The following is a 121896-nucleotide window of genomic DNA, read 5'->3' as shown; positions in this document are numbered from 1 at the left end:
AGTTCAAAGTCACAAAAATTGGGGGCACCTGGCTGACTAGACTTAATAGCATATAATCTCTTGATCTTGAGGTTGTGGGTTTCAGCCCCACGTTGGGCATTGAGTTACTTAAAAAAAGAAAAAAGAAAGTCACAAAAACTTGATTCAAATTGGCCTATAGAACTGGGAAGTCTGGGGTGGTAGGAACAGTCCTCAGGGAATTGATACCTCAAGTTCTTCTAAACTAAGCTTGTCTGTGTTAACACTTTGCTACTGCACATAGACTTTCTCCATATCAAGGGAAGGGGAAAGCCACAGGCTTACATCATACCTGCTCTGTGACTGCAGAGAAGAGATCCTCTGTCACCCAAAGCCCACGTATTAAAACCCAGATTCTGGGGTGCCTGGGTGGCTCAGTAAGTTACAGCCTCTGCCTTCGACTCAGGTCGTGATCCCAGAGTCCTGGGATCGAGCCCTGCATCGGGCTCTCTGCTTAATGAGAAGCCTGCTTCCTCCTCTCTCTCTCTGCCTGCCTCTCTGCCTACTTGTGATCTCAGTCTGTCAAATAAATAAATAAAATCTTAAAAAAATAAAACCTGATTCTAACTGGCCAAGTGTAGGTCATAAGACCTCTCCTGGTCCAATTCATGAGCAGGCCTGGTTCATGTGCCCATCTAGGATCCAGCGTGCAGCATATTCAGACTGGAAGTAAAGGAGAGGCAGTTCCCCAAAAGACACTGATGCTCTTACTATACCTGGGCAATAGATGTTGAGCAAGAAAATCAGCAGATCTCTACATCACAATGAAAATTATTCTAAGACAAGAGGCAAGACCAATCAGAACTTCTTTTACCAAACCAGAGGAGGTGGGGCAGGGGCTAAAAAGTTCAGAACCAAGACGACAGTCAGAAAGAAGGCTATTAGACAGTAGCCCTAACCTCATTTACGTTTCAAGCCCATTAACACTTGTTGAACACTATTGTAGCTTTCTTTTGCTATATAACGAATTGCCATGAATTTAGTGCTTTCAAGCTACACACATTTATTATTGCACAGTAACTCTGAGTCAAGAGTGTAGGCACAGTTTACCAAGGTCCTCTTCTCTGGGTCTGACAAGATGGCAGTCAGGGCATTGAGCATCTGCAGGCTTCAGTGTGGAAGAATCCACTTTCAGGCTCACTCAGGTTGTTGGCAGACGTCATTTCCCTGCTTCTGTAGGACCGAAGGCCCTTATAAGCTAGAAGCAAAAGGCCAACCTCAGCTCCAGAGGCTACCTGCAGTTTCTAGAAGCTGCCTGCAGCTCCCTGCACATAGGATTCATCAACAGGGCCACTTCATCAAGCCAGCAAAGACATCTCTGATGTGCGCCTGCTAGCAAAACAGAGCCTTACGTCATGCAACACAATCCCAACAGTGATATCCCATTTCCTGTGCTACTTTCTATTGGTTAGAACAAAGTCACAATTTCCACCAGCACACAGGGGAGGAGAGTTACAAAAGTGTGAGTACCAGAAGTGAGGGAGCATTGGAGATCACCTTAGGATCTGTATACCATTAACATCTATCATGCGCCAGTTCCTAGGTCAAATACTTTCGCTATGATCGTTCAGTTCATATGAGCATGTTAAAAAGCCTTTCAACTGTAAAGTGTTACATAAATGCGCTTAACACCTAATAGTAATATTGTTATTGTTTCTTGAAAACTTTGTAATGTCTCATTATTTACCATTTTCTTTCATCTTGTTCATTTTCCTATAATTCCTGACATTAATTAGTCTTGAACAGGTTAAAATGGTTATATCAAAAATAATAACATTGAGAATAATTTCAGGAAATTGGTCCTATTCCTCAGGTACCAAGGCATACACAAAGGTAAAGGAACTTCAAAAGAGTAGGTCAAACCCTAGTCCTTGCATGCCTCTGACTGTCTTCTTTCCTTTCACATTTGATTGACAATTTGGTTGTGTGTTGTGTTCTAGGTTAAAAATCATTTTCCTTGGCAGATTGCAGATTTTGCTCTAATATCTTCCAGCATCTGATTGCCATTAAGAATTCTAACAGCAGGGGCGCCTGGGTGGCTCAGTGGGTTAAGCCTCTGCCTTCAGCTCAGGTCATGATCCCAGGGTCCTGGGATCGAGCCCCGCATCAGGCTTTCTGCTCAGCAGGGAGCCTGCTTCCTCCTCTCTCTGCCTGCCTCTCTGCCTACTTGTGATCTCTGTCTGTCAAATAAATAAATAAAATCTTTAAAAAAAAAAGAAAAAAGAATTCTAACAGCATTCTTGGCCTGGCTGGCTGGCTCAGTCCATGGAGAATGGAACTCTTGATCTCGGGGTTATGAGTTTGAGTCCCACATTGGGTGTAGAGAAAACTTAAAAATAAAATCTAAAAAAAAAAAAAGAAAAAAGAATTCTAATAGCATTCTGATTCAATTCTTTTGCATATGACCTTTTATTTCCAATTGAACCTTCTTTTTCCCCTTAAACAATGAAAATTTGTTTTCCTACAATTCTGGAGGATAGAAGCCTTGAGAACAAGATCAGCAAGTTGATTTCTTCTGAGGCCTCCCTCTCTACTTGTAGATGGCCCTCTTCTCTCCACATTTTTGTATGGCCTTCCCTTAATATATATCTGGGTCCTAATCTCCTCCTCTTAGAAGAACACCAGTCATATTGGATTAGGCCCACCCTGCCCTCATGTTTCCTTAACTACCTCTTTAAGACCAGATCTTCAAATCTAGTCATATTCTTAGGTAGTGAGGGTTAGGGCTTCCACATCTAATTTTTGGGAGGATACAATCCAGCCCATAACACTGGTGTCCCTGCTTTTGTTCTTATCTCCTAAAGTCTAGTTTCCATCCTCTGGAGCCTTTTCAACCTTTTTTACCCCTGGTGATCTCCAATTCACAATTCTGAGGCTTGATGTAAGTTTTTATTTATTGTTCATGGCATCTAATGCCTCCTTTCAACATAGAGATCTGTATTCCACCCCTACTCCCTAAATCCAGAAAATCTCCATGTATAATTTTTGGTGACTTTCTTCTACTTGTTCCTTCTACTTTTTATGTGATTCCTAATGGTTGAATATTGGACTTCCTGAATTGATTCACTTTTTCCCATTTATTTCTCCATTTATTCTACATTCTGCATATATTCCTATACTTTAAATTTTAACTCTTAAATTTTAATTTTTTAAAGTTTTTTTTAAAAAACATATTTATTTATTTGAGAAAGAATGAGTGGGGCAGGGCGGACAGAGGGAAAAGGAAAGAGAATCTCATACAGACTCCAGCTGAGTGTGGAACCCCACAAGGGGTTCAATCCCACAACCCTGAGATCAGGACCTTGGCTGAAACCAAGAGTTGGACACTTAACCGACTGCACCACTCAAATGCACTTAACTTTTTTAAGATTTTATTTTTCTATATAACCTCTATTCCCAATGTGGGTCTCAAACTCATGACCCCAAGACCAAGTCACATGTTCTACTTACTGAGCCAGCCAGACACCCCAAATTCCAATTTTTTGATCATCATGTTTTCAGTTTCTAAAAGTGTCCTTTTATTCCCTGACTTTTTTTACATTTATAACAATTTTACTGGTGTATAATTTACATGCCATAAAATGAAGTCATCTTCAGTGACCTGTTCCACAAATTTTAACAAACGTGGACACCAACACAACGATCATCCCAACTGCAGAAATTTCCCATCTGTCCCTTTACCGACTCTCTAGCCACAGGCTACCTCTGATCTCTTTTCTGTTACTAAAGATTAGTTTCACCTATATTAGAATTTTACATAAATCAAATCAAATGACATGTGTTCTCTAGGGTCCGATTTCTTTCATTCAGCAGAATATCGTTGCATGTATTAGCAGTTTGTTTCTATTTATTACTGGATAGTATTTCATTGCATTGTATTTATTTATTCACTTGCTGATAAGCCTTTGTGAATAAAACTACTATGAACATGCATATATGAGTCTTGGTGCAGCCTTAAACTTTCAATTCTTTCAGGTAAATAGCTAGGAGTAGAATTGCTGGTAATAGGCAGGTGGGTGTTCAACTTTATGAGAAACTGCCAATTGTTTATCAAAGTGGTGGAACTATTTTACACTCCCTGTAGGAGTGTAAACCAATGGAATGGTTCCAATGGCTCCACGTCCTTTTTAACGCTTGCTATTACCAGTCCTTTAATTTTATGCACTCTGTTGGGTGTGTAGTGGTATTTCATTGTAGTTTTAATTTGCTTTTCCCTGATGACCAATGATATTGAGTATCTTGTTATATGCTTATTAGTCATTCATGTAACTTCTTTTATTACGTATTTGTTCATATCTGTGGCCATTTTTTAAATTGGCTTGTTTATCTTCTTACTTTTGAGTTAAAGGGTTTGTTATATATACCAGATGTAAGTCCTTTATCAGGTATGTGCTTAACAAATATTTTCCTCTAGGTCATTGCTTGCCTTTTCATTTTTCTTAACAGTGACTTTCAAAAAGCAGAAGAGTCCAATTATAGCTTTTCTTTTAATGTTCGTTGTGCGTGTGTGTATCTTGCTGAGAAATTGTTATCTGCCCCACCATTGTAAAGATTTCCTGCTGTGTTTTTTATAGACATTTTATAGTTTCAGCTTTTACATGTAAGTCTAATTTTTGTGTGTACATGAAATTAGGATCAAGATTCCTTTTCTCCCTGCATTGAATTATGCAGTTATTTTAGCAGGATTTATTTAAAAGGTTATCTTTCTTTTTCCCCACCAAATAATCTAAATTATCTTGGAGACTTTGTTGAAAATCAATTGATGATGCATTTGGGGTTCTCTGTTCTGTTCCTTTGGTCTCTGTCTATCATAATGCCAATACCATTCTGTTTTGTTCAATGTAGCTTTGTAGCAAGTCTTGAAAATAAGTAGTATAAGTCCTCCAGCTTTATTCTTTCCCTGAATAATCTGGACTAATCAAGGCACTTTACATTTCCATATATATTTTAGAATCAGCTTGTCAACTTCTAAATCAAAATACTTCTAGGAATTTTATGGGATTGTATTTAATTTGTAGAAAAGTTTAAAGAGAATCGACCTCTTAACAATGGTGAGTCCTCCAGTCCATGATATATTTTTCAAGATACTGAAGCCTTTTAAATTTCTCTTAGCAATGTTCATAGGTCCCAGTGTATAAGTGTTGCATATATTTTGTTAAATTCATCTTTAAGTAGTTCATGTATTTTTATACTATTCTGAGTGTTATTTTAAAAATTTAATTTCCAATTCCTTGGTATATACACAAGAGAATTAAAAATATATGCTCACACAAAAATTGTGTACAAATATTCATAGCAGCATTGTTCATAATAATCAAAAAGTAGAAACATCCAAATGTCCATCAACCTATGAGTGAATACACAAATTTGGTGTGTCCATGCATGGAATATTATTCAGTGGCAAACAGCACAAAATATGGATATATGCTGCAACATTGATGAACCTTGAGAACACTATGGTAAGTAGAAGAAGTTAGACACAAAAAGGCCACATATAGCAGGTGTAGCCACTCTTGAAACAGTATGGAGCTTCCTCAAAAAATCAAATATAGAACTATTCTATGACCCAGCAATTGCACTACCAGGAACTTATCCAAAGGATACAAAAATACTGGTTCTCGAAGTGGCACATGCACCCCAATGTTTATAGCAGCATTATTAACAATAACCAAATTATGGAATGAGTCCAAATGTCCATTGACTGATGAATGGATAAAGAAGATGTGGTATAGGTACACAATGGAATATTACTCAGCCATCAAAAAGAATGAAGTCTTGCGGGGGCACCTGGGTGGCTCAGTGGCCTCTGCCTTCAGCTCAGGTCATGATCCCAGGGTCCTGGGATCGAGCCCCACATCGGGCTGTCTGCTCAGCAGGGAGCCTGCTTCGTCCTCTCTCTCTTTCTGCCTCTCTGCCTACTTGTGATCTCTGTCTGTCAAATAAATAAATAAAATCTTTAAAAAAAAAAAAAGAATGAAATCTTGCCAATTGCAATGACGTGGATGGAGCAACAGTGCAATATGCTAAGTGAAATAAGTCATTCAGAGAAAGACGAATACTGTATAATTTCACTCATGTGTGGAATTTAAGAAACAAAATAGATAAACATAGGGGAAGGGGAAAAAGAGAGGGAATCAAACCATGAGGTTCTCTTAACTCTAGAGAACAAACTGAGAGTCGATGGAAGGTGGGTGGAAGATGGGCTAATGGGTGATAGGCACTAAGGAGGGCACTTGTTGTGATGAACACTGGTGTTATTTAGTGATGAATCACTAAATCTTCCTCCTGAAACCAATATTACCCTATATGTTAACTAACTAGAATTTGCATAAAAACTTGAAACAGAGAAACAGAAAATCCACACATAGTATATGATTCCATTTATGTGAAATGTCCAGAATAGGCAAATCCATAGAAACAGGGAGTAGATTACTGGCTCTCAGGGATTAGAGGAAAGAGGAACTGGGGAGTGTGTGCTGATGGATGTGAGGGATTTGGGGGGAGGGTTGTAAATGTTCTAGAATGAGATAGTGGTGATGGTTGCACAATCTTGTGAATATACTCAAGCCCACTTTTGTATACTTTAAAATGGTGAATTCTATGGTTGTGAATTATGTTTTAATTTTTTTAAATCTCATTTTCTAATTGTTTATTGTTACTATATAGATATATAATTTTTAAATTTGTTGGCCTTGTATCTTGTGATCTTGCCAAATTCAACTGTCTATTTTTTACAGAAAATTCCATAAGATTTTCTATGATGTAATCATGACATTCCCAAACAAAGATAATCTTACTTTTTTATATTTTCCTCACCTTATTGTACCAGCTAAACCTCTAGTGCAAGCTTAGATAAAATGGTGTGCAGGAGAAAGAGAGACTGAAAGAAAATGTGGCAAATGTCAACATTTATGAAATGATATAAAGGTATTCTTCATACTACTCTTTGACCAGTCTTAAAAAAGTTTTTTAAAAGGTTTTATTTATTTATTTGACAGACATAGATCACAAGTAGGCAGAGAGGCAGGCAGAGAGAGAAGGGGGCAAGCAGGCTCCCTGCTGAGCAGAGAGCCTGATGCGGGCCTTGATCCCAGGACCTTGAGATCATGACGTGAGCTGAAGGCAGAGGCTTTAACCCACTGAGCCACCCAGGTGCCCCTTCTTTGACCTTCTTTATGTAAAAAAAACAAACAAACAAAAAAAAGTTTAAAGAAAACCCCAAAACTATGTGCCTAGCACTGTTCTAAGCATATATGAAATTATTTATTTTCTCAACACTTCTGTGAAGCAGCTATTATTACCTAGTTTTATAAAGAGGAAACTGAGAACGAGAAAGGTTAAGTAGCTTATCCAAGGTCACCCAGTAAGCAGCAGAAGCAATATTGGAATCAAAGAAGCCTAGCTCTTAACCTCTATGCTGTTCTGTCTCTCCAAAGAGTACCTCTTTAGTTTTGTTTTGTTTACAAGGACATTCATAGGTACTCTCATAATGTCAGCCCTTCTCACTTATTTCATTTCTATTAGGTTAAGTTTCTTAACCACAGTTGCTCTTAATCTCAGATTTTTGTTTTGTATATTCATTGTAAATTGGGACAGCTGGAGAAGACCCATTGAACTTTATTGACTTTGATAGATAAGTGTCTGAAAAAATTGGCGGGCAATATTTGGTAATTGGTAGGCATCTCCAATCAAGATGGCAGAGAAGGTGAGGATGCCCAGGTCACAAAGATGCCTCAGATAGAGCTTGGGGCAAAAAGACTTAGGTCTAAAACTAACTGTTAAAAGAAAAGGGCCCAGTTGTAATTCGAAGCTCCTCAATACTATAAACCAATTCACACGAGTGTGGCTGCTGTGACCATATTTTCACAAGGTGAGTCCATGCATTCATGCTGATGTAGATACACACAACATAATGTTCTCATGGACTGTGGGTGGAAGACAAATTGATACACTTTTTCTGGAAAATAATTTGACAATATTCATGAAGGACATGAAAGAGCATTGAGGAGCATTTGTGTTCCATAACAAAGAAAGTCCACTTCTAGGAATGTCCCTTAAAGCATCAAAGAGATTACATATTTTTAGAAAGTTGCTCATTGTAGTGTTAAAACTGAAAAATTAGAAATGAATGTCCAACAACAGACGAAGACTTGGTTGAATTATGGCATTTCAATATAGTAGACTATGATGTAGTATTGGAATTTGAACAAAATGAGAAAACTATTATAGATAAAATTTTAGCGCCAAGAGTTAACCGACCACCTTCCCATTTCTGCAATAGCAGCAACTCTTATTTTGGGGTCCTTTTTTTGCTTTCTCCCTGTACTTGTCTCCAAGTAGCTCCAGCTACTTGTCTAGCCCCAGAGTTTTGAAACCATCTTCCTAGAGTCCTACAAGCTTCATAAGATATGTTGGTAGTTGGGCATGGGGAACAAGGTAGAGGGCCAGCAAGACTCAGGATTCCACTTTTATCAGTAATATATATGAAGGGGGCATAGAAGCTTTTGTCTGGAAGAACTATAGTGTTTTTTAAAAAGGACCTACGCTCACTTGTTTCAAACTTTATATTGATAACCTCTTTGGGATTATTTGTCCCAGTTCTGACCTAAAGATGCTTTTAAAATGTAGCTTTTAGCACTTTTTGCAACACTCCTTCACTCCGCCTTGTCCCCAAGCCTGACAGGAGAAGATTTAATAACTACTTTGACTTGGGGACAGATACTTATGAAAAGACATACATCAAAATTGAAAGCACTAACATTAAGTAGTTATATCAAATAGTAGTATAAGACATGTTTCGCCAAAAGCAGAACCTGAGACAATGATTTGAATGCAGGTAGTTAATTGGAAGGCAGGAAAAATGACAGAGCAGAGAGAGAGAGACTGGACTGAAGGACAAGCCAAAGGGCCTTATCATTAAAGTTGCTGTTACTAGTTAACAAGAGCTTCCCTTCCATGAGGACCACTGAGAAGGGCACAAAATGGCTCCCTGGAGCCCACCTGGAAGCCAGGAGGTTGACTTATCCATTGGCTTCTGTTCTTCATTGAGTAAGGGTTTCTCCTAAGGGGGAGGTGCAAACTTCTCTACACTCCGGAGAGCTCCAGTGGTGTCATACAAAGCAGAATACAGAAAGACACATGACGTGATCTTGGGATAGGATGCTATGATCATTAGGTAGGTCAGAATTGTCTTAGAGGTGAGCCAGGACATGCACCAAAGGGATCTGCTACAACATGTCATAAGCAATGCTTCCTCTGAGTTTTTAAAGTTGTAAGCAAGCAGCCATATTACGTGAGCAGTGGAAAAATGAGTACATACACATAAATAACAGAAATGTAAAATTGATATCATGAATAATCCAGTGCTTACTTTCTTTCATAAATGTTCCCATGAGTGGATTTGTGTGTGTGTACATACGTGCTAGTGTAACTGTGAAGAGACTTTTTCAGTTTTTACCTTGAACAGAGCAGTCAGTCAATGGAAGCAGAAGAAACTTGAAGACATGTTGAGCAAGAGATTGTAAGTTTCCTCAGAATTCGCAGAAATTTGGGAGAGGCTTTGGACTTCCACAAGATATTTGAGCCTACCATATCTGAATTTTAAGTAACTGAAAAATTTCATATGACAAAATTAAACCTCATACCAAGTAATGACCGGCTAGTGATTAGTATCTATATACTAACATTAACAGGCATGATGATTTGGTGACGTCTAAACCACTCCCAATAATCTTCCTTTACCACCACTATATCTAGGGCTTTGGGACCAAGGGAACAGAGTAGTAACAAGAGAAGGAAGAGTGTATAAAGCAATTTTGCAGGTGGTTTTCTGCTCAGGCAGAGTGTGCTTTAGTGTTTCATGCTTAGGCTCTAGCTGAAGAATCTGGAGACTTGAGAATACATGCTCTACCACTGTTGGTTGAAATTCAGTTCTTCAGCAGCAAAATCCCTGGAAAGTAGGTGCCTCAAGTTGTATTTGCAAACAACTAGGACAATAGGAGGGTAGTGGGACTGTCCTAAGTAGTGACATGTTTTTTTCTTTTCTTGTTGTTGTTGGTGGTGGTGGTGGTGATAGCGGGTGTGTGTTTGCATGTAAATCTGTGAAGGGACTGTGCTTCTTGTGTTGTGATGGAACCAGTGTTCCATCTAGCCTGAAGATGTAGACCAGAGTAGGACATTAGGAAGGGAAAGGGAGTGTTTTCCATGGTTTTGATCATGTCATTCCCAGCTTAAAATGTTCTCATGGGTCCTTAATGTGAGGAAGTATACTAAAGTAATTAAATGTTTGGGTATTACGTCAAGTATGTGATTATTTCACTATAAAAATACATATGGTAATAGATTCTAATCATGTGTTCAAGGACCCCCAAGGCCACCTTCATATGAAAAATAAATAAGTATGGAAAGAGATTAGAAATCCTGTGTTTTAAATAAACATGGTAACATCTTAATCTCACAAAAAAAAACTGAGGGTTGTGGGGGGTAGAGGGATAGGGACAGGGTGCTTGGGTTATGGACACTGGGAAAGGTTTGTGCTATGGCGAGAGCTGTGAGGTGTGTAAACCTGACGATCCACAGACCTGTACCCCTGGGGCTAATAATACATTATATGTTAATAAAAAAAAAATAAAATTTTTAAAAAGACACTGAAACACTTTCAAAAATAATAAATAAATAAATAAATATGGTAACAGGTTATAACTTCACCAAGAACACCCTCATGTTCAATGATTTATTACAAAGAACTCAGAAGTTAGGGAAGTTGTTATACTGATGGTTAGAGTTTATTATAGTGAAAGGATACAGATTAAAATCAGCAATGGTAAAAGGCACCTAGTGCAGGGTATAAGGGAGACCAGGTACAAGTTTGCAGTGTCCTGCCCAGTGGAGTCCTGTCCTGTCAACCAAGGAAGCTCATCTGAGCCTTGGTGTACAGGGTTTTTATTGAGAGCAGGTCATATAAGCATGGCTAACTGCCCTGGTGGCTGACCTTAATTTTCCAGTCCCTCCAGAGGTCAAACTAATACTGCGTGGTCTGAAGACTCAACTGTAAGTCACATCATTAGCATATCTTGTACAGCCCAAGGCCTCAGGTAAATGAAGATACTTTTTTTTTTTTTAAGATTTTATTTATTTGTCAGAGAGAGAAAGAGAAAGCACAAGCAGAGACAGCAGGGGAAGAAGCAGGCTCCCCATGGAGCAAAAAGCCCACTGCGTGACTCGATCCCAGAACCCTGAGATCATGACCTGAGCCGAAGGCAGCCACTTAACTCAACTGAGCCATCTACACATCCCTAAACAAAGATACTCTTAGGAGGATTTTCCAAGTGCTTAAAAGTTATTGCTCTGGAGCCTGGCAAGGGCCAAATCTTTCTTTGCTCTGTACAGTGTTTGGACAGCATGGACCTGCTTTGTTAATCCTTTACTGCACAAATCCATTGACTAAAGTAAGAAATCATGAGTCTGTACTGAGATAGATAGATAGATAGATAGATAGATAGATAGATAAATAAAGGGAAAATTCCTTCCAGTAGAAGAATAGAAACTAATGATTAAGGAATGAATTATGGAGGGGTGCCTCAGTGGCTCAGTGGGTTAAAGCCTCGCCTTCAGCTTAGGTCATGATCCCAGGGTTCTGGGATCAAGCCCCACGTCGGGCTCTTTGCTCATTGGACAGCATGCTCCCACCTCTCTCTCTCTGCCTGACTCTCTGCCTACTTGTGATCTCTGTCAAATAATTAAATAAAAACTTTAAAAAAAAAAGAATAAATCATGGAGTTAGGAAAATTATTACTTGGTAACCATAATAACAGTTGTTTCAAACAAGAATAATTAGGGGATGCCTCAGTGAGTTGATTGGTGGCCCCTCAAAAATGTGTCCATGTCCTAATCCTCAGAACATGTGAATGTGACCTTATTTGATAAAAGCATCTTTATAGATATAATTAAGGATCTTGAGATGACATCATCCTGGATTACCCAACTGGGCCACCAATCCAACGACAGGTGCTTTTATAAAAGACATAAGAGAAATGGTGCCTGGCTGGCTCGATCAGAAGAGCATGAGGCTCTTGCTCTCCAGGGCACACTTCGAGCCCCACACTGGATGTAGAGATTACTAAAAAAAAAAAAAAAAAAGCCAAAAAACAAAACCCAAAAACCTAAAAGAAGACAGATGTACAGAGAAGGCCTTATAAAGACTGAGGCAGAGATTGGAGAGCTGTGACCACAAACCAAGGAAAAGGGCCGGAAGCTGGAGGAAGGGTTCTCTCCTAGAGCCTTCCCAGGGAGCACACAGCCCTGTAGACATCTTGATTTCTGATTTCAAATTGTGAGGCAATGAATTTCTATTGTTTGAAGCCACTTAGTTTGTGATAATTTGTTGCAGCAGCCACAGGAAACTAATACAGATTCTAAAATCAGTGGTGAAAAAATGAGGCCTCAGGAATTTACATGGTCTTAAAGTACCCACAAAATATGCATTAATTATAAAGGAAAATAGAGTTAACTCTTCAGTGGAGAAACCTGACAGGAGCTCTTTACCAACCTTATTAAGTTTTGGAGTCAAACATATTGGCCTTCCCTTGCACCATCATCAATTTGTAGGGGCTTGCATGCTTTGGGGACTTACTTAACTTCACTACACCTCAATTTCCTATAAAATGGAAATAATAAAAGCCAATACCGCATGTTAAGGATATTTTGAGGATTAAATGAGATAATCCATGGAAAGCCCAAAGCACAGAACGTAGGACACATATATTCGATATTTATTGGTTATTCTTTTTTCTAAAGATTTAAAAATTTTTTTTAAGATTCTATTTAATTTATTTGAGAGAGGGAGAGAGAGAGAACGAGCAGGGTGGGGGGTGGCAGAAGGAGAGGGAAAAGCCGACTCCTGGATGATCAGGAAGCCAGATGACGTGGGGCTCAATCCTAAAACCCTGAGATCATGACCTGAGCTAAAGCTACCTTTAGCTTAACCAACTGAGCCACCCAGGCACCTCATAGATTTTATTTTTAACTAATCTCTACACCCAACGTGGGGCTCAAACTCACAACCCTGAAATCAAGAGTCGCATGCTCTACCGACTCAGCCAGGCAGGTGTCCCTATTATTGGTTATTCTGCTGAGAAAGCGATCATCTGCAGAAGGAGGTTTAAATTTCCCGTAATCTATGCAAGGAGATAAAAGATACACTCAATGAAAGACTTCGTAATCAGGCTGCACCACTATCTTTCTTCATCTCCAGAACTCCTGGTCTCCAATCATTCAACCTTCATTCTTCCAGACTCCTGATCAGCTAAGTCATTCACCAGAACCTGAGTCCATCCACATCCACAGCTCAGACCACTTTCTACACATACAAAATTTGATGATCGAATATGCTTCTTGAAGTTCTACTCACCGGGAGGAATGTGCCTCATCACCGTCTTTCAGTGACACCTGAGTGAGGCTGTGGCTTCCAAAGAAGCAGGCTCTTCTGACTCCATAGCTGTTTCCCTGGGTGGAATGACAGACAATGGGGATTGGTAAAAGATGACTGTGATAGGGTCAAGCCCCTGAGAGAGAGAAAAATCATAGTGGGACTTAACTGCATTTCTGATGTTTTAATTTCTGATGCTGACTTACGGGACTGAAATCACGGCTGCCCTGGCAAAGACGGGGCTTATAGTTCTCAACACTGGAAGAGAAAGGAAACATGGAAAACTAACTAAGCCCCCTCCCCTCCTCAACCCACTTCCCACAAACATACTCCTGATATTCTCAGTAAAACCACAAACTTGGGGTCACCTGGGTGGCTCAGTCGTGTAGGTGTCTGGCTTAAGCTCAGGTCATGATCCCAGGGTCCTGGGATTGAGTCCTGTGTCAATCTTAGCAGGGAGTCTGCTTCCTCTCTCTCTGCCTCTACCCCATGTGCTTGCAAGCTCTCTCTCTCTCTCAAATAAATAAATAAAAATTAAAAAAAAAAAAAAAAACAACGCCCCCCATAATTTGGCCTTCTTGAATCTTTCCAATTAGTAGCTGGTTTCTTGGTAACACTGGAGTATATGAACTTATTGACTACATTTCCAGCCAGGCAAGCCCAAATTCTGCCATTCCCAACAAACAAATAAGGTTGCCTCAGTGGAGATGGGGTTCCACTGATCCTTCCTCCAACTGATAGCCTCTGTCACCTTAAAGCAAGTTGCTGAACACTGGGCTTCCGTTTCCTCAACAAAATAAGGGTGATGAACTACTCATCTAACTCCAAGCTTCCTACCAGTTGAAAGACTTGGTGATTTTCTAGTGGGATGGGAGGAAAGCCGGGTAATGTGCGGAGACGGTTCATGGATATATTCTGAGGCATTACTAACTCCTGGGTAATAAACTCAGAAGGAAGTGAAGACGGAGGTGAGGACAAGAAGACTCCTTCTTAAAGTGTAAGATTTCAATTCATCTTGCAATCAAACTGCCTTTGATGCCATCGATTTTCAAAACTTGTCCCCAATTTGAGAACTGAGATAGAAATAGCGGGCAAAGGAACATGGCACATGGTGACAGAGTAATATTATTTTTTAAATACTCACCCAAAATTTCCCTTAATATCTTTTCTCTGATTTATGTGACATAAATACACTACATTATGGTGTGAGGGACTATAAAGGCTTTATTGCCACTTGTTTGGTATTGCCTGCATAACTCACTCTGAGTACCAGTTGTGGGTAACTCCAACGAAGGGCCATAAAACATTTATAGCCTGACACTCCACTTTCTATACTTTCTGTAAAGACTAAACTTTAGTGCTCACAAAAATACGTACAAGTGTAATAGTTAGTAGTGAAAACGTCTTTCTTTTATTTAGATTACAGATTTCCAGTCTGCAGTAAGAAAAATAAAGTTTGCAAGGAAGATTTACGCTTACTTCTCCCGGCAGGATCTCAAATTATCTGGCAAATTCCTTCCCCAAGGAAAACTACTTTTCAAAGATATCCAGGGTAAATGCATACTGAAATTAGCATAAAATTGGCAAGATCACTTGGGTCTACACGTTTGAATTCATTTGTAAATAACGACTACTTACTTCCTCGCTTCCCCACCCGGGGACCAGACTCTTAAGCATCACAGGTGCCGAAAGACTTACAAAAAGGAAGGAATAGGAACAAAAGGATGTTGGCGCCAGGAGGAAAACAGAATCTCCCAGAACAAAAATAATCACGTACGGAAGAGCAGATTCAGTATCAGGTATTACCGAAATTTAAACTGGCTTTTAAAATGGTGATCAGGGATAATGTATCAAATTTATTAGGTCTTCTACTATGCCTGTCTGGTTTGTTTAAACGTTTTTAAGCTTATCTTGAGGGGCAGATTTCTGTGCTAAGCACATAATAGCTGTTAAACCAGTATTGATTTTTTTAAGGGGGATGGTCAATAAATATAAACTTTCCTGTTTAACTTTTACTTTATGCCTTACGGACCAAACGATGATTTCCATGAACCCTAGGTTTCACTACTCATGATTATAGAAGAAACGCAGCTCTGATATACAACAGAAGATCCTCAAAATAATCACTAAATTAACCCCCGCTAAAATGCGTGGAGGTCACACGGGAAATGTTTGGGTAAAGTCCTGCTTAAGTCCCAAGTCTCAGACGAAAATCTCCAACACAAAGTGTGCATAGTGAGTTTGAATGTCTTGTAATTAAAGTCATCCAGATGGTAGTTGGATTAATCAATGAAGAGGCAGTATTTACCTTCGGATAGAAGATTCTGAAATCCAGAATGAGAAAATTCCCAAGGTGGGGGTGGGGACACTTAATAAGAGCCCCTGGGAAAGGTCCTTTCAACGAGAATTGGAAAATAATACGTTTGAATTTGAATCTCTTTGAATATAAATCTCCCCTCACAACAGGAAAAGGGTCCTCTAGCGCAGCAAGCTTTGTGCAGGAAGGGAGTAAACCGACTGTGAAACAGCCCGCTCAGCTGTTTCTGGTTTGGGACCGGGCTCAGAGAAAGAAATCGCGATGTGGGAACGGAGTATTTGAGACACTCAAAATAACTCGAAGGGTCAAATAACGAACTCCAGGCAAAGCGTTGACAAGCCTCCCCCTTCGCAGCACCTAGGCTGGGTTTCCGCTCCATTTCCCCTCCCGCGCGCGGGGCGGACTGCGGGCGCGGCCCCTTCCCACGCGGGGCGCGGCGAGCGTGGACAGCTCCCCGCGGAGCAGCCGAGGGCGGGAAACCCGCCGCCCGTTGGCTGCCGCCGGCGGGCCCCGCTCAGGACTCCCGGAGCCGGCCGGGCGGGCAGGCCTCGAGCCTTCTCCGCCCCGCTGGCCTGGGAGAGGCGGCCGGCGGCGGCGGAGGAGGAGGCCTCGCGGGCCGCCCGCCTGGCCCGCGAGCCGCGAGCGCGGGGCGCCGAGGGGAGGCGGGGCGAGGCCGCGGGGCGGAGGGGGGGGCGGGAGGTGCATCCTGGGAAATCCACCAACATGGGGCGAAGCGGCCGCCGCCGCCGCCGCCGTGAGTCCCGGCCGCGGATGCCGCCGCTTCCCTGACCGCCCGGCTGGGGCCTCGCCGCGCGCCGCGGCCCGGGTTCCCCCGGCAGAGACCGGCCAGCGCGCCCTCCGCCCGTCCGCCCGCCGGGGCCATGTGAGGGGGCAGCTCCCTCCGCCGCCGCCTCCTCCTCCTCTTCCTCCCCCCGCCCCCTCCCTCCCCTCCCGCCCCCCATACACTGGGCCCTAGAGGAGCCCCCACTGCAGCCCGCCCTCCCTACGCAACCCCCACGATGGACAGGAACTACGCGACCTCCGGCTTCGCCGACCCGCCGCCGCCGCCCGCGCCCCCCGCCGCCCCCGCCACCGCCAGCGCCGCCGCACCACCCCCCGCCCCCGCCTGGGCCTACGAACCCCGAGCCGCGGCGGCCACCGCCGCCGCCAGCAGCAGCTGCAGCAGCGGCAGCAGCCCCAGCCTCAAGGCCAGGTAGGGAGGGTGGGCGGCGGGGTCGTCGTGGGCCAGGAAAGGCCGGGGATGCGTTTGGGGCCTTCGCCCCTGTGCAGCGCCGCCCAGGGGTCCGGGCCGGGCGGGGAGCCCTCCGCTCTTCTCGCCCTTGCCCGCGCTGGGAGAGGCGGATGATGACTCCTATGAGGTGGTCTTGGGGTGGGTGGGGGCGCCCCGTGCGGGATTCGCGCTTAGGGCTGGTAGGGGACGGTGAGTCAAAGGGAGGGCTAGGCGGGAGTCGTGGGTCTCCGTCACCTCGCGGGTCTCGGGCTCTCTCACATGGTGAAGTTTGGGTTCGTGCCTGAACTGGGCGACCAGGGAGACCGGGGACTGGCTGAGGGGGGCTGAGGGGGGCCCCTGAGGAGTTCCGGGCAGTGACATTCCATTGTACTAGAACGGACAATGTGGTCTTGGGGACCCCGGCAATGTGAGGGTGGGGGAGGCGCGAGAGGAAGAGGCGCCGAGCCGCGTCCCTGGCATTGGGGGGGACCCGGGAGGGCTGGGCTGCGGGAGAACCCCTGGGGCGTGGGGCCCGGGAGGGGGGCCTGGAGGGGCGCGAAAGCTGCGACGGAGCTGGGTGACATATGTTTGCAGTGGTGGCCAAGATTAAGCTATTTCTCTTCCACGCGTTCAAAGTTACTCTTGGGTTTCCTCCCCTTTTAACAACAGCAGGAAGTAAGGAATCTTTTTTTTGCCTTCTATGTCTTGGGGTGACTAAGAATTGGGAAGATATTGGAGGGGGGGCTGGTCAGTGAAGGCCGTAAAGGTTGAAGAACAGAAGCATGCTTCTCCATCTCGGCTTCTGAAACCCGGGTTCATTATGTAGCGCGGGGTTCAAGAGTTCATCTTTGCTCCATCATGACCAAGGGAATCTAAAATGTTGACTCTTACAAGATATTTAAGCTCGCGGGAAATGTGTAGTAGTGCCACACTGTGAAATGGTCCATTTGAATGGTAACTGGAAGGCGTGGTCTGCTTTGGACGATTCGGGAGCGGGGTGTTTTAAAGCCACCTCTGCCGAACAATGCAGAATCTGGTAGGTGCAGCTTCTGATTACAAGGACCAGGGAATCCTGGGTTGCTAATGACTTCATCCTCAGCTACCAACAGGAAGCTTCGTGGCTTTATGATCTCATCAGATTTCTTCACTATTGTCACGACAGAAGTGAACTTTTTTTTCTTTTTACTTTATACATTACAGTTCTAGGTTATCTTCTTTGTTTTTGTGAAAGTTCCACCTTTATGATTTGGAAAATAATGTGTGAAAAGTAGTTGGTCTTTGTCTTAATACCTTGGGATGATTAAGAGAGAATGAGAAAAATTTGATTCAAGAAAAGGGAAATAAGCTTTCTCAGAAAATTTTAGATCCTTTGTTTAAAAGAGCTGTGATTATAAAAAAGAAGAAGAATGCGATGTGCCAATTTGGAGCTAAATAATTGCTGAAACTTTTCAGAAATAGCCATAACTTTGTATTATATGCTCTTAAGATATTTTAAGGAGTTTTATGAAAGATGTTTGGCACTTTTCCCATTATTAATTTTTTTTTTTGGTGCTGATTTGTTTTTCAAATAGCTTTTGCATTGAGTGCGATAATTTACAAATTAAAATTGCTTTCTCTTTAGTGAACGATAATGATAGGTATTTGTGCAGCACTTTCAATGTTTTAAATAAAAAGTATTTTATTAGGTAAATGGAACAAATTCTACTTAGTTATTTCTGTTATTTCTTTTAGCAGAATACTTCTGAGGCAAGAAACTAAAATCTGCTTGTCATATTTTCCAAATGTTATTTATCAAAGTAACAAAGAATGACTTCCCAAACACATTTGAAAACAGTAAGTAGATTCATTTGGAACACGTAATCTGAAAGAGGTTTATTTTCTGTTTTTTGGAAGTTATTGATTCTTAAATGCTAAGCCCCCCCCTTTAAAAATATATATTTTGGGGGTGGAGTTAACTAAATTTTAGCATCGAAAATGCAGGCTTTCCCCCTCCCCCACCAACTTGCTTTGTTAACATCTTGTGTTAGGATCAGGCCATCTGTACAGGGCTACACACACTTCTTAACTGTACCTCATTTTATTCTTCAAATTGTGAAATGTCCTCTTTCATTTCAGTTGTATAGAAAATACTGAATCTGAAATATGGCCTGTAAATCTTAAAGTATTCTGCATTTTTAGAAGCCCATTCATATTTTTATAACATTTTAGAAAGCTTTTTCATAATTCATATATCAGTTGAATGTTTTTGTTCCCCTTTGTGGCAGTTTCTTCTTGAAGGTGCAAATGAGTACTAGTTGTGATGATGTGATATGGATACTTATCCATAAAGAATTAGCCTGTCTGTCACCTTGTTTCCAGTAACCTATTCAGAAGCTAACAGATGGTAATGACATTCTGTTGTTACTGACATGTCCCTACTTTGTGTCTTTGCTTGGTCCCGAAATGGAGTATTTTCATTAGTTGATGGGGAAAGAACATGACAAACAATTTCTCATTACTTTGAAATTAATACTTTTTTGGTATTTTAGCTCCATCAGGTATTAGGTATTTCTGTTGTATTAACAATTAAAAAATTAAGAGCTAAGGGGAAACTCCCAGCATCTTACCATAGGGTGTACAGAGTTTTCTGGAAATTTCTGAAATAGTACTCGTTAAATCAACAGGAAATTCAGGGATAAAAATTGGTCTTATGAATCTCCATTTATTTGTGTTTTTCTCAGTTAATTTTAGGGACTGAATGGGCATATCTTTGCCTATCACCATGCAGCTGGAGATACTTTTGATGGGGCTGTCTGAGATACTATTAATACCTTTGCATACTTTTGGAAATAAGATGATCGTCAGGAAGCTGCAGATCTTCCTTTTCTCTACCTGTTATTTATATCTTGCACAGAGCATCGAGAGGCTGTTTCATTATAGTGATGATAGATGTGTTTGTATTTGACTATGCACCAAAAAGTGACTAAATAATACTTTATTTGAAGTAGATTTTTATCTGTTTTTGTAACTTTGTCACTTGAAATAGTCCATTTTTTCCACGCCATTTTTTCAAATTTCCTAATAGATAAGTTCTTTCTGATCATGGTATGAATGTGTAATGAGTGAGATAGGTACCCCTCCAAAAAACAACAAAAAAATTAGTAGCTTCTCTAAAACTGGTCAACTACGGGGGCGCCTGGGTGACTCAGTCGGTTAAGCCTCCAACTCCTGATTTCAGGTCAGGTCATGAACTCAGAATCATGAGATGAAGCCCTGAGTCGAACTGGGCAAGTAGCCTGTTTAAGATTCTCTCCCTCCGCCCATCGCCCCCAACCCAGGTGCATTCTCTCTCTTAAAAGAAAAACAAAAACAAACTGGTAAGCTACTACATTAAGGCTTTTTTTAGTGAGTTTTAAGTCTAGTTTTCCTCAAGGCTTTTGGAAAAAGACCTTGTAAGATCACAATTTCTGCGGAATAGAGAGTCTCAAATTAGTGAAAGGTTATTTCAAACAAACTTCTTTTGTTCAGAAAATATTTTCCCATAGAAGCAGTGTTGTGAGTAATAAAAGCTATCATTTACTGAACTAATTTGTGCTAGCCACTATTTTAATTGATGAGTATATGCATACGCACACACACTTAATGTTAACAATTCTTTGAGGTAGGTATTATTTTTGCTTTCTTTTTATGAATGAGGAAACTAAGGCACAGAGACATTAAGTATATACTAATTACAAGTATAATCAAGTATAGTATAGTTAGAGCCATTTAGCTAGTAAGTAGTGGAACCAGGGTTTAAACCTGGATGTTGTAGATCTGGAGCCTGCACATTTAATTACTGCACTGCACTATTTCATAGTAAAATAGTCTGAAAATACAATCTATGTTATAGGTTAAATGAGATTTCATGGCTGACCAGGTGTCAGCAGTACCCTTATTTCAATATTCTTGTCATTTTGACTATTTTTTCCCGATGGATATGTGCTTTCTTTCACTTCCATAGCAGTGTACTTTGCTGGTTTTCCTTGTACCTTCCTGGCTCACTGCTTTTCCCTGTTCTTCAATAGTTCTTACTCTTCTGATCTCCACATATTTTCATTTTTTCCAGTGATTTGAATTGATAGAATTTCTTGTGCTTTCTCCTAAGGAAAATTACATCCATGCCTATGATTTTAAATGTCATCTCTGGAGATGCCTATGTATATGTCTAAGGCCTAAACATGTTCTGACCACCTAATTACATACCTCTCTGAGATTTTACTTGGGAATATAACGGCCATTTAGTGATGAGCTCATGCTCTCCACACCTGCTCCACCTCTGCCTGTCTAGGGAAGCCTGCCTCAGTAAGTCACACTTCTGCCCACCTAGTTGCTCAGGTCAGAACTTGGGAGTTGTGTGTGCTCGCTCAGTCACCAAGCCTTACTGCTTTTTTATCTCTTAAGTATATCTTGAAATTGTCTACTTCTTTGTTTCTACTGCTCCACCCTGACCCAAGCCACCATGGCTTTTCACTGCAGTAGGCTCCAAACTAAATAATCTTGAACCTTTTCTTTCCTTCCCTCAATTAATTCTTCCCATAGTTGGGCTGTTCTGAGTCCCTTCCTACCTTAAAACTTTCGTTCATGCTGTTAACCTCCACCTAGGTAACTCACCCTTTCCCTACCTTTTACCCTGACTTCTTAAGGTGTCTCATGTCAGAACCCCACTTCCTTCCACCCTCTGCCCCGTATTGTTTTATGCAGTGGTATGGATATTAGAAATGTGAAGATGGGTCTCCTGTGTGGCTCAGTCGGTTAAGGGTCTGCTTTTGGCTCAGGTCATAATCCCAGGATCCTGGGATCAAGCCCCACATTGGGTTCTCTGCTCAGTGTGAAGCCTGCTTCTCCGAACTCTTCCACTCCCTCTGCTTGTGCTCTCTGGCTCGCTCACTGTCTCTCAAATAAACAAAATGTTTAGAAAAAAAAAATAGTTTGAAGACTTAAGCTGCTGCTTGCTTTCTACCTTTCCTTGCTGTGCTCTCTGGAACAATGAATACAAAAATGTATCCAGCAAAACCTGTCCACGTTTTTCCCCCCCATTCATTAAACAAATATTTGAGGGCCCATAATATGTGAGACACGGTTCCCCTTATCCTCAAGTATTTTATTTCTGTAGTGAAAGCTTGAGAAACCAAATGACATGTAGTTGTTCATTAGAACTTAATGAGCATCTTTGAGTTTCTGTTACTGAGCTAAATTCTGTAGAGTACCAAAAGAATGAAAAAGACACCGTTCTGCCATTCAAAGAACTTGTGATCCAGAGGAGTAAGGATAAAGGCTGACTGCCTCTCTGCTTCTAAATGTGGGAGTGCCCTGGGCTTGGAGTTCTTTGGTTTTTCCTTCTCTCCTCACTCACCCTAGCTGAAGTTGCCAATTATATCAAACAACTTTCAAATTGATCTCTTTACATTTATATCTGCCTAGCTGCCTCCTTCTCCTCTCCAGTTGGATATTGGATAGATATTTAGAACATATTATATGATTATCACCTTAATCCACCTGGTCCACCTTTAACCTTCTCTGACCTCAGTAAATAATACCACCATTTGCTTAGTAGGGCAGTCCCAAAGATTGGCGCCATCTGTGATCGTTTCTTTTGTCCAGTATTCATCCCCTCAGTAAATCCTGCAGATTTGAGCTCCATATCCATAATTTCCCACGTGGACTATTGCAGTTGCCTCCTGTTGCTTTCCTTGCTTCTATTTTAGCCCTTCTAGAGTTTATTAAATATGCAACAGCCAGTCAACATTGCAAAATATAAATCAGGTAATGTCTTTACCCTGCTTAAAACCTTCCAGTGTTGCTCAGAGGAAAATCCAAAATCTTTATCATGGCCTACAAGGCCTTACATGATCTGAGCCTCGATTTATTCTCTAACCTCATCATTCCCCTCCTTCTCCCGTCCCTCAGCCGCACACACATAAAGTGTGTTCCTAAAACATGCTAAGTTTGAGATTATGTGTGTCCTAGGACTTTTGCACTGGCTCTTCTCTTTATTTGGTATTGTCTTCACAGGCCTTTGCTTTGCCTCTTCTTGTGGACCTCCAGGTCTTATCCCAGATATTACTGGGAAACCTTACAAAAACCTTCTCTGACTGCCCTATCTAGAGTAACTTCTCATCAGTGCATCATACCATAAAGCATTATTTTCTTGCTAGCATTATCACTTTCTGAAGTAATTTTGTAGATTTATGTGTATTCTTTATCACTACTCTTTCCTCTTCCCACTGCCACGATAGAATGCATGTTCCATGAGAACTGGGATCCTGTCTGTCTTGTTCACATCTGTAGAAGGCAATGTAGAGTAGGGGTTGATAGTGTAAACTCTGAAGTCAGAATTTGGGGGATTATATTTCTATTCCACTTGCAGTATGATTGTAAATAAGTTTCTTATTCTCTCTGTGCCTGAGGTTCCTTGTATTAAATGAGGATACTTTTTAGAATTCTTGAGAATTAAATGAGATAATTCAGAAAAGTGTTTAGAATGGTATCCATGTTCTGTAGTATAGAGACTAGCATATAGAATATTAGCTTTGTTGTCAGCACTTAGAACAATGTCTGGCACATTGTAAGAGCCTGTTAAACATTCAGCAAATGAATTAAATGTACTACTATGTTTCTTTTTAAGAGTTACAAAAATGCTTTGGAAACTTAGAAGAAAAAATTATACAAAGTTCAAGGAGTTCATGGAAGCATTTGCCAGGTATACTGCACACAACTGATCTGAATTACTGTCTGTGCTGCAGGAGTGGAATAAGGGAATAGCATGAAGAGGGAGCTTCTACGAGCAAGTGTTACAAAGAGGGAGGAAATGGAATCTGCTAGACCAGTTAAGGGCTGATCTTTGAACTAGCTTAGCCTCACTTTTGCCACAGTCTACTGGTCAGAGTAGTCCTGGTCCCGGTGCAGAGTTATTGGGGAGAGACTGCACAAAGGTGTGTTTCACTGGGGAGGTCATCAGGGTAACACTCTACTACGGTGTGTTAATGCTAGATTTTAGAGGGCTTTGATGACATGCCATGGAGTGTAGCCTCTGCATCTCAATAGGAAGCTTTGAAAGGTTTTTGGGAAGGATAATGATGGTGATATGAACAAAAAAAAAAGTGTTGTATTAAGATTATTTTAACAGTTAAGTACATAATGCATTAGAATTGGCAGAGGGAGAGAACAGGACACCAAATGAGAGGCAATTCATCAGGTGAGACAGGAGGGAGGTTGTATTAGTCAAGGTTCTCCAGAGAAATACATGATTTTTTATGGGGATGGATGGAGATATATATATATGATAACTATGATATCTATCTATCTATTTATCTATGATTTATTATGAGGAATTGGCTCACACAGTTATGGAGGCTGAGAAGTTCCATGCTCTGCTCTTTGCAGTCTGGAGACCAGGAAAGCCTGTTCTGTAATTCAATCTGAGTCCTAAAGCTTGAGAACAAGGGAAGCCCATGATGTAAATTAGAGGGCAGGAGAAAATGAGATGTCCCAGCTCAGTGAGGCAGGGAACGGGGTGGATTCCTTTTGGGGAAAAGGAGGCGAAAACAGTGCTTAATTTGGGTATCCTGAGGCCAGTGAAGGTGACAATACAATGAATCATCAGACATCCATCCCTTATCAACTTTACACCTATAGACATCTTTTTTTTTTTTTAAAGATTTATTTACTTTTAGGGAGAAGGCAGAGGGAGAGAGACTCTTAAGCAGACTCTGCTGAGCATGGAACCCCACATGGGGCTTGTTCTCAACAACCCTAATGCCATGACCTGAGCTGAAACCAAGTGTCAGATGCTCAACTGACTGCACTACCCAGGTTCCCCTATACCTATAGGCATCTCTTTAAACTGTACTTAATCTCCAAAGGAAGATAACAAGATCATAATTTCTTCTAACCTGATACAACTCTCTGTGTACAATTGAGAACATGTCAATCCTTTCCCCAGGAGAGGTGATTAAGTCCTGTTATGTCTACTCTTCTCCTTGATACTCCGTAACTTAAATATTAGGATGTAAAATTAGCAATACTTTAAGTACTGTGTTAGAAAATCGGTACCTCTTATGTCACATAATAAGGAAATAAGAGAAAATAAAACAAATATATATCTGTATATATACAGATGTCTGCATAAAACAGATATGCAAAAAAATAAGCAAAATAAGGAGGAATTACTCAAGACCATTACAGTCCTTGTTCCTTTAACTGGTTTCATGCTTATAGCTGGTATTATAACTGCCTCTTCCACTACCCATTCTGTGGGCCTTCAGCAAGTATCACAGCTGGTTGTGGTTCTTTACCTGGTAGCGTGACCCAAACTTCACTTCTAAAGGGTCTGTGCCATTATTAGTCCTGCTTGGATTTAATTGTGGTTTTCCATTGCTTTAATGACAGGGCGTGGTAACACTTGAGAGTCACCTTAAGGGTTGCCCTGTATTCCAGACATACCCACCCTCATTTCCATTGTGGAGTATTTCAGTTTCCCCCTGATAGTCAGGATCATTCATCCAATCCAGCACTGTAACATCCTTCTTTGCCTGTTGGTTCAGTGGCATGAGGAGCTCAAAGTAGCCAGATGGCAGTCTAACTTAAGAGTCCAGTAGAATCATTATTGGTCTCCTAATGAAGCAGTCCTCCTGTTGGACCTTAGATCTCTAGGCCAGCAGACCATAAAGTCACTGGAACAGGAAGAAATTTGGCTAGTGGTTCATAAGGGATATTAATGAGTAGTGACAGTCCCAATCTACCCCTTGATTCCCAGGCCCATGAAGCCTAGGTATAAGAGAAACAGTCCCAGGCAACCAGATGCTGATTCAGAGCATATACAACCTTCTGGAGAACCTTGTCCTAGCCCTCAAGGTATTGCCACCTACCTGGTACTAAAAAAAAAGTCTTCAAAAGGCCATCCCACCATTCTGTCAAGCCGCTGCTTCAGGTTGATGGGGAACATGGTAAGATGAGTGAATTCCATAAAAATGGGCCTGCTATTACACTTCTGTTGCTGTGGAGTGAATTCCTTGATCAAAAGCAATGCTGTTTTGGAATACCATAATGGTGGATCAGGTGTTGGCCCACAGATGATAAAGTTTTGGCCGAATCACTGAAAACAGGGAAGTCCATATCCAGACTATCCCAAGTAGGAACAAAGTTGTTGCTGTTCAGTGTAGCTGTTCAGTGTAGCCAGCCTATCACCAGGTAGCTATCTGATCACCCTGGGAAATGGTGCCTAATCAGGGGCTTAGTGTTGGTATCTGGCTGGCAGATTGGGTACTCAGCAGTGGCCATAAGCAAGTCAGCCTTAGGGTGGGGTAGTGCATGTTGCAGAGCCCCTGCATGACATCCATTTTTGCCACCACGACCACTTCGTTCATTAGCCCAGGGGCAGCTGGGGAAGGAGGCTCTCTGTTGTCCACAGACCAGGTCATTCTATCCGTCCTCTGCTGAGGTCACACTTTGGTAAGAGTAAGCATTCACATGGAAAACAAGTATCTTTAGGTTTTTTTGCCCATTCAGACATGTATCCACATACCTTTCTTTGTTACCAATTTTCCAGTTATGTTCCAACCAGACCCCCAGCCATCCAGCCAAATCATGGGCTGTGGCACATGAATCAGTATATAATTGCTCTTCTGGCCATTTCTCTTTTCAAGCAAAATGGACATCCAGGTACATTGCTTGATGTCCTGTTCACTGGGAGGGTTTCCCTTTACCACTCTCCTTTGAAGATATCCCAGGAATGGGCTTTGGGGCTACAGCTATCTACATTAGGTGGTCTTTACGGATCTCATGGGACTACTTGTAAACCAGGCCCCAGTCTTTTCTTCCTCTGTCAACTGGTTGTAAGGGTACTTTTAAGGGTACAGGTTGGGAGAAAAAAGTGAAGCATGAATGGGGACCATAGGCATTTGGGCCACCTTTTTTTTAGATTTTAGTTTTAAGTGATCTCAGCACACAATGTGGGGCTTGAGTCTACAAATCTGAGATAAAGAGTAGCATGCTGGGGCGCCTGGGTGGCTCAGTGGTTAAGCCGCTGCCTTCGGCTCAGGTCATGATCTCAGGGTCCTGGAATCGAGCCCCGCATCAGGCTCTCTGCTCAGCAGGGAGCCTGCTTCCTCCTCTCTCTCTGCCTGCCTCTCTGCCTGCTTGTGATCTCTCTCCGTCAAATAAATAAATAAAATCTTAAAAAAAAAAAAAAAAAGAGTAGCATGCTGTCAGGACTGAGCTAGCCAGGTGCCCCTGGGCCATATCTTAATGTAACTTGTGCCTTCAGGGCCAGGTTGGGCCCAATCATGTATATGCCACTCCCATTTGATGATGGAGTATTACTGTGCATGCCCATCTTTGTAGTTTGTTGGATCAAATAACACCCAGTTGATGATGGGTATTTTGAGTCTTGTGGTAAATTGGGGGCCCGTGGTTAAACATTCAGTTTCTATTGAGGCCCAGGGTGGGTTTTTCAAAAAAAGAGTAGTTAAACATCATCCGTGTCTATCATTGACACTTCAAGGACTGGTGGATCTTTTAACGTTATGGCCCCAGTGGCAGAAGAGCTCGCACAGCAGCCAGGACCTATTATACAGCCTTTGTTGTCACCCAGAACTAACAGTTTTTCGGGTTACTTGGTATATAGGCCAGAGTAACACACCCAAGTGGGGAATATGTTGTCTCCAAACCCCAAAAAGTCCTGCTAGGTACATCTCATGTGTCTTTCTTGGTTGTACAAAGGCCAGAGACAACTTATCTATCCTTCCCCTTAGTAAGGATAGCTCAACATATCCTGTACCACTGAATTTCACTGAAGTAGAAAGCCCCTGAATTTTAGTCTGATTTATTTCCCACTCTGTGATATGCAAATGTCCTACCAATAAGTCTAGAGTAGTTGCTAGTTCTTGCTCATTATGTCTAATCAGCATTAATATTTATCAATGTAATAGGCCTGTGTGATATCTTGTGGAAGGGAAGGGTGATCAAGATCTTTGTGAACTAAATTGTGAATTAGGTGTGGAGAGTCAACATGACCCTGAGGTAAGACAGTAAAGGTGTATTGGTGGCTTTGCCAGCTGAAAGCAAACTGCTTATGGGTGGGTATGGAGAGAAAGGAATTTTCCAGATCCATAGCTGCATACCAGGTACTAGGGAATGTGTTATAATTTGTTCAAGCAATGAAACCGTATCTGGTTACAGAAGCTAAAATCGGATTCACTACTCAGTTAAATATACGGTAATCTGCTGTCATTTTCCGAGACCCACCCCTCTCCTGCATAGGCCAAATAGAAATGAATGAGGCTATGGTGGAAAGCACCATCCTTGCATCCTTCAAGTCCCTGATGGTGGCACCAATCTCTGCAGTCATAATCAAGGGTCATAATCCCAGGGTCCTGGGATCGAGTCCCGCATTGGTCCCCTTGCTCAGCAGGGAGCCTGCTTCTCCCTCTGCTTCTGCCTGCCACTCTGCCTGCCTGTGCGCTCTCTCTCTCTCTGACAAGTAAATAAATAAAAAAATCTTTAAAAAAGAAAAAAAGACAAAGTCTGTTCTTGTACAGCTTCCATTCTTGGTGTAGGATAGGAGATCAGGCAAGCAAATAAAAAAAATTTCTGCTTATGAAATTAGCATTTCCGTAAGATCTGAGTAAAGAGCACGTACAAATGTCCTAAGGCAGAAACAGGTCTGGTAATTCCCTTCCCGGACATGATCATACCCTAGATCAGTGTTGTCCAATTTAAGAGTCCTTCAGATCACGTGTAAGGCTTGTTGAAACATAGGTTGCTGGGCCTACACCCAGAATTTCTGAATTAGTAGGTTTGGGGTAAAGGCCTGTAATTTTCATTTCTATATGATGCTAATGGTGTTATCATCCTTGCCTTCTTGACATTCTTATCTCTGCTTAAAAATAAAGTATTTATCCTCATTTGATGAGACCAGAAAGGTGAATATGGGAGTCTGAATAGACATTTGTATAGAAGACAGTAGTAGAATCTCAGAGATTAAGGTTTCTGAGGAGGAAGAGTAGGTAACTAACTACCTATTCAACTAACTGAAGTTAGCTGTTGGTAATGACTAGCATTTATTGAATACATACCGTGTGCTAAGCACTGTTCTGATACTTAGGTTACCTCGTTTAATTCTCAAGTCTGTGAGATACGTACTGTTGTTAGCCCATTTTACGGAAACTAAAGCAAAGAGCAGTTAACTTGTTCAAGTTCACACAGATAGTCAGTGGCAGAGGCAGGATTTAAACCATGAAGTATGACTTCAGAGATGTTGCTCTTAATCACGAGGTATTCTGGGTCTCAGGGAAAACTTTTGAGAAGGGTGGGAGTTTAAAATTGAGTAGAGTTGACAAATGAAAAGAAATCAGAGCCATTAGTGATGGGAGACTTTTAAGAAGAATGTTGAGTCTCTTGGTTGGGAGTTAACATGTGTGTTAGGTTATACTTTCTCATTACTTCAAAAATTAGAATTATTTTCCTACATTCTTTCATAAAGATTTTGAAGAAGTTTGGTTATATGAGTTTATATCAGATTGAATGGTTGCAGTAAGGTAAGGGAATTTTCAAGATGTTTACCAAGCATCTCTCATATATTTAATACTCGGGAGTTTTGGATACATCCGTGAATAAAACCAAAATCCCTGTCCCGTAATTTCACTGGGGTATGTGGAATGAGACAGATGATAAGTAGTAAATAAAACTATAAATTATCTAGTATATTTGGAGGTGATGGGGAAAAAGAAAACAGGGTAAGGAGGAATTGAAGGTGGGTTGAGGGGGCAGACTAATTGAACTAGTGATATGTGAACAAGGACTTGAAGGTGGTAATCTTCTGAAAAGAGAAGAAATATTTTACAGTGAGAAGCAGGGTACTTCAATAAGGGTGTTTTTGTTTTGCTTTTGGGCCACCAATTCAAATGAGACTACAAGTTTTGTTTTTAAAAAATTGCCTACCCCTTTGCTAAACTTGCTTAGCAAAAAAATCTTAATTTTTTGTTACATATTTATCCTTTGTTGCTGCTACTGCTGTTTTCAATTTTAGCAGTGTGCTAGATGACTTCATGTGACTGGCTGCTGCGATCAGCTTCCTAACTTTTACTCAGGCCCATCTAGGTAGGCCTTGCCAGTCTAGGCCTTTGCAATTGCAGTCAGTACTCTTTTCGCTTGGTCAGTAGTAAGTGTTTGTTCACCAGCGTGCTAGCCGTATGCTAATATGTGTGGACATATTGCATAATATGAAGAGGTAAATGAGAGGACATGGGCTTGTTTTTCTTTCATTTTTTGTAGAACATGACCACAGATTCCCCCTTGCCCTGAGTTTTTTATCTGAATGAAACACACATTTTTCATTGTTCCTTAGACAGCTACAGTAGGAACACTCTTATCTTGGGGTCTTTGGGCTGTTTCCTCAGCTAGGAGCTGATAATCCCTCTGATAATCTGCATGGCTTTCTCTTGTCATTTCATTCAGTTCAAAATGTCACACTGTTAGAAAGGTCTGTCCTTAAGGGGCGCCTGGGTGGCTCAGTGGTTTAAGCCTCTGCCTTTGGCTCATGTCATGATCTCAGGGTCCTGGGATGGAGCCCACCATCGGGCTCTCTGCTCAGCAGGGAGCGTGCTTCTCTCTCTCTCTCTCTCTCTCTCTCTGCCTGCCTCTCTGCCTGCTTGTCTGTCAAATAAATAAATAAAATCTTTTAAAAAAAATTATTAAAAAAAAAAGGTCTGTTCTTAGTACCCTCAACGGAAAGGGTATATACCCTCCCCCATCACTGTAGCCTCATATCCTGCTTGAAGTTTCTTCATAGCATTCATCAATCCTTGATACTAAATATTTCTCTGTGCTTGTGTATTGTGGGTCCATCTTCACTAACTTGGGTGTCTCTTGACAGTCTACCTTGAGCAATTGGGTTTTTTCTTCCATGTATCCCTCATATAATAACTAACATAAATAATGATTTACTAAAGACTATTTAATTCTGGGGCACCTGGGTGCCTCAGACAGTTAAATACCCAACTCTTGGAAGTTGGTAATCTTTTGAAAGGAGAAGAAATATTTTCTAGTGAGAAGCAGGGTACTTCATGAATTCTCGGCTCAGGTCATGATCTCATGGGTAGTGAGATCTGGTGCTGCTTTGAGCTTTGCGCTCAGCAGAGAGTCTGCTTGAGATTCTCTCCCTCTGTCCCTCCTCCAGCTTGTGTGCATGCACAGTTTCCCTCTCTCTAAAATAACTTAATCTTTTTTAAAAAATTTTATTTATTTATTTGACAGAGAGAGATCACAAGTAGATGGAGAGGCAGACAGAGAGAGAGAGAGAGAGAAAAGCAGGCACCCCACTGAGCAGAGAGCCCTACGCGGGACTCGATCCCAGGACCCCGAGATCCTGACCTGAGCCGAAGGCAGTGACTTAACCCACTGAGCCACCCAGGCGCCCCTAACTTAATCTTTTTTAAAAAGAATATATTTAATGCTGGCATATATCCTGTTTTGACTTGTCTCATGTTCAGAGTTTAATAAATTTGGCCTCCTTAAGTTTAAATGTTCCTTGGGGGTTCTGACCATGTAGCTTGTCCTATGTTGATAGGCCTGTAGGCTTGTATGGGGTATAACTAAGCATAAAATAATGAAATTTTCATATGACTTCATCATTCTCCTTACTGTGTGATCACTGATCCTATTTAAATAACTTGAGACCAGATTTGTCCGACCCAGTGAAGCATGACAAACACAAAAATGTGGATAAGCTAAAATACTTTTGCTTGGATCTGCTTAAATTAGATGGCTTAACATTTTAAAACATTTCTCATATTGAGCAAACTGGAAAATAACTATTACTCTGGTAAAGCAACTAATTGGATTCTCACATAAATAGACATTAGACTGAGTCAAAGTTTGATTTGCCCAAAGCCACAAAGGGTCTAGTAGAATAATGCCAAAAATAAAAGTGTGAGTAATTTGGAAGGATAGGGTATAAGTAGAACTGTGGCTATACAAAAAACAAAACCAGAGATGGTGTTTTTCGTCATTGGTTAATATCTCTGTATTCCTTTTTTTCTTTTTTTAAACAAGAGCAAGTTTGGGCTCAGTCTGACCCTTTATAACATGCTAATGATGAATTGCTTCTAAGACTTATAAATTGTGTTCTAATATAACATAGGAGATGATGGTTTGAAATGTGCTATTAAAGGCTAATCTGGTATATCAGCTAATTAACCTTGATATGTTGTGCACCTGCTGGTCATCTTAACATCATCCTCATAAAGTGTGTTTTGGGGTGAGTATGAATATTATTCACACTTAATAGACATGTTTATAAAAATTATTAAGATAATAAGTTTGGGGGTACCTGGGTGGCCTGGGATCCAGCCCTACATCAGCCTCCCTGCTCAGCAGGAAGCCTGCTTCTCCCTCTCCCACTCTTCTGCTTATGTTCCTTCCTCTCTTTTCTCTGTCAAATAAGTAAATAAATAAAATCTTTTTTTTTTTTAAGATTTTATTTATTTGAGAGAAAGAGAGAGCATGAGAGGGGAGAGGTCAGTCCAGAGCCTGATGTGGGATTCAATCCAGGACTCCAGGATCATGACCTGAACCGAAGGCCATTGTTTAACCAACTGAGCCACCCAGGCACCCAAAAAATAAAATCTTTAAAAAAAAAAGATAGTAAGCTTGTAAATTATAAAATTGTTTTAAAATATGGTATATGCCTTCCTTAAGTGTTTATTATAAATAATTTCTTCCTTTGCATTATTGTTTTTGTGAACCAGAAATCCGGAAGGTGAATTAGCCACTTGGAAATTTATTTTCTCTACTACAGACAATAACATTTTTATTAAGGAAAATTTCCAACTAAGCACATTCCAACCAAACACAATGATCCCTACATATTCATTAGCCAACTTTAAAAACTTCAACACATGGTCAGTCTTGTTTCATATATACCCCTACCTACCTTCTCTTTTACTTTGTATTTATTTTGTGGTATTTCAAAGCAAATTTCACACTATGTGTCTCTTTCAACCATAGTACGTCTCTGAAATATATATATACTTAAATTTTTTTTAATTTAACTATAATATATGGGATATTTTAAGGCAGGCTAAGCATTCTACCTTCTTTGGTATCTTAAGTCAGTCTTATGATAATATAAATAATATAATGCAATTACAATGATATAAAATAGTAGTGGTTTTATAAGTCTTTGATTAGTTGGCTTACAAACTTCTGGAAATAATCCTTAAGAAAACAGAATTAACAAACCTTTTGAGCTTACAGAAAATTTCCGTTTAATTTTTATGAAAATTTGTAGAGAAAGAAAAAAACCGTATATTGTGTATCGAAATGAATATTATAACTTTGGATTTAGACTCAACTGAAAATCTTTTTCTCTACTCTATAAAATGTTATTAGGTTTTTATATTAAATCAAAGGTATATAAATTTTTGCGTAGCAACCTAGTGCATAAATGTGAATTGTTGGGCAACCCCTTCGGGTCCCTTCCCTCCTTGGGAGCTTTGTACTATCACTTTGCTATCACACAATAAACCTTACTTTAGTGCCCATTAAAAAAAAAAATGTGAATTGTTATGATAAATGTGTATCTTTCAACAAACTTGACTTACCTAATGCCAGAAATCCTAGACCATGTTAATAGTGAACAAAATTGTGATACAGTAAAAAATTCAGCTGTACTAGTTTCTCATAAAAGGAAGAAATATAATTTGGTCAGGGAACTAGGCCACAAACAATAAGATATAATGAAGAAGCTAAAATAAAAACATTTCATGGTACCTATACATTCAAATCCTAGAAATTTGAACTATGCTGTGTGTTGTGAGAAATAACCGGCTGTCTTCTTGTTCATTTCTAATAATTTCTTCAGAACCTGAAATGAGATATAATCATTTAGGGCCCAACATGACCATTTTTGTCTACCTCTTAAATGAATATGTTAATGTCTGAACATTAGAGATAATTAATACGTTGCAACAATTTGAATCACAAAATAATTTGCTTTGACAGATGTATTTGGGGTTTTTTCCACCTGGTTTTCTTTTTAAAATTTTTTAAATTCCAGTGTAGTTGACATACAGTATTATATGTGTTTCAGGTGCACAACATAGTGATTAGACATTTATGTACCTTGTGAAATGTTTACCATGACAAGTGTAGTTACCATCTGTCCCTATACAAAGTTATTGCGGTATTATTGACTATATTCCCTATGCTGTTCCGGTCAACCCTGAGACTTAGTTATTTGTTTTATGTATTTTATTTTTTGAGAGAGAAAGAGAATGCTTGGGAGTGGGAGAGAGAATCCCAAGCAAGCTCCACACCCAGCGCAAGCTCATTCCAGGGCTCAATCCCAGGACCCTGAGACCATGACCTGAGCCCACATCAAGAGTCGGATGTCTCACCAACTGAGCCACCCAGGTGCCTGTGGAAGTTTGTGCTTCTTAATCCCCTTCACCTATTTTGCTCCTTCAACAGCTACCAGTCCTCTATGACCTATTTCTGTTTTTTGATTGGTTTGTTTTTAGATGTCACATATAAGTAAAATATGGTATTTGTCTTTCTCTTATTTCACTTACCATAATATCCTCTTGGTCCACCCATGTTGTTGCGAATGGGAAGATATCATTTTTATAACTGAATATTTTGTGTAAATATACATACCACATCTTTTTCCATTTATCTGTGGATGGACATTTAGGTTACTTCCATATCTTGACTTTTGTAAATAATGCTGCAGTAAACACAGGGGTGCATATCTCTTTTAGAATTAGTGTTTTGGTTTTCTTTGGGTAAATACCCAGAAGTAGAATTACTATATTGTATGATATTTCTTGTCATAGATAGCCATTACGAGATTAGACTAGAAACTGTCATTACTAGATTGTATAATATTTTTAATTTCTTGAGGAACCTCCATACCATTTTCCACAGTGGCTATACTATGCATGAGGGTTCCTTTTTTCCACGTCCTTGCCAACATTGGTTATTTCTTATCTTTTTAATCCTAGCCATCTTGACGGTGTGAGGTGACAATCTCATTGTGATTTTGGTATGCATTTCCCTGATGATTAGTGATGTGGAGCATCTTTTCATATGTCTGTTGGCCATTAATATGTCTTTTTTGGGAAAGTGTCTATTCAGGTTCTCTGTTCATTGATTTTTTTTTTTTTTTTTTTTGTGTTAAGTTTATGAGTTCTTTATATATTTTGGGTATTAACCCCTTATAAGATATGCCATTTGCAGATATCTTATAAGTCAGTAAGTTGCCTTTTTGTTTTGTTGATCATTTCCTTTGCTGTGCAAAAGCTTACTAGTTTGACTAGTTTGATACAGTCCCAGTTGTTTATTTTTGCTTTTGTTTCCATTGCCTAAGGAGACAGATCCAGAAAAATATTGCTAAGTCTGATGTCCAGAAGTTTACTGCCTTTGTTTTCTTTCAGGAGTTTTATGGTTTTGTGTCTTAATATTTAGGTCGTTAATATATTTGAGTTTATTTTTATGTATGACCTAAAAAAGTGGTCCAGTTTCATTCTTTTGCATGTAGCTATACAGATGTATTTCTTCTAAAAGAAAAATGTTTCAGGAAAATACTGGAGATGGGAAAGGTTCTGAAAATTTTGTCTTTGTTCAAAGGAAAGGTCAGTAATGCAGGTGATGACAGAAATAAAAAAGGAAAATGATGAAATGGAATTTTGGAATTGTGTCCAACCCAGGCCTTGGTGTCTCTTGTTATGAACATAGCCAAGCATATGCCACATCACCATCACATTTCATTTATTTCCTGACAGAACAACAGACGGAAACTCTTCATAGCCTTGACTTTGGCATCGTTTTTCTTGGGCATCTGTTACAAATGCCAAAGTCTGTCTCTTTTTGTGTGAATAATGCTTGGAACTGATAGACTGATTTTGAATATGCTCTACCACACCACTACCAGGAAATACCATACTAGTCTTCATTTCTTCTTCTTGGTGTAAAGAAAAACACCTGTTTAACCAACTTTAGTGTATCATTTGTATAAATTAGGATTGTTTTGGTAAAGATCATTAAAGCTATATGGAACAGTAAAAACAAATTTACTTATCTCAAGAAATCATACTTGTTTTAACAATAACTTGTTGGTACAAAGTACCAATTGTACTTCCTTTACACTAATTATAAGTTAAGGGCTTTGCTCGAAACATAATTTCGTTCCTTTGGTTCATTTGATTCATTTTAATGAGGGGCTTGGTTTTATAGCTGGGGGCGGGGTTAAGGGAACCAAAAAAGGATAATGAGACTTCAAATGAGTCGTAGCTGTGTGAAGCCACATCCAGGCCCAAGAAGGGGTGGGGTTTACAAGTTATTGGAACCCAGAAGAAGCTATGGTTGTAGAGGGATGAGGCTTGGCTGGAATCATGGTTGTGATGGAGGGATTGGACAAATAATACTTGAGCTCTTCTGCCTTCTGATGTTCTGCAGAACCCACTTCTAGTGGACCTAAAGAGCCCATGTGACACAGGGAATAGCAGTTACTTGTACTCATTTACAGATGAGCAAATGAAGTTTCAGAGAAGCTATGCATTGCCCAAGGTTTCCTTAGAGATAAGCCCTTTGATTCTTCCAGCTCTTTTTTTTTAATTAAGTGCTTTATTGAGATTTAATTTACACACCATAAAATTCTCCTGTATTGTGTACAGTGATTTTTTAGTACATTTACGTCACCACAGTATCCTCACCATCTAATCTTCAAACCTTGTTACCTCAGAAAGAAACCTTGTGCCCATTTATAATCACTCCTCATTCTCACCCTTAGTCCTGGGCATTCATCTGTTTTCTGTCTCTTTAGAGTTGCTTTTTCTGGGCATTTCCTATAAGTGGAATAATAGAATGCCTGTTCTTTTGTGTTTGGATTTTGTGACTAAGCATGATGTTTCAGAGAATCATCCATGTTGTAGCGTGTATCAGTGCTGTAAGTGCTTGTAGCGGAGTAATACTCCTCTGCACAGATGGACTCATTTTGTTTATCCATTCACTAGTTGGTATATATTTGGTTGTTTTCACTTTTTGGCTTTTGCAGATAATGCTGCTGTGAACGTTTGCATAAAAGTATTTGAACATATGTTTCATTTTCCTTGGGCAGATACCTAGTAGTGGAATTGTTGAGTCTTTATGGTAATTCTGTGTTTAACATTTTGAAGAACTGCTAAATTGTTTTCCAAAGTGGCTGCACCATTTTACATTCCCACCAGCAACATCTGAGGGTTCTAGTTTCTCCACATCCTTGTCCACCCCCTCTGCATGCATGTGCATGCTCTCTCTCTCTCCCAAAGAAAAGACAAGACCAGAGCTGAGATCAAGAGTCAGACTCCTAACCGACTGAGCCACTCAGGGGCTGATTATTCTTGTACTTCATGATTTTGTTCTGAATTCTCAGACTATGATTAGCTAAAATAAAGTATTTATAAAATACTTGACATTAGATATGAGTGGGACAGGCGTGCTAGAGTTCCACAGACAAAGTTAATTATATGAACTCCAGGTGATTTATCTCTGTACTCAATTTTGAAAACAGATTTTATGCTGAAGAATACTGTATGATAGATGAGGTAAAAATATTTAACTGGACTCAGAATATAAACTAATACAAAGAACATTACGCTTCATAAATAGGTAAATGCAGGCTCTGCAAGATTATGTTTTACTGAAAGTCTTCTAATGTTGATTGCAGAATCAGAACTGAAATTGGGGCCTCCTAACTTCCGGTCCAGGGTTTTTTTGTTTCACATCTATGAAAAGTTTAAAACCATATTTTTAAAGCTTTAATTAAAGAGAATTTTGTTTTTATTATACCAGCATATCTCTATCTTCAGTGGCCACATTGTTTTAACACAGATAAGACTACTTAAGGTGGCGCCTGGGTGGCTCAGTGGGTTGGGGCCTCTGCCTTCGGCTCGGGTCGTGATCTCAGGGTCCTGGGATCAAGGCCCACATCGGGCTCTCTGCTCAGCAGGGAGCCCACTTCCTCCTCTCTCTCTGCCTGCCTCTCTGCCTACTTGTGATCTGCCTGTCAAATAAATAAATAAAATCTTTAAAAAAAAAAAAAAAAAGACTACTTAAGGTGGGGGTGCCTGGTGGTACAGTCCATTGAGCATCTGACTCTTGGTTTGGCTCAGCTCCTGATCTCAGGGTCCTGGGATCAAGTCCTGTGTTGGGCTCCCTGCCCAGTGCAGACCCTCCACCTCTTCCTCTGCCCCTCCCCACCATATTCTCTCTCTAAAGTAAATAAATAAATCTTTAAAAAATAAATAGGACTACATAAGGCAAAACCATTCATTCATTGCTTAAGTAACTTATTACTTGTATGCAAGTACTGGCTTGTCTCCCTGGGATTTAACATATTTCATGGAACTTTTGCTAATTGATTTTAAAACTTGGAATGTGTTTCTTAACTACCATGGACATAGAGTATGCTACCCAAGGAGTAGATTTGTATGTTATGACTATCAGGATGTAAACCATAAGATAGCTTATTCTCAGTAATCTATTCAAAAACATTTTTTTCTTATGATTATATACCATCACTGCACAAACTAATTTTGGTGAGATTTTTTTGTCTCCGGTTTCTCATTTGCCTTAAAAACTTAATTTTCTTTGCTAAACATATTAGATTAAAATTAAGAAGGGTAGGGGCACATGGTGGCTTAGTCAGTTAAGCATCTGACTCCTGATTTTGGCTTGGGTCATGGTCTCAGGGTCATGAGATGGAGGCCTGCATGTGACTGGACTGGGTGTTGGGAGTGGAGCCTACTTGAGATTCTCTCTCCCTCTACTTCTTCCCTCCTCCTCTCTCTGTCTCTCTCCCCCTCTCAAAAAAAATAAACAAAAATTTAAAATTAAATTAAGAAGCTTAGGGAGAAAATGTTCAGATTTAAGGTAACTGAATAATCTTTTGGTTCATTTTAATTTTTAGGAAAATATCCGTTTTTTAATTTGGCATTTAAGTGACAGCAACTGAAGGAAGATGATACTACCCCCTGCAAAATCCTGATCCTTTTTATCTTCAGTACAGAATCTACGCTACTTTGAGTGTGTGGAGAGGGGATAGAGGATTACAGTTTTATGCTAGGCTGGGAATACGAAGATTAAAACAATTATGACTCTTATCTCTTGGCTCCTTCCTCTTCTCTAGGCCGTTAGCTCCTGTAATTTTTGGAGTATGTTATGGGGGTAGTATAAGTTCTCTGTCCAGGCCTTTGGGGGCTAGGATAGATTATAGCAGGGTAGGTCCTATATTAAATAAATGAATATTTATTCAAAGGAGATCTTACATTGGCCCAAATATGGAAATTTGTTGACCATGTTTTGATTTTTTTTTTTTCCAGGATGATTTTTCTTTTCTTTTTTTTTAAAGTTGGCTTTTGTGGGGCTCTGGCTGGTTGAGTCAACAGAGCATGTGACTCTTGATCTTGAAGTTGGAGTTGTGAATTCAAGCCCCACATTAGGCATAGAGATTACTTTAAAAATCTCAAAAAAATTTTTTTTAAACTTAAAAAATCTGGGGTGTCTAGGTGGCTCAGTTGTTGGGCATCTGCCTTTGGCTCAGGTCATGGTCCTGGCTTCCTGGGATCGAGCCCCGCGTCAGGCTCCCTGCTCAGCGAGAGGCCTGCTTCTCCCTCTCCCACTCCCCCTGCTTGTGTTCCTTTTCTCCCTGTCTGTCTGTCTGTCTCTCTCTCTCTGTCAAATAAATAAATAAATAAGATTTTTTTTTTTAAATAAACTTTAAAAATTTGGCTTTTGTTTAAAAAAATAATGTCATGGCACCTGGCTGGCTCACTTGGAAGAGTGTGTGGATTTGTTTTTTTGGGGGGGGTTTTGGGGGTTTTTTTGTTTGTTTGTTTGTTTTGTTTTTTGTTTTTTAAGATTACTCGTTTTTTAGAGAGAGAGAGTGTGAACATGGATGAGGGAGGAGCAAAGGGAGAGACTCCACAAGCAGACTCCCTGCCAAGGCACAGAGTACACCACTGGGCTCAATCCTGGACCCTGAGGCCATGACTTGAGCCAAAATCAGGACTTGGACACTTAACCAACTGAGCCACTCAGGCACCCAAGCAAGTGACTCTTAATCTTGGGGTTGTGAGTTCTAGGCCCCACATTGGGTATAGAGATTTGTATTTAAAAAACAAATAAACAAACAAAACCCCCCAAAACTATAAAGTAAACTTAAAAAAAATTTTTTTTTAATAATGTCAACAAACCAGTGACTCAGATTTTTATAAGGGTTAAAATTTTCCAGCTTTGGCCATTAGGAACCCTTCCAGTTGGCTTCTCTGTCCCCTTGACATGCCATTGTTGTTTTTATTTATTTATTTTTTACTCCTTGACATGCCCTTGTAAATGTAGGGGTTTTCCCCCATCTGTCTGTCTCCCCCCCAACCCCCGCCCCCAGCACTTCTTACTTTCTGGTACTATAGGATGCTCCAGATTCATTTCTTCTATATTTCCTGCTCCAGTACTAGAATGACCCGTTTCTTCAAGGAGCACTGCTTCCTTTTTCTTGAAGTATGGTGTTAGGAATCCTTATCTGGGAAAGAAGTATGCTCTTGGCATCTGGGGAGTCTTCATTTCAAGGTCTGTCAGCTGACAGAACAGGGAAATATATGTGTGTGGATTGTTTTACTTTTTTTTTTTTTTTTTTTTTTTTTTTTTTTTAATTTGACCGAGATCACAAGTAGAGAGGCAGGCAGAGAGAGAGAGGGAAGCAGGCTCCCTGCTGAGCAGAGAGCCCGATGCAGGACTCGATCCCAGGACCCTGAGATCATGACCTGAGCCAAAGGCAGCGGCTTAACCCACTGAGCCACCCAGGCACCCTGCTTTTTAAATTTTTAAGAAGATTTTATTTGTTTGAGAGAAAGAGCACACAAACAGGGAGAGGCAGACTACCTACTGAGCCCAAAGCCCAACACAGGGCTGGATCACAACCTGAGCCAAACAAAGGCAGATGCTTACCCCACCTGAGCCACACAGGCACCCCTAAAATGTTTTAATATAAAGCATGATGGCTATGATTATTTGAAAAGTAGATAAAATGGTAGGAATATATATATTTTTTTCAAGATTTTATTTATTTATTTGACAGATGGAGATCACAAGTAGGCAGAGAAGCAAGCAGAGAGAGAGGAGGAAGCAGGCTTCCTGCTGAGCAGAGAGCCCGATAGGAATATTTAAAAAAATTTTTTTTAAAAGCAACATCTGGATATTTGTTTTTTTATTGAAGAATTTCAAATTATATTCAAAATGAGTAGCAAAATAATAAAATTAGACTCCTGTACAACACTATGTGCAACAATTAATTCAAAATGGGATTGTCTGGGCGGCTTAGTCGGTTCAGGTGTCCCAACTGTTTATTTCGCTCAGGTCATGATCTCGGGGTCCTGGAGCCCTCCATTGGGCTTCCTATTCGGCAGGGATCTGCTTGAGGATTTTCTCCTCCTGTTCCTTGCATGTTCTCTCTCTCAATAATTTTTTTTTTTAAGATTGTATTTATTTGACAGAGAGTATACAAGCAGGGAGTGGCAGGCAGAGGGAGAGGAGAAGCAGGCTCCCCGCTGAGCAGGAAGGCTGGTGGGGGACTCGATAGCAGGACCTTGGGATCCTGATCTGAGCCAAAGATAGATTCTCAACCAACTAAACAACCCAGGCACCCCCTCAAACAAATAAATATTTAAGAAAAAAAAAAAAAAGATGTTCAACATCATTAGGTAAATGCAAATCAAAGCCAAAATGAGGTACCATTTCATACTTACTAGGATGGCTATTTATAATGAAAACACAGGCTGTAAGAAGTATGAAACCCTTAACCATTGCTTGTGGGAATGTAAAATGGTACAGTCATTTTATTGACCATTCTTCAAAATATTGAACAAGTTTGAGTTGTCGTATGATAAAGAATTACACTCCTAGGTATCTACCCAAGAGAAAACATACATCCACAGAAAAACTTGTTCATTTATGTTCTAGCGACATAATTCGTAATAGCCGAACAGTGGAAGCAACCCAAATGTCCATCAACTTATAAGTGGCTAAACAAAATGTATGTACATAATTCGTAATAGCCGAACAGTGGAAGCAACCCAAATGTCCATCAACTTATAAGTGGCTAAACAAAATGTATGTATATCTATACAGTGGGATATGGTACAGCCATAAGATGGAATGAAGTACTGTTATATCCATTTTGTAACATGGATGAACCTTGCAAATGTTAAACTAAGTGAACAAAGTCACAAAAGGCCCACATAATATGATTGTATTTTTTTTTTAAGATTTTATTTATTTATTTGACAGAGAGAGATCACAAGTAGGCAGAGACGCAGGCAGAGAGAGAGAGAGAGAGGAGGAAGCAGGCTCCCCGCCGAGCAGAGAGCCCGATGCGGGACTCGATCCCAGGACCCTGAGATCATGACCTGAGCCGAAGGCAGCGGCTTAACCCACTGAGCCACCCAGGCGCCCATATGATTGTATTTTTGTGAAATGTTTTGAGTCAGCGAATACAGAGACAGAAAGTAGATTAGTGATTGCCTGGGGTTGGATGGAGGGGGCTATGCAGAGTGATATTAATGGGTACAGGTTTATTTTTGAGGCAGTGAGAATGTTCTAAAATTAAGTTATGGTTCTGGTTGCATAACTCTGACTATTCTAAAAATGCACTGATCTGTACACTTTAAAAGGATGACCTTTAAGGTATGTGAATTATATATCGATAAAGCTGTAATTTAAAAAAAAACATTTAGAACAAAATAAGAAAAATGAGAAACTTAGGGATAAATTTAACAAAATACTAGCAAGAATAATGCACTAAACTTTACAAAAGACTGCTGAGAGAAATTAAAGACCTAAATAAATAAACATACTCATGGATTAGAACACTCATTACTTTAAAAGTGGTAGTTTTCCCTAAATTGATGTATAGATTCAGTGCAATGTTTTTTGTAGAAATTGACAAGCTGTCTGTAAAATTTGTATGAGAATACCTGGCATAGCCAAAATAATTTTGAAGAACAAAATTGAAAGTTTTGTACAACCTGAATGAGTCATTTATCAGGCTGTGTGTTACTGGCCTAAGAACAGACATATTAATGTAGCCAAGTAGTTAAGAGAACCACAAATATATGGCTAGTTGATTTTTTTAAAAGATGCCACAGCAATTTTATAGGTAAAAAAAATGTTTTTTTCAAAATATAGTACTGGGACAATTGCATACCCAAATTTTTAAAAATGAATCCCAAGCCTTACCAGCCACCATATACAAAAAATTAATTCCAAATGAATCATAGACCTAAATGGAAAAAGTAATACTCTAAAACTTCCAGAAAGAATCGGAAGAGAAAAATCTTTGAGCTATTAGAGTAGGCAAAGATCTCTCACCAACAACAGCAAAAATACAATTCATAGGGATGCCTGGCTGGCTCAGTCAGTCGAGCATGCGACTTTTGACCTTGGAGTTGTAAGTTGGAGTCCCAGGTTAAGTGTAGAGGTTACTTAAAAATAAAATCTTTTTTAAAAAATGGTTCTGTTCTTCTAACTACATTTTTTAAAAAGATTTTATTTATTTATTTAACAGACAGAGATCACATGTAGGCAGAGAGAGAGGAAGGGAAGCAGACTCCCCACTGAGCAGAGAGCCCAATGCAGGGCTCAATCCCAGGACCCTGAGGTCATGACCTGAGCCAAAGGCAGAGGCCTTAACCCACTGAGCCACCCAGGTGCCCCTAACCATATTGTTATAAGGATAAAAGCCACAGAGTGGGAGAAAATATTTGCAAAACATACATTTCACACAGATTTGATTCTAGAATATATAGGCAAAACCTAAAACTCAATAATAAGGAAACTAAAAACCCCCTCTCCCCCAATAGGCAAAAGATTTGAGTATTTCACCAAAGAAGATTTCTGCATGGTAGATAAGCAAATGATGCGGCATTGTTATTATGGAAATCCAGATTAAAACCACAGTGAAGGAGGCACCTGGGGGGCACAGTCAGTTGAGCAGCTGACTCTTGGTTTTGGCTCAGGTCATGATCTCAGGATTGTGAGATTGAGCCATGGAGCCCTGCACTCAGCATGGAATCTGCCTAGGATTCTCTCTCTCTCTCTGCCCCTCCCCCCCTCAAATAAATGTTGGAAAAAAACACGACGAGATACCACTGCACACTAATTAGAGTGGTTAAAATTTTTAAAAAGGAAAGAAAGAACTTAAAAATTGGGAATACTTAGTGCCAGTGAGGGTGCATTCACTAGACCACATATGCATTACTGGGTGAGTGCAAAAGGGATAGCCACTTTGGAAAATAGGCAGTTTCTCTAAAGTTCAACATTACCAAGTAACTCAGCTATCCCCCCCCCAATATATTTAATCAAATGAAATGAAACCTTGTGTTCACACAGAAACTTACGCACAAGTTTATGGCACCTTTATTCATAATTGCTAAAAAAACAGGAAAGAACCCAAAGATCCTTAAACTGTTAATGGATTTAATACAAGCACTAACCTCTGATGCGTCCATATAACAGAATGCTGCTCAGCTATAAAATGTAATGAATTACTGATATAAATAAAAAATGGATGAATCTCAGACAGTAAGCTAATTGAAAGTAGCCAGACACAAAAGGCTACATATTAAATGATTATATTCATTTGACATTTTGGAAAAGGCAAAACTGTAAGGACAGAGAATAGATCCTTGGGAGATGGTAGGAAGAGTTCACTACCGAGGGGCATGGGTGGAATCTTTTATAATGATGGGACTGTTCTCTCCCTTCGTTTTTGCATTGTTTATGTACTTGGCCAAACTAGAGACAGTGAATTTTATTGTATACAAATTATGCCTTAATTTTTGAAATTTAAAAAATGAATCTTGGGGTGCCTACGTGGCTCAGTGGGTTAAATCCTCTGCCTTCAGCTCAGGTCATGATCCCAGGGTCCTGGGATCGAGCCCCACATCAGGCTCTCTGCTCAGCTGGGAGCCTGCTTCCTTCTCTCTCTGCCTACTTGTGATCTCTGTCAAATAAATAAAATCTTTTTAAAAAATAAATAAATAAAGTACTGACTTTATAGGAAAAATATAATCAGGTTGATCAAAAATTAAAACCTTGTTAGTCAAACTCAGAAGCAGAGAATGGAATGGTGGTCCAGAGGCTAGGGGAAGGGGGAGATGGGGAGTTGCTCAAAGGATACAAAGTTTCAGTTATTTAACATGAATAAGCTCTAGAGATCAGCTGTAGGACATCTTGCCTGTGACACAGTAATGTATCCCATGCTTTGTTAAGTGGGGAGATCTCATCTTAAATGCTCTTACCACAATAAAAACTTTTTTTTTTAAGATTTTATTTATTTATTTGACAGAGAGATCACAAGTAGGCAGAGAGTCAGGCAGAGAGAGGGGGGAAAGCAGGCTCTCTGCTCAGCAGGGATGCTGAGGCAGTTGCGGGGCTTGATTCCAGGACCCCAAGACCACGACCTGAGACGAAGGCAGTGGCTCAGTCCACTGAGCCACCCAGGCGCCCCCAAAGCTTTTTATTTTTGATGATGAAAGCTTTTTATTTAAAGACACTAAAAAACAAAAAAGCAATCCACTAGATTGGAAGGAAACATTCACAGTACATATATCTGACAAAAAATATGGATCCAAAATATAAGAAAAACTCTTACAATCCAATAGAAGAGCTAACTAAACCTGCTTTTTTTAAAGGCCAAAAATTGGCAAACTTCACCAGAGGAACTGAAAGAACAGCCTGTTGGCAGATAAAAACATGTAAATTAAACCACAATGAGATACCACTATATCTACCTAGAATCACTAAAATTAAAGACTGTTGGGGCACCTGGGTGGCGCAGTTGGTTAAGTGGCTGACTGTTAGTGTTGGCTCACATCGTGATCTCAGGGTCGTGGGATTGAACCCTGTGTCAGGCTCCACACTGAGCGCAGAGTCAGCTTGAGATTCTCCCCCCTCTGCCCTCCTACTCAGTATCTCTTTCTCTCTCTCTTTCAAATAAATGAATAAATCTTTTTTAAAAAGGAAGACTGAAAACATGTCACAAGACGGATGTAAAGCAAAAATGAAATGTTGATCCATTATTGATGGTAATGTAAAATGGTACATGCACCTATTTTATGACCCTGTAATTCCACTCCTAGATATTTAACTTAAGAGAAATGAAAACATACGTCCATGGAAGACTTGGATATAAATGTTCCTAGCAGGGAATATAGTCAATAATACTGTAATAACATTGTATGGTGACAGAAGGTAACTACATGTGTCATGGTAGGCATTTCATAATGTGTATAATTGTTGAAACTTTGTGTTGTATACTTGAAACTAATATTGTATGTCAACTCTATGTCAGTTTTCAAGTCTACAGTGGTATAATTATGAAGTGTAAGATCTATGCATTTTTTTAAAAATATGAAAATTTAAGTGTATGTAGCATGTATATGAGAGGGAGAAAAGGGAGAAAGCTCATTCTTATTTTATAGAAGAAGAATACCTTTTAAATATTAAAAGAATGATGTAATTAGAAAGCTACCATTTCCAGTCTCCAGTGTGATAATTAGTAGATGATGTCTGAAACCTTTAGCTGTTGGGCACAAGATATTTACAGTCTTAAATTATACCTCACAATTGCATTTCAAAGGATAAAGAATAACAACATGGAGCGATCTGACAGATGTGCCTTATCCCCTTCAAGTTTATCATCACCAGTCATGACACAGACAGACAGATGTGTGCATCCTCACATGGTGCAGTGAGAAGTATAAAATCTCACTCGTGTACTTCTAATGAGGAATCAGTCAGACAGACCCAGAATTTGGTATAGCCTACATCCAGCTAACTTGGATTCCTCAATAACAACAACTCTGTGCCATGAAATCAAGACAAAAGGGACCTGGGAATAGAGGCACTGTTCTCAATTTAGAGACATAACCAAGTGCAGTTCTTGAATTTTTATTGGATTCCGCATAGAAGGAGCTTCAAAATCCCACACATTTTGGCAACAATTGGGAAATTGGAATATGACCTCATGTCTATTAATGATTATTGGCTATATAGAAGAATGCTTAATTCCTAGGAAATATAGCTGAAGTATTTATGGATGCAATGTCATGTCTGCAAGTTATTTTCAAGCGTTTAATAAAAAAGAAGTGTGTGTTTATATCTGTTTATAAAGAAAAATAAAACACAGGTAACACAATGTTAATTAAGATTATTGAGTCTTAAGTAATGGACGTAAGACTATTTCAGTTTTTCTCTGGGTTTAAAATATTCAAAGTAAATATCAAGGGCAGAAAAAATATCTTGTTTTAAATTACTCTCAAAATGTCCAACTTTGAATTTTCTAGGTGAGTTATTTTAATTATCAATTAATTCAAGTAATCTGATACTCCATAGAATGTTAGAATTAGAGGGACTTAGAGATTATCTTGTCTAGTCCTTCATTCACACAGATAAGAAATTTAGTCTGTCATTAATTAAATCTCTTACTAAAATCACACCGGAAGCTCGTGGTAGAGCTCCAATGATGAACTCAGCTATCCTATTTTCCACGATAACTGCTCTTCACACTATACCCTGTCACTGCTCTCCCAGTTAAAGGAAGTAAAGTTGAATTGAGGAAAATACTAGCATCATTTCTCTTCCTAGTATATGTCAATGTATTTTCCTCATTTTGACAGCGTTGTCAGACTCTATTTGCTCTATTGATGTGTAGGTCAGGTATTTAGTCAAAGTCTTCCGCTACCTTTGATAATTGCTCTCCTAGAGATATTTTGATACTGTTGTTCGAGCTCTGTGTTTTCAGTCACATTTTTTGTTATCCTTTAGTTTAAGCTATGAAGAAGGACATCCCTCACACTCTGAAGCAGATCTCCTTCAGAGACAGACTTTTGCGGCCCCTCACCAGCTTCCTGGATATGCTACCACACCTCAGCCAACTGGTAAAAATGCTCTCATAAAATGAATCTGGCTACATTTAGTGATTAAGAAGAAAAGTCAGTTTTCACACAGTGGGTTAGGAATGTGAGCAGGACATAACGGAGCCATAAGAAAAGTGAAAATGAAAATGAAATCAAAAGCTTTGTCTTTGGGGCACCGGGGTGGCTCAGTGGGTGAAAGCCTCTGCCTTCGGCTCCGGTCATGATCCTAGGGTCCTGAGATCGAGCCCCACATCGGAGCTGTCTGCTCAGCAGGGAGCCTGCTTCCTCCTCTCTCTCTCTCTCTGCCTGCCTCTCTGCCTACTTGTGATCTCTATCTATCAAATAAATTAATAAAATCTTTAAAAAAAAAAAAAGCTTTGTCTTTTACTGATAGAGAGTATCTATATAATTGGTGGGGAGATCTTTTTTTATAGATCTCTGTGGATTTTAAATTATGACTGTACTTGGTCAAACTAGTATCTGTTTGCTATTTCAAAACAGTTTAGGGTTAAGGAGCTTTTGGCCTCAGATTTCTGCGATTCTTTTTAAAATAAGAAATAATCATTTGATATTAATATATATTTTTACTTGATGATATATTTTATCTTCAAATGTAGGTCTTTCTGGAATATTTGATACTAGTGTGAACAGCGCCAGCACTAACACTAAAGAATCTTCAGTGATGAATTTTCTCTCTGCTGTTGAGTCCCGAACTGCTCAGGCTGCTTCTTCAGGAACTACTCTTTTACCACAATTCAGGGCTCCATCCTGGCAGACAGGTAATTCTTTGTTTTCAGAATTTTTAAATCCAGAAGAAATACTCATAAAAATACACTTCTTATGACCTTGTCACTGTATAGTAACTGAGAAGTGAACTTTAAAACCTAGAATTGGGGGGCGCCTGGGTGGCTCAGTGGGTTAAGCCGCTGCCTTCGGCTCAGGTCATGATCTCAGGGTCCTGGGATCGAGTCCCGCATCGGGCTCTCTGCTCAGCGGGAAGCCTGCTTCCTCCTCTCTCTCTCTCTCTGCCTGCCTCTCTGCCTACTTGTGATCTCTGTCTGTCAAATAAATAAAATCTTTAAAAAAAAAAAAAATAAAAAAAAAAAAAAAAAAATAAAACCTAGAATTTATCAGTTTTACATTGGACAGAATTCCAGTTTATCACTCTGATGAAAACTAAAAAGTTGAAGAAGGTAATAATTAAATATAAACCCTAGATATGAAGTTCTTATCTGGTCATTTAAGTGGTTACTTGACTACTTAATAGAAGCAAGCACTCAGTTTCTTTCATTTTTCCATTTCAGCTCTATTGAGGTCTAATTGACAGAAAATTGTAAGATGTTTAAAGTGTGCATTGTGGTGATTTGCTATGCATTACATTGTCAAAGAAATCCGCATCCATCTGGTGAATTAACACAACAATCACCTCACATATTCATCTTTTTTGGTTTTTTGGCGAACAAATTCATTTATCTTTGTGACTTCAGGCTGAGTAGGAAAAATAGTAAAAAACAATCTTGGGAATGATTTCATTAGAGTTACATAAAGTTATCCAGAACTGAATGGATAATGTCACTATTTAGTAAAGGCCATTATAGGCTGATATTATTGTATTTTCCCTATTTATATATACATTCCATTTTTCAACTATTTCTCTGCCAAAATTATTTGTTTTTTTTTTTTACTTTTTTCAAAGAATGAGAAATATCATAGCATATTTGAGGAGCTGTTTTAAAGTTTTAGTAATAGGTGCTCGCTTCGGCAGCACATATACTAAAGTTTTAGTGATAGGAAATAATACTTTATCATTGTTATAAATTCCATTAATAGAGCTTTTTGGTATGCTTTAGCAATGTTTTTTCCTGCTTCCAAGGAGATCATTAATGTTTTAGTGTGACATAAAAGAGAATATTATAAAACAAAGTAGTTTCATTTTTTGCTTCCTGGAATAATTGCAAATTTATATATTTAGTTAGATTTCCTACTCCAATTTCTATGATAAAATTATTTTATTTTATTTCATTTCATTTCATTTTAAAGATTTTATTTATTTGACATACCGAGATCACAAGCAGGCAGAGAGGCAGGCAGAGAGAAGAGGAAGCAGGCTCCCCGCTGAGCAGAGATCCCAATGCAGGGCTTGATCCCAGGATCCTGAGAGCACAACCTGAGCTGAAGGCAGAGGCTTTAACCCACTGAGCCACCCGGGCGCCCTGATAATATCATTTTAAACATATATTTTAAATGTTATTCATTCTTTGAAGCTTAACTCTATTATTTTCTGTCTTCATAGTACTAATACTTTTTTGACATTTAATGGGAAGAAGTGAGAGAAGAAGGTTTTTGAAAGGGTCAGAGAATCTTTTTTTCCCTATTTTTCTAAATAAAAAGATTTTAATGACAGTTCACTAAAAAAACATGTAAACAATAAAAAGGCCTACGAAAGGGAAGGTGATAGTTCCTTATAATCGTTCCACTTTTGTAGAGAAGAGTTAGCAGTTGGTATTTACTCTTCTTTGGTATCTTTATGTATTAAAATGTACATATCCACTTAATCAGTATTTGTAGCAATAGTATTAATCAGTTATGCCCATAATTATTTGATCATTCTTGTGCTGATGGACATATGGGTTTCTTTTTTTTTTTTTTTTTTTTTAAGATTTTATTTATTTATTTGACAGAGAGAGATCACAAGTAGGCAGAGAGGGAGGCAGAGAGAGAGAGAGGAGGAAGCAGGCTCCCTGCCGAGCAGAGAGCCCGATGTGGAACTTGATCCCAGGACCCTGAGATCATGACCTGAGCCGAAGGCAGCGGCTTAACCCACTGAGCCACCCAGGCGCCCGATATATGGGTTTCTACATATTAGCACACACAATAACTATAAAGAGTATTTGTGTGTACAAATACCTTTGTGTCCACTTATTTCCACAGAATAAATTTCTAGAGGTAGAACTTTTAGATCGTAAGGGTAAATGTTAACTTTTGCTACATGTGGCTAAAATGCTTTCCTGAAATGTTACTAAATCTCTTCTTGACAAAACTAATTTCTCATCAGCCTTTTATGATAAGCGTACATCTATTATCATTGGAATTTGTTCCTAGGAAGTCAAAACTTGAAATCCAAGATATTTTTAAGTGTGTGTGTGTGTATGTATGTGTGTGTGTATTTAAGAGTTTTGTTTATTAGAGAGAGAGTGCATGGAGTGAGGGGGTAGGCAGAGAAAGCAGGCAAGAGAGAATATCCAGCAGACTTACTTCTGATCAAGGAGCCTGTCGCAAGGCTCAGTTCCACGACCCTGAGATCACAACCTGAGCCAAAATCAAGTTGGACGCCTAACCAACTGAGCCACCCGGGGCCCCCAAAATGTATATATTTTGATAAAAGAAACTTCACAGTGTTCACCTCACTTAATTTTTAGATTTATTTATCATGTTAAATGTAAGCAGTTTGGGTTTGATGTTTTTTTTTTAAGATTTTATTTATTTGGGGTGCCTGGGTGGCTCAGCCCGTTAAAGCCTCTGCCTTCAGCTCAGGTCATGATCCCAGGGTCCTGGGATCGAGCCCTGCATTGGGCTCTCTGCTCAGCAGGGAGCCTGCTTCCTCCTCTCCTTCTCTGCCTGCCCCTCTGCCTACTTGTGATCTCTGTCAATAAAAATAAATAAAATCTTTAAAATAAAAAAAGATTTTATTTATTTATTTGACAGAGAGAGAGATCACATGTAGGGAGGGGGAAGCAGGCTTCCCGCTGAGCAGGGAGTGCGATGCAGGGCTCAATCTCAGGACCGTGAGATCATGACCTGAGCCAAAGGCAGAGGCTTAGCCCACTGAGTCACCCAGGCGCCCCAAGCAGTTTGGGTTTTCATTTTAATATTATGGACATTTCACCTTGTCTATTGCTATTGCATTGAGATTTTAAGGTAAATTAATCACTAGAGATTATGTACATTTTTATTGTTTTCTTAATTTTCAGATGACCTTATCTAACATATAAACTCATTTATAGAACAACTATAGATAGGAATTGCTAATACCTTTGTAATTTTGTTTTTGCTTTAAGAAAGCTACCTGTTGGGGCGCCTGGGTGGCTCAGTGGGTTGAAGCCTCTGCCTTCGGCTTGGGTCATGATCCCAGGGTCCTGGGATCGAGTCCCATGTCGGGCTCTCTGCTCCGCTGGGAGCCTGCTTCCTCCCCTCTCTCTCTCTGCCTGCCTCTCTGCCTACTTGTGATTTCTCTCTCTGTGAAATAAATAAAATCTTTAAAAAAAAAAAAAAAGAAAGAAAGAAAGAAAGCTACCTGTTTTGAGCAAGTGGGTGGCTCAGTCAGTTAAGCAACCAACTCGTGGTTTCTGCTCAGGTTGTGATTTCAGGGTCATGAGATTGAGTCCCACGTTGTATTCTATGCTTATGACAGAGTCTGCTTGGGGAACTCTCTCTCTCTCTCTGGCCCTCCCCACTGCACTTGCACGGTTTCTATCTCTCAAATAAATCCTTTTTTTTTTTTTTTTTAAGATTTTATTTATTTATTTATTTGGCAGAGAGAGAGAGAGCAAGAGAGGGAACTCCAGCAGGAGGAGTGGGAGAGGGAGAAACAGGGAGCCGGAAGCAGGGCTTGTTCCTGGGACCCTGGGACCATGACCTGAGCTGAAGGCAGACGCTTAATGACTGAGCCACTCAGGCGCCTCTAAAATAAATAAATCTTTATAAAAAAGAAAGATTCTCTCCTTCTGCACCCCTCACGCGCGCGCAGAAGCGCGCACACTCACACACGCACACTCTCTCTCTCTCAAAAATAAAAATAAAAAAAGAAAACTAGCTGTTTTTGAAATAAAATTTTTGAGATATACATGCAGAACTAAATTGTCAGGCTTTTCAGTCTTAGAGATTTTTTTTTTAAAGATTTTATTTATTTATTTGACAGAGATAGTCTTAGAGATTTTAATGTGTTAAAATCTCTAATCTTTAATGGATTATGTAAGTCTCTACTATGGAGACTCTGTGTGTGTGTGTGTGTGTGTATTTGTGTTATAATTGCATAAAGTTTTTTGTGTCTTCTCTTCCTAGGTATGCATTCCTCAGCAGCAACTGAGCTGTTTGTTACTGGATCTTTGCCAACCACTGGAACACTTCCACCCTCTGCCCTCTCTGCTTATCAGCATCCCACCACCTTCAGCAATAGGAACTTTGCTACCACCTCACCTTTGGTGCTTCAGGATTCATCTTTTAACACTACATCAAATGGAATTTTAAATCCTCATGACCCTTTGCTACAAATCAAGACTTCCCAGGGAACTGTTCCGACTGCTTTGGCATTTGAGCGCCTGGGCAGTTCTGCATTAAGTAACAGCATACCACCTCAGTCTTCAACATATCGCTCAGCTCAAGAGTCTGCACCCCATCTTTTACAACCTCAATTTAGTTTGTTGCCTTCAGCACTTGGGGGAGCCCAGCAAACTCCTCAAGCCTACAGCTCAGCTCTCTTTACTAGTTCTACTGCTGCCATTGAAAGAGCTCTTCTTCGAGAATGTAGTGTTATTAAACACCATCAGCGGCCTTCAGGTACCCAGTCTATTCAGGCACAACTGACTGGTTCACAGCATTCCTTACATAGCTATCTATCAAATGCAAGTGTCGTTAATTTTCAGGAAACTAGCAGGCAGTCATCCTTATCCTGTAGCCCAATTGGAGATTCTACTCAGGTGAGCAATGGAGGACTACAGCAGAAGACCTCCCAGGTGTCAGTGGAACTTGCTCAGTCTTACTCATCTGCAATTCCATCATCAGGGTTTCCTCCTTCTACAAAAGGAAAAAGTTGTTCTACAAAACAACCACTAACATCAACTAAGACCCCCAAACCTCAAAGTATAATTCCCCCTGTGCAAACATTAAGCTATTCCAAACCTTTACATAATCAGAGTTCAGTAATATCGGGCCAAGCACAGATTTATTCTACAGCGCAGCTACCAAGCCTTTTATCAGTCAGTCAGTCCCAGAATTATGGTTTAGGACAGCCACACAATGTGCCATCTATTGTTCATTCACAGGTTTATAGGTCCAACAAAGTGGAGAAGTTGCCATCCTTATATAAAACATTGACTTTTTCTGGATCATCTCAGACTATAACTTCTGAAAACCAGACCCTTAACTATTCTTCTAATCAACAGGAAGTATTATCTTCAGTTACAAGTGAGAACTACCCTGCTCAAACGAGAGATCTATCTTCAGTTAGTCAGTCTCAAAGTTATTCATCTAGTCATTCTCAGGGTTTGTCACCAGTCAGCCAGACACAGGTTAGTTATTCATCTCAGTCACAAGTGTTGTCAGTTGTTAGCCCCTCAGAAAGCTACGCTTCAGGGCAGTCCCTAACATTAACAGCCCCTTCTCTTTCTTATTCTTCCACCTCTCGGGCTCAAAATTTGTCAAATACTAGCCCAACCCAGAATTATATTTCTATGCACTCTTCCCAAAATGCTCAGACTCAAGGGTCATCCTCTCCCCAGTCCCAAAAGTTTTTGCCTGCTGTCCAGTCATCATCTTTTGCATCCTCCACTCACTGTCAGACATTACAGAACAACATACCTTCCCCTGATCCAAAGTCTTATGCCGAAAGAAAACTTGACTCAAATGTGTATACATCTTCAAAGCAAGAAGAGGATTTTCCAATGCAGGAGTTACAGGTATTACAGCCACAAGTATCTCTTGAGTCATCGACCCAAAGGCTATCTGATGGAGAAATTAATGTTCAAGAACCAGCTTACAAGGTGTCAAAGGCAGAGGACAGATATTCTCAGAGTGTAATCAGAAGTAATTCTCGTCTTGAGGATCAGGTTGTTGGGATTGCCCTACAAGGGTCAAAAAAAGAAGAAAGCATGGTTGGTTCAGTGACACAGCTTACCCAACAAATTGGCCAGGTCAGTACAGCAGCCCTTGATATTAAGAAGGCAACTAATTTAATGCAAACTTCACAAATAAGATTGAATGCTAAAGACCTCAACCAGCAGCATCCTCTTATACACAAGGTACATGAAGCCAAGGTCCAGGAGCAACATGATCAAATAATTAATGCTTCATCTCAGATTCAAATTCCAAATCACTCTTTAGGGCATGGCCATCAGGCATCTCTTCCCAATACACAGGTTCTTTTAGATTCTACCTGTGATCTACAGATTCTTCAGCAGTCAATACTGCAGGCAGGTTTAGGGCAAGTAAAGGCATCTTTACAAGTACAGCGTGTTCAGAGTCCTCAACAGATAGTACATCCTTTCCTTCAGATGGATGGTCATATTATTCAGAGCAATGGTGATCATTCTCAGCAGCAACTCCATCCTCAAACTTCTGAAATCATGAAAATGGACCTCTCTGAGTCTTCAAAACCATTACAACAGCATCTAACAACAAAGGGCCATTTTAGTGAAACAAATCAACATGATTCAAAGAATCATTTTGTTTCTCTTGGATCAATATGTTTCCCAGAGGCAATGCTTCTCAGTGATGAGAGAAATATTTTATCAAATGTAGATGATATCTTAGCAGCTACAGCAGCAGCTTGTGGGGTTACTCCCTCTGATTTTTCCAAGTCAACTTCAAATGAAACCATTCCAGCAGTTGAAGATGGTGATTCTAAATCTCATTTTCAGCAGTCATTAGATGTTGGGCATGTGACTTCGGATTTTAACTCTGTAACAGCTACGGTAGGAAAGCCACAGAATATAAGTGATATTTCCTTAAATGGAAATCAGGTCGCCGTAAACCTTTCACCGGTACCCACCCTCCAATCAAAAATGACTCTCGATCAACAGCATATTGAGACTGTTCAAAATAAAGCATCTAAAGTAATTTCACCAGTGGTCGGACCAAGTCATGAAGCCCAGGAGCAAAGTTCTGGCTCATTCAAGAAACAGTCTGCTACCAATCATGAATCCGAAGAGGATAGCGAAGTTCCTATCGATAATACGTTAACTAATAACAGAAGCCAAGAGTTTGTTTCTAGTAGGAGTATGAGTGGAGAGAGTGCTGCGTCAGAGAATGAGCTCACCGTAGCAGGTGATGACAGCGCTGGGTCGGTGAACTCAGCCAGAAGTGCCCTTGCACTGTTGGCCGTAGCCCCACCTGGGGAGGCCATCGGTGTCAAGATTGAAGAAGAAAACCAAGACTTAATGCATTTTCACCTGCAGAAGAAAAAACCCGGAAAGGGGCAAATGAAAGAAGAAGACAACAGTAATCAGAAACAGCCAAAAAGAACTGCCCAGGGCAAACGCCAAAATCCAAGGGGAACAGATGTGTATTTGCCCTACACCCCTCCTTCCTCAGAAAGCTGTCATGATGGTTATCAGCACCAAGAAAAAATGAGACAGAAGATCAAAGAAGTAGAGGAAAGACAGCCAGAAGTCAAAACAGGATTCATTGCCTCTTTCTTAGATTTTCTGAAATCCGGGCCCAAGCAGCAGTTTTCCACTCTTGCCGTCCGAATGCCCAACAGGACTAGGCGACCAGGGACCCAGACTGTTCGCACACTGTGTCCCCCGCCACCTCCAAAGACTACTTCTACGACACCCACACCTTTGGTGTCTGAAACTGGGGGTAACAGTCCATCGGAAAAAGTTGATAATGAACATAAAAACTTGGACCATTTATCTTCATTTTCTTCTGATGAAGAAGATCCTGGAGCATGCAGTCATGATATTTATAAAAACGCCTCTACTACCTTAGCTACGGATGCTGCTTCTGACAAAAAGAAGAAAACAGGTAAAGTTTTAAATTTTAGGTTCATAATTAGGGATTTCCACTGTTTTTATGCTAATAAACTGGGTTTGAAGCCTTCTTACCTTGAAGCAGGTCTATAAGATTTTCAGGACAAAATGCATAGGTGGGTGTTTCAGGTACTTATTTTTTTTTAAATGCTCTTTCCCTATAAGAAAGCTTTGGGTGTTAGGTTGAAAACTTCTGTTTCGTTTTGTTTTGTTTTGTTTACTTTCTACCACATGATACATAAATTACATAGTTCATACCTAGACTTCTTTAATCTGAGGCTTCTCGTGGTGGTTTATGGATGTGAGGCATTGTATTGGGGACCCTGGCTTATTTTCTTGGTATGTCAGTTTTACCTGAAGATTAGCATTTTACTTATAAACATGGTTATCTTATGCGTAGCATGCACATGAGTATAATTAAGATAAAATTTTCAAGTTTTGTGTAGGCTCCTGACTGTGTCTCCAAACCTTTGGGTGCGTGTTTCACTTTACTCTATAGTTAAGGGAACACTTGGAGGAACTGTTTAAAGAAGCACTGCCTCAGGTCAGCTCTTTTAAGGAACGTTCTAAACGAAAAGATTTATGACAGTAAAATAGCCATGACCTCTGTGCGAGGACCCAGTAGCAATGCACTGTTACCTCCAGTACATAGATGGGAAAGTCGAGAGGACGTGAACTGTGCAGGTCCACACAGCTAGTAAGTGACAGAGCTGGAGTCCGCACTCGGGTTTGTGTGGTTGTAGAGCCTGTATTCCTGCCTCGCTCTTTTGTGTAAGTCAAGTGGGTCTTTAAAAGTTAAACCTCGTTTTGTAATGTACTTCTAGCTTCTCTCTGGACTCAAGACCACCCTTAACTGAGGTGATCGGAAACAACTGCTATTCCAAATAATCTATTAGCATAAACGTCTGCTAATACATTTCTAAAGAATTCTCGTTTTGTTATACAGGGAAATTAGTATAATGGAAAGTCAGTGTTAGAGTCAAAGACATTATGGATGTGGCTGATCCTGGTAAGGTTTTATACTCCTCTTTCCCCAATGCCAGGCGCTTTGCAAACCCTATTCCACTCTCCATTTGTAGAACAAAGCTTTTGTAATTTCTGTTTTAAAATATGAATCTAAGACTGTTTTCTTCCCAACAAGTGTTACTGCTTCATCTGTAGTTAAAATCATTACTGTCAACCCCATTCATACTCTTAGGTCTTCGAAGTTCTCTCGCTGCCATCCCCGCTGCTGCCTTCGGTGGAAGAACTCCTCTCTTGCTTCTCGTTAGAATCCTTTGCACCACACTCAGTGCTTCTGGGGGGAAACGTTAAAATGATATGTTAAACTTCTCCCTTTCCATATTTTATTTTCTGGTTCCACTCTTTCCACTTTTCCTCTTCTGTAACAACTGAATTTCTCATTGTTTCTGGGACCTGTAAGCCTGATTTCACACTTCTCTTTAGGCAGGTTTTCTAGCTAGAGTACCCTCTCAATTTTCTTCAGCCCAGCAGACCCTGTTACCTATGAAGACCATCTTCAAAGTCACTTTGTGGAAGTTACCCCAGGCAGAATTAGTGCTCATATCCTCTAAACACAGCCCTCAAATATCTCTGAAAGACAAATTTAAATTTTAATTGCCACAAGGTCTAATTTATCCATTTTTCCTTTTTTGATTTGTGCTTGTGTCCTGAGAAATCTTTGCCTAACCCGTGGTTACAAAAATGTTCCGTTGTTTTCTAGAAGTTTTTAACTTTTGCATTTTACATTTAGGTCTATGATCTCCACCCCCCCTTTTTAAAGTACGCTCTGCACCCCACATGGGGCTCAAACGCACAACCCTGAGATCAAGAGTCCCATGCTCTTGATCCCTTTTGATTTTATTTTTGTGTAAGGTGAGGTATGGGTTGAAGTTAATTTTTTGGCATGAAGAAGTCTAGCTTTTCCAGCACCATTTGTTGAAAAGAGTCCTTTCTCCTTTTATTATCTTTGCATCTTTGTTAAAAATCAGTTGGCCATATTTGTATGAATTTGTTTCTGGATTCTCAGACTTGGACTTTGTGTTTATGCTTTCAGAAATACCACACTATTTTAATTGCTGTAGCTTTACAGTATGTCTTGCGACAGGGTAGTTGTGAGTCCTCCAAGTCTGTTCTTTTTCAGAATTGTTTTGCCTATTCTAATTCCTTTCCTTTTCCATATAAATTTTCAAATCAGCTATCAGTATTTACCAAAAAAGAAAAAAAAATCCCGCTGGAATTATTACTTTGATTTCCTTGAATCTGTAGCAATTTGAGGAAAACTGAACTGTTCACAATGTACTGAGTTTTAATAATTCATGAACATATTTGATTTCTTTTATTAGTCTTTTATAGTTTGGGACAAATAGATCCTACATATGGTCTATAGTTAGTTAAATGTTTTTGGTGCTATTTATTGTGAATTATACTCTTAAAAGTTTTCAAATTCCAGTGACTTATTGGTAGATTATAAAAACACAGGGGGTTTTTTTGTTTTTTTGGTGTGTTGATCTTGCAAATCTGTACTATTCATTTATTCTAGGGGGCTTTTTAGATTCCTAAGAATTTTTTAATGTAGGAAATTGTATCATCTGCAAATAAGGGCACTTTTATTCTTTTCCAATCTTACATCTTTTTCACTCCTATCTTAAAACACAGGAATTAACATTCCTATATAGTTTTTTATGAAAGTGTTGAGTGCTGACTTCCTGAATATGTTCTTGATCTTTGGAGGAAAGAAATCACCCTTTTGCCATTGAGTATGATCTTAACTGTAGGGTTTTTGTAGATTTCTTATCACACTAAAGAAATTCTTTACATTTCCTAGTTTGCTTACAGTTTTTATAATGAACAGAGGTTGAATTTTGCCAAATGCTTTTTCTTCATCTGTTGAAATGATTATGTAGTTTTCATATTTAGTCTTTCAATATGGTGAATTACATTGACTAATTTTCAAATGTATTCATGGCCTTGCATTCCCAGGATCAACCCCAACAGCTGTGATATCTTGTCTTTTTTTTTTAATACTTTGATGAATCAGTTTTCTAATTTTTTTGCATCCATCTTTGCAGTGGATATTGGTCTGTAGCTTTCCTTTTTTAATGCCTTTGTCAGATTTTGGTGTCTGGTTATTGCTGACCTCATAAATAAATTGGGGACTGTCCCCTTCTTTTCTCTTTCCTGAAAGAGATTATGTAGTACGATTTCTTCCCAGAGATGCTTGATTGAATTTGTTGGTGAAACCATCTGGACCTGGAGTTTTCTTTTTTTTAAAGATTTTATTTATATATTTGACAGAGAGAGATCACAAGTAGACAGAGAGGCAGGCAGAGAGAGAGAGGGAAACAGGCTCCCTGCTGAGCTGAGAGCCCGACTCGGGACTCTATCCCAGGACCCTGAGATCATGACCTGAGCCGAAGGCAGTGGCTCAACCCACTGAGCCACCCAGGCGCCCCTGGACCTGGAGTTTTCTTTGTCAGAAAGTTTTTTGCTATGGATTCAGTTTCTTTGATGATGGAACCATTCATCTTGTCTGTTTCTTCTTGACTGTGTTTTGGTAGTTTGTATCTTTGAAGAAATTGGTCTGTTTTATCTGAGTTGTTTAATTTATGGGTATAGAGTTGTTGGTAGCATTTCCTCATGTTGATAATTTATGTCTTCTCTGTTGTGGTCAGTCTGGATAGACATTAATTGATTTTATTAATTCTTTTTCTCCTTTGTTGGCTATTTCATTGATTTTTGCTGTTCTCATTATTTCCTTTTTCCTGCTTGATTTAGGTTTGTTACACTCTATTTTTCTAGTTTCTTGTGGTAGAAGCCTAACTTGTTAATTTGAGAACCTCTTCTGCTATAAGCATTTAATGTTATAAAGCTCTCTCTAAACCCTTCCTCAGCTTTGTCCCACAAATTTTATTTTTATTATTTATTATTTTTATTTTCTTTCAGTACTCTCTGATATTTCCTCTTTGGTCCATGAGTTATTATATTTTTTGAATATTTGGGTATTTTCCAGATACCTTTCCTTAATTGATTTCTTCTTTGTGTAATTTCAGTTCTCTGACATTTGTTAGGGTTAGCTTTATGACCCAGGATATGCTTGATCTTGATTAATGTTCCGTGTGTACTTTAAAAGAACATATATTCTGCTGGTTTTAATTACATTTAATGTGTAATTATTGATATAGCTAGATCTTTCATTTTATTGTTTTCTGGTTTCCCCCTTTCCTGTTTTTCTAAAACACATTATTTAAACTTCAGGTATTTCATTTTTAAATTTATCTCTATCTTTTCTGACTGTATCTTTTTGTATTATTCTTCTAGCAGTTGACCTAATGATTACCGTCCACTTAAAATCAGTATTTTTATGATTTCAAGTAAAATGCCAAAGCCTACCAACCATACAGGTCCCTTTACCCTTGCCCTTATGTTACACATATTTGTCCTGTATATTACATCTACATATATTGAAAGCCCTAAAGAAGGAATGATTTTGCTTTCAACAGTCAAATATACTTTAAATAACTTAGGAGGAGAAAAGCCTCTTGTACTTATGTAGGTTCTATAATTTCTGTTGTAGTTCCTTTATTCCTGATGTTCCAAGTTTCCCTCTGGTATCACTTCCCATCAGCCCGAAAATCTTTTCCTTTTCCAAGGCTTTTCTTTTTCTTTGGTTTTCAGCAATGTAATTGTTTATCTCAGTAGGGTTTATCCTGTTTGGAGTTCACTGAGCTTCTTGAATCTGTAAAATGTATGTCTTTTACGAAGTTTGAAGTTTGGGGACATTATTTTTTCTGTACCAACCTTTCTCTCCTTAGACTCCAGTGACACAAATGTAAAACTTTTTGATAGTGTTCCTCCGGTTCTGTTCTTTTTTTTTTTTTTAATCTTCTTTCCCCCTCTGTTCTTCATATTGTATAACTTTTATTGCCTCACCTTAATGTTCATTGGTTTTTCAACCTTCTCGGTTCTGTTATTGTTCCCGTCCAGTGAATTTTTTATTTCAGGTATTTTTTCAATTCTAGAATTTGTCTTTGGTTCTTTTTTCTAGTTTCTCTTTCTCTACGGAGGACTTACATACTTCCACTCATTTTAAAAGTATGTCGACCCTACTTCATGGAGCATATTTACAACAGCTGCTTAAAGACCTTGATAATTCCAACATCTGAGTCATGATAAGAGTGGCTCTGGTTTCCCTTTAAGAATTGTCACATTTTTTCCAGTTCTTTGTATATTGAGCAATTTTGAATTGTATCCTGGACATTTTGAGTACTATACTGTGAGACTCTGGGTTCTGTTAAAATCCTCTGGAGAATGTTGATTTGTGTTGTTTTAGCAAGCAGTCAGACTACAAATTGTCTCATTTTTGAGTGGTCATTCCATTGTTGGTTCAGTTTTCAAAGCCTTTGCTCTGCTGCTTTGGATCTATCTCAGCAGTTAGTCTGAAACTTAGGTGATGGGTAGACTTTGTTAAAGTTTAGATCTCAAACCCTTTCTTATGCTAGTTTGGATCTACTCTACATAAGTGCAGTTTAAGCATGAAACTGAGATTTGTATGTGTTTATATACAGAATTAGCAGATACCGCTCTCCAGCACTTTCCTCCCTGGGAATTTTCCATACTACCCAGCTCCCTGGGTTCCCTTTCCTTAGGCATTTGGCTAGAAAGCTGGCATTTTTCTTGGAGTTTTAGCTTCTGGTGCTTTGATACAATTTTTGCAAGTGGGGCTTAAGGCAATACAGCCATAGAAGACAAAAAATAGGGAGTCCCCCTAGATCCTCCCCCAGCTTTATTGAGATATAATTGACTATGTAACGGTTTATAAACTCTTCATGCCATTAGTGGCCCTGTTTCCAGGTTCTTCTGGAATGCCAAAAAGGCAGGCATTTTGTCAGGGTTTAAGATGTCTGGTTCACCACCATGGCATTGCAGCTTTGTGACTTGGGTTGCTAGTGGGATAGGTCTGGGAGAGAGAAAAGAGAAGAAAGAAATGGCATTTTCCCCCCCACATTCTTCACCTTGAATGGGCCTCTTCTCTGTACTCTTCTCTCTAGAAAAACAGATTTTCTTGGAGTTTTTGTTGTTTGTGCCCTGTGTAGCTCTAAATCAGGGGTCACCCTCTGGTCAATGCTAGGTGATAAGAGAGGAAAGAAGTAAGAAACATCTCCATATAAAAATTGTTATTTAGGGCGCCTGGGTGGCTCAGTGGGTTAAGCCGCTGCCTTCGGCTCAGGTCATGATCTCAGGGTCCTGGGATCGAGTCCCGCATCGGGCTCTCTGCTCAGCAGGGAGCCTGCTTCCCTTCCTCTCTCTCTACCTGCCTCTCCATCTACTTGTGATTTCTCTCTGTCAAATAAATAAATAAAATCTTTAAAAAAAAAAAAATTGTTATTTAAATTTGTGCTTACCTCTCCAATCTATCCGCTTTATTAACTTTCCAGACTCTTCAGGTAGTTGCATTTTTTATTTTTTTCAAAGTGTTTATTTGTAGTACATGGGTGATAATAGGCTCTAGAGGGCTTACTTCATCTTGCTTGGTACAGAAGCCATGAATTTTAGAAAAATTCATCGTTTTATCAATTTACTGTCGTGATTTCTGATGCTCAAATTGTCCTGTAATGGGCAAGTAGGAGTCTCTTCAATGTTTTGGTATTTTTGTTGTGATACATTGAATTCATTAATTTTAAGGGAAAATCTATCTTTACAGTATTGTCTTCTCATCCACTTATAGAATATATTGGTTTTTTTACTTATTCAGATTTTATACTATGTATTTTCATATTATATCATTTTTCTCTACATAGATGTTACAGTTTCTGCATTTTTTTAACTACAGTTTTCCCCACATTGTCTTCTTAGCAATTACTGATGGTGGTGTATGGCAATTACTGATTTTTATATCTTCATTTTGGTTTTGGCATTTGGGGGGGTGGTTATTTTAACAGTGTTTCCACCTGCATTTCTTGCATTTTTAGGTAGACATTTATGGCTTGTAAAAATAATGGGAGTTTTGGGGGGCCTGGGTGGCTCAGTGGGTTAAAGCCTCTGCCTTCAGCTCAGGTCATGATCTCAGGGTCCTGAGATCGAGCCCCACTTTGGGCTCTCTGCTCAGCGCGGAGCCTGCTCCCCACCCCCACCTGCCTCTCTGCCTATTTGTGATCTCTGTCAAATAAATCAATAAAAATCTTTAAAAAAAATAATAATAATGGGAGTTTTATCATTCTCTTTCTCTCTCTCTCTCTCTCTCTCTCTCTCTCTTTTTTTTTTTTTTTTTTTTTGATTATTTTACTTGGGCTCAGCCTCTGCTTTAACCCACTGAGCCACCCAGGCTCCTCGGTCTCTGCTTAATAGTAGCAGTGAGAGCAAGGGTCCTCATGTCCTTCTTGGTTTGAAACAGAATATGCAGTGTTTGACTATGAATTAAATTTGTTGTCAGTTTCTAGTACCGTATACTCTTTGAGAAAATTTCCTTCTGTTTTGAGGTTCTTAATTTTTTAAATTAAAAGTGGATATTGAATTTTTGTCAGATGCTTTTTTGAGCTTCTGATAAATCTGCTTTTCCACATTAATCTATTATTTGTTGTTGTTGTTTTTTTTTAATTTACGTATTTATTTTAGAGAAAGAGAGCCTGCATGTAAGCTGGGAGGGGCAAAGGGAGAGAGAAACACTCAAGCTGACTCCGCATGACGCGCAGAGTCCGTGGAGGGGCATGATCTCATAACCCTGAGATAAGGACCGGAGCCAAAACCAAGAGTCTCTCTTAAGCAATTGAACCACCCAGGCACCTTAGTCTTTTATTTGACTTCTTAATGTTGAACCTTTCTAAGAAAAGTCTACCATGAACTCTCCTTGGTCATGATTAATTATTTTACTCCATTGCAAGATTTAAATTGCTACTGTTTTATTGGAGATTTTTACACCTAGATTCGTAAATGAAATTATTGCTTATAGTGATTTTGTCTTGATCCTTTGTTGTTGTTTTTTTTTGGTTTTGGTTTTGTCTTAATCTTGTTTACTTTTATATTCAGGAATATGCTGGTTTTATATACTGAATTGGGAAAATTTCTATATTTGTCTAAGCTATAAAAAAGTTTACCACATAAAATAGGGATTTAGTAGAACTTTCTAAGAATATATCTGGGACTTTTCCAGTTTTTTTCTGAGGTAGTTTAATCTATCTGAATCAATTATTCAAAAGGTATATTTTCTAGTAAAATCATCCCTCTCATTTAAGTTTTTTAATCTGCTGTTATAAAGTTGCACATAGCATTCTAAGTTTTTAGTCTCCCCTTTTTCTGTAGTTATGTTCTCTTTCTTGCTCCAAATGTGTTTTAATCTTTTTCCTTACCATTCTGTGAAAAGTTTGCCTATTTAGTGGTTCTTTTCAAAGAACCAGTTTACTTTTCTTTTTTAACTCCTATTTTCATTTTTTTACTCAATTTTTCTTAATTTCTCTAATCCGTTCTTTTTCCCTATCTTCCTAGGTTCAATTTAATGTTTTCTCTCTGGCTTCTTGAGTTTAATGCTTAAGTTTATTTGTATATATCCTTGCTTTTTAATGAATGGCATTAAAGTATAAGTTATCTTCATTGTACCTGGGCTTTAATCTATGCCTCTAGTTTTAATTTGTAATGCTCTTACTGTCCTTTCTAAATGGTTTGTCATTTCAGTTTTGATTTCCTTTTTAACCCAAGAGTTATTAAGAAAAAGTAGGGTTTTGCCTGTTTCCTAGTAGCTTTCTCATTTTGATGGTGGTGGTAGTGGTATTCTTTTATTACTAATTTATGACCCTACTGTATTTTGGTCAAGGGAATGCTTAAATAATGCCGCTTTTGGAAATCTATGAAAAATTTTTAGTGCCTTGGTAAATGGCCAATTTGTATAAATATTCCATGAATACCAAGTGCTAGCAGATTTTATTTGGTAATGCTGTTCAAATCCTCTGTATCTCTTTGGCTTTTCTTTAATGTAATAAATGACATTAGGTTATATAAGAAAATGTATATGTGAATGTTGGAGGTAAATGACAGGTCTAGAATTTGCCTTAAACTATCCCAGCAAATATAAAAGGGGTTGATGGACAGATAAAAGTATACCAAATGTTTGTAGTTGTTATAGCTGGGTTATAGTATTTGAGGGTTTGTATTCTCTAGTTTTATGTATATTTGAAATTATTAATAATAAACAGTTTTTTAAATCCTCCCTATCCTTATTTGTTTTTAGATTGCTTGATCTGTTGATTCCTGAAAAAGGTGTGTTAAAGTTTTGAAATATGTTTGATTATTTTTCTAATACTGTTTACTTGATATATTATGAACCCACATAATTAGGTACATAAAATATTACTGCGTTCAATTTCCTTTCTGTAAAATCTCTTCTTACAAATTTAATTTCCCACTTCTGTTTTTAATATTACCATACTAATTTTATTGTTAACTGTTTTGGTATATTTTTCCATATCTCTGCTTTCTTTCTTTCAGAATATTTTTTCTTGTGAATTATCACTCCTATATAGAAATAAAGAACATGTAAGAAAAACACATAAAATTCCCATAAAATGTGAAATGCAGACATTACTTAAGCCTTGACCACCAAAATAGAGCAATTTTATAAGATAATAGTTTAAAGAAAAAAAAAGGGACAAAGAAATAAAAATAAGTTTTTATTTTTAAAACTTCTAAATAACTCAAGGATTTAAAAGGAAACCAGGGGCGCCTGGGTGGCTCAGTGGGTTAAGCCGCTGCCTTCGGCTCAGGTCATGATCTTAGGGTCCTGGGATCGAGCCCCGCATCGGGCTCTCTGCTCAGCAGGGAGCCTGCTTCCTCCTCTTCTCTCTCTGCCTGCTTGTGATCTCTCTCTCTCTCTCAAATAAATAAATAAAATATTTAAAAAAAAAATAAAAGGAAACCAAAACTGAAATGATAAGCCACTTAGAAAGGACAGTGGAAAATTTACATTTCAAAACCAATGGGATGTTCCAAAAGTGTAGAACAAAGAAGAAAATTTATAGTGTTAAATGCTACTCCTTAGAGAATCAGAAAGTACAAAAATAAATTGAATATTGAATTAACCCAACTTAAAACCTCTAGAACTAACCATATCTGAGTTGCTTTTCTTTTATAATTTTACCACCCATATATATATATCCCTAAGCACTATCTATACTTTTTTTTTGAAGTATAGTTGACATTCAAGGTTATATTAGTTCCCAGGGTACAACTTACTGATTCAACAACATATACTTCTTAATTTTTCACTGTATGACTTTGTTAAAATATTATTGACTGTATTGCCTCTGCAGTACTCTTTGTCTCTGTTACTTATTTTATAACTGAAATTTATACCTCTTAATAATGTGCTCGCTTCGGCAGCACATATACTATACCTCTTAATAACTCCTATGTCTATACTATATTTTACTACACTATGCCATACTGTACCTGAACCCTGTACTTTTGTTTGGCTTGTTTTAAAGCTTCATAAAAAGGGCATTGAACAATATTGATACATTTTTCCTCTACTAATTTGAAAGTTATACATTCTTTTTAAAAATATATTTGGTTAGCATATTATGAGCATTTTCAAATATGAACAAAAAGATTCTTAATATTAAACCAAGTTATGTATCACTCAGTTTTAACAATCATTGATACATGGTCAGTTTTGTTTCATTCCTATCTTTATCTATTCTCCCAACCCCTGATTATTTTGATGAAATATTTCTCTTCCTGGTTATAATAGGAATTGCAGTGTTTTCTGCTTCTCAAAATCTGTTAATAATCTTTACTCTCCTAATGGATAATAAGGCTTTTGAACAATAGAACTCTTTCAACAATGTAGTTTTCAGAACATAAGTTTTGCACTTCCTTTCTAAAATATTTTCTTCTTTTTGATGCTGTTATTAATGGAATTGTGTTCCTAAATTAATTTCTGGATGGATCATTGTAAGTATATAAAAATGCAATTGGGGGTATCTGGCTGGCTCAGTAGGTAGAACATGCAACTCTTGATCCTGGCGTTGTAAGTTCAAGCCAGGTTGCATGTACAGCTTGCTTTAAAAAAAAAAAAAATAAAAGTACAGGGCACCTGGGTGGCTCAGTGGGTTAAGCCGCTGCCTTCGGCTCAGGTCATGATCTCAGGGTCCTGGGATAGAGTCCCACATTGAGCTCTCTGCTCAACAGAGAGCCTGCTTCCCTCTCTCTTTGTCTCTGCCTGCCTCTCCGTCTACTTGTGGTCTCTGTCAAATAAATAAATAAAATCTTTTTTTTAAAAAATACAATTGATTTTTATATATTGATCTTGTATCCTGAAACCTTGTTGAATTTACTTAGTAATTCTAGTAGTTTTTTAGGCGATTTCTTAGGCTTTTCTGTATACAAGATCACGTCATCTGCAAATATTGTTTTATTTCTTCAGACATCTTTCTGAGGGGAAAACATCTAGTTTTTTACCTTTAAGTATGATGTCAGGGTTTCTTTTTTTATAGATGCCCTTTATCAGGTTGAAGAAGTTCTGTTCCATTTTTAGCTTGTTGAGTGTTTTTATCACAAGTGTTTAAATTTATGATGTTGAATTTTGCCAAATGCTTTTTCTTTTCATCTACTAAGATGATCCTGTGGTTTTTGTCTTTTGTTCATAACATGGTGATTGATTGCTGTTTAAGTATGCATTTCTAGGATAAAACCCATTTGGTCATGATGTGTAGTTCTTTTTATATGTTGTTTGATTTGCTTATATTTTTGAAGATTTTTGTGTTTATATTCCTGAAGGATAATGGTCCTATGGTTTTTCATGGTGTTTTTGTCTGGTTTAACTATTGGAATAATATTTAGTCCTATAAAATGAGTGCTTACTCATATTTATTTTAAGCTTATGACGGATTAGTATTCATTCTTATTTAACTCTTGGTAGAATCTACTGATGAACTCATGTGGGCCTGTGCTTGTCTTTGTGGGATACTTTTTAATTGCTTTTATTCTCTGTACTTATTGGTCTATTCAGATGTTCTATTTCTTCTGGAGATTTTTTTAGTGGTTTTCATCTTTCTAGAAATTTGTCCATGTCATCTAAGTTGTTTGTTAGCATACAGTTTTTCATATTATTTCATAATCCTTTTTATTTCTATAGTTCTTAAGGCTTTTTCAAAGTATGTTGGGGTGTTGTTTTCCTTCGTGCATCAGATTGGCTTTTCTTCTATGAATTCTTCACAGCTTTGGTCAGCTGACCGTTACTTATCTTGCATCACTTTTGTGTCTCTACTTAAAATATTTTTGTGCTACTTAATGGACTTAGGTAGGGGAAAGTGTAGCTTGATGGGAGGCTCAGTCTGATTGTCATCCAGATGTAATTCCATCACTTTGATTCTTGGAAATTAACAGCCATTCTTTAATTTCTTATTGTAATATTCATTGTTTCAATTTGATGGTAAAAGCAATCAAATCTTTCTTTTTAAACTGTTCAGATTTTACTCAGAACAAATGAATGTTTATTTGTATTACTGATTTGCATTTGCTTGATCTAGTTTCAGAAGCCCTGCGGGTGGCAACTACTAGCCCAACTGCCAATACTACTGGTACTTCTACTCCTTCCTCCACCACTGTGGGTCCAGTTAAGCAAGAACCTCCCTGCTCTACTTCATCTGCAGTAAATACCCTGGAAAATATACACTCTACAGAACCCCCAAAGCCCTGCGAACTTGATGGTCTTCCTTCAGACCAGTTTGCAAAAGGACAGGACACTGTTGCCATAGAAGGTTTTACAGATGAGGAAAACACAGAAAGTGGAGGGGAAGGCCAGTACAGAGAGCGTGATGAATTTGTGGTGAAGATAGAAGACATAGAGACTTTTAAGGTGATTTGAATGTTCACAGGTATATTCAAGGTCATAGTTTAGTGGGTGTGTCCTTATGTAATAAGCCTTCATAATGACTTTAGTAGGAAGATCTAGCTTGAATTGCAAAAAGTTATATTTTGATAGTTATTCTAAGTTATAATTGTTAAATAAAAAAATCAAACTAGCAGATATTTTGAAAAAGAAAGCAGTTTAAAATAATTTTGACTTCTTTCTGAGTGTTAGGTATTTCTGACTAGTCACTATACCGTATTTAGGTACTAGTAATTAGAGCTGTTTTGAAATTTCATTTTGTTCAAGGCTCCCAAAATCATTGTATTGTTAGGAGTTTGGAGAAAATGAATTTTTCATTTAACAGTTTAAAGAAAATAAGAGAAATATGATGTAAACATAGAATTGACATATTTTCATAATTGCAAATTGTAGAATCATAGGTAGAATGTCAAATTTCATACTGAAAAACTTTAGCCATTTAAAAAAAAATAGGTTTCAGAAACCTATCTGGGGGGGGCTTGGGGTTTTGTTTGCTTGCTTTTGACTTTTTAATTGGGGCAGAGAGGAGTGGCATTAAAAAGTATAAATGAGGAAGATAACCTTCAAATTATATGCCCTCCATTCACAATTAACTGCTGTTAATATTTTAACATATTTGTTTCTGGTCTTTTTGAATACATACATACTCTAAAAATTGTGTCGATTTATGTATGACTATCATTAGAAAACTTTCCAACAGTTACACAAAAGAGTAACTGGCTACTATGCATGTTGGTGTCCTCCCTATTCCTGGAAGGATTTTGGCAGAGACTGAATAGCAAGCTTATAAGAATTGTTGCAAAAGTTCAGGTAGGTAAAAAACAAAAGTTTAGCTAGATAGGTCTTTAATTTTCCTTTCAGCTCTAAGATTCTATAAATCTAGAATTTGTTGTCAGTTTGTATAAATATAATAAGTATAATTACATATAAATACATATTACAGGAGGCTTTAAAAACAGGAAAAGAACCCCCAGCTATCTGGAAAGTACAAAAAGCTTTATTACAGAAATTTGTTCCTGAAATTCGAGATGGACAAAGAGAATTTGCTGCTACCAATAGTGTAAGTAGAGTGCTTCTTTATATTCGTCTTCCTGGTTTTTTTGACAGCATCGTGATCCTAGGGAAAATACAGAATGATTTAAATTTAAATGTAATTTATATTGAACATTTCTGATAATAGTATAAAATTTGGTATATGATAGTCTGATATCAGTATGTAAATCCTGGCTTTTTAAATTATTATTATTAGTCTATGAAGAGTTCATATGGACTCAGAGGCTGTTATATTGATTATTCTGCCGGTCAAACATCCTGATTTTACCAGAAGACTTACAGAAATGATTTCTTTTGTACTTAATGTAGTTACTTAATAGCATTGAGTAAGTAAGCATCTGGTAATTAGCCAAATGAGATTGCTTCTGTGTTTGCAGTTAAGAATAAGCCTGAAGTTATTTTTATTGAGGGTGAGAAGTAGCCTGGCCAGAGCTACATTTGGAAAACTTAGAGGATAGCAATGTAATAGTGAAGCCAACAAATTTTTATGTACAGAATGTTTAAGTATGTAATTCAGAGTGTTTCTTTCCTTAGTACCTTGGGTATTTTGGAGAGGCAAAGAGTAAATACAAAAAGATATATGTGAAGTTCATTGAAAACACAAACAAAAAGGAATATGTCAGAGTGTGTTCCAAAAAACCACGAAGTAAGCCTTCACAAACTATCAGGTATTTATTTTTGTATGTAACATATTTATGTAGAAATTATTGGAAGACTTATTTTTGGCAATGTAATTTTGTTAAGTTTATCTTCTTTTTAGTAATCTCTATACCCAATATGGGACTTGAACCCATGACCCGGAGATCAAGAGTCCCACACTCCTCTGACCAAGCCAGCCAGGCACCCTGGCAATGTTTTATATAGAGAATTACATCAAGTAAAGAGTCTGATGAATTTTTTTTTATCATATACAAGTCTGAAAATTCAGTGTCTGCTGTAATAAGTGATTCCTTTTGGTGTAATGAGAGGGGTTATAAAGCTCATGACTGTCTTTTGTGGGATGGGCACTCTTTTTTTTCCCAGAGTCCTCTTGGTGTCACCCTAATATAGTGGAGGAAAAAATGGGTGAGTCAAAAGATTCGAATCCTGCTCTTTGTGATCTAGAATAGCACAACCTTTTTTGAAGCCCCCCCTTTTTATCCATAAAATGATGAAGTGTCCAGTTTTAAATGAAAAATTTGAGAAAAAATTATAAGACTTACACACTACTAAGCAAGTATACAATAGAATTGTCATATATTAATTATTGTGATTCTGGGTTATGTGGAACATGAATCTGGAAGACAGATGACCTAGCCACATTCCTGTGATCTGTATGGGAAGAGGGCCATGATCCTAGACAGTCTCAATCTAGTGCTAGGAAGGTCTAGCTTGATTAAGGTTCCAACTTAGTGGAAGCAGTGTACCTTATTTTTATGATGAGGTTTTATCCATTCAACTCTCCAGAGCTAATACAGCAAATCTTGAGGGGCTCTAGGACAAGTATATTTGGGTCTCCAGATCCAAACATCCTGTTTCCACCTAAGGGTTTCAGATGGTCAGGGCTGGATATGGGTGTATCCTGCATTACTTCCCAAAGCCTTGGATCACTGGTTATACGGCCTCGTCCACAGGGAAATGAGTTCATAGAGAAAGAAGGAGTTAAGAGAGAGAAATCAAAGTTGAATTAATAGTCCCTTAGTGACTGAATATTGAATGTCAGTGGTTAGAATGTATTTCAAGAGGATTTGGCAGGGGGAGTCATCGTTGGCGATGTATAGGACTTGGACTTCACTTTGGAGATGTTAGTAATTAAATATACTTTTCTTCACTAGTGTTACTCATTTTTGGTCTCAATTTATTTTAATCTGACAAGATTTCAGTGTGTTAATGAAGTGTGTCTGTAACATTGCAGAACTGTTCAGGCTAAGCCAAGTAGTAGCAACAAAACTTCTGATCCTCCAACACCAAAAACTACAACTACAAAAGCCCCTTCCGTGAAACCCAAAGTTAAACAGCTGAAAGTAAAGGCTGAGCCACCACCAAAGAAACGGAAGAAATGGAAAGAAGAGTTTTCATCATCCCAGTCTGACTCCTCTCCTGAGATCCATTCTAGTAGTAGTGATGAGGAGGGTAAGTTCTCCATGAAATGAATACCTCGATAACTTGAGACTGTCAGCATGAACAGAGAGAAGCGGTGATGCTCACAACTCAAAACTTTTATTTTTCGGGGGATTTACCTACCTAATTGAGTTCGGGTTAGGCTTTTATAAAAAAAATTCAAAAAAATAAATACATCCATACCTGTATACCTGCATACAAACACAAATTCACATTGCCTGAGCACTAATTGAAAGCACGGCTTGCCCACGCACACAACCGCACACAACCTTGTGAAGTAGAAGAAGCAGTGAACTGAAAGACTGTTGCGAGTTCTAACCACAGTAATGCCAGTTACCTCCGCTCTCTGGGTGGGGTGGGGATTATTAGATCACATAGTTTATACTAAATCCTGTCTTTCTAAAGTTCTTATTTTATTTACTTGACAGACAGAGGTCACAAGTAGGCAGACAGAGAGGAGGGAAGCAGGCAGCCCAACGCAAGGCTCGATCCCAGGACCCTGGGATCATGACCCGAGCCAAAGGCAGAGCTTCAACCCACTGAGCCACCCAGACGCCCCTGTCGTTCTAAACTTCTGAGTCTGTGTTTATGCTAGAAGAAACTATTACTCTGATACTGTAATTAATAGGGCATGTAATTTTTACTCTGAAACTAATTAATAGGGTATAGAAATATATATATAATATATACTTAGGTGTATGTGGAATGTTTATTAATTATATAATATCATGCATACTACTCTGTATCTGCCCCTAGCCAACCAGCTGCCCTTGACTAAGCGAGGTACCCTAACTGTGCCTTAGTTTTCTCTTTTATAAAATGAAAAGGTTGATAGGTCAGCAGTTACCAAACTTTTTGTTTGTTTGTTTTTAATTTTTTTTTTTAGTTTTTTTATTTTTTATTAATGTATAATATATTATTATCCCCAGGGGTACAGGTCTGTGAATCGCCAGGTTTACACTCTTCATAGCACTCGCCATAGCACATACCTTCCCCAATTTCCATAACCCAACCACCCTCTCCCTACTCCCCTACACCCAGCACCCCTCAGTTTCTTTTGTGAGATTAAGAGTCTGGCAGTTACCAAACTTTTTGATCTTAGAACACTTTTTTTTACTTTTAAAACTGTTGAAGATACCAAGGAGCATTTTTGTAGGCTAGATATAGATAATAGTTGTATTTACTTTATTAGAAACTGAACCTGAGGGGCACCTGGGTGGCTCAGTCAGTCAAAGGTCTGTCTGCGGCTCAGGTTATGATCCCAGGGCCCTGGGATTGAGCCCCATGTCAGGCTCCCTGCTTAGCAGGGGAGTTTGCTTCTCCCCCTACGCCTGCTCATGCTCTCTTTCAAATAAATAAATAAAATCTTAAAAAAGAACAAAACTAAACTGAGTTTGGGATAGTTGTAAAACACAAGAGTACACCAGTATACATTCCATTAGCCATCAAACTTGTTGTGTAATATATGCAAGAAAGAAAGCAGTTCAGTGTAGGGCAGAGGTTGGCAAACTGTGGCCAGTGGGCCAAATCTGACCAATAGTCTATTCTTGTAAGTAAAGATTTAACTAAAACACGAATTCATTTACGTATGTTCAGATAGTTGCTGTTCTACTAGGTGGCAAATTTTGAATCATTGCTACAGAAAGCATATGACCATTAAAGCCTAGAATGTTTGCTCCTGGCCCTTCCAAGAAAAAATTGGTGACTTTTCTTCTGGAGCATAAAGTTGGAGGTAGGCAGAAAAAGATGAAAGGATGACAGAAGGCCACATATGCCAAATTAAAGCTGAAAAGCCTGGGATCCTGCAAGCCCAGAAGAGTCCCTTGGAGGAATTTAAGTAGGGAGCAATTGGAATTTGAATTACAAGACCTCATAGTTCAGGTGTAATTCAAAGTCTGAACCTTAGTTGTAGCAGTAGGGGTAAAGAGGGGGACGCATAAGAAATTCAGACTGATGGGGTGCCTGGGTGGCTCAGTGGGTTAAAGCCTCTGCCTTTGGCTCAGGTCAGGATCTCAGGGTCCTGGGATCGAGCCCCACGTCGGGCTTTCTGCTCAGCAGGGAGCCTGCTTCCCTCTCTCTCTCTGTCTGCCTCTCTCTCTACTTGTGATCTGTGTCTTTCAAATAAATAAATAAAATCTATAAAAAAAAAATTCAGACTGAACGTGAATGATGAATTGGGCATTGGGGGTGCTACTGAGGTTGATGGCCAGGTTGGCCTCTGACATTACAACTGTCATCGCTTGGGAGCTCATCTCAAAGCTTATTGGAATGGAAATCGAATTGTAACAAAAAGTCTTCTTCAGGGCAACAGTCTACTTGAAATGTGTTGTTTTTAAAAGCTACTTAGAAAGTATGCACATCAGAATTTATAAAGAAGATACCAAAGAGCATTTCTTTTTTTTTTTTCCCAAAGAGCATTTCTGTAGGCTAGATGAAATTTAGTGCTTTGAGTATGTGTAGAAGGCAATATACGTAATCTTTGCAGTTAGCATTCCTGCCTACTGTTTAGAATGGAGTGGTTTGAGTTCTGAATGTGCACACCACTGTACTGCTTCCTCAGATGACTTTAAAGTTTTTCTTTATTGGTAACTTGAATTGTTGCCACTAGGTGTCAGTAATAGGTAAGCATTTTTAGTGTTTAAAAAGTCAAATATTTATGATAAACATAGATTTATAGGCTGGTGATACTGTTTCAAGACTTTTATAGTCTTCAGATTTATTGAAGATTCCAAAACACTTGTGGGTTTTTTTTTTAAGGCTTTATCTATTGATGTTTACCAAATATCAACTAAAATAACTTTGTAAAATATTTATTTAAAATAAACCCATTCCATATTAATATTTTTTAACAACTGTATTTTCCTAAAATAACACTAGTTATAAGAGTAGCATTTTCATATTTGCTTCTACATATATATTTTGGGTAAAGTATATAAAGAAAACCCAGCCTTGGGGCACCTGGGTGGCTTAGTCAGTTAAGCATCTGCCTTTGGCTCGGGTCATGATCCGGGGGTCCTGGGATGGAGCCCCACATCGGGCTCCCTGCTCAGCAGAAAGCCTGCTTCTTCCTCTCTCTCTGCCTCTCCCCTGCTCATGTTCTCTCACATTCTCTATCTCAAGTAAATATAAAGTCTTTAAAAAAAAAAAAAAAGAAGGAAAGAAAGAAGAAAACCCAGCTTTATGTAGATTTTGTAGTTGGGAAAGGGAGGAGTATTTTAATTAAAATATTTTAATTTTCAGACAATTATGGATATTTTTCTTTGATATTCAGAAGGTTTTTATTTTATGAACTTGACAAAAAGTAACTTTTTCAACTTTTCATGCTTGTTACTTTAAAATGTATTGGTTTGTCTTACCTCCGCAATGTATCTTTAATCCATGAATGATTTTATGACATTTTCCATTGGTCATGTGAAAATATCTGTTAGCTCTTTAATGTACATAGTCTATTTCACATTTTCCCACATTTTTAAAAAATTGTGCTAAAATATATAAACATAAAATTTGCTGTTACAGTCATTTTTAAGTGTACGTTCAGTAGCATTAATTATATTCACACTGTTGTGCAACTATCACAGCTCTCTATTTCCAGGACATTTTCATCACAGAAAATGGAAACTTTGTAACCATTAAGCAATAACTCCCCATACCCTTTTCCCCTGTTGGTGGTAATCTTTAATCTGTTTTCTGTTTCCATGAATTTGCCTACTCTAAATATATCATATAAATATGCTTGTCTTATTTCACTTAACATGATGTTTTCAAGGTTCATCCATGTTACAGCACATTTTCACATTTCACATTTATTACTTATTACTTTTTACGGCTGAATACATTGTAAGTTTATCCCTTGTATGTTCACTTTGTTTATCTTTTCATCTATTGATGGACATGGGTTGTTTCCACCTTTTAGCTATTGTAAATAATGCTGCAGTGAACATTGGCTTACAAATATCTGTTTGTATCTTTTTTTCAGTACATCTAGGAGTAGAATTTCTGAGTCATATAATTATAAGTTTAGCTTTTTGAGGGACCACTAATTGATTTTCCAAAGCGGTTACACCGTTTCACATTCCCACCAGCGATGTAGGAGGTTCCAATTTCTTCACTTCTTCACCAATACTTGTTATATTTTGTTTTGGGTATGTTGTTGTTGTTTATTGTAGCTGTCCTAGTAGGTGTAAAGTGTTATATTGAAATTTTGATTTGTATTTCCCTAACAACTAATGATGTTGAGCATCTTTTCAGGTGCTTATTGGCCATTTCCTTATTTTCTTTGGAGAAATATCTGAAATCTTTTGCCCATTTCTTAATGGGCAAATGGGCATTTCTCCTTTTGTTCTTGAGTTGTGGGAGTTCTTTATATTTTATCCTGTTCTGTAGGTTGACATTTCATTTTTGATAATGTCCACTGGTGTACAAAAATTTGAAATTCTAATGAAGCCAAATTTATCTGGTTTTTTTCCTCTATTGCTTAAGCTTTTGGTGTCATATTTAGAATCTATTGCCAAATGCAAGGTCATGAAGATTTACCCCTATATTTTCTTCTAAGAGTTTCATGATTTTAACTCTTACATTTAGGTCATACATTTTTACAGCATCAAAAAAAAATAATACTCATGGGGCGCCTGGGTGGCTCAGTGGGTTAAGCCACTGCCTTCGGCTCAGGTCATGATCTCAGGGTCCTGGGATCGAGTCCTGCATCGGGCTCTCTGCTCAGCAGAGAGCCTTCTTCCTCCTCTCTCTCTGCCTGCCTCTCTGCCTACTTGTGATCTCTCTCTGTAAAATAAATAAATAAAATCTTTAAAAAAAAAATAACACTCATTAATATTACCACTGATCTCATCAGTAAATTCCTTAAGTATTGATTTGGATGTTGTCAGCCTCATATTGGTAGATACAGAATTCCAAAATTCTGATTTTCATTTGAAACCTCAAATTTTCTCATTGACAGCAAATGCTGTCAATTGTTTTTGTTGAATGACAGGTCCGCTTCATTAATTTTTAAGAATACCATGTCTGCGGGGCACCTGGGTGGCTCAGTGGGTTAAAGCCTCTGCCTTCGGCTCAGGTCATGATCCCAGGGTCCTGGGATTGAGCCCCACATTGGGCTCTCTGCTCAGCAGGTGATTTCTGTCTGTCAAATAAATAAATAAAATCTTTTTAAAAAAAAAAAAGAATACCATGTCTGGAGGTATATGGGTGGCACAGTTTTTGTTTAAGCGTCTGCCTTCTGCTTACGTCATGATCCCAGGATTCAGGGATCAAGCCCTGCATTGGGCTCCCTGCTCCATAGGAAGCCTGCTTCTCCCTCTCCTACTCCCCCTGCTTGTATTCCCTCTCTTGCTGTGTGCCTCTCTCTGTCAAATAATAAATAAAATCTAAAAAGAAAAATAAAGAATACCATGTCTACCAAATACGCAAGTCTGAATAGGCATAGTGTGTGTGTGTGTGTGTGTGTCAGTCGTCCTTTCAAATGAAAATGGTGTCCCATGGGGAGAAAAGTGACTAGTTCATCTCGTAACTCAATTACATAGATGTTCTTCCTAGAGATAACCATCATAGTTCATAACAGAAGTGCATATGTACCTCTGATTTCATCACACAGAATATTAAGACATTTTCTCAATAGTAATGATTTAATAAAAATTTTTTTACTGCTTCACCAAGAACTATCCTTTTTTTTTTAATTTTTAAATTTTTTTATAAGTAATCTCTCCCCAACATGGGATCAAACTCACAACCTCAACCTCAAGAGTTGCATGCCCCACCAAATGAGCCAGCCAGGCACCCCAAGGACTATTAAGTGAAATTGGCTCCCCGCCCTCCCCTTAAAGGCATGGCAGTGAGATGGCAGAGTATATGGCTACTAGTGTAGTTTGGTTTCACCGCCTCAACCCATGCTAAGGCACCAGCAGTTGTACCCATCATTTTTAGAAGTATGAACAGAGTTAAAAAGATAAATAACATTTAATATTTTTATGAAAACAGTTTTGAAATCAGAAACAGGATCTTGAAGGAAACCCTAAGAGGTCCTTAAACCATACTGTAGGAACTGCTACTGGGGCGCCTGTGTGGCTCAGTGGGTTAAGCCTCTGCCTTCGGCTCAGGTCATAATCTCAGGTTCCTGGGATCAAGCCCTGCATTGGGCTCTCTGCTCAGCAGGGAGCCTGCTTCCCCCCCCCCCTCTCTCTGACTGCCTCTCTGCCTACTTGAGATCTCTCTCTCTCTCTCTCTGTCAAATAAATAAATAAAATCTTTTTAAAAAAAACAATTTTTTAAAAAAGAACTTCTACTAAAGGCTATGATAATAGTTTGTTAATAACAAAAATTGCAACTGAGTAAATTTTAAAGATTAATTGGCTTGATTATTAGATTCATGGATCAGGCAACATCCCATCTAGCTAGTAGAGGGGAGGTCAAAAAGGCTACAGAAAAGGAAGGGTTTTTAAGAGTAGAGAGTAAAGGGGCACCTGGGTGTCTCAGTGGGTCAAAGCCTCTGCCTTTGGCTCAGGTCATGATCACAGGGTCCTGGGATTGAGCCCCGCATCAGGTTCTCTGCTCAGCAGGGAGCCTGCTTTCCTTCCTCTCTGCCTACTACTTGTGATCTCTGTCAAATAAGTAAATAAAATCTTAAAAAAGAAAAAAGTAGAGAGTAGAAAAAAAATTATTAACAAAGAATCCACTGTTTTAGGCAAGGTCACCCTCCTGAGGTGGATTGAAAGTTATCTATTAGTAAATTTCCTAGTGCTGGCCAGGAAATTCCCATCTTGACTGGTTAAAGGTTACATTTTTGGGGTCTTAAAACTACAGTCAGATTAGGTGTTACTAAGTCTTGGTGGTTTACTGACTTGGGGCCTTAATTAAGTGATACCATTTTGGACCTATGGTTTTGTTTTTTTTTTTAAGTTGTGTTTGAATGAAAGTAAAAATTGACACATTTCTAATCTTGCAGTTTTTGCCATTGAATTTCAGTGAAATTTTCTCTCTGCATGGGCCATTTTATTTATTTATTTATATTTATATATATATATTTTAATTTTGAATAAGCCTTGGCTCTAGGCCAGAATTCTACATAATTTAAGTGTAGAAGTAAAAAAGAAAATATGGCTGTAGATGTCTTAAGGTCTCTTTAATCTAGGGAAACCATGAGTTCTGGAGTAGCACAAGCTGACGGCAGATGTCTATGGTGGGGCCAGGGAAGAAGAAACAGCCCCCCCCCCCCCGCCCCGGGGCTGATGTTTACAAATGCTGGGCTGTTCTTGTGCTTCAGAGTCCCCTGGGAACACTTAGAAGTATATTTAAGTTTCACTACTACTGCTACCACCCCCTACCAACTTCCCCCTACTGACCTATTCCCTATCCCACCCCCCCAAAAAAGATTCTATTTTAGTAAGTCCAGCAGTCTGGGTTCCTGGTTTGGTTTGGTTTGGTTTGGTCTGGTCTGGTTTTAAAAGCTCTCTAGTGATTACAATGTACAAACCAGTTTTGGGACTCTCTACCCTGGGGTGTTTTTAAAAGCCAAATGGGCAGAACTGAAAATTTGAAGAAATTTTATCTACAACGTTTGTCCTGTTTATAGGTTCTTGTTATAAATAAAAGTGTTTTTAAAGTTATCAGGAAGGGTCTTTAATATTTTGTCTTTTTTACTCTCCCAGAATTTGATCCTCCAGCTCCCTTTGTCACTCGTTTTTTGAATACAAGAGCAATGAAGGAAACCTTTAAGAGCTACATGGAATTGCTTGTTAGCATTGCTTTGGACCCTGACACAATGCAAGCCTTAGAGAAGAGCAATGGTACAGTCTGCTAAGTAGTGCCTTCTTGGTAGCGCTTCTTGGATCTTCTTTATTCTTGTCTATTAGCTGTGCACTTAATAGATGGATTTTATAATAGATACCTGTACATTGTCAGCTCACAAATTGGTGATATGGATTCTATAAAGTAATTCTATAATTCCTGAATTGTCAGTACTTGAACAGCTTTATAGAACTACTCTCTAGTCTTCACTAAGTGTCTTACATGCAAGGTCCGGATGTCAATATATTCTATTTGATAACAATTGGAAAGATGAACTGGATAATAGTGGCAGAAGGATTAAAATTTTATATTGGTATCTAGTAAAAGATACATCACAGAATAATTATTTTCTAATCAATTAATAATAAATCCATATATTGTGTTATATTCATTAATATCATTCCTTTATATTCTTCCTTTAGTAACTTTTTCTTACAGTAAAATAGAGATGAAATTAATATCTGAAATAAACTGGTGACCCATGTATTTAATGGTGCTCACTAACATTTACCCCTCAGCTACTATGGCATTCTCCAAGAACAACTGAAAAAAGGGAATAAAATTATTAATGAGCCAGTTTCCATTATCCTTCTATCAAAATGGATTGTGTGCATGTATGATCAAAAGATAGTAACAAAAATCACTAACAATATACTTCAACACAATGCCTAATAATACATATTATTTCCACATATTTTGATATACATTATTCTGTTTGATTCCAGAACAATTCATATAACCATTTTGTAGATGGCTATATGTGAGCTCATAGAAGTTAAGTGACTTACTTAAGAGCCCACAATTTCCAAGTAGCCAAGAAATAATTAAAACCCAAGGTCTAATTTCTGGTCCATCATTTTTTTGACCATATAATCAGAGGCAGTAATCTGTACGTCAATCATTTTAAAATCATGTAGAGCTAGAAGAAATATTAGAGATTACCTAGTCTAAAACATTTACTTTGTAGACTAAGGTTCAAAGAGATTAAATATATTTCATAGAGTTATAGAACAAGTTAATGGTAGAATAATCACAATTAAAACCCAATACTTAATTCCCCATGTTGGCATTTTTGCTATTAAATGTTTTTTTTCACTCAATCAAAACTCCTTGCATCATAGAATATACATATCTTAGTACTGTTGATTCTGGAGTAGTTGTATTTTAAGTGATTTTTTTTTTCTATTGCTTATCATTGTGGGTTTTTTTTCTCCATTTGCTATAAGGAGGAAAGACATTAATTGTTCTATTTTTAAAATAAGCCATAAATGTTTTGTGTGAAATGTAAATTCTTACAGTTTTTGAAAAGGTTTAATCACTACTAGAAAGATGTAACTATCAAGGTGTGGTATAGTGATCTTAGAACTCATTCCTCACTAAAGACTTGTTCTTCAATTAAAAGTGTTCTTTTTGTGCTTGTGTTTGTATTCCAAATACAAAGAATCATTTCATTCAGCTACAAAATTAGTAACCAGATTCTGAGGGTTATATTTTTAGAATATTTTCAGAAAAGTTATTCAAGGTGATTAGTGTTATAAAGTATATTATTATGCTGATCAATTTAAGAAATAATCAAGTAACCTAAAATATTTAATACAGCACCAAAAGTAATAGTCTGATGAAAATGCTTTTCTTAAAGGAGCTTAAAGTTTTTCTAAAGTTTCTTTAGAAAAAGAAAGTGAAAAGTTTTAGTTAGGAATCTTTATCATACTTTTATTCTCCTCTTTTCTGAAATAACTATTTGGCTCTTGTGTTTTTGAAACTGGATTTTGATCATTTTTCTTCCTGTACTTTTTCTTTGGCCCAAACTGAAATTAAATTAAGAATTTCATACTTGGGGTGCGCCTGCATGGCTCAGGAAGGTGGTTAAGTGTCTGCCTTCAGCTCAGGCCATGATCCCAGGGTCCTGGGATTGAGCCCCTCATTGGGCTCCCTGCTCAGTGGAGAGCTTGCTTCTCTCTCTCCCTCTGCTGCTCCCCCTGCTTATGCACTCAAGCTTGCTCTCTCTGTGTCAAGCAAAATATAAAATATAAATATTTTATAAAATAAAATATAAAAATATCATATGTAGTATTTTATAAAATTTTATGATGTCAGACAAATCTGTATTTTATAATATTATTATTTGGATGATAAATGAGGTCTAGAGAAATTAGGCAAAGTGCTTACTGGTCACTTAGCTGTCATCAGTCAGTTCTAGTGGCAGAAACCGGGTTAAAACCCAGGGCTTCTGATCCTGTCATCCTTCTATGCTGCTTCTTGCTTGCTTGGCTACTGCAGACCTATTTTTTCAAGTTAGCTACATGTCCAATATTTTAAACATGATACTTATATACACCAGTGAATTTGATGTCATAACTTTGAGGAAAAGTTGAATTTTCAACAAGTTTTTGTGTTGATAATTTATCCTGTTAAACTTTTATCTTGTTTTAGATGAGCTGCTTTTGCCTCATATGAAAAAAATAGACAGCATGCTGAATGATAACCGAAAGAGACTTCTTCTGAATCTTCATTTGGATCAGTCATTCAAGGTATTTCCTTCAGATTATTTATTAGCAAACTCCCTGACAATCAAAGCCTTAAGTGTAATAGGCAGGAAATTTATGAAAGTTCTTCTCAGCTTTGTTCAGTTTTTCACCCAATGAAAGTTTGATTTTTATTCATTACAAGTCTGGTTTGCTTATCTTTTTATTTTATTAAGTCCTTTCTTAGTGTTAATCATTTGCTTTTCTCTGCTTAAATTCATTTTTTAGGCTTTATATTCATCTAGAATTCATTCTACATAATTTCCAAATGCTTTCAAAAGTACTTCCTTTAAACTACCAAATTTTAGTTATTTTTCTTTTAAATCTTTGAAAATTTTCATATTTCATCTATAATTGGCCTTTCCTTAGCAGTAATTATCAAAATTCCCTTACATGCCTGACTTACTCAGTATCTGAGGAAAAATTGATCTTAACATAATGGCAGATATATATAGGAACTCTAAAATGGTTTTGGTGTTATCAGAAATAGAGAACAACAAAAAGCTAATCTAAACACAGAAAATTTATCACAGAAGCTACTTCATAGTCAAAAAATTCCTAGCTTTTCTTACTGAAAGTATAACATAAAACATTTAGAATCATTTGATTATATCTACTTGGGAGAATTTTTTTATACATTTATATAGCTTTTTATTTTTATCAAGAGACTATTTTTACAGCAGTTTTAGGTTCACAGCAAAACTGAACAGAAAGTACAGAGTCCCCTCTACCACACATGAACAGCTGCCCGCATTATCAACATGTCCCACCAGAGTGGTCCATTTGTCAGAACTGATGAACCTGCACTGACTCATCCTTCTAACCTCAAGCCCATAGTTTGCATGCCTTGCTCATGGTGCTATACATTCTGTTGGTCTGGAGAAAAGTATAATGACGTTACCGACTACTGAAGTGCCCTACTTTAGTTTCACTGCCCTAAAAATCGTCTGTGCTCTATTCATCCCTCCCTCCGTCCCCACCTAACCTCTGGCAACCACCGATCTTTTTTACTATCGCTGTAGTTTTATCTTTTCCAGGATGTCCTGTAGTTGAAAACCATATTATATGTAGCCTTTTCAGATTGGCTTCTTTCATATACTAATGAGAATTTAAGGTTCTGGATGTGACGGCAATCTGGCTGTGACATCTGTCACCCCATTGATCGCCAGGGTTGATTGGCTGATCTGGCTGGCTAGGCCAGTTGGCGCCTTCCTCCGTCACCACTCCGTGTGTGTCCCTCCCAAAGCTGCGCACTCTGTCAAAGACCTTTCCCGATAGAGGAGAGGACTGTTCTTCCATCAAGGCTCTACAAGTAGCTGCGCTCCCCTGCTAGAATCTGCAAACAAGCTCTCAGGAATTTGAGGTTCTGGGGTACCTGGCTGACTCAATCAGTAGAGCATGTGTTTCTTGATCTCAGGGTTGTGAGTTCAAGCCCCACGTTGGGCATAGAGCTTACTTCTAACAATAAAAAATAAAGATCTAAAAGATCACTTGTTTAAAAAAAGAATTTTTTCTACCATGTCTTTTTATGGCTTGACAGCTCATTTCTTTTTTATCAGTGAATAATCTTCCATGGCCTGACTATACCACAGTTAATTCATGTACTGAAGGACTTCCTGGTTGCTTCCTAACTTAGCAGTTATCAGTAAGCCACTACGTAAACATTTGTGTGCAGGTTTTTATGTGGTTATAAGTTTTCAACTCATTTGGGTAATTTGTATACCTTTTTCACATCCCTATTTTATCTGAACTCCACATAAAAGTGAAAATTTTAGCTAGGTGGTAATTAAAGCTCTGAGATTGAGTTCAAAATTAAATGACACCAGAGGTGCCCTGGCTGGCTCTATCTACAGACCATGTGATTCTTGGTCTTGGGTTGTGAGTTTGAGCCCCACATTGGGCATAGAGATTACTTAAAAAAAAAAAAAAATCAAAGTTCAATAGCACCAGACTACTAATAGCCCTATATTCTTCACTGACATGCACTTGCAGAGAAAAAAAAGTCAAAAGGTAGTATAAAACTCAATTCTAAGAATCTGGCCTACTGACTTCTAGTAGTATTTTCTGCAGAGAAGAGAATGCTACTGTATGTGTGTTTTCTAAAAATTTACTAGAAAAAAAATTTTATTCTATCTTAAAAATGGCCAGTTTTGGCTACCCATTTTAAAGTGTTTTTTTTTTTTAAGTCATCCCTACACCCTACATGGAGCTCAAATTTACAACCCCAAGACCAAAATTCACATGTTCCACTGACTTAGCTAGCCAGGCACGCATTGGCTAACCATTTAGAAATGTTAAACTGATTCTCTAATAACTTGTATTAAAATAAAGCCCCATTTGGAATTTAATAGATTCAGTAGATATTTAAATTTTATGAAAAGCTGAAAAATTAGTTTTCATATTCTTTTCAAAGAAAAAACAATTTCTAATTTTGAAATCACAGTTATTAATTTTGATTCTTTTCATTTATAGCAATTTGCATTTCAAAGCCAAGATACATGCACAGTATTTAAAATAATAAAATATTATAATAGTAGATTATAAAAGATTAAAAGATTTTCTGTTCTTTAGAAATAACACCATTACACATGAACTCAGTAATTTAAGGAATCCTAAAGCCCTTTGAGGTTAATCGTGTTCTGTTTTCCTCTGAAATCCATGTGCTTCCAGTCATCTTTAGTGTCTTGTCACAAAAGGTGCTTGAGAACTCATAGTCTGGAAGAGAGTTAGCCCTAAAGGTTGTAACTGTTTATAAAACAGTGTATCTTATCAAATGGGGACTTCATTCTGAATAATAAATATTCTGTGAGCACTTGAGCCCTTTTAGTGTCAAAGTACTAAATGACAGTAGTAACGCAGTTTAATCTTTTAAAATAACATTGTTTTTTTGTTTTGTTTTGTTTTGTTTTTTGGGGTTTTTTTGGGGGGTAAACTCTGTCCCCAGCTGAGCCAGCCAGGTGGCCTTAAAACAATACTTAAACTAGTTAAATTTAGCTACAAATATCATTCAGTTATTATTTGCAGTTTTTCATGTCCAGATGATTTGCCAAATGGATAAGGACAAAATATGCCAGTGACTTTTTAAAGAGTGGCCTAGAATTGGTTTGGTTTTGTGGCCACTACGTCATCAGTGAGTAACTACCATGTCATTGTGGCCAGAAAATGCATCAAAGTCTGTTTTAGATTGTTTTTATATAGCTGAGGTCAAAAGAAGCAGAGAGGTAGTGAAGCCAAAGAAGTATTATAATGCAGCTTGTTTTCACTGTTCTCATCTGGGATCAGATCCCGATCATCTGGGATCTTTATGGCCAAGAAGTGTGGCCAAGGGTGTGGCCAAGAGGCAGGGTGTTGACAGTGGTTGAATTGGTAGAGCTTTGAAGAAACTTGTGTCCCTCTTTCTCCCACTTTGAAGCCACAGAGAGCATTTCTAGAACTCTCTGGCTTGTTAAGGAGTCCCTACAGGGCCATGCGCTATTGGCGTAGAGCAGGTCCTAAGGTAAGGTTCATCCAGATTCAAGGGATGAGGAAATAGATTCTACATTTTGATGGAGGAGCTACAAAGAATTTATGGCTCTGTTTAATACCCATGTGTATTTCTATATTGTGTATATTTATCATACCCCATCTATATACATGTGTGTACTATATGTGAATGTATGTATATGTTTCTGTATTTTTTAAATAAGTTGAATAGCAGGAAGTTAGTTAGTTTTCTTCTGATGTCAGTTATTTTTTCTTTATTTTAAAGAATGCTTTGGAAAGCTTTCCCGAACTAACGATAATTACTCGAGACTCTAAAGCAAAGAGTGGGGGTTCTACTATCTCTAAAATCAAAATGAACGGCAAAACTTACAATAAGAAAACTCTAAGGACTTCTAAAACAACCACCAAATCTGCACAAGTAAGTGTATATGGATTGTTACAATTATACCTTTTCCAGTTAATATAATTCCTCTTAAAATTTTGAAACAGGGGCACCTGGGTGGCTTAGTGGGTTAAAGCCTCTGCCTTCTGCTCAGGTCATGATCTCAGGGTCATGGAATGAAGCTCCACAATGGGCTCTGTGCTCAGCAGGGAGCCTGCTTCCCCCACCACCACCACCACCCCCTACCTGCCTCTCTGCCTACTTGTGATCTTTATCTGTCAAATAAATAAAATCTTTTAAAAATATAAAATAATAAAATAAAATACTGAAACAAAGGGCGCCTGGGTGACTCAGTCATTAAGCGGGCTCAGGTCATCATCCTAGGGTCCTGGGATTGAGACCCACATCAGGCTTCCCTGCTCAGCAGGAAGCCTGCTTCTCCCTCTTCCATTCCCCCTGCTTGTGTTCCTTCTCTTGCTGTATCTCTCTCTCTCTCTCTCTCTCTCTCTCTCTGTGTCAAATAAATAAATAAAATCTTTTAAAAATAATAATATAAAATATTGCAACAAGCAAATACTTTTTTTTTAGGAAGTTACTTTTTTTTTTTTTAAAGATTTTATTTATTTATTTGACAGAGATCACAAGTAGGCAGAGAGAGGGAAGAGGGAGAAACAGGCTTCCTACTGATCAGAGAGCCCAATGCGGGGCTTGATCCCGGGACCCCAGGATCATGACGTGAGCCTAAGGCAGAGGCTTTAACCCACTGAGCCACCCAGGCGCCCCTTTACTATGTTATTATTAACTGTGAAGTCTTTTTTCAGGTAGGAAAGAGCAGCTTTAGCTCAAGGAACAGAGACTTGGTCTTATTTTGTTTTTCTCCATTGTCCAGCATAGTATCTGTATGTAGTTAGTGCTTGCAGATTTTTTTTTTTAAGATTTTATGTATTTTATTTGAGAGAGATTAAGAGAATGAGTGGGAGGAGGGCCAGAGGGAAAAGCAGACTCTCTGCAAAGCAGGGAGCCAGATGCAGGACTCCATCCCAGGTCCCTGGGGATGACCTGAGCCACCCAGGCACCCATTACTTGCAGATTTTAAAAATAAATGAATAGGCAAGGAATTACCTGAAGACTGTACTTACATTTTCTGTATTTTTTTTTGTCATTAGATACAAACGCATACAGATAAGTGAATGTGAACATATTTCATAAGATTCAGTATTCCATATCTGTAAAATTATGGAAATTGGAATTCACTCATTCTCAAACATTGTCTAAATTACTGCCTTTTTAGAAATCCGTTTAGTAGCATATCTATTTCACAACAAAAATATCCTCTGTAAAAACACATTTACAAATGCATGAAAACGTATGCTTTTGCCCTTTGCGCAATTGTAAGAGCAGTCCAGTTAAGCTTCACCAGTGGGAAACTGGAAAATAAAGGGCCATCCGGATGATGCAATACTATGTACTTTTTAAAAAGAGCCTCGTTCATTCTTTCAGTAAAATATTTTGAGTGCCGGTTGTGTGCCAAATACGGTTCTAAGTACTAGGAATAGAACTGTGAAAAGTGGCCGAAACTCCCTGCCCTCGTATAATTGATAGCGGTAGGGGTTATACGTAGTAAGTAGAAAGATATACAAGTTTTAGTTAGGTTAAAAACAAGTTATTAAAAATAAAGTTGCAGAACAATATGTGTAGTAGGATTTCCTTCCCATTAGAGAATTGGTGTCATTAATACATGTTATACATGGGGGGGAAACGTGCTTTAAATATTTTCTCGGAAGCAAGAGATTATAGCATTCTTTTTTAAAAGTCCTCTTGTATGTCTACTGTTTAAATTTTTTGAAATATTGTGTTTATATTCAGAAAAAAGGAGTGAAGATTCTAAAATACAATTTAAATTCTTATTTTGAATAAGCCTCTTATCCATATTTAAGCCTATATCTAGCAGTATCAGTCATTTCATTTTTAAAATTTCCATTCAGGCTTCTGGTCTAATATTTTTGTAAAAGTATTCAGAGCTCAAATATTCCATGAAATAAATATGCCTATGAAATAAATATGCCTATAAACTCTTTTGTTTTTATAGGAATTTGCTGTCGATCCAGAGAAAATACAGCTGTATTCTTTATATCATTCACTCCATCATTATAAATACCATGTTTATCTGATATGTAAAGATGAGGTAATTTTTTTTCATTTATTTAAAAAAGAAATATTTTTCTGAACTCTAAGGAGACTGTAGCTGTAGTACTTTATAGTGTCTCAAAGAGAACTGTTAAACACATGTGTCTGTATTGTCTTATAAAAATGTTCTCCTGAGTGTCTCTGTTGTGTGTTGTTCTCATACTAATCTGAGGCTCTTACAGAAGCTGTAAATGGTAATGTTTTTAAGCTGTTTTGCTTGCTTTACTTTGCCATAATAAATGGGACTTGATTTCATTTTCTTCACTTATAATACATAATGATCCTGCTTTAATTCACTTCAGTCACTGCTTTGATATCCTGACATCATCCTTATTACTGGAATGGCCTTGTCCCACCTCATTGCTGAGAGGAAGGGGTTTTTGTGTGTTGGCAGGAAGAAATGATAGTTAAAATTTAATTGTAAGTTTTAGGTATCATAATTTAAGTTGCTCAGGATTTATATATGACAACAATACCATTTTGTGGCTGGAAAATAATGATCAATTTCCTCAAAGCTTAAACAGCTGTAGACTGTACTTTTTTGATCAGCACTACCAGTTGTTTAACTGAGAGTTAAGTTGGATTGAGGCTACACTTGAAGCATTTGATGATAATCAGTGGAAAGATGTTCATAAATCTAACCTCTAGCAAAGGAGAAAATAAAGATGGTTGTGCAAAATATGATGATTATTTTTACAATGCCTTGAAATGCAAGACCCCAAAATCTGTCACTTAGCTTTTAACATAACTGGAAGGAATTCAGAAAGTTTGAACCATTTTTTTCTAGCCTTCCTCTTTGCCCTCATGGAGCTAGAAATGACAGGATTCGACTTCACCCAAATTTATGCAAAATAATCATTCTCCATGGATGAAATTTTTTTTTAATCAGTATTTGTAGGTATAGTCATAAAATCCTTTTCATTCAAGATACAGAAACCATAAACCCTTATGAAGAGCTAATGAAGTGAGAAGTATAAGCTAATGTGGTAATTCTCTTTATTTTAGATTTCTTCTGTGCAGAAAAGAAATGAAGACTTAGGACAGGAAGAAATTGTTCAACTTTGTATGAAAAATGTAAAATGGGTGGAAGACCTATTTGAAAAATTCGGAGAACTTCTAAATCATGTACAGCAGAAATGTTCCTAACATTTCCACAAAGGTTCCGTCTGTGTTATGGCACTAATGAACTGGCAGAGGCGGGGGGCCCAAGGGGGGATAGGGCACCCGATAAGTGAATGTCAGGCACACCTGCTTTGCTCATAGAACTTACTGATGACCTCTGCTCAAGGACAGTGGTGCTGCCCAGGAAGTCAGTCCTTTGGAAATGGACCTAAAATCCCACCACATTTTTATCCTAATGAATGATTTTTCTATTTTGTAAACCATTGGGTAACTGAGTTTTATTTTCAGAAATGTTTTTTGACAAATGATGAAGCATGCACTAAATATAATTTTTCTTTATTGCTAGAGAGATAACACTTAAGTAACTTGATTATTTTTTTCCTGACTCTGACTAAACACCAGAACGAAAGAGAGGTGGCACCAAATGCCTATGTTTATATTCATGTCTGGCCACAAAACAGAAAGTATTGTACATTATGTAAACAGATCTGGTGTGATGTGACATTTTGTATGAGAATATCCTCAATTTAAAATATGAAATTCAGAAACTGCATTCTGCTTTACGAACTCCTTTTACTCTTAACATGTTCAGGAAACTGGATGTGGAATTGGTGCAATTCTAGGACTGCTTTTTGTGTCAAATTATATTGTAATGAAAAAAACAATGACATACTATTTTCCCTATCTCAAAGAAAAGTATTTTCCTTTATACTGTTTTTTCCTTTGGAAAAATTTTCAATTGTACATTTTATTTCACTAATAGTTGTATTTTTCACAAGGAAAATGTTGTGGTTATAATTATGTTTGTATCTGTACTACACTTTTCATTATTTTCAGTAAATCTTATTTAGTTATATATTGAATTTCTATTGTGAATTCTATCTTAAGGTAACCATTTTTGTTTATACGGATTTGCTTCAGTGTTATCCAGAATATGCATTCAGTACTAGAATTAGTGTAGCTTTATAAGTGGAGTTGTGTTAGACACTGCAGTCATTTTCTAATTCATGGAAATCAATTCCTTACTAAACTAGTACTTGAATAACCGATTTGTCAAAATCAAAATTAACTACCATTATACATTTGGAAGAATAAAATTTATAATTAGGCTACATGCAGTGTTAAACACAGCTTACCTGACACTTAGAACTGGAAGTGGTAGAACTCTCCTTTTGGTGCCTTTCCAACCTTTATACATGCTGTTGTAGCTTCCTTTAGTTTGATAGCTAGTGTTTCCAGTAGTTTAGCTGAGACAGTGAATGTATTAGGTTCAACATGACCTTTTGTTTTATTTGTGTTTGCCAACAGGATGCCTTATTTGTTTGAGAAAAAAAGATTTACTAGTGTCCTTCTTAAACGATCTCCTTTTTTAGGATTCTAAAGAAGTTGTTAATCATCATACTTTTTGTTTATTTTACCACCATTTAGTGCCTTAAGTCCTATCAAGAAAGCAGTGTTCCTGCTCATTGCCCAAATAAGACATGCTTATGTGGACATTGCTATTGTCTTGATTTTGAGTTAACAGGCCAACTTCTTATACTTAAAACCTTGGTAAACTGGCAAAAAATTAAAGATAATATGTGACTTGATTTGAGAATAAGAAATTGTAGCATTGGGTAGGAAATAAGTATTTGAGTTAAGCTTACATATTTATTTCTAATGGTTATCTTCTTAAAAGCAATAATCCTTAATCCAACAATCTTCATACCTGCCATTAGACAAGGTAATAATAGAAGTTTCTTTCAATGGTTAAATATTCCGTTTCTGAGAGTTTAAACAGTTTATTTTGGAAAACAAAAGTAACCTAAATCCATTTTGCCTAACTCAAGTGAGATGTATCAGCAGTGAGAGCATCATAAAATTGATTTCGCCAAGTGGAGAAGAGTAGGAAGCAGCCATATTTCTTTCTGATACTGACTCTGGACAGAATTTGTTTCTTTCATTTCCAAGGTGCACAATAGATAACTACATCTCCTAATGTAGTGTTATACGTACATATCTTTACTCCCCCAGCTTACTTTCCTGAATCACTGATGGTTAAACATTTTTAAAAGCCATCGTGCATTTAGGTAACACTTGAAGTACATGTTTGAAATCACTAGCCATGTCTCCTTTGTAAGGCCCGTGGAAAACAGGAACATTTCCTTAAAGTTGATCTTATCTTTCCTATAGAAAATAATCCATTTCCTTTTCAACTGCAGTTGCCCTCAAAATGTTGGCAGTGTATTCATTTTAGTAAAACAAGTGTTTTCATAAAATCAGAGGCCAGTCTTTGATAACTGCCTGCAAGAGACCTAGTTCTTTGGTACCATCTTCTCTCAGTTGATCATATATTATAGACAATGACATCAAACTTGGACCTTAGCAAAAAGTGGAACTCTTCTTAAAATGTCCATTCACGAGTCCTTTCTTTGTATGAAGTTGAATAAATACTTAGCTGATTAGTATTCACATTCCTTGCCAGGGAGTTTGAAATTTATTATCTAGAAATAATTTTAGGTTGTAGATAGAGTTAAAGAGGTAAAGCACATATTGCCACCATCCAGGAAAACATTTTTATGTAAGATTGGACTTTCCTCCCTACAAATACCTGGAAATAATTTAATATAAAAAATCACTTTGTGTTGGTGTTTATTTCTAGTTCAGATCAACAGTTATAGAAGGGACTTCCTTGTTCCCATTTTCATGATAACTCAGTTTCCACTTATTTGATCCTCTAATGAAGTCACAAATTTATCATGACTTAAGAATTATGGTAAGTCAACAATAGAAACCGTCCATTTTTCTATTATATTATCAAATAGAAAACATTGGTGAGATGGAAAAATCCTAATTGAAAACAGCTTAGAAAATGTTCAGATTACCTTTAAGTTTCTAAAGTTCTTTAAATTTCTAAAACTGAAAAATGAAAATTACAGGTGACTCATACCTTATTACTCTTTTCGGAGCTTCCCTCACTTTTTTTTTTTTTAAATCTCACTTTCCTTTTAATATATATATTTATTTTTGTTGAAACAGCTGTTTTCCAATGTGTGATTTTGGAGATAAACCCATATAAAACCAGTATAGCAGCAAGGTTATTGAATCAGCCTTGGGTCCCAAAAGTTGCTTCAGATGTGCAAATTGTGAATTTTTACTGTATTTGTAGAATACAGCTTTTGTTTTAAACTGTAGTTCCATCTGCTTCTCAAAAATGCTTTTCAAATATAGTAAACTGTCCCAGGATAACTGCTTCTACCTGTGTCAACTGCATTTGACACTTAACTGCACAAATGAACAATGTACACTATTGGTTGTACATTAACTCACATGTACAACTTTGGCATCTATGTTCACAAATGCATGTTTTCGAAAATCACCTTTATTTATAAGTGACAATAATTGAAGTTAAGGATACAAAGAAACCTGCATTTGTATCCCAGAGTTTTAAGTGGTCCATAATACAATGTATGGAAATGTGAAAGACAATTTTGTATATTTGTTTGTTACTAACTCAGATCATTAAAATGAAAACAATTTTTTAAACAACAAAATCAGAATGTTTTGAGGTTTGTTTGTTTGTTTTTTTAAGAACTGAAAACTGAGGTATTCTATTATCCAAAAGCATCATCACATTATAAATTCTTCATACAATACAGCGTGTTATAAAGTCCTAAACAAATTTATTAGGAACAAGTCTATATAAGCTATTGAGTAGATAAAAAACAGTGTATCCTGACTCCTTAATTTTCAGAATAATAAGATCCTGCTTTTATCTTCATATGATATTTAAAAACTTTATTTCAGGTAAATATATATTCAGCATATTTGCTGTGCTTTGATTAGTTTAAGTAATCTCTAAGGGCACCTGGGTGGCTCAGTAAATTAAACATCTGCCTTGGGCTCAGGTCATGATCCCGGGATCCTGGGATCAAGCCCCACATCGGGTTCCCTGCTTGGCAGGGAGTCTCCTCCCTCTTTCTCTGCCTCTCCCCTGCTCTTGCTTTCTCTCTCTCTCAAATTAATAAAATCTTTTTTTTTAAATAAATAAATAACGTAATCCCTACACCCCAGCATGGGGCTCGAACTCACAACCCGAGACCCAGAGTTGCATGCTCCACTAACAGCAGGCCAAGCACCCCAGTTAGTTTTGATTATAAAAGCGTTTTCAAAAAAAAAAAAAAAGCATTTTCATTCCTTGACTTACTTTATATTGTTCAAAACTAAATCTAATCAATGATCTCTATCAAAAAATATTTTAAAACTCTGTAACATTGCTGTTTTATTTTCCATTCATTGCTAAAACTGTTCATTTTAGAAAATAGTCATTCAAAAATCTTAGAAAATAGTCATTAAAATTATCCATATTGCAAACCTAAATGATAGCAATTCTACCCTGCTTTGTTAATGTCCTGTTACTTTCTGGTTCTTTTTATTATTCTTTTTTAAAATGCATTTTGTATCTCAGAGAAGCTCTCTAAAATCAATTATTTAACCTGAACTTCTCAAAGAAGATGTGAAAGAGGATACTTCTCTTTGTTTTCCATACAGAAATATTTTTATTGCCAGGAAAATAATAAAGCTACCTACTTACTGTTAAAAAAAAAAGTCAAAAAATATGAAAGTGTAAAGAAAAAGGTAGAAAGCACTTTCTTAAGTCTTGAAATCAGTGTAGAATATGCTTTTAATTCCCAGTCCAGGATGGATCACAAAAATTAGGTATTATGGATGGGCCATTCTCTGTGGTGTGGTGCTTTTTTTTAAATGTTATTTTACTTAGATTCAATCAATTAACATAGTGTATCATTAGTCTCAGAGGTAAAAGTCAGTGATTCATCAGTTGCACGTAACACCCAGTGCTCATTACATCAGGTGCCCTTCATGCCCATCACCCAGTTACCCCATCCCGTCACCCACCTCCCCTCCAACAGTCTGGTGCGGCTTTCAGTAAATTCCTAGATTTCAAAGACACTTGTGTTTAAATGAAGATAAAGTCACATTCCAGAGTGAAATAGAACCCATCTGGATTATTGATCATTTTAGGTTATGTATATACATCTATTCTTAAGACAGCATGAATAATTTAGAGCTGACTGGTTTCAAATAAAAGGAAGATACAATTACCTATTAGTCTATTGTTAAACCTTATCTATTTTGTGATGTTAATTGGGAGTCAAGAAATTGCTCTGCAGAATAACTTCTGTTTTACATATAATTTATCTGTGACACATAGAGTGGTAATTTTCACCCAAATCAAATAAAGATTTAATTATTTATTTTAAAGATTTTATTAATTTGTTTGACAGCGAGAGAGGGAACACAGGCAGGGGGAGCTGGAGAGGGCAAGTAGGCTTCCCACTCAGCAGGGAGCCCTCAGAGGGCTCATTCCAGGACGCTGGGATCATGACCTGGGCAGAAGGCAGACACTTAACAAGTGAGCCACGCAGGCGCCCCTAAAGATTTTCTTTTAATTTAGCTCCTTTTATAATATTTAGAAAAGGCAACAGTGAAAATCACTTAAAATATGGAATAAAAAATAATGGACATGGTAGAAATGTTTTTCCTAAATTGCAGGGAGATGAGCTTCCTCTTGTCTGCTCTTCACAATCTTACCATGGCTTTTCTTTGCCTTTAACCCGGACTCTTACCACAGTTTAAAAGTGCTTTATGAAATGAGACGGTCCCTCCTTAACTCTCCTGCCTTTTTTTTCCCCCTATTTGTGGCTCAGGCTTAAGGAACATCTTCAAATTCCTCCAGTGTTTTTTTTTTTCTTGCCTCCAGTCCTTCATGTTCCCCGTGCTGAACTAGGCTTCCTTCATCTCTTAATTCTCCAGATTTCACTTCAACATCACTTCCGTTTAACATAAGAGGTTTTAACCCTCTGAACCAGATTATGTGCCCTATAATTCCTCTAATGTAGCTTTTACTACACTTTGTTAAGGTTGCTTGTATGGTGGTCTTTCCAGTGCTGTTCTATGATGGGGCGTATGTGTGTTTTGCTTACCGTTGCATTCCCAGCATCCAGCACAATATCTGATCTCATTCAATATTTAACAAATAACTGGATATGTAAGGAAAGCACAGAGATCATTAAAAAGGTAAAAACAGAAAAGTATTCATTGGATTTTGCAATGAACGTGTTAAGGACTTTAGTAATATGTAATTGCAGCATGGGAAGAAAGTGACCACACCAAGAGTTTGTACAATAGAAATATTTTTGATATTTTATGAAAAAGTGAAAGGTAGTGGCCATGGTTTTTCACATTTTTGTCCTCATCTGCAGAGAACCCAGGGACCATGATTTCCCATTCCTCTGTCCTTTGGGCTCGAGACTCCAGATGAGATAATTAGGGAACAAAGTCCTGGTAAAAGTAAGTGAATGTTTCTGTTAAAAGTACTCACTGCGGGGGCACCTGGGTGGCTCAGTGGGTTAAAGCCTCTGCCTTCGGCTTAGGTCATGGTCTCAGGGTCCTGGGATCCAGACCCGCATCGGGCTCTCTGCTCGGCGAGGAACCTGCTTCCCCCTCTCTCTCTGCCTGCTTCTCTGCCCACTTGTGATCTCTGTCTGTCAAATAAATAAAATCTTTAAAAAAATTAATCCTTTGTATTTAAAAAAAAATAAAGTACTCACTGCTTGCTGTGACAATTCACAGACCTGTACCCCTGGGGCTAATAATACATTATATGTTAATTTTTTTAAAAAAGTACTCATTGTGAGCGAAGTACTCTGAAGAGGGAGAGTTTGTCTGCTTGGGGAGTGTCAGGCAGGGCTTCGTGAGGTAGTAATAATGATTAAGCCAAGTCTCAAAGTTTGGGAAGAATTTTACACAAAGCTGGATGAAGAAAAAGGCATAATACTTGGTTTGTATTCAGGAAGATCGTTTCTACTTGCCACTAAACTAGCTCTGTCCTCGGGCCTGTCATGTGAAGCCTAGTCTGGATCTAGTTTTTCATCCTGAGAGTGAGGTAAGAAACAAAGTCTTCTAAAGCTATTAATATTCTTCGCTTCCAGGGAGACTGGAATGTTGAGAGAAACGCGAAGTTGTTTCAGTGGCAGGGAGTTATGGCAGAAGGGGAAGATGATTTTACTGTGTTATTTCCAAGTTTTTACTAACTTGCAAGACTTAGATCAAAATAATTAGTAATTTGTAAACACACACACCATGACCGTACTTAGTTTACCTTGTGACAGTAGGTTAAGATTAATTAGAAACATGTCTGTTGTTGGGGCACCTGGGTGGCTCAGTGGGTTAAGCCTCTGCCTTTGGCTCAGGTCATGATCTCAGGGTCCTGGGACCAAGCCCCACATTGGGTCTCTCTGCTCTGCGGGGAGCCTGCTTCCTCCTCTCTCTCTGCCTGCCTCTCTGCCTACTTCTGATCTCTGTCAAATAAATAAATAAAATCTTTAAAAAAAAAAAAAGAAAGAAAGAAAAGAAACATGTCTGCTATCAGCAGTCCGTTGTGAAGTGCCTAAGGTCATAATCTACATCGTCTTCATCTTTCTAACTCCAACAGCATGAAGTCTTTTACCCAATAGGCACCAAATAGGTGTGTATGTTGTTGTTTTTTAAAGAATTTATTTATTTGACAGATCACAACTAGGCAGAGAGGCAGGCAGAGAGAGAGAGAGAGAGGGAAGCAGAAGCAGGCTCCCTGCTAAGGAGGGAGCCTGATGCGGGGCTCAATCATGACCTGAGCTGAAAGCAGAGGCTTAACCCACTGAGCCACCCAGGTGTGTGTCTAAGGGATGGGTGATATATACATAAGTGGTCGTTTGCAATCAGTCGAGAGTGTTTTCGAGCCGGCCTGTCAATAGTTCAAAATGCCATTTTTGTCCGTGGTCCATTCCCTGCTTTCTCTTTTCTGTCTTCAAAAGAAAACATCTCTTGGTCGTCTGGCTGGCTCAGTCGGAAGAGCATGCAACTCTGGATCTCAGATTTGTGAGTTAGAGCTCATGTTGGGTGTAGAGATCACATTAATAAATAAAATCCAGGGGCGCCTGGGTGGCTCAGTGGGTTAAGCCGCTGCCTTCAGCTCCGGTCATGATCTCAGGGTCCTGGGGTCGAGCATCGGGCTCTCGGCTCAGCAGGGAGCCTGCTTTCCTTCCTCTCTCTCTGCCTGCCTCTCGGCCTACTTGTGATCTCTCTCTGTCAAATAAATAAATAAAATCTTAAAAAATAATAAAATAAAATAAAATAAAATCCAAAACATCTCATTATACCCATCCTTTGCATGTCATGCTCTTAGGTCTTCCTGCGCTTGCTTCTCAACAGACCAAAGTCCATTCTCATAATTCTTATATTTAATTTCCATTTAATCGATGGAAGTGAAAGGGCTATCATCAGAGAGCACCTGTCATTAAGCGGTGAAGCAAGAGAATTCAAAACACTAGCAACAGCTTAACTGAAAGAACCAGGCTTCAGAATGCATTTTTTAAATTAGCCTTGTTTACCTACTCTTTTATCAATGACTTAAAAACTGTTAGTGGGCCAATCAGTAGAAGGTCTTTCAATGCCAGTTCTCCATTGAGCTAATTATGAGATAAGGTTATTTGACTTAAGTAGAAGTCAGGAAGTCAAGGGTTTTTTTACAGGTGATGCTAATGCAAACGCATTAACGTTATCACAGGAGTTTGCAAACAATTCACTATCAAAAAGATTATGTATTAAAGCACCATTCACAAAGCATTGCGGGGTGGGGGGGGGGGGATGTGCTGTTTTAAAGAATGCCCATGCTCCTGAACAAACACTGTGCCCTCCAAATGAGAAACAGAAGTCCTCACTGACTGGTGGCTGAGCACCACTCTATTTGCTTTCTTGGGCTACCATAGATTTAGGGAGTTCAAACAACACAGATTTATTTCCCACAGTTCTGGATGCTAAAAGTCCCAGATCAAGATCCAGAAGTCAGTTCATGGTGAGGGCTCTCTTCCTAGCTTGCAGATAGCTACCTTCTTGCTGTGTCTTCATGTGACAGAGAGCAAGTTCTCTGGAAGGGCACTAATCCCAACATGAGCACCCCACACTTCTGACCTCATTTACCCCTAATTACCTTTCAAACATTTCGTCCCAGATAACACCACATTGAGGGTTAGTTAGGCTTCAACATATGAAGTGGGGGCAGGGGACAAAAGCATTCAGTCCATAACTGACGGGTCAACTATGACAAGGTGAAAGTCTGCCCTGCAAATAGCCATCACTGATTGGCTTAAAATCCAGAAGCAAGAACATAGTTTATATACAACCCCTCTCTTCAGAGGGTCACAATGAAACTTCCTTAGCATAGAGGTCAAAGACTTGCCACTTCGAACTTCACATAGACATTAATATACTGTCGGTTCCTAAATAAACCTTATCTTTCCCATGTCTCTCACTGTCATTTACTTGGTCCAAACCATCAACTGTCAGGATACGGTAACCTATTGTAAGGGCCTATTCAGCCAGAGCAGCCCCACCCCGGTTGAACTGCCATTTTGCTGTAAAGCTTAAATAGACCTTGCCCCCCCACCCAGGGGAACTTATTTAAAAGCAAGTCTGGGAAACCAGTCCCACGTAACAAAGTCCTAGTACAAGGGTGGGTCAGGCCAGGTGGAGGTATTCAATCAGTGGGGGCACATACTGTCTCCTAGCTACCAAGGAGTATGGGCCCCCGGCCTTTGAGAGCCTTTTGGCACCAATCCTAACCAAGGTGTGATAGGCTGGTTCAAATGTCTACTAGGGTAAATTGTAATTCAATTTGTCACCTAGCATCACTGTGGAGTTTCCTGTGTGTGTTACAATCTCATTGGCCACCTGTGTGTGGCCAGGCCCAACCACATGGACTTTGCTCTATAAAAGTTAGTCTGGAAAGCAGGGAGAGGTTCTCCTGTCTGGAGGGGCAGCCCCGACCGGTCTGTTTGATTCCTGATGCTTGGCGCGAAATAAAGCTTTGCTTGACCTTCGCTTTGTATCAGTCTCGCTCCTTTAATCACGGACCCATTATTGGGGTACCCAATTTGGGGGGGACCCAACACGGTAAATTGCTGTCTCCCCACTTCCTGTCTTGCTTTTCCTTCCATGCATTCTCCACACAGCAGTCAGTGATTTTTAAAAAAACTGATCATGTGCCTCCCCATTGAAAACCCTCAAATGCAGTCTGTTGCTCTTAGAAGAAAGACCAAAATTCACACCTGAAACTAATATGACAGTGTATGTTAATTATTCTGGAATTAAGGAAGGAAGGAAGGGAAAAAAAGAAGGAAAAGGAAGGAAGAAAAGGAAAGAAGGGAATAGGAAGGAAGGAAGGGAGAGAATAAGGACCAAAATGACAACTTCCACTTTCAGACATGGTAGAGTAACAGGGTAAATCCAAATGGCGCCTGTAGGTCTTCTTAAATTAAGGAGGCGAACTTCAGTCTTTGGGGAGGCCTAGGCAGTTGGAATTTGCAGTGTAGAAGACCTGAGAAAAGGAGTTGACGAGGATTAAATTCTGGAGATACTCAGAGGTTTCCAACTAGTACTGATTCCAACTAATACTGACCAGCTCACATGGAGGAGGAAACTACCAAGGCCAAAAATAAGGACCAGAAAGTCCAGTATAACAATCCCCTGAGCTCACACAAGGACTGACAGGCTTCATGTTCCCACCAGTCAGATTGGAGAGACGTCCTAACACAACATCAGCAGAGCGCTCAGAAAATTATTATTATCTCACTAGCGCAACAGAACTGAACCTAGACTAAAGGCTGTTCTGGACCCATCTAACAAAGCTTAAAGCTAGCTTGAAAAAAAATTAAATTATTTCCAAGTCACTTAATTGAATCCTAGAACAAAGTCCAAAAATATATTGAGGAATCGTTTAAAAAATCCAACACCCAGGGGTGCCTGGGTGACTCAGTGGGTTAAGCCTCTGCCTTCGGCTCAGGTCATGGTCTCAGGGTCCTGGGATCAAGCCCCACATGGGACTCTGTGCTCAGTGGGGAGCCTGCTTCCCCCCCCACACACTGATCCTCTGCCTGCTTGTGATCTCTCTCTCTCTCTCTCTCTGTCAAATAAATAAATAAAATATTTAAAAAAATATATCCAACACCCAACAATGTAAAATTCACATTGTCATCAAATCAAAAATAACCAGGAATACAAAAAGCAAGAAAATACAACTCTGCTGAAGATTTGTAGAAAACAGAATCCATTGTGTGCACTGTCGATAGGAAAGTAAATTGGTGTAGCCACTCTGAAAAACAATATGGAATTTACTTTAAAAACTAAAAATAGAGGTACTGAATGAGTGAGTAATTTTTCTGGATATTTACCCAAAAGGAAAAAAAAAACAAACCACTAATTTGAAAAGATGTACCCTTAAATTTACTGCAGCACAATTTATAATAGCCAAGGTACGGAAGTGACCTAGCTGTTCATCAGGTGATGAATGGGGACACCAGAGTGCCTCAGTCAGTCAGTTGAGCATCTGCCTTTGGCTCAGGACATGATCCTGGAGTCCCAGGATTGAGCTCCACATTGGGCTCCCTGCTCAGCAGGGAGTCTGCTTCTCCCTCTCCTGCTCATCCCACTTGTGCTTTCTCTCTGTCAAATACATACATTCATTCATACATAAAATCTTTGAAAAAATAGAAGAATGGATAAAGCACATGTGGTATATATACATAATGAAATATTACTTTGCCATAAAAAATGAAATTTTGCCATTTGTGACAGCCTGGATGGACGTAATAGGTATTATGCTAAGTGAAATAAGTCAGACAGAGAAAAACAAATACCATATGATTTCACATGAATGTGCAATCTAAAAACCAAAACGAGCAAACAACAACAAAGAGAAACAGAATCATAAATACAGAAGATAAACTAGTGGTTGCCAGAGGTAGGTGGGAAGATGGACGAAATAGGTGAAGAGGATTAAGAGATACAAACTTCCAGTTATAAAATAAAATCAGGGATAAAAGAGCATAGGGAATATAGTCCATAGTAATGTAATAACTTTGTATAATGAGAGAAGGTAACTATTCTTGTGGTAAGTGTTTCATAATGTATATAATTATTGAATGTAATATTGTACACCTGAAACTAATATATGTCAACTGTAGTTCAATTAAAAATGTTAAAAATTGGGGCACCTGGGTGGCTCAGATGGTTGAGTGTCTGCCTTCAGGCTCAGGTCATGACCTAGGATCAAGCTCCACGTTGGGCTCCCTGCTCAGCTTCTCCACTCCCTCTGCTGTTCCCCCTGCTTGTGTTTTCTCTCTCTCTGTCAAATAAATAAATAAAATCTTTTTAAAAATTAAAAAAAATAAGATCATAAGGTAATTATCATAAATAACTTCATACCAATAAATTTGATAACTTCGAGCAAATGAACAAATTCCTTGAACAGAAACTATCAAGAGCTAGATAACCCGATAACTTGAATCCACTTTTGTATATTGGTTTGTACCCTGTAAACTTGCTGAACTTTCTTATTGTTTTTTTTTTTAAAGATTTTATTTATTTATTTGACAGAGAGATCACAAGTAGGCAGAGAGGCAGGCAGAGAGAGAGAGAGAAGGAAGCAGGCTCCCCGCTGAGCAGAGAGCCCGACGTGGGACTCGATCCCAGGACCCTGAGATCATGACCTGAGCCGAAGGCAGCGGCTTAACCCACTGAGCCACCCAGGCGCCCCTCTTATTGGTTCTAATAGTTTCTTTTTCATGGGTTCCTTGAGATTTTTCTATACACAAGATCATGTCATGCACGAATGGAGACAGTTTTGTTTCTTTACAATCTAGATGCTTATATTCCATTTTGTTGCCCAATTGCTCTGATTAGAACACCTTAACACAATGTTGGAAAGACTTCCTTGTCTTGTTTTTGATCTCAGGGGAAAGCATCGGTTTTTCACCATGAAGTATGATGTTAGCAGTGGGGTTTCTGCAGATGTCCTTTTTTTTTTTTTTTTTTTTTAAGATTTTATTTATTTGACAGATCACAAGTAGGCAGAGAGGCAGGCAGAGAGAGAGGGGGAAGCAGGCTCCCTCCTGAGCAGAGAGTCTGATGCCAGCTTGATCCCAGGACCCTGAGATCATGACTGGAGCTGAAGGCAGAGGCTTAACCCACTGAGCCACCCAGGCTCCCTGAGAAGTCCTTTCTTTTCCTAGCTTGTTCAGGTTGGTTTTTTGTTGTTGTTTTTGTTTTGAGATTTTATTTACTTGTTTGAGAGAGAGCATGAGAGAGAGTGAGCACACAAGCAGTGGGGAGAGGAAGAAGGAGAAGGAGAAGCAGGCTCCTCATTAAGCAGGGAGCGCCACTGGGGCTCAATCCCAGGATCCCGGGACCATGACCTGAGCTGAAGGCAGCCACTTAACCAACTGAGCCACCCAGGTGCCCCTTGTTGAGGGGTTTTCATCATGAAAGTGTAGTTTTGGAATTTACCAAGTGCTTCTTCTACATCTATTAAGATTGATCATTTGATTTGTTTTTTTACTGTTATGATTTCTTACATTAATTTGTTTTTATATATTAAACCAACTGCCTTTCTCAGGTAAATCTTTGTCATGGTGGTTGATTCTTTTTTTTTTTTTTTTTTTTAAGAGTATCTTCCACACTGAATGTGGAGCCCAGTGCTGGACTTGAACTCATGACCTCGAGATCAAGACCTGAGCCGAAATCAAGAGTCAGATGCTCAACCCATTCAGCCACCCAGGTGCCCCTGTAATTCTTTCTTTAGGTCAGTGGATTCAGTTTGTTAGTACATTGTCGAAGATTTTTCACATCCATTCTCCTAAGAGATATTAGCTTGCAGTATGTTTTTTCTTGTCATGTCTTTGTCTAGTTTTGATAGTTGTTTTTCAGTAAATTTGAGAATTTTTCTTCATTATTTCTTCATATATTTTTCTCTGCTCTTTGCTCTCTGCTCTCTTCTGGTACTCCCAATATGTATGCTGGTATGAAATGTGTCCCACATTTCTCTGAGGATCCTTTCTCGTAATTCCTTTTCTTCTCTTTGTTCTTCAGTTTGCATAATTTCTATTGACCTATCTTCAAGTTGACTTATTCCTTCTTCTGCCAGTTCAAAGGTACTGTTGAGCCCCTCTCATGAGTTTAAAAATTTCATTCATTTTACTCTTCAACTTCATAGTTTCTACTTTTTTAATGATTTCTACATATTTTTTGATATTTAAAGGAATGTTGTCATTATTTCTGTAAACATGTTCATACTAGCTTCTTTGATGCCTTTTTCTGATAAATCTGGTATCTGTTCACTCTCCTAAACGAGTTCTGCTGTCTGCTTTTTCCTGGGGTATGGTCATACTATTCTGTTTCTTTGCATTATTCATAGTTTTTGTTGGAAACTGATGTTTCAAACAATATATTTTCGCTTGTGGTAACTCTGAGTATTGGTCCTCACCCCTTTCCGGAACATGTTACGTGCTTATTTGTTTAGGGTCTGGCTGGATTATTTCAGTGATGTCTCCCCTCCTTACTACGCCCTTGCATGGTATTAAGCCTCTGGTGTTGCTCCTCAGAAAAAGTGCAGTTTTGGGTATGCCCATGATTATGCTGAAATGACAGTGGTTTTGGTAGAGCGGTTTTCCTCTCTTTCCTTGAGACCACACCCAGCTGTTAAACTTCACTAATTTCCAGCTGATTGCTCTATTTTTAACAATTTGTGCCTGGGCATAAATTGCTCTATAAATTACTCCAGTCAAGACTCACTTGTAGGAAGAGTTTCTGAATTCAGTGTTTGATTTTTTTGTTCTGACCTCAGCTGTCATATCCATTTCTCTTCTGAAAACCAGCCTATAGTTGAGCTTGTGTTGTAGATCTCCTCCCCATTGCCTTTCACCGTAACCGGCACTTTGGTGAGACTTGAGTGTCTCCATGCTCTGTTGCAAATGAAGTCAGTTTTGGGGGGAAAAGATTAGTAGTTATCTTTTTTATGATCTGCTTCTCCTACCAGGCAAAATCTCTGAGCAAGGGTTCTAAAGCCAAGGAAGGCAAGCTTCTCTCTGAAGAACATGCCCAGTCTAGGAACCAAGCGTTTGTTGTTGGGGTGCAGGGTGTGCAGTCCAGTCCTGTGGGCTCTTCTTGGCTTGCCTCTCTTGGCATGGACCCACTACATTGTGAGCCAGGGCAAGGATGATAAGATAAGGTCTTAGTATTCTCAGCATGTCACACCCAAGGCAGAGCCTCCATTCCATGCGTGGGAGCTGGGCAGAAGGGAGTCCCTACCTCTCAACCATACTCTCACCCAGGACTTAGCCTCAAAACAAGTGGTTGGGGAAGGATAAGGAATGCTGATGTTCTGCTCCTCCCAGAAAAAAAGTCCTCCCACTGGGAGCTGGGGGAATAAGAAACCCTACAGTCTCTGCCTTGTTGAGTTAGGGAAAAATGAGGGGTTGGTCTTGGTTCATTCTGTAATAAAGACTCTTGCCTTTCTTCCTCAGTTTTCACACATTTTCTTAAATAGATAGTTCTTCATGTTTTGTTTATACTTAGGGCCATTTCTAGAGGCTTTCAATGTTTGTTTGTTTTTAAGATTTTATTTTTAAATAATCTCTGTACCCAACATGGCACTCAAACCCACAACCCTGAGATCAAGAATTGCCTGTTCCACTGACTGAGCCAGCCAGGAGCTTCTAAATGGCTGTTTTTGAAAATAATTTTTACAGTTTCATCGGTGAATGAGTCAATGGAATTCCTCATACTATCATGCCAGATGTCAATCTCCACTGTTAAGATTTTTTAAGTATATGATATTATGCAAAAAATTCAGAGGTCTATTTGGTGTGAGAGTTTTTCTATAATGTTTGCATGTGATAAAATAATAATTATATAGAATTGTAATATACTTAAAATAATAGGGGATGCCTGGCTGGCTCAGTCAGTAGAGCATGGAATTCTTGATCTCGGTGTTGTGGGTTCAAGCCCTATGTTGGGTGTAGAGACTGCTAAAAATAAAATCTTTAAAAAAATTTTTTAAACATTATATATGTAGGGCACCTGGGTGGCTCAGTGGGTTGAGCCTCTGCCTTCAGCTCAGGTCATGATCTCAGGGTCCTGGGATTGAGGCCCACATTGGGCCCTCTGCTCAGCAGGGAGCCTGTTTCCCCCTCTCTCTCTGCCTGCCTCTCTGCCTACTTGTGATCTTTCTCTCTGTCAAATAAATAAATAAAATCTTTAAAAAACAATTATATATGTATATATATACACATATATAACAAATATGTAATAAAAATGATTTTTTAAATTCAGATTAGGTTTTTTGAAAGTATTATATGTATAAAATTAGGGAATAGATTTTTTTACCTTCTGTTGTCCCTTAGTCCTCCTCTTCATGGTCCATTTTTTTTTATTATTATATGTAGTATTTATAAATATTAATCTTAATAAAAGCAGGGTATGTTTTTTCTAAATCAGAGAACAGCAAAACTGCCTTCCTTCTATTGGGAATTAAGCATTACTCCAAATATTAGGTTAGGTTTTTATTATATAGTGTTTCTGTAGGGGAGTGATTTACTAACTACATTGTAATCAGTTCTTTATTTATTTATTTTTTTAAAGATTTATTTATTTATTTATTTATGCGGGACTTGATCCCAGAACCCCGGGACCATGACCCAAGCTGAAGGCAGAGGCTTTAACCCACTGAGCCACCCAGGCGCCCGTAATCAGTTATTTAAAAGACAGATTTTGTCATTGGATATAGAACTGCTTTTTCTGAACTTTGAAGTCACAACCTGACGTCCCACTCATTCTTTATCTTGCTATGTGTGCTCTTATGGTCCCTGCCCTAAATGCTCTGTGTATATGTGTTTTATTAAAGAAAGTAGATGATTAGCTTAGTGGGTATAATTTACTATTAATTCACTGCCTATAAAGACATTAGCACTCAAATCCCATTCATTGTAAACAGTATTATTTTTTGGCTAACTGGAAAACAATATTTATAATTCATTACCTAATTTACTAAGTACCCGTACTGCATGAGTTACTTTGCTTTTGAGATTTACAAAATCTCAGCAATAAAAATTAAGATGAAGATAGGCTAAGATTTATTAACTAGGAGTGAAAATAGAAATTATTTCTTCTGGATACTTGGTCCATTCATCTTAGGTCCTTTTATTTTTTTATTTTTAAAGCTTTTTTTTTTTTTTTAAGATTTTATTTATTTATTTGAAAGAGAGAGACATAGCGAGAGAGGGAACAAAGCAGGGGAAGTGGGAGAGGGAGAAGCAGGCTTTTCACCAAGCAGGGATCCTGATGCAGAGCTTGATCCCAGGACCCTGGGATCATGACCCGAGCCAAAGGCAGCCCCTTAACCAAGCCACCCAGGCATCCCCCTAAAGATTTTTTAAAAAGTAATCTCTACTCCCAACGTGGGGCTCAAATTCATAACACTGAGATCAAGAGTACACACTGAGTCATTTTTCTCTTTCTGGACTTTTCTTTTTTAAAGATTTTACTTATAGGGGCGCCTGGGTGGCTCAGTAGGTTGAACCTCTGCCTTCGGCCCAAGTCATGGTCTTGGGGTCCTGGGATCGAGCCCCGAATCGGGCTCTCTGCTCAGCAGGGAGCCTGCTTCCCTCTCTGTCTCTACCTGCCTCTCTGCCTATTGCGATCTCTCTCTCTCTCTGTCAAATAAATAAATAAAATCTTTTTTTTTAAAAGAAATTAAAAAAAAATTTTTTTAATTAAAAAAAAAAAAGATATTTATTTGTTAGAGAGTGAGAGAAAGAGAGCACAAGCAGGGGGGACCCTGGGATCACGACCTGTGCCGAAGCAGACGGTTAATCAACTGAGCCACCCAGGCACCCTCTGTTTTGTTTTCTTTTGATAGATTTACTTATTTATTTATGTGAGAGAAAGCAGAGCAGGAGGCCGAGCAGAGTGAATCCGTAAGCAGACTCCCCACTGCGCATGGACCTGAGGTGGGGCTGGATACCAAGACCCTGCAGTCATGACCCGAGCTGAAACCAAGAGTCAACTGCTTAACCAACTGAGCAACCTAGGCTCCCCTTTAGATGTATTTTTTAAAAACAGATTTTTCTCATAGATATGCAAATACAAAATTTTATATACAGTAAAACATCAAATACATAAAGTATATGCATTGTTAAAAAAATTTTTTTAAATGCCTCAAATGTTAATAGTGATTGTTTTTGGATGGTGAGTTTTTTCTTTTATACATTTCTCAAGTTGCATATGTTCTGGGGTGTGCAATTACTTCTATTCTAAGCAGGGAAAAGTCAATTTTGCTTAAAACACAACTCCTCAGGGTGCCTGGGTAGCTCAGTCTTTGGCCCAGATCATGATCCCCGAGTCCTGGGATAGGGTTTCTTGCTCAGCAAGGAGCCTGCTTCTCCCTCTCCCTCTGCCTGCTACTTCCCCTGCTTGTGCTCTCTCTTGCTATCTCTCTCCGTGTGTCAAATAAATAAATAAAATCTTTAATTAAAAAAAAAACAAAAAACTCCTTTCCTCTCCCAACTTGGAATCAAAATGCTGGACTTAGCTGCTGGCTGACAATGGAAGCAAGAGAGAGTGTTCACCAAGACACAGTGTTTATCGCAGAGCTGTGACTAGAAACAAGTCCTTCTACCTTCAAGTCTTCTCTGGCTAGAGGGAGCAGGCTTCTGAGGGGGCTTTTTTGTCTGTGCTCATTGGCATATCCTGGCTCCTTCATCTCTAAGTCTGGAATATCTGAGGCAAAAAGAAAACTCATTGCCATGTCATTCTTGGGTCCCAAGGCCCCTAGCCAGTCCCTTTCCTACACCCTTCAGAGTCTTCTTGGTTTGTTTTGTACATCGTGTCTAGGGGTTTGGGTTACGCTTACTAGGAGGAATAGGGACATGTACTTCTAGTCCATCTTCCTGGAAACAGAAGTCTGTACCTAATTTTGAATTTATAATTTTATATCCTTCTCCTCCTCCTCCTCCCCCTCTTTCTCCTTCTCTTCTTTCTCCTCCCCACCCCCCCCCTTTTTTTTAAAGAAGGTCCACAGATTTGCAATAAGTGTCAAGCCCATTGGGATCCACCTCTGGTACTGGCACATGGTAAGAAATCACTAAATATTTTTAAATGGATAAGTGATTTGATCCCATAATTAAGATCTAATGAAATATGGTACTGGATATCTTTAGTAACTTGATATTCTGAGTAGTGCCTTTTGGTCTTGTGTTTTGTTTTGTTTTTCATTTGTTTTTATATTTTATTTATTTGAGAGAGAAAGACAGAGATAGCAAGAAAGAGCACGAGCAGGGAGGAGAGGGAGGAGCAGACTCCCCGCTGAGCAGGGAGCCCCGACGCAGGCTCCATCCCAGGACCCTGCGGTCATGACCTGAGCCAAAGGCAGGCATTCAATGGACTGAGTAACCCAGCTGTCCCTGCCTTTTGGTTTTGGGAAAAAAAAGAGAACTGAAACCAAAAAAGCAGGCAAACGGTGACCAATTGAGGGTGCTACTTAAGGGCTCTTGGGTATGGTTATAATCAGCACAAGATTTTGCCTTTTATCTAAATCTTAAAGAGAAGCCTCACTGGTCATCCATTCCAGCAGTCCCCCGATCCCCTGAAATCATTTAGCAAGCTTATTTCCAAGTGCAAAAGAGATGGAAAATTTCGCACACACCCCACTGGTAATTATTAAATTATATACTCTCTGGACTTCCAAGCACCAATTTATAGTCGGCTCTTGACAAACTGCAACTGAAAAGGCCAGAGAAACTTAAAAACAGGGGGGAAGTCTTCATCAACAAGTCGATATAATCCAAATGCTCCAAACTTAAAAAAAAAATTCTTCAAGCGGAGTGTTGAATGAGACGAGATTGAAGAAAAACACCAGAGATGACATTCAACCATTCTTCCAAACAAAGCAGGATGTTGATACAGTGAGTAAAGAGAGATCTGGGCGACTCCAACTCTCAACCTCTAATGCAAAGGAAGATAGAGGGGCAGAAAGGATGGGTCACAAGACTTTAATGGAGCAGTTCAATCGAAACACCCTCCCCACATTTAAAAGGCCTTCCAGAGCCACAGGAGTTGGAAAGCCTCAGGGAAAGCACCTTCACGTTAAACAGAAGCCAGCAGGTGGTGTGGTTCTTCCCCACTAGGAGGAAGTTGCAATAGGAAAGACATTGAGCAGTCACACCATGTATATGGAGTGGGGACTGGACCAAATATAAAATTAAAAAGCTGGCCCTCATACAGAGATTTCTTCAAACACAAGAAAGAAGCTCTCAGGGTGTTGGGTTATCGACCTGTTCATGTGAATTTACATCCAATCCACGAGGGACACCGCGGCTCAATGAGTTGGGCATCTGCCTTCAGCTTGGATGGTGATCCCAGGGTCCTGGGATCGAGCCCTGCATTGGGGTTCCTCCTCAGCTCTGCCTCTCACCCTGGGTTGCGCTCGCTCTCGCTCTCTCTCTCTCTCTCTCTCTCTCACTGGCTCACTCTCAAAAAAAATAAATAAAATCTTAAAAAAAAAAAGTCAGTGTATGTATTAGAAAGAAATAAGAAATATGGAAAAGAGAGAAAGATCAGATTAAGAAAGACCTGGAGTGCTGAGGTATGCTGTGAAAGATGACGTCGTGACTGTTGTATGGTTAAGGAAGTCCTTGTTGAGAAAGTGACATTTAAACCAGGAGAGAAGTAAGCGTGTGTTTATTTGGGGACAGAGCAGAGCAGGCACACTGAGCAGCTGTGCAGAGGTCCTAAGGCAGGCATGTGTGTGATATGTTCATGGAACAGGTGAAAGGTAATGTGTCTGGAATGGACAGATGGAAAGGTAGAGTGTGTAGATGCTTAATCTGTGGCATAATCTGATTTACGGTTCAAGGACTACTCTAGCACCCTTGTTAAAAGATTGAGAAGGATGGGGACAAAGAGAAAAAAGCAAGGTCAATGAGGAAGCTACTGCAGAAGTCCAAGCAAGAGACAACAGAGATTCAAGCCAGAGTAATAGGAAGGAAGATAGTGGGACATGGTCAGATTCTGAATATACTTAGAAAATGGAACCAACAGGTTTTCTCATGAATCAGATGTAGGGGGTGAGAGAAAGAGAAAAGTCAAGGATGACAAAGACTTTTGACCTAAGCTATTAGAGGGTTGGCACCGCCATTAGCTGAGCTGGAGAAAGTCAGTGTGGAACGGATTTAGAGGGGGAAGACCTGGAGTTTGGTTTTGGACATGATAAGTGCGGGATGTCTCCTGGACATCCAAGAGGAGATGAAGAGCTGGCAGCAGATATGAGTCTGGAAATATGAAATACTTAGAGATACAATTTTGGAAGACTTTGGAAATTTTTACAAACATGAGACTAGACGAGGGAGTGAGTAACAGAGAAGAGGATAGAGTGCCCTGGGACACTCGAACATTAGTAGGCAAGGGGAAGAAGAGCTATCAGAGGAAAGGAGACAGAGGAATAACAACCAGTGAGATAGGAGGAACATTCTGTGTACTCAGCTTTGTGTTTATGGCTCTTGGCAAAGACTATTCTTACCATTTTAGTGTTAGGATTTTAAAGACCATTTGAAGAGAAGTTTGAGGGGCAAAAGTTATTCTAGACTAATGTTGACCCTTGGGTAATATATGAACAGTATCTTGAATTCCTTTTTTTTTTTTTTAAAGATTTTATTTATTTATTTCAGAGAGAGAGATACAGCAAGAGAGGGAACACAAGCAGGCGGAGTGGGAGACGGAGAAGGAGGCTTCCTGCCAAGCAGGGAGCCTGATGCAGGCCTTGATCCCAAGACCCCAGGATCATGACCTGAGCCAAAGGTAGACGCTTAACGACTGAATCATAAAAGGTTTTGTAGCTTTAAATACTAAGGGGTAATTTTTTAGACTCTACTGCTAGAAGAAAAATAAAGCTATATCCATTTTGCACGGAGGAGGGGGGAAGAAATACCATTTGTGAGAGAGAAAATGGTTGATCTAAGGCAAATTCTGGGGCCGTAATAAAATCATGGCAATGATGGTCATAGTTTATCTCTATTTAGTAGTTTACCAGCCCAAAGTAGTTACACGACTTTGCTAGAAACACAATTGTGTTCTAAATATTAGTTGTAATATGTATTAGCTTTTAATTAATGGAAACTTGTATAGAACAGAAGGAGTAAAACAACTGTCTAGTGTATCTCACTGTTCATGAGAAGGGTCATTGTTGATTTATGGTCTATATAAAGAACAAAGGAGGTGGACTGTGGATAACTGGAATATTTCTACAAAATACTTATGGGAAACATAGTCTATTCTAATTCTTTCATAGCATCCACAGCTTTCAACTAATTAAACTTAAAAAGTCTTGTATTTGGAATTACATGAAGGGCTACGAATTTATTCTTCAATCTTCTATAATTTAAATACCCAAATAAAATTGTACAGAAGCTTACATTAAAATTTTATGCTTCTTTAAAAAAAAAAAAAAAAAAAAAAACAGGGGCGCCTGGGTGGCTCAGTGGGTTAAGCCGCTGCCTTCGGCTCAGGTCATGATCTCAGGGTCCTGGGATCGAGTCCCGCGTCGGGCTCTCTGCTCAGCGGGAAGCCTGCTTCCTCCTCTCTCTCTCTCTGCCTGTCTCTCTGCCTACTTGTGATCTCTCTCTGTCAAATAAATAAATAAAATCTTTAAAAAAAAAAAATAAAAAAAAAAAAAACAACTTAGGGGTTACCCTCCTGGCTCAGTGGGTAGAGTATGTGACTCTTCATCTCAGGGTTGTGAGTTCAAGCCCCATGTTTGATGTAGATTACTTAAAAATAAAATCTTCAAAAAGTAATAATAAATAAAAAATTGGAAAACCTCAGGATATACCATTATATCAAGTATACTATATATAGAGAAAATTATACATTCAGGATGGGGTTTTTGGTAATTATTGCATCTGAATGCAATAATTGCAATAAACTCTTGGTAATTATTGCATCTGAAATTTTTTTTTAAAGATTTTATTTATTATTTTGACAGAGAGAGATCACAAGTAGGCAGAGAGGCAGGCAGAGAGAGAGGGGAGGAAGCAGGCTCTCTGCCGAGCAGAGAGCCCGATGCGGGACTCGATCCCAGGACCCTGAGATCACGACCTGAGCCAAAGGCAGCGGCTTAACCCACTGAGCCACCCAGGTGCCCGCATCTGAAATTTTTTTCAGGCATTCACAAAAATTTTTGAGAGCTACCTACAAACTAGCTTCTGAACTAAATGCTGAGGATACAGTAGTGAAAAAACAAAAATTTCTGTGGTCTTGGAACTTACATTCTATGAAAACAAAGTTCTATCAGGAAAAAGGAAACTTTAAGATTTTGGAGTAATATTTCTCAAAATGTGGTTCACTGGGACACCTGGTTGGCTCAGTTGGTTGGGCGTCTGCCTTCCGCTCGGGTCATGACCCCAGGGTCCTGGGATGGAATCCCGCATCAGGCTCTCTGCTCAGCAGGGAAGCCTGCCTCTCCCCCTGACCTTTTCCCTTCTCATGCTCTCTCTCTCTCTCAAGTAAATAAATAAAATCTTTAAAAAAAATTCAATGAAGATTTGTATATTTTTACCATAATCTAAAAATTGATGGATATTATTAGGAACATCATCCCAGAAACAGGAAATCAAAAAGTGGGGTGGGAGCAGGAGTCTGCATTTTCAAAAAAAAATGCATAACAGTAGAAACCATTATGAGTAGAAAATGTTATTTTAGACTGTGATATTTACTCTCTAAGTAAGCATATATACCATATCTCTGTATACACCACTTCCTCTATCCATTCATCTATTGATGGACACTTAGGTTGTAAAGCTGTTATTTTTTTTAAAACTCTGTGTAAGAATATATCTTTTAGGGTGCCTGGGTGGCTCAGTGAGTTAAGGCCTCTGTCTTCGGCTCAGGTCATGATCCCAGGGTCTTGGGATCAAGCTCCGCATCAAGCTCTCTGCTCATCAGGGATCCTGCTTCCCTTCCTTTCTCTGCCTGCCTCTCTGCCTACTTGTGATCTCTGTCTGTCAAATAAATAAATAAAATCTTAAAAAAAAAAAAAAAGAATATATCTTTTATATGCTTAACCTTAGGTACTAAAAGAAATCCCAAAGGTTAAAATATGCTCTCTGCCCTGGACAGTTTTCCAGTTTTGTTAGGCAATGTGTGCTGAAAGCATTAGGTGATATCTGTACAAGCTGGGGGAGGGTGCACTAAATACTAATGGACTTGGTAAGCGTCATCGGTGGTCAGAGAGGGAATATACCAGAGTACAACCTCTCCAGCAGAGAAGGTGGGTTTTGAGTTAGGCTTCCAGGGTGCATAGACTGTGGTTAGGTAGAAAAGAGGAAATACAGCATTTTGAGTGACATAAACAGATACAGCACAAGCTGGTAAAAATTATCTGAAATGTTATATAAATTATTAAAATGGTCATTAAGGTCACCTGTCTTTTTCAAAAGACCCAATATTAGTGTTTGTCAAGACTTGTTTTTACAGGGCACCTGGGTGGCTCAGTAGGTTAAGCCTATGGCTTTGGCTCGGTCATGATTCCTGGGTTCTGGGATTGAGTCCTGCATTGGGTTCTCTGCTTTTCAGGGAGCCTGCTCCCCACCCCCACCTCTGCCTGCCTCTCTGCCTACTTGTGATCTCTGTCCAATAAATAAAATCTTAAAAAAAAAAAAAAAAAGACTAGTTTTTAGAGTTTGGTATGAGTTATTTTCTCTCCCAAGCAGTGAGGATGAACATGTGTTTTTATTTAGTTACGCAGCCTGGGACAGACTAATGTTAACTGGTCTGTTGAATGCCTGAAACTAGTCCTATATTGTTTCTTATCTCTGCTAGCAGGAACCAACTGAGAAATTACAGAGGAAATTCCTTGAACAAGGTGAGACCAGGTTTTACTACCACCAGGGGGAGAGAGTATATTAAAAAAGGCCTAACCAGCTGGTAACCTTTTCTGAATGTTAGAACAGCAATTGCCTGGGTCCCACACACTAAACTGGGATTCTAGGGTCACAGCTTCCTAAGTTTGTATTCTTTGAAACAACCACGTCTGTAGTTTTAGTGTTGTATTCTTTGAGCCGCATGTAGGAGCTTCTTCCAATAAGCTAATGAATTCCCACCTAAAAGCCATTCTAATTTACAATCTGATCACGAGGGCATCCTCCTTCTAACCAAACATTATATGTACCAATGGTTTAAAATCATTACAAAATTCCCAAATTTGAAAAAGAAAAGAAAAGAAAAAAAACTGGGCAAGTATCTGGCGGTTGAATTATTGGTCCCTTAGAGCATTTATCCTTTCAGAAGTACCCCAGCCCTAGACCCCTGGATTCTCTAGCTTCAGATTCCCGTTAACAACCCTCCCTTTCCGTCTTTCCTAGCCTCCACTCCCTCTGCGCAGCAAACTCTATCCTTACCCTCCTGACCCAGAGTTACTTTGGAGGCGGCACCGATTTCCTTGGCAGTCAGCCCCGTGGCCAGCCAGCTGCCCTCCTAACCATGACCTCTAGACATTGCTCTCCTGGGCCAGATAAAGATTTGTTTGTTTTTTTACAGGGAGGGGTGCGTGAAATCTCGGTGCATTTGTCATGATGACATAATTTTAAGCATTAACTTTTAGAAAAAGCTACTAAAATTCTGAGCATGAATTAACTTGTGTAATCTTCATTAAAAAAACTCCACACCAGGAGTACCCCAGTGGCTCAACTGGTTAAGTTTCAGACTCTTGGTTTCTGCTCAGGTCATGATTTTGGGGTCCCGGGATGGGCTCTGCACCCAGCCCAGAATCTGCTCGACATTATTTCCCTCTCCCTCTGCCCCAAGTCCTGCTCTCTCTCTCTCAAATAAATAAAATCTTCAAAAAACAAAACCAACAACAAAAAAACCCCAACGACAAACTCCACTCCAAGGGCGCCGGAGGGGGGTGTGTGTGACTCAGTCGTTTAAGCTTCAGACTCCGTTTCAGCTCAGGTCTTGATCACAGAGTCCTGAGTTCAAGCCCCCCTGGGAGTCCAAGTTGGGTGTGGAGCCCACTTAAAAAGAAAAAAACAAAACAAACCCCACGCCACAGGTGAGGGCCCTGAGGCACAGAGCAGTTAAGCCACTTGCTGCGTCCCAGAACCAATCAACCGCGGGACACGGTTTGCACCCAGGTGGGCTGGGCCTGCCGGGCGCCAACTGCTGCCCGCGCTTAGGAGGCGCCGAGCGACGGTGGGAAGCGGGTCGCGTAGGTGTCGGCGCCAGTCACCGGGCCCACAGCGAAGTGCTCCTTGCTTGGCTATCTCCCTCATCAAAAGCGAGTAGCGCAGTCAAGGACCGCGGAGGCCGCACCTTTTCCCGGCCCTCGGGCTGCAGGTTACACGCGTCTCCGACAGCCACAGGACCCGTGGCGCGCGGCGCCCTGGGCGGGGCCGGGCGGGGCGGGGGCGGGACCTGACGGCAGCCCCGCCCCGTCCTGGGCCAGTTAACTGGCGGCCGAGCGGCAGGCGCTGACTCTGCGGTGCCGCGGTCGGTGGGGCTGGCGACCTGGCAGCCACAGCCATGGCTACGGTGCGGGAGAAGGCGGCGGCGCTGAACCTGTCGGCTCTCCATAGCCCGGCGCAGAGGCCTCCGGGTAGGTGCTGAGGCCCCCTGTCCGGGGTGTGTAGGGGGTCTCGGGCCGGCCCGGGCTGGGGGGCGCTGGCGGAGAGGGGCTCAGGCTGCGGTTCTCGCGCTGGACCGGGACCCCGCAGGGTCCAGCGCGTCGGCGCAGCTGTAACCACTCGGGCGGGTACCTCTCGGTGTCGGCGAATTGGATCCCTCTCCGGCGGGTGGGCTTCGGCCGGCAGACCCCGCCGCCCTCACAGCTCAGCTTTTACTTAGTTCCCCAACTTGAACGTCGCCGCGCGCTCGTCAGTGGCCCGCTGCGTGCCAGGCGCTCTCACTCGGTCTCCAGACCGGCTCCGCGGCGTTACGCGTAGCGAGTATCTCCGGACCGCGATGGCTCTTCGCCTTCTGTCTCAAGCGCGAACCTCGGCCCACAATATGGCCAGGGACCGAGCGCCTCTCTTGCCCACTCTGTTCCCCAGACTTCCTGGGAGTGATGAGTGTTTTTTGTTCGATGGGAAGGAACTTGGCATAAAAAGTATTTATTCGTTAAATTTTCTGGATAAGGAGTATTTCAGTGAATAGAAGTTTTGAACTTTTTTTTTTTTTTTTTAATGGTTTTGTGACCTTAGGAGAGAACTTGGTGAACTCTGCCACCAGCTTAATCGTATCTTTGGGGACAGCTTGCTTAGCCTTTTGCTTTCTTTGAATATCCAAACAAATGAACGGAAGGGATAACCAATTCTAAATTCTGATCCTAGCATATTACAACTCAGTAAGTAAAGATATTCACACAACACAGCATTTTTTTTTTCCCCTTTCTAGAGCAGATACAACTTTCTCCCTTTCTGTATCTGCTGTGTGGGCTGTTGGTTCCCTATCCGGCAAAAACGTTTCCTTTGGAAAATACCTACTAGTGAAATTGACTCCTTCCTCAAGATGAACAGTAGTCAGTGAATTGACTCAGGTCGTTTGGGTCCATCTCAATGGTTCCAGTCTTGTGTCGACTTACAATTACTAATACTCCTTTTAATCTTCAAAATGCCAATAAATTGTGATAGAGAGCTACTTTTCTAAGCACAATCATAATATTGACCTTTTCCCCACCAATTTAAAGGATCAGATAAGCGTATGATGGCTACATTCAGAATTTCTCTTTTACATTGTGAAGAGAAGGGATTCATTCATCATTTGAGAATTCAAAATTGGAAACAGTCTTGGGAAGTCTACTCTCTGAGTGAAAGCAATTGCCAGCTTTTAAGTGATTAGAACCGTAGCACCCTGTCTTCTCTAACAGCTGAAATACCAGTTCTGAGCTTTGGGCATTTGTGAACAGGTTCTTAGATGGCATAAGGGAGTATGTATCTTCAAAATTAAGTAGGCGACTCTCCAAGGGAAGAGCTGAGGTGCTGGTAAGCAGATCTAAACCCAAGAAAAAGACCAGTTTCCTGCCTGGCAGGTGCAGTGGGCAGAGAAGGGCCCACTGCCTTTTCTCATTTGTTTTGCTTGCTAGAGTTGGAACTCTACCTGTTAGCATTTGTTAATCCCTCTTCCACCCTTGAGTTCCCTGTCACAGTCCCAGGGAGCACAGTAATAGGAGCCTGTGCTTCTTAGTTCCTTGCAACTGGCTCTCTGTGTGCTGCCAGCAGCTTTGTACTCTTCATTCTCTACTGAATAGTTACTCTTTCCACACCTAAAGGGGCTGTAGTGACCAGGGGACCTGATTTATGTAGAAGAAATGAATGCTATAAGCTAGCCATCAGCACTTGAAGATATTTGCCTTTCAATATAGACAAGAAAGTGGTGTGTTATCCTGTTATCCCTTCATACTGTAACCTAATTCTTTGAATTCACCTGGTATCACTTTTCCAGGGAGCTCAAAGTACTTCCCATATGCTGTCTCATTAATCTGTCTCAATTAAAGTAGGGACCAATGCCTACTTTTGTGGATACTTCTCTTAGCCTGTTTTAAAATTGTTCTTATTAGAAAAGATTTCTTTTACATCCTTTACCTACTTGTAGCCTTCTTTTTAGAGGCAGTCTTGGGTTTAGCCTGACATCTCTAATACCACACAAGAGGAAAGCAAACTTTGGACTACCAAAACCAATATACAGTAAAAGCATTGCGTATTGCTCTCAGTGTCTAGCAGGGTTTTCCCACTCAGTCACAGCTGCCTATTTGAATACCCAAATCTCAGTTCTCTACATTTATCCTTTTTCATAAGGTTTTGATTAATGTCCAGTAGATTAGTTCTTTTCTTTTGTCTTGGCAGTTCTGTGAGTAATGTTTTAAAACCTCTTTAAAAAAAATTCTTAAAATTCTCTTTAATCCGGGGCACCTGGGTGGCTCAGTGGGTTAAAGCCTCTGCCTTCTGCTCAGGTCATGATCTCAGGGTCCTGGGATTGGGCCCCACATCAGGTTCTCTGCTCAGCAGGGAGCCTGCTTCCTCCTCTCTGCCTGCCTCTCTGCCTACTTGTGATCTCTGTCTGTCAAATAAATAAATAAAATCTTTTAAAACAATTCTCTTTAATCCTAAATGACTTAGGATTTTTTTAAAAAAATGTTATTTATTTGAGAGAGAGCGAGCATGAGCGAGCGAGCATGAATGGGGGGAGGAGCACAGGGAATGGGAGAAGCAGGCCTCCTGCTGAGCAGGGAGACCAACTTGGGGCCTATCTCAGGACCCTGGGATCACAACTGGAGCTGAAGGCAGACGCTCATGACTAAATGACTTAGGATTTATTAGGATTTATTTATTATTTTCTGAGGAAGAGTTAAATCCTCTGGCATGTGACACATCTTGTCTTAATCTGCTGGCAGAATTTATTTATTGAATTCTGTTTAAAGCCTGACGTCCTCAGGTGGTACGAATAGTTAAAGGATAAACTCTGAAGGTAGAGACTGTCCCCTTAGTTCAGAGGAGGGAAGAAGTAAGATACCTTCCCTTTTCTTTTTACTTTTTAAATAAACTTTTAGAATTTTAGAATAGATTTAGATTTACAGAAAAGTCATGAAGTTGGTATATAGAGTTCCCATCTGCCCTTTACTCATTTTTTCCTTACTATTAACATCTTACCTTTGTATAGTATGTTTGTCACAATTAATGAACCAAAGTTAACATATACTTATGAGCTGAAGTTCCATACTTTACTCAGATTTCATTAATTTTTGCCTAATGTTCTTTTTCTGTTCCAGGATCCCATTCAGGATATTACATTACAGGGGCTCCTGGGTGGCTCAGTCAGTTAAGCATCTGCCTTTGGCTCAGGTCATGATCCCAGGGTCTGGGATGGAGCCGCACATCAGGCTCTTTGCAGAGCAGAGCAGGGATCCCGATTCTTCCTCTCCCACTCCCTCTGCTTGTGTTCCCTCTCTCTCTCTGTCAAATAAAATCTTTTAAAAAAGGAGGGGATATCATATTACATTGAATCTTTAGGCTCTTCCAAATTGTGACAGTTTCCCACTCTGTTTGGAGTTACACGTCTGTTCATTGCTGAGTACTGATGGTAGCCACTTAGCGTATATTGTCTCCTGTGATCCTCATGGTAACTGAGGGAAGTGGACCTAGCTCTTGTTTTGCAACAGAAAAGTTAGGCTGTTTGGCCAGGATTGCATTATTAGTAAATGATGGGGCCGAGAATAGAAATCAGGTATCTGGGACGCCAGAACTCATGCTTTGGTCTTACTCTTTGTATCCACAGAAAAGAACGCTGTGCCTGCTGCATTAACACAAGTTTTCATATCCTAATACTGTTCAGTTAACCCACACTTTCTGAACTGTGGGCACTGTTGACATTTTCTCTGTTGTGAGGGCTGGCCTGTGTTTAGCAGCGTCCCTAGCCCCTCTGCTCACTAAATGCCAGTAGCACTTCCCCTTCCTCAGCCTGGGACAACCAAGAATGGCTCCAGACATTGCCAGGTATCTAGGTAACTATAAAATCATTCACTAAGAACCACTGCATTAACTCTCCTTTAAAAATTTTTAGTAGTTGGCAATCATCTACCACTCACAAGTATTGAATATCCAAATCTATTATGTGAGGCAGTCTATAAGGCAATTAAATAATTTGAACTTTTGTGAATTGTAAGGACATCTGAAAAAAAGGTGGCTCAGTGGGTTAAGCCTCTGCCTTCAGCTCAGGTCTTGGTCTCAGAGTCCTGGGATCGAGTCCCATTGGGCTCTCTGCTCAGAGAGTCTGCTTCCCCCTCTCTCTCTGCCTGCCTCTCTGCCTACTTGTGATCTGTCAAATAAACAAATAAAATCTTAAAAAAAAAAAAAAGGCATTAGCTTGCTGTCCAAGTTTTGTGAAAATTGCCTAACATGAGCTATCTGAATTCTTTTTTTTTTTTTTTTTCCCTGTGGGGTAGGGGCATTTTAAAGCCCAAGAAGGAAAAGGAGATTGTTACATGTTCATTTAGAAGTAGCATTTTTTTTTTCATAATTCTCTGTGCATTTACCTTGCACTGGGATCCACTTTTGTAATGTGTGTATGATCTTCTCAGGCGAATAATCCTACTAATTTGAAGTGACTATAGAATTGTTTATGTCCTTAGGTCGGTTTCACCAGCAGGGCTGTGGGAGGTGTGTTCTGCAGATCATAGCTGAAGCTGATTATCCCTTTGTAACTTCTGAATAAGTGTAATTTCTTGACATGTCTGCCTTATGACTTGATCTTTTAAGGAATTATTTCAATAACTTGAGTATTTAGTGTGTATTTGTAGAAGGGAAGATACTAGTATTACACATATATATCAGAGTTCAGTATCAGAAATTTAACTTCTTTTTATGGTTGGTAAACTTTTTTGGATAGATTTCAAATACATGCAAAGGACAGGTCTTCGTTTTGAAAAGTAAGTATGGCTTTCAAGCAAATAAAGATGAGTGCTTGAAGAATGAAAGCTTTCAAGCAAATAAAGATGAGTGCTTGAAAAATGAATGTTAACTAACCTAGATTTATATAGGGCTTATGAGCACAGTATGTTATAGATCTAGTTTAAAACAATTTCTGAGCCTCTTGTTAGGCCACCTTCCAAAAAGCTTTTTATAAGGTCACATTTGTTCCTATTCCTCATTTCTTACCATATTTTCTGTGGTGTTCAGTGTCCATATCTAAATGGAAATGGGTAGAATTTCAGTCTCTGAAATCCTATAATCAGATGTTTAGA

At 38.9% G+C, this 121896-nt stretch overlaps 2 protein-coding genes and 1 long non-coding RNA gene across 5 annotated transcripts in view; 2 read left to right on the top strand and 1 right to left on the bottom strand.

Moving 5' to 3' along the window:
* Positions 1 to 13428: 13428 nt before the first annotated feature.
* LOC106006140 lies at positions 13429 to 17337 on the bottom strand. Its single transcript, XR_006602256.1, has 3 exons — positions 17248 to 17337; positions 13614 to 13702; positions 13429 to 13521 (listed from the first exon to the last, which is right to left on the bottom strand). It is a non-coding gene; the product is annotated as an uncharacterized LOC106006140 (long non-coding RNA).
* Positions 16472 to 93772, top strand: QSER1 (glutamine and serine rich 1). Of its 3 annotated transcripts, none has more exons than XM_045066067.1 (14): positions 16854 to 16974; positions 18727 to 18825; positions 47872 to 47984; positions 48581 to 48742; positions 53025 to 56705; positions 69229 to 69557; positions 70534 to 70650; positions 71178 to 71311; positions 72538 to 72755; positions 80402 to 80539; positions 82974 to 83071; positions 86814 to 86966; positions 89020 to 89115; positions 90123 to 93772. In XM_045066067.1, the coding sequence occupies exons 4-14, from the start codon at positions 48646 to 48648 to the stop codon at positions 90261 to 90263; spliced, it is 5202 nt and encodes a 1733-aa protein (XP_044922002.1). In that variant the 5' UTR covers positions 16854 to 16974; positions 18727 to 18825; positions 47872 to 47984; positions 48581 to 48645; the 3' UTR covers positions 90264 to 93772. The 3 variants fall into 3 exon arrangements, with proteins under 3 accessions (XP_044922000.1, XP_044922002.1, XP_044922001.1); XM_045066066.1 differs by having other exon boundaries at positions 16865 to 16974; positions 18724 to 18825; XM_045066065.1 differs by lacking the exon at positions 18727 to 18825 and having other exon boundaries at positions 16472 to 16974.
* Positions 93773 to 116572: 22800 nt separating this feature from the next.
* The window catches only part of DEPDC7 (DEP domain containing 7), a 17788-nt gene continuing 12464 nt past the window's right edge, over positions 116573 to 121896 (top strand). Inside the window, exon 1 of the mRNA XM_004755936.3 lies at positions 116573 to 116757. Within this exon, the coding sequence (XP_004755993.1) occupies positions 116685 to 116757 (73 nt within the window). The 5' untranslated portion in view covers positions 116573 to 116684. The remainder of the gene's footprint in view (positions 116758 to 121896) is intronic.

The sequence above is a fragment of the Mustela putorius genome, unplaced genomic scaffold (assembly GCF_011764305.1).
Source record: "Mustela putorius furo isolate JIRA1106 unplaced genomic scaffold, ASM1176430v1.1 tig00003859_pilon_pilon_pilon, whole genome shotgun sequence".
In the NCBI taxonomy this organism is placed as follows: Eukaryota; Metazoa; Chordata; class Mammalia; order Carnivora; family Mustelidae; genus Mustela; species Mustela putorius.
The sequence above is the reverse complement of the archived record's forward strand: the minus strand, read 5'-3'. Positions and strand labels throughout refer to the sequence as shown.

What these genes read in the sequence shown, in the direction of transcription:
- QSER1 (XM_045066065.1), top strand. Translation starts at nt 16,781, where the DNA reads ATGGACAGGAACTACGCGACCTCCGGCTTCGCCGACCCGCCGCCGCCG. An exon ending in GGCTCCATCCTGGCAGACAG is followed by an intron (nt 48,743 to 53,024) that starts GTAATTCTTTGT and finishes TTCTCTTCCTAG; the next exon opens with GTATGCATTCCTCAGCAGCA. An exon ending in ATCTGATATGTAAAGATGAG is followed by an intron (nt 89,116 to 90,122) that starts GTAATTTTTTTT and finishes TCTTTATTTTAG; the next exon opens with ATTTCTTCTGTGCAGAAAAG.